General features: G+C 46.9%; 2 long non-coding RNA genes across 4 annotated transcripts; one reads left to right on the top strand and one right to left on the bottom strand.

Annotated features, from left to right (window-relative positions):
• Positions 1-4,067: 4,067 nt before the first annotated feature.
• On the bottom strand, positions 4,068-15,186 carry LOC125940029 (uncharacterized). 3 transcript variants are annotated; one of them, XR_007463250.1, is made up of 4 exons: positions 15,037-15,186; positions 9,497-9,627; positions 9,339-9,418; positions 4,068-4,167 (listed from the first exon to the last, which is right to left on the bottom strand). It is a non-coding gene; the product is annotated as an uncharacterized LOC125940029 (long non-coding RNA). The 3 variants fall into 3 exon arrangements; XR_007463249.1 differs by having other exon boundaries at positions 14,978-15,105; XR_007463251.1 differs by lacking the exon at positions 15,037-15,186 and adding an exon at positions 13,410-13,546.
• A 42,110-nt stretch (positions 15,187-57,296) lies between these two features.
• On the top strand, positions 57,297-117,315 carry LOC125940012 (uncharacterized). Its single transcript, XR_007463238.1, has 4 exons — positions 57,297-57,398; positions 76,025-76,135; positions 85,942-86,050; positions 116,831-117,315. It is a non-coding gene; the product is annotated as an uncharacterized LOC125940012 (long non-coding RNA).
• The last annotated feature ends 26,864 nt before the right edge of the window (positions 117,316-144,179 follow it).

Genomic DNA, 144,179 nt, shown 5'->3' with positions numbered 1-144,179 from the left:
AAGCAACAGTCAAACTTGAAAAACGTCGGTCTCTGTCACAACTTTATACAACTGATAGTTATCTCCAAGAAATTACAAAAACTATTGCTTGCGCGTTCTTCCCACATGTTTCTTGACAATATCACTCAAGCTGTAACTTCTATTACGCTGAAGTTTGTCATTTCCATAGCAACGTTAAAAGGCAGATGATACAGGGCATAAGTCCGATCCTGGATGCATGCAGAAAGGGTCAAGATCTGGCACCTTTTCATTGAAGCGAAGAGGCGCCATGGCACTTGCAGCAGCGGCAGCTTCACCAAATTGAGGACTCAAGGCCGCCATCAACAACTCACTCGTGTCATCGTAGCTCCTACAACGGCGACACTTCACACCCTTTTTTTCGTTCCCCCCCACTCGGCGTTTATTTCCCACGAATATGGGTCCCGATGGAGGACGATCACACCAAAGCTCTCGAGGCATCGATCGAGACCACCACCTCACCCTAAATTGACCAAGTGTCAAGAAATGACCTGGCGTCGCCTACAGACGCATTCGTTTCCTTGCCCCCAGATCCTCTCCTACATATACCCGGAGCTAATAGACCCCCACTGTAAGCTATGTGGAGAGATCGCCACTCTCAACCACATTATCTGGGACTGCCGGAAGGACCCTCCCCCCCACTCTCTCATGGCCACTCCCTCATCCCGGGCATGGAATAATATCCTCGCCGGGACCAGCCTGGAGGATCAGCTCCGGGCCGTGGACAGAGCCGGGGAGGTGGCTGTCAGGCATGACCTGACAGACTACCTCCCCCCTTGAACGACACCTATTGTCGAATAAAGTTGTACCTACCTATCTGGGCCGATCCTGGAGGCAGTGCAGAAAGGGTCCAAGCTCAATGGCACATATCCCCTGTGGGCACGGGGACCTGTAACGCTTCCTTGAACTGCCCTTGTCATATGTGGGTCCCAAGAGACAAAGTTAACAGCCCTTCCTCTGTCGAGAAAATGGAGTACTGACTATTGATATGTTGTTGGCATATTGTTGAGGAATTGCTGACACAATATCCTTTCAATAATGCCTCAATAGTTATTGAACGTACACAACAATACCTCAACAATAATGTTGTTGAGCGCTTCACAACAGTAAAGTCATTGACTAATTGTTGTTGACATATTGTTGAATAATGTTGAGTATTATTGAGAAGTGTTGAGCAATATTGACATTGAATATATATCTGAAAGCAAAGCTTGTCGCCGTAAGCATCTTACGTAAGCAAAGGCATATCGTACGTAAGCAAAGCTTGTCGTCCGATTCTAATAAGCGAAGCTTATCGTCCGATTCTAGCATGCTGATTCTAGCGTGACGGCTTCCGAAGCCCAGGCGAAACGTCAGAGAAGAGCCGCCGACCCTGAATTTAGGGCAATCGAAGCGGAACGCCTGCGGCAGCGTCGTCTTGCCTCAAGCTCCCCCAGTTACGACTCGAGAGATAGGCATTTGGTTCAAGTTATGTGACACTATATATATTTAGTGGTGATTAAGTGAACAATAAAACAATATATATGTGTAAAACACATACACGTCTACATGTGTGTGTTTCAGATATATATTTAATGTCAATATTGCTCAAAATTCTCAATAGTACTCAACATTATTCAACAATATGTCAACAACAATTAGTCAATGACTGTACTGTTGTGAAGCGCTCAACAACTTTATTGTTGATGTATTGTTGTGTACGTTCAATAACTATTGATACATTATTGAAAGGATATTGTGTCAACAATTCCTCAACAATATGCCAACAACATTTCAATAGTCATTTTTATAAGGGAATGCACTGCGCTGCCTACATTGTGCTTTAGAGCACTTCCCTGACCGTGTGGATTCCACACTGGAGCTCTTGTCTAACGAGTTTGTGTCACTTCGGACTACTTCTGCAAGAGCTACTTTCGCGACGTACTCTCTGAATAACTGTGTCAAATCGTCCACAGCTGGCCTAGCTGCTTCTCTAGCATTTCACTGGCAAAGTATTTCGTCGCGCTCAATCATGTCCCCATTAACGGGCTCCTCAACAACTAGGCCACGGTCTACGTATCTGGAATCACCTATGAACGTACATTTATGCTCATAGGAATTCCTCTTCCTCTCTTCCTACCATTGGTAGAACCGTGCGTGCTGCATCTTCGAACCTTCCGTGTGCCACTTGTATAGGTGCCTGACATTTCTGCTGCTCCACTTCAAAACCCTGTTCCAATCTTTCAATCTCTTGAGTAAAAGCTTCTATCTCTTCATTTTGTTGCCTAATCCAAGTCCTGTCTTTTGAACTCTTTCTCATGCTTAATTGCTTCCTGTTCCTGTTGTTTTAGAATTAGGTTGCCGAAGTATTCAAAGTATTCCTCATCACTGTTGCTTTCTAAAATGGCTCTAATTTCATCTTCTAACCTATCCTCATCTACTTCTACGTCGAGCTCTTCACATAATCGCAACAAGTTAGCTTTCGTCAAACTCATGGGATCCATGGTCACTACTTTAGGAATTAGGCCGCACAAATTACCGCGCAAGTAAAAAAAAAGCTACCAGCGGTTCAATTCTATTTTCCCAAGAGAACTTGAAGGCTGGAAAATATAGCAGAAACCAAATATCTATCCACCGCAGTAGCACCCCGTCCCTAAGTTCCCCACCACATCGAATCAGTTGGATGAAGACGTAAATCCTGAGTCGCGTTTAACTGATTAGCATTCTGGTAGGTCTCTACGTCCCAATTACTCCTACACAAGTATGAGGTATGGCTTCAGTAGCCGGTTCAGATCTATGCTGAAAGCTGCTTTCTGTTGAGACACGCTACAACGACAGTATCATTATAGGCAGTTGTGTAAGTTAAATTGGTTTTCAACGAATCTAGGCTAAACGATCCGATGACGCAAACGCATCCAGTTGCTCGCCAACCAGTTGTTGGCGATTGACGGTGGAAGCAGGTTTGATGTTCCCGCTGTCATACAGTCGCTCGTGAATCAGTTGCTGGCGACTGGCGTTGCGGCAGGTTACATCTTGCGGCTGTCATCGAGTTATTCGCGAACCAGAAGTTGGTCATTGGCATTGGCTAGGATCCATCTCACTGTTGCCATCCGTTTGTTGGGACTCTGGGTAGAGTTTATAGCCCGGTGATACTTCAGCCATAGGGATGAGTACGTCCGGCGAGTAGGAGGGAGCGAAAAACGGTTTATTCTACAATAGTACAGACACTCCAGCTATATAAGCCCAGTTCATGCAGGAGCACTTTGACTGTCTGCCTCACTGCATGTCGGAGAACATATCAGAACACGTCAGGACCCCGCAAGACACCAAATGTTTCCGCTAATAAAGAAATATTCTTCCCTGGGTGACCAGACTAGGGAAACTGATCACTGTGTCTCAGCCAGTCACAGTCGTCGGCCGTTCGCATTATCCCGACCATGACGTGGCACCGTTCCGCTGGCCCCCGCCACCAATGTTGCACGCTCGCTCTCGCATTCGCCGCAACTGCTTGGCCATGTGAGAAACCGAGATCCTCGCCGTTCCCATGGTATAGTAATTCCAGGAAGTTGGCCCCTCGCATCAATCAGTGTCATTTCGGTGATGGTCAGCTGGTCATGGTCGGTGTCAGGCAGTGCCGCCGTCTGGACGGCGCTGATGAAAGGGGCTGCCCCGGGGGCAACACACAAAGAATGCGCGTTGCTGTCCGGAGACGTAACACTACCGAAACGCTCATGGTCGGCGCTCGTTAGGGCCACGATGCAGTACTTCGCTTCACAGCACCTAGTTGGCGCCGTCACATCCGTTACATGCGTTGCCGGTAATAACTCGTGAAACCCGCCATAAAACACTTTCGTGCTAAAAAAAGAAAGGAAAAGAAAGAAAAAAAAACAAGGGGAAGATCATTTGTATACGGTATACACTAATGACCTTTATAGGATTACGCATATTGCTCTAAAGTGAGGCCCCTTAGCCGTGAAATATTGTTATTGCTTACGCTTGCCGACGACTGCAGGCAGAAGCTTCTAAGGCTACGCTTTCCCTCTCGTAGAATAATTTATTGTTGTCGAGAATACTTACCTCCACGTGATTCCACAGGTGCTGTGAGAAATATACCGCACGTTTCTTTCGCATCTTCCTTCACTAATAGTTCTATTCCCAAAGGTACGTGATCTATAAGAAGTAAATAAATATTTGAGCAAGATGTATGAAACAGTACGGGGCGTAGTTGGGGGTTAATGGTGCATGCGCAATTAGGCTCAGTGCGGGAAGCCACTTGTCACGACAAAGTAAGCAATCTAAAGTCATTTAGACCAGCGTTCGTCGAAGTATATATATTCCCTGATGAAGGCCGGACTCCGGCCGAAACGTAGGAAATAAAGTATCGTTTATTTCGTATGTGCGTCCTCAACCTACAAGTTCCTGTTGAACTACCGGATCCTCACTTCACACACACAAACACACACACACACACACACACACACACACACACACACACACACACACACACACACACATATATATATATATATATATATATATATATGTGTGTGTGTGTGTGTGTGTGTGTGTATGCAGGGTGTTTCAGTGAACACTTTCAATATTTATTTAAGGTTGCCTGTGGCAGATAGCCCAATTCTAGTTAATGAGCTGGTCTACTCGAAGAGGTGGACATTACCTGCACAAAAAATTGAAATGCATAATCGACTAATCATCAAAAATTCACTAATTAGGTTTTTAACTAATTACCTGATTGTCCATATTGCAATTTACAAATTCTAACCGGGAAGTTCGCAAGGCGGATCCAATTGGAACGAATTCTAGGGATGGAATCAGCTTCGAGATAATAATTCTCGAACTTTGCGGAAAAATGCATTGGCGTTACAGTTAATTTTGTGCCTCAATGCATAAAGCAACGTTTTGTTAAGAAACTAACTGGAACGCCAATGCATTTCTCCGCCAAATTCCGGAATTATAATCTCGAAACTGTTATCATCCCGAGAATTCGTTCCAAGTGGATCCGCCTTGCAAACTCCACGGCTACAATTTGTAAATTGCAATATAGGCCATCAGGTAATTAGTTAAAAACCTAATTTGTGAATTTCCATTAATTATTCGATTATGCATCTCAGTTTATTGTGCAAGTAATGTCCACCTTTTCGAGTAGACCCGCTCATAAATTAGAATTGTGCAATCTGCCACAGGCAACCTTTAAAGAATTTTGAAACACCCGGTATACCTGAAACACCTGAAACACCCGGTATATATGTAAATACGTCGACAAAGGCTGGTGTGCATATATATACAGGTTGTTTCACTTAATTTTAGCCAAGCATTAAAGATATGCGAATGCTACGTAGCTGAACCGAACCAAGGTAATGTTGCTTGCTGTCACTTGGAGATCCTCAGATAATTTTTTGCAGTCCGCTTACTTAGGTAATTAGTATTGATTAATAATAAACTTCACAATTATTATAATTAGATAAAAAGTGTCAATGAGAAAATTGTAGAACGACATGAAAAACTCCAGATGCAGCTTTCTGGTGCGCAATACGTGCTCTCCGAGCGTGAAAGATTCCCGCGAATACACGCAAAGTGCGTCGAACGGCCGCTCGAGCGGCGATATTGCGTGTATTCGCGGGCTTATGTATAGGTATGTGTACACAGGGTGTTTTCGTAGAGAATACAGATTTTTGACACAAAACCTATAAACGCAGCGAAAGTGGTGTTCTTGCAGACGTTTTCCTAGGCGAGGTGGACATGCTTTGCCGCTAACAACGCGAGCGTCAGAATACTAATTAACTATTCAAAAATTACTTTTTACAGCTAAGCTGTTATAGGCTAGGTTCCAGGAGATTGCGCCCGTAGGAAACCGGAAGTGTAGTGCACAACAATTTCAGACACATCGCGCAACCTTGTGGAGCCGTATGAAAACGCAGGGTTGGCGGTGTTTTCAAACTAAGGATTGTAAGAAAGTGTGCATTATACCGCGGTTTTCACCGAATCTTACGTTTGCTTCTTCATTACGTGACGTAGCTCACCCTGGTGACCACGTGAGCAGGTTAGCGCTTCTGTGCGCACCTCGATTGGTGTAGCCGTCTTTAATAAAACGCTTTGACGGTTCGGTGATCGCGAATGTGTACGTTCCCACTGCAACGCCTACGAAAGACATAGAAACGTTCGTGATAGACGTGTTCGGTTGAGTGATGCCCAACGACGATACACCAATTCTCATCGTGAGGGCAATATTCCCTACAGCATACCCGCCATAGTCACCGCTTCGCTTTTCACAGTAGCGGAAGGGCTCTTAATTTTTTTTTTTTTGTTAGTGCTTTAGGGGCCATTGTTTAAATGTCTTATTTGAAGGCGGTCACATTTAATGCCCGAGAACAAGTTAAGGACTGCTCAAGGAGTGATGGAACGAAAACGGTTAGGCGTAATGTTAAGAGGCAGGAAGAGAGTGGTGTCGATCAGAGAGCAACCGGGGATAGCCTATATTTTACTTCAAATTATAGGATAAAAAATGCAGCTGGGCAGGCCATGCAGTGCATACGGTAGATGACCTGTGGAGCATTGGAGTTACAGAATAGGTGCCAAGAAAGGGAAGCGCAGTCGAGGATGGCAGAAAATTAGGTGGGGTGATGAATTCACAAAATTTGCAGGCGCACGTTCGCATCAGCTTGCTCAAAACATGAGTAATTGGAAAATGCAGGAGAGGTCTTGGTCCTGCAGTGCAGGACCAAGGCCTCTTGTCGAAACGTTGTCGTCCACTTATCGAACGTTGGCTGCTGCTCTCACCTTTGTCTAGTGTGGCTCATCGTCTTGAATTTCCATCTCCCGCATTCCCCGTGTTTTCTCTGGCGCTCAGGAGTACTTATTTCCAGATAAGACGTCACATTTGAGCTATGTTCAGGCAGATGATCGAGTCGTTTTTGACTAAAACAGCCGGAGCGTGAATTGCTTCTGGAGACGATGCAGAAATTATGATAAATCTGGTCTGGTAAGGTACCAGGTCCTTCTAATAGGAGGAGCTGATATCTAATGTTGCCTAAGCGACAGAGTGCTATTACTGCATGGCTCTGGCATAACCAGCTCTGCATGATGACATTAGGTTTTTTATTTGGGGGGTGGGGGGGTCTTGTGACTCAGATACGGGGGCGGCCGGTTGTGTCTGGACATGTAGCCTGAATTATTATTGTCGCCATTATTGGGGATGCTACACTTGGCGCCCCACTGCCGGTGCGCGGCGTGGCTCCTCTAAGCCTAGTTGCCCGGCCCGGTCTCTGGGCGCCAAACAATGGTTGAAACACAGGCGCTAACGAACAGTTTTAAATGCGAAGTTTTTTCTTGGCAAACATTTGCACTTAATCAGTACCTATCTATCTCTTTATCTAGCCGCCTACGTCTTTGTGCTCTCATGATCGTTTCGTAAACTTGGTGTGTACCAAAATTGGCACAGTATTACAAGAGCGTATGACGAACATAAATGATAGGTCATGACCTAAATGTCATGACATGCATGTCATGCAGGTCATGACAATGACCCCGCGAAAAAAGATGAACACTCAAAAGCCGCTAAATGGTTCCGACGTGGATACAAAGTGAAAGAAACACTAAAGGATGATGGTAGATGTCATGGTCATGAGCATGACTCAGCAAAAATGACAATGACTCAGCATAAAAAGAATAACACTCAAGATCCACTGAAATAGGTTCGGACGTGGGTACTAAGTGAAGGAAACACTAAAGGATAATGGTAGAAGTCATAATCATGACGATACTCTGCAAAAATGCTATTGTCTCAGCGAAAGACGCATAACACTCAAAAACTAATTGAAGGGGTTCGGACGTAGGGACTAATTGAAGTAAACACTAAAGTGTCATGGTAGAAGTAATAGTCATGAGCATGACTGGGCAAAAATGACAATGACTGGGCATAAAATAATAACACTCAAAAACCACTGAAATGGGTTCGGACGTGGGTACTAAGTGAAGGAAAAGGCTAAAGTTTGATGGTCGAAGTCATAGTCATTAGCATGACGGGTGAAAACGCGTTTCAAAATTACGAAACCTCGCACAGAGAGTTGTTGCTGACCTGACTGGTCGTGGCGTATATTCACAGAGGAAGGTTGGGCATGACTCGAGTAGGTATATTAACTGGATGAAGGATAGGTGAATTGAAAATATGGAAGTTAAACTTTAAAATTTGGGTGTAATGAAAAACGTTCTCTAGAAAAAAATATAATCAAAACAAAACCACGACTTAAAAAGAAAAAACATCTATAGTGAGGTGGAAGGGAGGATAATCAGTAAAGCAATGTAATTCATTAGATTCAGCGAAGGAGTTCTGCACTGCCAAGTAAATATTTCTATTGTTGAATACAATAATAAAGGCTCCGAAACATACGGTAACAGGCAGAGATATTGCTTCTTCAATATTGCGAAATGAAGTTTGCAGTCTTTTGCTTATTGCGAAAAAAAAAACGCATTGAAGACAATATTAAATGATCTGTTGAGGCAACGTCGAAATCAGAACACCGGCATTGTCATTTCCCTGAGGTTTCTCATTAGGCTTCTAAATAGTCTGAAACCTCTACATAATTTCTACTCTACATAAGAAAAAAATACTGTCATAAATGTTCTGGGGTGCTCGGATGACTGACACCCTCATAAAAATGAGCAACTTGAGTCAAGAGACACAAGGAAAATAATTAGGAAAGTGCATTTACAATTTGTGCGTTTTTATTATCTCTTCTAACATTCTCATAAGGAAGGTCAGTGGCATATGTTAAATAGATTTCTTTAGCATTTATGGCAAACACGGGCCTTTGGAACCTTGTGTGGTTTCTGCAGCAAAACGAAAATACAGGGTGTTCACCAAGCACGAATAGAGAGACTTCGCAGGCATTTCATACGACGGTGCACTTAACATATGTGTAGTTCATTCTCGCAATACAAATAGTTTATGAATGCATGGCCTCTAACGAGAAGACACACTAAAGTATATTATCACATCCCGCAACTTCTTCCTGATCTAATTTTCTTACCCTCATATTTATTCAGGTATTCGTACAAACATGTGGCAAAATGCTTGCCAGCATCTCACTTATCCCTTGGACTTATGAGGACTGGAAGTACCTCTTATAATCAATTCCTTCCTTGCAAGACATAGTACGTTTTGTGATATATTGGCTACTATTGAATATTTAGAAATTGTCTCTTGTTGCTTATTTATGAATTCTAAAAGTAACCTTTATTTTTCTTTTGAACTTTTGTGGTACCACTAATGGAAGCAATGAAAAATTACAACGAAAGTCAAAAAGAGATGGCCTGAGGACACTCACTTGAAGAGAGATTCATACTATTCGGGCCAGGCTTCCGCGTCCGATTCAAAAATTTACCTCTAATTTTTAGGGTATTGTTGCTGTGGGCAGAAAAGATTACGATAGCAGATTTTAGGCACATTCACTTGGGCCTGTATTCACGTTGAGAAAAGTGTTACCTTTTATTGTCTTCGACATAACTTCTGCGAAACAAAGCTCTTCTCGTTGTGACATTCACTATTTTATCCACCTTGCATTCACCCTTAGATATAGCCAACACGGTCCACACACTGGTCGATGTGTTCAAAAACTGCAAATGTCACGGAGGAGCAGCTCGAATTATTTCAACGACAATGAAGGGTAATTAGAAAACTTTCGAGCATAAAGACACATGCAGCTATCAGTAAATAGCGCTCTTTCCGCATATTGAATTTACATCTTGTTGTTACATATGTCTGCACGGTATTTCACGTATTGTTTTAAATTGCGTTGATACATCAAGACAGGGATAAGAACATCTTTGAATTTCTAGGAAAGCTTTCATAGGCATATATAAAGAACAACATGATCTCAGCGCAAGTATTTTATACCATACTAGAGTTTGGAAAAGGTTGCGCAGAAAAAGGAATACCTGTGCAACGAACCAATCGGCAGTCGCTGCACCCGTCATATACGTCACTTAACACGTAGAGCATCAGAATCTCTAGGAACATGTTCCGAGGGCTGCGGTGGCATTCCCCCGCTCTACTGACATTTATTTGAGACTTCGAAAAAAGGAAAGGGTAGCGCAATCTTATGCAGCCCTTGAGGGAGCACGGCTCAGCGCCAGTGAACAGAAACGCAGCGGGCGCAGAGCGCGCTAAACCCTTTTCCTCCACCGCCGGAAGCGAAACGGCTCTGATTGGCTGCGCACGTGGCGTGAGCGCGCGCCTACGCAGATGGCACCGCGTGCCTCATGACTCACGCTCCAGCGCCAGCGAGCCGCCGCTAGAGCCGGAGCTTTAGCCGACGTAATTTTAGCGTTACATCGCCGGTGCAGGCTTGCGTATACAAGCTTCGCTTGAAAAAGTAAACTTCACCGTACAAATCTGACACTTAACCACTTGCTACAAATTAGGGACTAAGCGTTGACCCTGATAAGGCCAAAGCCACACGAGAAATGCCACCGCCCAATGATGTCTACGGCATTCAACGCTTTTGTGGTAGTGGTCAACTGACTTCACACGTTTCCTACCAAGAATCTAAAAAGGAACCAAGCCACTGAGGAAGCTAACAGTCAAAGGTGAAGCGTGCGACTGGAAGGATTAACACGCCAGGGCATTTCAAGAAGCCAAAAACCTTCTTGCTGAAGCAGAAGTATTGGCATATTATGACCCATAGAAACCACTTGTAGTGCAGTGCGAATGCCAGCGAAAGCGGTTTAGAAGCTGCGCTCCTACAATAGGAAGAGCGAATTGCATTTCCAAGCAGCACACTCACTTCTATTGAAGTGCGATATGCGCAGATAAAGAAAGAGATGCTTGCTATTGTATTCTCACTATGCAAATTCTATAGTATATTTTTGAGAGACACAAAACTGTGCTGACTGACCACAAGCCACTGCTAACAATCATGAGGAAACAGCTTGATCAACTTCAAAAAAAAAAATCACCAGTACGGACGCCTTTCTTACTGTTTCAAATTTCATTACTTATTACAGTTAGCTGGAGTTAAGTCCTAAGCTCGGTTTGAGTGGTGAAGTAAATTTTATGCGTAAGTGTGAAATCACCCTTTGAGCAAAATGCAGCTCCACTAACGTGGAACCTGGGGACGTTCAAAGCATGCAGTGATGCACCGCGTATTGGGCTCATACTGTGACGTCCCAGACACCCTGCAACACATGGTCCAGGATTGCCCACTGCGTGACACATCCCCAGACCCCAGCTCACAAGCTCAACAAGACGACACAAGACACGAGAAGCAACCCAACTCAGCGCACTTCTCTACCACCACTGAAACGTGGGAGGCGAAGCTTTCTTTTAACGACCTGGACGATCAACGCAGTCTTGGCGCCCGGGCCAAGGAGGCAGCCCAAGCCAGAGGGTTCCTGGAATAAGGAATCCTCCCACCTAGGGTGAACGGGGTCCTGACTCGGATTACCGTTTCGGAAAATAAAAGTTTATTTCTCTCTCTCTCTCTGTATGCTGGAATGATGATCGGCAACGCAGCCAGCTGTGGAAGACGACGAGAACGGGAGCGCTCGGCAGGCGGGACGCTGAGCGCGTGCCGAGCGCGAGCACGAGCTACTTGCTTGCCGTGACTACGACGACGACGACCACAGGAGACGCCGACAGCCCAGGCGCATAAGGTGCTTCGCACCTAATAATAGTACACTTCACACCTTTAGCAGAAGCTCTTTCAGGCTAGCGCGAGTATGGCCAGACGCCCTACATGCTTGCTTGTTTCGATTAAATACACATGTCTGTCCCTAGCAGTAACTTGGAAGTTGCCCACAGGTAGGTAAATATTTAATAACGGCAGGTACCATGTGCGTCTTGTACACAAGGCGACAATAAAGTGAACTTGGATGGGAGTGATGAGCACTGTTGACGCTGCACAAAAAGCTCTAACAATCTGTAACAAATGATCTCTAACAGATTCTTTGCTGACCTACCGAAGGAACCACCAGAGCGTAATTAAACACAAGATATACGCAACACCCAAATATATGTTTTTTGTTATAGAGGCAATATTTCAATTTAGCTCTTTCGACTTCCATTTGTAGCCAAAGGCCACTGTAAAATCAACAAATCCATCTTTTTGAATGACAATGATTTGATACCTGGCGCTGGCAATCGGCCAACTGGCAGGGGTGCCTAGCGAAACGGAGCCTAGGTGGGCTAAATAAGGAGATTTTGCCGGGCACTGGGTAGAATTCCATGTGTGTTCTGCTTTTGTAAACTGCGGCGTGAGCATTACAGCACTTATTTTACCAATGAAGCTGCTTAAGCAGGGTGTAATGTGACTGCTGAATCCAAAAATGTTGGCCGATCTAAGCGGCAGTGCAGAAAGAGTCCAAGCCCAATAGCACATACCCCTGTGAACTAGCCAAGCTGAGCCTGGCCAAGTCTAGCTAAGCATGGTTAGGACTACTTAAGCTTAGTCAGTCATCGACACGCTGTAGGTCGTGATTGGTATCCTACCCGGACCGAATTGTCCCAATTTTTCTTTTCAAAGCCGTTATTTATTTTTTACAGGAACCTCCCTGAAAAATTTGACGTCTATCCGAGCATTTTATGTGTTTTGGCTCTTTGCGCGGTCGGCCATTTTCGATACCATCACTAGCGCCGCCGACGACAACGCCGGAATTTCGCAAAGATGGGGCCCATAATGCTTTCGCATTAAAAAGTCGCAGTTTCGCCGGAAAGGCGAAGCATGGATTGCAATAGCAAATTAGTATACAGCTATACGAATTAAGGATAGTAGTTTTATCGACCATATGCACTCGTAAATATTCACTTTCAAACTAAATTACCAAGCATGGTGTCATGCGCACACACGCAAACATGAAACCAGTTCACTCGACGACCGTGCACGCTCGCTGTCAGGACGCAGGAGTTAGAAGCGTGGCAGCAGCAGTGAGCGAATTGACCTTCGGGCTGCCCCTCTCTTCAGCGCGAGATCAGCGGCAAGAGCACAGCGCATACGAAGCTATACGTAACACTCGCCGACTCTGTCCCCATGGCAAATAGAGACGTCGCGGGCGCGCCGTACGCAGCCGCCACCGCAGCCGCCACCACCCCACTGCACCGAATACACTCTAAATGGCCACGACCTTGATTTATTATTTAGAGATAATTTCTTAAAGATCGCCGAACAGCACTGTAGTCAAATAAAGCTATAGGCTTTGTAAGTAATTTGGCTTTGAGAACATGGCGGAGCACATTTAGCCTCTTAGACAATAAGTAATGGTTCGAGAAAGAAATGTTGAGAGGATATGGGTAGAAAATCGTGCTACAAATGCTCATTACACCAAAAGTTTGCCACATATGCTGAAGACATGGAATGTCTGTCTTAACCTGTATAAAAAGTTCCTATATATATATAACTCACTTTTCTTAGGTCGTAACTCTCTGTAGACGTTAGCTTTGGCCAAAAATTTTTATCCGCTGCTGCATTTACCCAAAGAATTGCAAGTGTGCGAAGTAAACTGTAGATCATGCTGACTAGCCGCTAGCAGAGTGCTAGACTTGCCAATGGGTTTATATTTAAGATGGCCCATACAAAAAGGATACCTACGTTACACAGATGGCATATGTCTAATGGCACATGTCTAATGCATATGAAGTTTCCACATGAGTGATGGCGTTTCCACGAATACTGTATATGTCTGCGATGAAGCGATGCGCTAGTTTTGGTTATTTTAATTTTTCTATTGAATTCGTACGTATGCTATGGTTGTGAAAAAAAAAACATGCCAGAAACATGCATTGCAGCAATACAGTAGCACTCGCTATAGGGCATCAGCACAATCGACAAGTGCGTCGTTGGTGCTGCGTCGTATGCTGTTTGAAATGGCGTTCGATATAGAGCAACAAACCATCCGCCGCGGACGCCTAAACTCTTGTTTGATACAAGCAAATTTGTTGTTGTGGTCTTCATTCTAGTACAGTTTCCAAAGACTATAAGCGATAATAATGCGACCTGAATTTAATCAATGCTTTGTTATATAAATCATTTTGTCGTGGAGGCATTCGACCGTGCAAATTGAATTTCATGCGAGCCTTTCCAAACTCTTCACTGCATCCGACCTCGGTATTTTTATAGTCGTCAGTATATGCCAAGAGTGTTCTTCTATGCTGCTCCAGCTCCACCGTCGTCGGCGTCCAGTTGTGCGTACCGACGGCCGGGTATGGCATCGCTGTTGGGTTTTCTAAGCCATTTCACTGCTACTCCGGGATTACTCGGGAACCAACCCTCGCTTTACCTCTGGCACTCGCTGTTATTCGTGTTTACAGCGAAGCAGTGTTCCTGTACACCCTATGCATTTGTCGTGTCCGTGGGTAAAAACTCAAGCTATCAGCGCGAGACGCGCAACGCGTGCACCGCTAGGTTCCTTGTAACGCCACCAGATGGGGCACGCCACCGCGCCCTACTGCAGCGGCGGCGCCGACCGCGCGCAGAAAAAAAAAAAAAGAGCCAGTAATGTCGCTTTGCGCATAGCGTTCGTCGCAAGCGTTTCCATGTAAAGATTACGGTTGCACAAGCTGCAGTTACCGGGAAGCGGCAACTGTAGCATACGAAGCAGCGAGTGACGTTGCTACAATTTTGTATGTAAGAAAAAAACCTGCCTAGCAACTGATTTGTGTTGTGACAGTGCTATGGAAAGGCCACGTATATTGAGGACTCCTGAATAGCAGCGTGAATACGATGCGGGGCGAAAGTGTGGTTAAGTGCATTTTTTTGTCTCTGGTCCGCTCTGTGGTGGTGCAGGATGTAGCGGCGCAAGCCAAGAAGCAGGCCGTTGAAACGACTCAGACTAATAATTAGGTAAATTACATACGACTAATTTCAAGCGACGTCGCAAAGGGTAATCCTTCTAGGTGTCATTTACAGCTTGGCTGTCCCACTTCTTTCACAGCGTGGATGGGAGTTACATTTTTCAGAGCAAAGCTACTTACCTCTAGCCCCCGTATGCCTCCACGCATGCGTTCCCAGGGGGGTACCTTCGGCGGCTTACCTGCGCATCGGGGACACGGCGCGTGGACAGGAATGGAGACGGGTAAGGAAGAGGGGAAAGATTGTGGCTGCGGCGTTGCAGCACTGCTGACGGGTAGGGAGAGAGGGGGAACGAGTATGGTGACGGCGTCCGTGCATGTGGCCTGCGCTTCTGTGGCTATAACGTTACGCGCGTCGGTGCCAGCGCGGCTGCAGCAGATGCGAAGGTTGTGGGGTATGAGAGTGCGATACTTGCATGAAAAAGTATGAATTCATAATGCATGCTGCCTAACCAACTTCGCTGGTAATCCGTCCCCATATAATTGTTGCGGCCTCACAAATGCTTTTTTTTTTCCTTCTAAGATCTGTCGCTGCCTCTCCAGAAGCAACTCATGCAAAAAAGAAGATTGTTACATTTGCCGTCTGTGCAAAGGTTTTAACACACCCGAGCATTGTAAGTTGAATGTCTGACTGTAGATGGAGAAAATGTTAGTCCTCTGTCCCTGGAAGTCATGGCGAATCAGTTGGCAGTCCGTGCACACTTCAAGATACGAAGTTATTTATGAAACGTTTAAATATCAATCCAATGAAACCTACTATGGAGAAGCAGTTTCTATATGCAGAATTTAATGGCTGCCAAAGCGATACACGAAAACAAAATTCGCAAGGGCACCCATGGGCGTGTGGCAGTCAGTCAGCCTGTGGCAGTCAGACAATGACAAACCAATTCTGTTACTGAAAAAAAAAGAAAACCAGCAGAGGCTGATAGCGTTGAAGGAAAAAAATTCACTGACGAATACGATACTCGCTCATGCGAATTTTGAACGCGGCTGTTTCGGTGTTTTCAATTCCTGATATATTGTGGATTCTAAACGACAGGGTCCCCTCGGCACCCGCCGTGGTTGCTCAGTGGCTATGGTGTTGGGCTGCTGAGCACGAGGTCGCGGGATCGAATCCCGGCCACGGCGGCCGCATGCGAAAACACCCGTGTACTTAGATTTAGGTGCACGTTAAAGAACCCCAGGTGGTCCAAATTTCCGGAGTCCCCCACTACGGCGTGCCTCATAATCAGAACTGGTTTTGGCACGTAAAACCCTATAATTAAACAAAAGGGTCCCCTCGGCGGCGGTGCCCGTTCATCAGCAGCAGCAGACGCACATTTCCACCGGTTGCGTCACTCATTGTTCACAAAGAACGACGGGGACGCTTGGCTTGCGCTGAGCGCATTCTGTAGCGGCTGCGGCGGCGCAGGCGAAGTAGCGCATGCGCAGTGGCTCCGAAGCCCACGCCAGCGCTTTCTTTCTATATATGGTATCGGTGGACGCGCTCGCTGCATGCCTGGTCGCCGCTGTTGAGCACGTCTCGTGCGGCATTCCGCTTTTCCGTCACACTTTCACCATACTCTCCTCTTCCGCTTTCCTCTTCGCATTTTCTTCGCCATGGTCGTCTTTCATGCCCCGTTGCGCCCCGTGTTCGCTCTTCCTTCCTTCCCTGTGCTCGATCTCTCGGTTACGCCGAGGTAGCCGAGGGACGCCGACGCTCAATGGGAGAATGGGTGTCTAATGGCACGTACACACTAGCGGCAAAACGCGCGCGGCGCGCCGCCGGCGGCAAAACGCAGCAGCGGCAGGGCGGCCACACCAACCGGCGGCGCGCCGCTGCGGCAATCACGTGACAGACTAGACTCCTCTCCCCTTCTCGAACTATCCGGGAGCTCACGCGTGCAGATGATAGTGCGAAACGAGAAACAAGCGGTCGGGCGGGTCCGCATGTAACCAGTTTCCCCGCGCGCACGTCACGGAAGCGGGCCGCTCTCATTGCTCTCCTTCATCCGCGGCACGCGGCAAACCGCAAAAAAAAAGTTGCAGTGGCTTAGCTCGGCTATGCCAGGATATACGTAGCGTTAGCAAAGGTTCAGCTGATTATTCTTAGCTTTCCTGGTTGTCTAGATTGTCAAGGATTAGCTTGATTGTCATGCTTACTGCTGCTCAAATGACACACACGCGGTATACGTATTATGTGGCACATGTATATAGCCTTCTTCTGTTCATTCCTCCTACGCTCAACCGCTAATTGCCAGGCAACTACTTCGGGATCCGATGAGTCAAGCTTCTCCGTTCTTCTGTGCTGTTTAGCAGCATTTGCGCTCTCCTTCTCCATGGCTATACCACACTGGAAAACGCCAGTCAGAGGCGCAGCGGCTCCAGCGCAGTGTCAGACGGCGACTTCACAGCGAGCGCGCGCCGGCGCCAGTGCGTCTACCACGGCTACGACGTCACTCCTCTGGAATGCGCAGACCGGCGGCGGTGAGTCGCGCGCGGCGGCGGCAGAGTGCGCGAGAGCTGCCGGCTCCGGTGCGCAAGCCGTGTGACATCACTGATCCTTGCGCATGCGCAGCACGGCTTTTGATGTGCCGCGCGAAACGGGCTTGGCTAGGCCAGTGTAGCTAACGCTACAAAATCGCTCCTGTAGCTAACGCTGCAGGAGCGATCCCTGCCGCGGCAACAAAAACCCGTTTCGCGGCTGCTTTCGCGATGCGCGTCTTGCCGCCGGCGGCGCGCCGCGCGCGTTTTTCCGCTAGTGTGTACGTGGCATAAGAGCTGCGCTCTAAAAAAATGAATTCTTTCCCATGCGCTGGTCATGCAGCTGATTCAGGGATTCGATGCAGGCTGCGTTGCTGGCTGTTGCCTAGCTGATATTTGAAATTGAGAGAGCCAGTGCCCTCGGCTTTGGTATCCGCCCCTTTGGTACCGTTGTGGAGCTTGTGGAGCTTCGTTACAAACTTATTCAGGGAGAAGTAAATGAACAGGAAATTATTACGCGGGCACCTGTTCATTTGTAAACAATGAGCTGTCAACGTAAAAGATTTAGTAATTTTAGCCAAAGCTCTTAGGACTTTGCAGTGATGCGCTACAGCAGCCTACTTCCAGAGGATTATGTGCAACTGCCTCTAGAATTATGTTTTTATATTTTGTACGTTGAATAGCAAGTCGGTCCTAGTGGGACTAATTTGTCCTTTCTCAATAACTATACACTGCGGCTAGCTCGAATTGTCACTAAAGGTGACGGCGTACTTAATAACAGCGTCAGTATGGTGAATGACTCTTGGTTAAACAGCCACCTTCATTCTGTTTGCTATTTTTTTTTACTTCGATAAATGATCAAGCACTACCTGCCTAAAATAGAAGCTTTCGTTCTTATTTCCCGACACTGATTACTAGCGTATAACGCAGTTCAAAAACTTTACTTTATTCGACCTCTGAATTTATGACTGGCACTTGCAATCTTTCATAAGCGCCAAATACTTGCCTATTTTTGCCGCGTCACCAGCAGCTACGTGGTAAGGAATGAGGAAGGAGTGATTTTAAGGACAAGAAATTATTTATTTCAAAGCAATGACTTTGACGCAAGCTCGAGATTTTAGCCTTGCATATTTTGAAAGCGGTTAGACATAAATATTCTCACGTCAAAGTTTGACGTCATGACATCTTGTCTGACGACAGCTCGCTCGTTGCAAACAGTACTGACGCAGAATGTAGAAAATTAACTCTCGATAAATGAATAAGGGTAAAGTTCGTCTGCATAAACTTCGGGTAGGTCAACGGCGCAGAGTGAAAGGTTTATGGTGACTGCACAATCTTGTTTGTCACTACCACTTCCTCAAAACCAAGACTAATTTGCCTTGACACATTATGTAGAGAAAGCCTCCAATGTCAGTAACTTTGTGCAACCACGTTGTCTTGTTACCGTAAAAATGAAAGAAAGGTTCAGGTCGCCGTCTGTGTACTGCACCGAATTTGGTCTCCAATGCAGTGATGTTGTCGATGATGGGGCCGGACAATAAAAGGCACCGCAATATGCAACGAAAAGTGCGAGCATACCGTGGTAAGCAGCGTTCCATTCCCACGCCTAAAAGTCTTTGATCTAAAAGTCTTTGAAGTAGTATACCCCGTAGCCGTTGAACTACCCCTAAGGTACTTTTTGCAGACGATTTATAGTTATAATAATTCTGGTAATTCTCAAACACATAAATGCATGACGAAAAAGTTAGGCCATATAATGGAGCCGTATAAAGCCATACAATAACCTCCATTTCTGCAAGAAAAGAGCTGGACCACTGGCAAACGAACAACAAAAGTGCCGTTTTGTACTTTATGTAGTTTTTATTGGGAGGCGAAACTATGAGTACGAAAGATTGTACGGTGTGCCGACATTAGTAAAACGACGATTTCAACACCCTTTTTTACAATGCACTGCTAGAGTACACGATGCCCAATGTTAGCGCTCCTTCCTGCCAAAATTTTGGTAGGAATATTACTGCTACTAGCATTAAGGTAATGGCGAGAAGACATATATGGGTTGAACCACCAAACTTGATCACTTGAACAAGCAAAACTTTGAGAGACGAAATTCTAAAAAAATTGCGCCCCTCGAATATGGCAATACCTTGGTGAACTCGGCAGCACGAAAACCAAATAATGACCAAACGCGGACGTCCATCTGCACTCACGTTTAAGGAGTTGGGAACTATGATTCCGCAAATGTATTACGAAATGAAGTGTAAGTTCATTGGAACCCTTTGAGTTTGATCCCTGAATCGCTAGGTAGATATAGCGAGGGATCCATACAACAGAAAACGATTAGAAGTACCACCGCACAAATTCGATAAAAAGCGTCAATGAGGAGATATTATATCGTGTACATTGTTCCTAGGGTACTATGCAGGATGCGCCGAGTTTGGCTAAACTCGGGATTTTCATGAGCTCTCGCGATGCCCCAAGATGAAAGAACAAATGGTAACAAGACAAAGTATGTCTGTCTTATATGCGCACGGGAGCAGAGGGACGTACCTTACCGCCGCAATTCAACGATGCGGAGATTACGCTGATACCAAAGCCAGGAAAAACGCCCTGCCTGGAGAACCTAAGACCCATTTCGCTTACGTCTTGCCTCGGTAAATTGATGGAACGTGTTATCTATACCCCTGTCACACGGTACGTCTAATGGCATTCGTAGCGAATGAGATTACGTATTAATGCCATTTTTGTTGCTTCTACACGGGCATGGTGAATGACATTCACTGCTAATGGCATTCGCCCATTGAATGAGTTTCCCGAACTCATTCACGCGTGACTTGTGTACTCTCGACGACAGGGGTTTGGCAAAAAATTACAAAATAGATAAGTTAAAACGAAATGTAATATATTTTCAAATAACGATCCAATGTTTACCATTGTATTGTTAACAATAAGTTGAAAAGATGTAAACAAGAAGCACGATTTGTAGGGTTTCGTTATCATAGCAGCCTGCCGATAAACATTGCCATCAATTGCGAATGCCATTTTGTTTACCTGTGCAGACTGGGAACCCAAGAGGGCAATGACATTCGGTATGAATGTCATTTACTGCAAATGACATTACATGTGCCGTGTGACAGGGGTATTAGGCAGGCTACAGGCGCATCTCGAAGAACGTCAACTGATGCCGAACACGATGTTTGGTTTTCGGCCCAACTTGTCAACACAAGACGGGCTTCTGCAGCTCAAGAAGGAAGTACTGACTGCAGCAACGCCGTGCTGCCCAAAAGCAATCCTCGCACTAGAACTAAAGGGAGCCTTTGACAACGTGGGGCACGAAGCCATACTAGCCAATCTCAGTGACACGAATTGCGGCTGACAAACGTGCAGCTACGTGAGGGCTTTTCTCACAGATCGGACAGCCACAATAGGGCTGGGAAATGTGAGGTCACAGCGAATAGACACACCTAACAGAGGAACGCCACAAGGAGCAGTGCTGTCGCCGACACTTTTCAATATGGCCATCATGAAGCTCCCAGCCCTACTCGGGAAAATGACGGGGATCAGACATGCCTTGTACGCAGACATCACGATGTGGATGGTCGGAGGGTCCACAGGAGAACAACAAGAGGCATTACAGGAAGCAGTAGACGTCGTAGCAAGCTACGTGGAGACATGCAGACTGCAATGCGCGCCGGAGAATACGGAGCTCCTGATAATCGAGAAGCTCTCACGAGGACAATCGACTGCCCCGGCACTAACCATCCACCTGTGAATAGGTCCTAGAGAAATTACCAAAGTAGGCAGATTTCGGATCCTCGGCTTACACTTACAAAAGGACGGGGGTGGAGGATATGCCATACAGAAGCTACAGCACACGACCAAGCAGGTCTTGCGCATGATTCAACGAATTACCAGCAGGAAGAGGGGACTCAAGGAACAGGACCTTATACGACAAGTGCAGGCTCTGATTGTGAGCCGCATTGCATACTCGGCACCATATTTAAACTTCAGTAACGCGGAAGTGGAGGTGCTCGACCGGCTGATACGCAAGGCGTATAAGCAAGCGCTAGGACTCCCACCCGGAACGGCTACTTTTCGCCTCGAGGAGACAGGGGTGTACAACAATGCACGGGAAATCATAGAGGCCCACCTGGTAAGCCAGAAGGAAAGACTACTACGCCCAATAGCGGGACGCTGCGTCTTGGAGCGTCTTGGATATTCCGTACGGAAGACCAGCACACTGACCAAAATCCCAACTCCAATACAGGAACTATGCACGTCTCACCGATTCCCAGGAACATGCACCCAAACTTCCACATCGGACGGAGACAAGCCCGAGCGCAGGTGCTCGCTAGAAAGTATGGAAACCACCCCAATGTCTTGTACGTAGACGCGGCCAGCACCGCAAGAAGCACCGCATTCGTCACCAGCGTAGTCGATAATCACGGGACCGAAAAAATGCGTCGTCGGTTTCCAGAGTGAGTGTTGCGGAGGCAGAGGAACTAGCGATAGCGTTAGCCATCACGACGAGACCGCACTGGGATTGGGTCATAGTTCTCACGGACTCTCAGACTGCATGCAGAAATTATTCCAGGGCCAAAATTTCCAGGGCCACACAACGCATCCTGAATGGAGCGCACCAGCTGGCACCATACATACAAATCGTGTGGACTCCAGGGCATGAGTCCTTACGCGGCAATCAGCAGGCACACGTCTACGCCGGAGCGCATGCACACCGGGAGCCGCGAGATGACCGCGCCGAGCAGTTCCAACCAGAGCCCATACCATTAACCTAGACGCACATCCTACAACACTATCGCCTTTCACGAAGAACACTACTACCAGCTACACCTGGTCAACCGAGCGAGAAGGGCAGCTAAGGCCGCGGGACTCCTGGACTGAGGGGACCACCCACTGCAGAGTGGAGGAGCTAGCTACACTCGCGTGCTCTTTCGATTAAAGTTTATTCTCTCTCTCTCTCTCTCTCTCGGAGCGTCTCCAGTTTCATTGGTTTATTTAGATTCACTCCGGGTGGCTATCAATCCTTGGGCGTTGCCATATGGGCGGTCGACAAACTGGGGCTCGTGCGCTCATACGGTCGGTGCATGGTCGTGCCTTCTTTCACTTGTTTGTCGTTCCACCGAGTGCATTACAGGCACAAGCAAGTTATAAAATAAGTGCATTTAGTACAATAATAATCGTCAGATTAATGTGGTTATAAGCATTTTAAAGTTTACAAGACCGACACTGAATGTGTATTAGACAAATTTGTAGTTTAATATGTTTCCCGTTATACCACGAGGGGACGCTCGCCCTCCTCTTTTTTTCTCTGGATTCGATTGGCGCGGCTCGCTGCGTACTTGCTCTAGCATTTCCCAGCATCGATTGGTGTGCGCTTGGTTTTCTCACTGGGGTTTCAACAGATCGCTCGTTGCTCTTTCTCTTTTCTCTGGATTCTATTGGTGCGGCTCCCATTTCCGAGCACAGATTGGTGTACGCCTAGTTTTCACACTAGGCCTTTAACAGATCGCTCGTTGTTCGCGCTAAAGAAAGGCTGCGAGTAGGGCGAGCGCATCGAGGCACCCCAGCTGCCCCGGCTGCGAGACGAAGTGAGCGTCCGCTAGCGCCTAAGTTTGATGCGCGCTTACCGTGTAAGCACTCAGGAATGCCGGAACGCCTTCATACAAGGGTCAGAAAACTACGCTTTATCTTTTTTTACTTTGCGATACACCTTTATAGTGGCAGGCGTCGAGCGATGGCTTCGAACAACAGCAGGAAAGAATCTTTATACTGGGTAGCCCGAGCGATCGGGGGTTTCTAAGAAACGCAAGAGAGGGTCTTTACAGCACACGTGGTTGAGTGCCACCACATCCATCCCAGGTGGGACTCCAGCATCGGTGGAGTTACCCTGTACCCACCGCTGACGAGGTGGCGCTTTACTTTTTAACAATGACTTTCTATTTTTTTTGCATGTGAACGCCCGTGATATGGTCCACAAAGTTCACTCTGTGGTTGACTATCTCTCAATGCAGATTGAGGCATAGCCCAGTTAGGATCCACTAAGTTTGGGATATATTTGTATGCGGCCAATTCGTCACTATGAATAATGGTCCCCGGTTGAACATTGGCTGCAATAATGGCGCCTAGCGTCGCCGCCTTTCGTCGGCCGACCATGAAAGTCGCAGGTCCCGTCTGGTCACGCAGAACATGCCGAAGACCCATGGGCCACCATCTTTAACACCACCGTAATTTTGGCGGCTCGGCGGAAAGTCGTCGCAAGAAATTAGGCGGCATCGATTGTATTTTTGCTCGCCGTGAAGAAGGCACTCGTCAATTTGCGCTATCTACCCGGGGCCACCGAGTGGAGGTTGCGCCAGCAGCTCGTCCCTCGCGAACTTACGGGGGTAGTTCCTGCAGTAAGCGATGTCGTGCTCCGATAGAGGAAACAAGTCGCCGGTCATCTCCTAAAACAGCCATATATCTATGCTTTGGCTCACGCAGTACGTGAGCAAAATCATTTGCTGCTTGGAGAGGTGGTCGTTCGGATGGCCGAGGTGGTCCGTGTTGGCGATTAAACTTCCTTCGCCTCTCTAGCTGTGCAGTGCAGCGGTACCGTGTAACTGCGAAAACTGATTTCGGCAGATGTTGCACCGGAAGGCAGCCCAGCGTCCATTCTGAGCCTTCCAATATTGACACGTATACATGTTTATCTTTCACCGGTGGCCGCTTTCCACCGGCTAACAAATGTTACACGTTATCGCTCGGCACAGGACGCGCCTGTATCGGAAGTTTCTAGAACGTTATCGATGCTCCTTTCCGTTGCCTGTTTTCACCGACGCTTATGTTATCTGATTGTATGACCGACGCGAATTGTCTAGAACTTTCTGGAAGACAGGCAGGCATCAGGGATTAATCTGGAACCTTCGGTGACTCAGGTATAAAAGCCGAGGCGCTTCGCGGCTGATCAGATTTTCGACGATCGCCGACTGTGTTCGCCGCTATCGTTGTGCTTTGAGTGTAGCTTGCTTTTGTGGGCACAGGTTCGCCCAATAAACAACCAGTTTCGTCATACACAATTTTGCGACTATTTCCTCTACCGTCACTACTACGTGACAATATAATGTGACCACTTCGCCTGCGCAGGTTGGTTGGTCCAGGTTGAACCCCAGGTTCTCGCAGGTGCCCAGTACTCCGATGACGACACCGGACCTGGCCTGGGGCTGGGGCGCAGTGGACGAGCCGCGCTTGAAACAGGAGAGAGCTGAAGCGATCGCACGAACTCTTCCTCCGCAGCCTAGTCACACCACTCTGTGCTCGGAAAGCATAATTTGCCCGCCACGCTGTCTCCTCAGACAACGGCCTTCGCCTAACTCATGACATAGCCAGTGCACTGACGTTTTGGAAAGGCAAAAATGACGCGAAACTCTAACATCGGTCCTGTAGGTGAACGGGTCGAGACGGTTATATTGACGCTTACTACCGCTGGATGCGATGACACAGGCTGCTGCTGCCGCCGCCATGTTCACGAGTTGAACTCGAGGGGGGTTTCACGATGTAATAGTTTGGCACGAGTTCGCCTGTCAGTCAAATCCAAAGGTCACACCCCGCGCGAGGCATGTAACTCTTGCGCGCGCCCACCACGGTTGGGCCACGCCCAACTTATTTTTCGGCAACAGCGACGTGGTGCGGAACTGAGAGGCCCCCATCAACAATCTTGACCACCGAAATATAACACGCACAACGCACTGTCCTCGGTGATGTACTGAGCATCACTATAAAAAAAAAGCGTCGACTTTCGCTGGCTTATACAAATATCTTCTTGGGCTGTGATAGCCCCACAACACTGTTCATTGCCTGCATTGTGGCGACGTAGCGCACAGCAAATAATTATCGGCAGGTCATTGTAGCTGCTTGCAAGGCGTAGATGTGCCGCGGCGGATGACGTTCCTGAGCAGTGCGTAGTGTTTTCCAATGACAACGTATCGCAGCTGTCATTTGAGATGGCTGCTCTGTCATCAGTGATGTATCGGAGCCGCAGTGTCGCAAACACGGTCAGCGGTCAGCGCAAACACACCCAGTGCGATGGCATTTCTTCATCAGAAGCACGGCACACTAAACAATTGCCACACCTTCCTGCGTTCGAAGTCTAATTTCCTAAGTGCATACAAGAGCCCTCACCCGCCAAAATGCGATTGCTGCGCTGTCGTTACGATATCCATCAGCGATCGCTGTTAGCTCAGCAGCAGAGGCAATCGGCGAGCACATCGGAAGTGAACAACACACTCCAATTCTGCCTACATGCGCACGGTGGCACCTTCACTGGGCAAGCGGTGACAAGCGATGAATTGTGTTGCTGGGCAGCACGCTCTTCTTCGCAATGCATCGCGGAGACTTCGCGCACGCAGATAAACTGGTGCATTTTCACTGTGATGCGTCACTACGGACCCTACAATACCGCACAGCAATTTTGCATCGACAGCCATTGCTCCCGTCTTTATGGCTAGAGTGTCGTTTCAGTTGGTAAAGTGGCGGCCTTAATACTCGTAGCCGCCGCAGTGAAAGCACCTGCGGTGAACAGCCATGCCGCAGCGCTGCGTTGCCATTCCCGTAATAGAAACGGAATAGACAGATCATTGTCATGACTGACTTGATGCGTCATTATCGCATCGATTTTATCGAGAAGAGCACTGCAGCGCTCCTCGCGACTGCTCACCGTATGAACTCCCTCGTGCGTGCGACCCTCTAGAATGTATCCGCTTGTAAGCTTTCGCCTCACTGTCGCACTCGCGGCAAAAAAAGTGCAAAATTTAATAATTCACTCGATGTCCGTTTGTCATCACAAATTTATAGCATTCAAAACGCAAAACCGATACTTTGAGAAATAAAATCTTTGTTATTTTATTTGTTGTATTTCAATGTATTCGATTGAGGGAAAATGCAGGTGCAAGAATGCGCCGCATGTGCCCTGTTTGCATAAGACGGAAGAAAGAAAGATCATGCTCGAAACTGGAGGCACGCCCCTGACGCGCCTGAGGCAAGTGTCCTGATAGCAAGCGGGACAGTGACGGTATACCTAAATTGCGATAAAACGTTGATAACAATACGCGGCGCTGGCACGTTTTGTTGCGCAGTCCTCTGTGATTGAAGCGCGGAAGCACTGTGCTGCGCAGGGTGCGCTCATGTTGTCATACGCGGCTTCATCTCGACATTTCTTTTTGCCTGCTGTTAGTGCACGTTCTTTGCTATCTCCGCTTACTGACTGCCATCGAGCAAACTCGGGTAAAACTCGTGCGAACGAGAAACTCGGCGCATCCTGCATAGCACCCCTGACCTGTAGCCGTGCTTCACCTCAAAGCAGTGTGAGAAGTCAGAGCGCCAGCAACTGCGGCTGCCGGAGTGTGATAACATTACATTTATTATTACAAAATAAGATTAAGGGTGCTGACCCTTGTACGGGGTTCCAATGACAACTCTGAAGACTTCGCGAACTCTCCGAATCGCAGGACGACATCCCATCGCTCTCGGTGTCGGATGGGGTAGATGAAACAGGGAAGGGGTGGGATAGCGGCCGCTGTGCTCTCTGCCGTAAGACGAGCAAGCATCATAGCATGTCTCAGGATATAAATAATTCAGAGAGCAGTAGTTTTGGTGTGTGTGTGTCTGTGCCTGCCTGAGCGCCACCCCCTTTTCGCGAGAGAAGTTAGGCGGTGGAGGTGAGCATCGGATGCGTGCATGCGTATAGTACCTCACTATATCACGGTAAGAGAGGAAAGGACCCCAGCTCTCTGGATTGCTCTCCTCATCACGCGGGGAAGGTCGGAGGCGAGTTCGCGTACGGCCGTATGAGCCCGTTCATTGCACGACACTGAGTCATACCCAGGAGTCCAGATCATGTAGAGTCGCTGTTACTGTGTCTTGTCGAGAGGAAGCTTTGATAGGATGCGATGTGCAGCTAGAGGAATGCCTCTGCCTGACCAAAAGGTTCGGCTCGTCGTCTGCCAATAGGTGAGGATAAATTAGGGGTCTGGTAGAGAGCGAAGCGCGTGTCGATTGGCCAGCGCCACCACGAGGGCATCTCCCCGCGGTTTTGTGGAGCCGCGTATTGACACTGCGTCTGCTAGGTTGTACTCACCATTGCCCACGGCCTCTACGAGATCTGAGACACTATGAGCTGTGCCAGTGTACAGGATTCTGGACTCCTCTACGTCTTGCAGCATGAATATTAAGAGCCACACCATAGCACGGCGCCGACCGCTGTTGTGCTCTGGGTGCATGGGATGGGTCGAATATTACGTAAGAGCTTACGCCACCCGGTCTAAGATTGGAGCTTATGTATTCTGTGAAATGGCAGTAGGACGTGAATAACACAGCCTCGAAAGTAGGTTAGGCCAGGAGGAAGTGAGACTTAGGCGATGCATTTCACTAGTTTCCTGCACGTCGAGAAGTTCGGTTAGGGTGCTGTAGTTCCATAACACCAATAATCTCTCAGTGGAGGTTTAATGAGGAAGACCGATCGTTTGTTTACAGCCTTGCGTATCAGTCGATCAATGCGCCAATGCAGCTATAGGGTGAGATGGGGGAAATGTAGGTTTTAGGTGAAGCGGCTGAAGATCTGGCCGGAGATCTGCGCAGGGTTTGCTCACTCGGCGAAGTATTTTCATGGTTTGATCAGTCCGGCGGGTGAGAAGATGCATGGTTTGCTTAGGCCTGTCCTGACAAAGAATGCGAGTATGCGGGCGCATTTGACATTCTCGATAGAAGTGTATCCTGCCCTAACCTAGCGCGGCGCGGTAGGATGTGGACTACATTTCATTTCTGCGGGGCGCCCCTGATTCCCCCTTTCCATGCATATACGGCGATGGATACGATTGCAAGCTGAAGCATGTCCTGGATCTCACCAGCTGGGCCACGAGTAGTCCAAATGTGATATCGTCCACGTAGAAGTGTGACGGGGATACGATGTACACACGAGTTGGCGGGGGAGTCAGGATAGCGCGATGTTAAGAACGGTTGTGAAGAGAACCCATCCTTAGGCGTCCCACGAAATGTTATGCGGATAGTTTCCGTGGTGTGAGGCCCCCACACAATGGTGGTGGTGCCGCGATGTAGTAAGGGGAGGACCTAGTTGTACACCACCGGCAACCCGCAACGCAATGAGGCAAAATTGCTAAGGACGCAGTCATTTATTTCATTTATTGCACCTTAAGGGGCCGAAAGTATTACATAAGTGCGGCGTCCATCGACATTCCAAATACAATGAAACTAAACTGGTAACAAAATTAGTAAATAAATTAGTAAATGGGAAAAGCTAATAATAGTAGCGTACGTCAGTATGAAAGCAAGTTAACAACACGCTATGGTGGGTGTGTTTCGTCTGAGACCTGGGGGCTGGGGGGTTATTCTGTAAGGGTCTACCTAGTGGACATGTCCATTTCCTCTGCTGCTGATGTGCTGATCGGCTGGGGGCACCTGTCTACAGCCGACGCATACCCCAGCCCAGCCAATCAGAATCAGAACTTCAGCAGCAGACGAAAGGGACATGTCCACTAAGTGGACACTTACGCAATATCCCTCAGGTGGCGGGTTAATTGTTCGCAAAATTTTCCTCGATCTGAGCATGAAGCTATGCGATTCAGAAGCGTGTTCCACAAGGGTATTGTGTGCGAGAAGACGGATTTATTCACTGCAGGGGCGCTATAACGTAAAATGATTTCAATCGGTTTTGATTCCAATTTCTGCAATCAGCCTCCACGATTGGTCAAAACATTTTCGAGCCACTCCCAACTTCGCCTGTCTGTCACGCGACGTCACGAAAACCGCGATAGCTTCCCTACTGATATAACGTGTACACCCTGATTATGCATTATTAAACCCCACAAATAAAAAGTTATTCTTCCTGATGCGACGCATTTCACAATTAGCCCTCTGCTATTGGTCCAATGTTTTCTGGCTACGCGAACTTCGCTTGTCTGTCACGCGACCTCACAAAACCGCGAAATCTCACCACGTGAAAGTGACGTGTGTGCGAAAGAAATGCCTTATTATGCCGAACAATTCTGGAATTTTTTCTGAATAGCCACAGACTGCGCCGTTCCTAAAGGAATAGAAGATGGCTGCCCGCCGATCGCTCAGACCCTCGCTATTCACACCTGCCGGTGAGCATGTATTTATTTGCGCACGATAAACCTTTTCGCGTGGCAGTAGAACGTTATGGAGCCCTTTCGGCAGGCGTACGACATCGCTCTGCCAACTCTTCTTGCTGAGGATCCGTTTTAGCGGCATTCTTATCCTTCCGTTGCACGCCGCCCCGATTTTCGATCAGCCACCGGCACCACCCTCTTCATGCAGATATCTATTTTCACTGTGCTGGCTCGGCCCCGTTGAAACCCTCCCCACTAGAGCGTGCTCCTCGCCTCTTCTCAGCCAATTAGATAAGAAAAAAAAATCACAGCATATCTACGAGGTGAATGATGATGATGGGGCGAAGCTCCGGAGGGATCATCGGTAAACCGTGAATACTCCGAGTAATTCGCCCAGTATATGATCAAGTAAACACGTGAGAAACAGTGCGTGTATATTGCCAGTGCGTGTATAGCAGTAGTGGGTACAGTGCTAAGAGGCAGGCACGGACAAGAAGAAAGAAGTGCGCGTGCTTCTCCGCCCGCTTGATAGCCAGCCCCCAGCGCCGTGCTTTTCAGGAGCCGCTACCCTCAATAAACGTCGCGTCGCCCGTTCTCTCACAAGGCACGTGACAAAGTGGTGGAGGTGCTGGGTATTCCTCACCCATGTCGCAGACCCCTTCTGGCAGTGGAACCACTACCCCCGTGCCAATCGATACGCCGGTCCACCGGGCCAGCCGCAGGATCCGGGGACTGCCTCCTGAAGACCCCGCAGCGCTTCAGACCATCTCAACCGGTATGGAAGGCGCCGCAGTGACGAACCGGTACACGCGTCAAAATCCATGGGTTCCAAAGTCGTTCCATGGCAAGGCCTTCGAAGACGTCGAAGACTGGATGGCCGACTTCGAGCGCGTGGCCGAATACAATGAATGGGACGACAAAAATAAATTTAGAAGTGTCTACTTTTGCCTGGAGACGGCGCGCTCACATGATTCCAAAACCGTGAGCAGCAACTGACGTCGTGGCCTGAGTTCCGCCGTCAGTTACTAGACGCCTACGCCAGTGCTGGTCGCCGCGAACGAGCCGAACGAGCAATCCAGGTCCGCGTTCAGCTTCCAAACGAAAGTGTTACCACGTTCGTCGAAGATATGACGCGCCTCTTCAGACGAGCAGACTCGGGAATGACCGAGGACAAGAAGTTGCGTCACCTGATGCGAGGAGTGAAGGAGCAGCTCTTCGCTGGTTTTGTGCGGAGCCCTCCGAAGACTGTCGCCGAATTTTTATCTGAAGCTGTAAGTATGGAGAAGATGCTGCAGCAACGATCGAATTTCTATGAGCGGCAAGTGAACGTGACATCTACCACCAATATTTTCACGGCCACCCAAAGCAACGATGACCACCTTCGCGAACTAATCCGCATTGTCGTGCGCGAAGAAATACAGAAGGCTTTCGGCACGTCACAAGTGGTGGTGAGCTCTATTGAGAGTGTCGTCAAAGATGAAGTTCACCAAGCGCTCCGGTCGACCTGTCCTCTGCCTTACCCCGCGCCTGCACCTACTGAACACCGCCGTGCGACCTACGCGGAAGCCCTGAGACTCCCTGCACCAACCCCGCTGTTAGTTCATGCGGCTCATCCGGTTACGCTTTCATCTGCACAACCGGTACCATACATCGCAGAACGACGCGCGCCTCCAGCGTTTCCCTCCGCCGCTCCTCCCGCTGTGGTTCCGCAGGAGCAACCGGTATATTACGCCGACGATCGACGCATGACCCCTCGGAAGTCGAATGTTTGGCGCACACCGGACCGTCGGCCTCTGTGCTTCCATTTCGGTGAGGCAGATCATTTGTACCGCCAGTGCCCATACCAACGTCTCGGGTTGCGGGGCTTTTCCACCTACTCACCGCCACCCCGACTTGGCCAACGACCTCGGGAGATAGAAGATTACCTTGCTCAACAACGCATGCCACCGTCTACCGGGCAACAGTCACGCTCGCCGTCACCACGGCGATTTTCACCACCGCCCCAGCGATATTCCGGCACACGATCACCAAGTCCCCACCGGGAATACTAACCACAGCGACCTTTGGGGGCGAGGCCGCTGACAGTCGACACGCTGAAGACCTCCGATCGACGCGAACGAGCGAGGACACCGATCCGACGTCAACTGCATATGAACGGAATGACCGGCTTTCGCTCGACATACCGGTGGTGATCGACGGTTACACGCTTAACGCTTTAGTAGATACCGGTGCGGACTATTCCATCTTAAGCGGGAAGCTGGCGAAGTTGCTGAAGAAAGCAATTACCCCTTGGAATGGCTCGCAGATTCGTACGGCTGGTGGTCACGTCGTTACTCCACTGGGAACCTGCACGACAAGAGTTTGGATTCGAGGATCGACATTCGTGGCGAGCTGCCTTGTCCTACGGGTATGCTCCCGTGACGTCATTCTCGGGGTTGATTTTCTCCAAGAATACGGCGCTGTTATTGACCTCCGGGGAGGTGTAGTCACCTTCTCAGCAGACCGAGCACTCGACGGGTACGACCACAAGCGTCGAAACGACGCCCTTCGTGTCTCCACCGAATGTGTTACGCTTCCTCCGCGAACCAGTGTCCTAGTCGAAGTGATGTGCGGTGAAATGCGCGAAGGTGAAGTGGTCGCTGAAAGTAACTTATCACATCTACTGATGCAAGCTGTTTGTGCTGCTAGAAGTGTGCTACAGCTTAGTGATGGCCGTTCTCAGTTGCTTGTCACCAACTTCAGTGACGAGCATCGACACCTGTTCCGCGGTACTTCGATAGCGTTTGCCGAGGAAATAGAGCACGTTGCTGAATGTTTTACCACTGCACCAGTGAGGATGGCTGACAAGTCACTGGGCAACGTCGACATTAATTCAGAGTTATCTCCAGACAAACAGGCGGCACTGCATGAGCTCTTGCTTGAATTCAGGGCATGCTTCGCAAGCTCGTCTAAGGTACACCAGACTTCAGTTACAAGGCACAGGATCATCACATGCGACGACGCACGCCCGATACGCCAGCCGCCCTACCGCGTGTCGGCAAAGGAACGTGAAGCGATTCGTACGCAACTGCAAGAGATGCTTGAAGACGGCGTGATCGAACCTTCTAACAGCTCCTGGTCGTACCCGGTCGTTCTTGTGAAAAGAAAGACGGAACGCTACGCTTTTGCATCGACTACCGGAAGCTCAACAACGTAACTAAAAAGGACGTGTACCCACTGCCGCGTATCGACGACTCGTTAGATAGACTGCCGGCCTGCCCAGTACTTTTCGTCACTCGATTTGAAAAGTGGATACTGGCAGATCGAGGTCGACGAACGAGACCGCGAGAAAACTGACTTTGTGACTCCCGACGGCCTTTACGAATTTCGAGTGCTCCTTTCGGTTTGTGTTCTGCCCCTGCAACCTTCCAGCGAATGATGGATACTGTCCTCGCTGGATCGAAGTGGTAGACTTGCCTTGTGTATCTTGACGACGTAGTTGTCTTTTCTGAAACATTTGAGCAACATCTTCATCGCCTGCGGCATGTGTTAGAAGCGCTACGATCGGCTAATCTCACGCTTAAACCAGAAAAAGTGTCACTTCGGTTATGAAGAGCTCAATTTTCTCGGACACATCGTCAGCGCCAAAGGAGCTCGACCCGATCCCGACAAACTTGCCGCTGTAGCAGCTTTTCCTCCTCCTGCCGACAAGAAGGCCGTCCGACGCTTCCTGGGCTTGTGTGCGTATTATCGCCGCTTCATCGACAACTTTTCGAAGATTGCGGAACCCCTGACTCGCCTTACCAGGGATGACACGCCATTTACCTGGACGCATGGGCAACAGGCGGCCTTCGCTGAACTACGACAACGCATGCAGTCACCACCCGTCCTGGCTCATTTTGACGAAGAGGCTGACACCGAGGTGCATACTGACGCCAGTAACATCGGCCTTGGCGCAGTACTCGCCCAACGTCAAGACGGCCTTGAAAGAGTAATAGCTTATGCTAGCCGCTCGCTGTCCCGTGCCGAGGCGAACCACAGAAAAAGAGTGTCTCGCGGTCGTTTGGGCGATCACGAAGTTTCGCCCTTATCTCTACGGCCGTGCCTTTAAAGTGGTGACAGACCACCATGCTCTATGTTGGTTGGCGAACATACGCGACCCTTCAGGCCGACTGGCACGATGGAGCTTGCGGCTACAGGAATTTGACGTCACTATAGTTTATAAGTCTGGCCGCAAGCACGAAGACGCCGACACGTTGTCGCGTGCTCCCGCCGAATCTGTCAGTCGACAGCCAGAGGACGACGACGGCTTCCTGGGCGCCCTTACTACGTCGGACTTGGTCAAATGGCAGCGTGACGACGCTGAAATTCGACCTCTCATCGACCACTTCGAGGGCCGTCACACATCCATACCACGCCATCTACGTCGCGTCTTGACGTCCTTCTGTCTACGAGAGAATCTGCTCTACAAGAAGAACTCCCGCCCGAATGACCGAGCCTACCTTCTAGTAGTTCCCAAAGACTTGCGGGACGATATTCTTTTCGCTTGCCACCACGAGCCTACATCTGGACACCTCGGCTCCTCACGAACGCTTGCTAGAGTGCGCGAGATGTATTACTGGCCCGGGCTTGCGGCAAGCGTAAAACAGTATGTTAAAGGCTGCCGTGAATGTCAGCGACGAAAGTCACCACCCCTGAAGCCCGCCGGGTTATTGCAACCCATCGAACCACCTCATAAGCCATTCGACCAAGTCGGCTTGGACATCCTTGGGCCTTTTCCCCTGTCAACCGACGGCAACAAGTGGGTGATCGTCGCCACTGACTATTTAACCCGCTATTCCGAGACGGAGGCGCTCCCACGAGCCACGGCTTCTGAGGTAGCACAGTTCTTCATGTGCCACATTGTATTGCGTCATGGTGCCCCATCCACTGTAATCACAGACAGAGGAACGGCGTTCACGGCACAGCTCATGGACGAAATTTTTCAATTGAGCAACACCAGGCATCGAAAGACGACTGCTTAGCATCCGCAGTCCAATGGACTTACGGAGCGATTAAACAAGACCATCACAGATATGATCTCTATGTACATCGACGTCCATCACAAAACATGGGATCGCATCTTGCGTTACGTGACCTTCGCGTATAATACCGCCGTACAAGAGACGACGCGGTTCACACCATTTCGCCTCGTTTACGGCCGCGAAGTACAGACGATGCTGGACGCTATGCTTCCGTGTCACGACACCGAGCACCTAACGACTGACGCCGAAGAATTTGCTGAGCGCGCTGAGGAAGCCCGCCAGCTCGCGCGGCTGCACATCGGTGAGCAGCAACATGCAGATGCACGGCGCTATAACATCCGTCACCGGCAAGTGCGCTACAGTCCCGGAGACCAAGTGTGGGTGTGTACCCCTGTTCGCCGCCGTGGTCTTTGTGGAAAGTTGATTAGCCGGTATTTTGGCCCATACAAAGTGCTGCGCCGCATTAGTGACGTGAACTACGAAGTCGTTCCAGACAGTGCGGCGCAAACACGGCGTAGACAACAACCTCGCCCTGACGTAGTTCACGTTGTGCGCACTGAAACCATATGTTGCACGTTCGTGATTATTATTTTTTATTCATCTTTCTGCTTACGCTACTGTTTGCAACCTCTTTTCTTGAGACTGTACCTGTCGCGCTTCCCCACTGCTGTGCTTTTGTTTTTCCTGTAGCTGTGATGGTGTCCTTTGCACGAGCACCTGCCTTGCCCATGTTGTTTCCCCCTCCTTTTCTAACACCGCTTCTTGAGCATCGAGCCGATGCTCTTTCCGAGGAAGGGGGGAAATGCCACCAGCAGTAGTGGGTACAGTGCTAAGAGGCAGGCACGGACAAGAAGAAAGAAGTGCGCGTGCTTCTCCGCCCGCTCGATAGCCAGCCCCCAGCGCCGTGCTTTTCAGGAGCCGCTACCCTCAATAAACGTTGCGTCGCCCGTTCTCTCACAAGGCACGTGACAATATATACAATACGTTTTATTTTCTTAGACGCTTCTTCTTAGATGCTTGGTTTGCGGAGTCCCTTCATTACCACGGCTTTGTGGTCCGAGAAATGAAGGGATAACGGTTGGATAACGCCGCTGCTTCGCGTTCGCGAACGCCTGAGTGTTTGCGCCGCAGCCGTGCCGCTTCTGCCTCTCGTTCTCGCACTACGGGGTCTTCGCGCCGCCGCCGCGCTGCCTGTCGTGAAGTCGCGGCCTCACGGGCTCACATCGTGGGATTCTGCCTGCGAGCGCGCGCCGCCGCCGCCTTCTGTGCTCTCCGCTCCGCAGCCTTGTCTTCCATCCGGCTACTCCGAGCGAAAGAGAAAGTGCGCCAGAGCGAGCACCTTTTATTATAACACCCCCTAGCGGTAACCCGTCACACTACATTGTATGTTTTCTCATCAACTATACGAAAAACAAGCGCCACCTAGTGACATTATATACACTTATACATAGAAAGATCGACACTTACGCCATCTAGTGAATACTTCATAAAACTACAGGTGGCTACCACTTACGCCATCTAGTGAACACTTCATAAAACTACAGGTGTATACATACTACATCGGAGGAAGGACAGACCCACGCCCTAAGGAGCTTCGTCCCTAAAACCGCTGAGTGCAGACAATGGTATTGGTTTTGAAAGCGAACAAAGGTGACCTCCTATAAGCGAGGAGAGTGTTTGATTGGGTTGTTCAGACAACGCTGCGGATCAAAGCCCGATACTTGCGTCGGTGGTTACGTAAATTTGACGTCAGGAGTTTGGAATCATTTTACGTTATGGCGCCCCAGATGTACGGCCGCATGCGGGCGATGGGCCATATCAGGACTAATCTCGAGGTTTTAGCTCGAGATTAATCTCGCGGCAGGTTTAGCAGTGCGTGCCGTGATTCCAATGCTGTAAGAGACAGGGTCTGTTTTATTGCAGGTAAACTGATGTCTGTAGAACATTGAGGTGTTATAAAACGTGGTAAACGGTTTTGTACTGCTTCTGTTTCATTGGCAAGAAAATATTGTCAGCCCTTCCACTGCGGTGGAGATGGAAGACGAGCGAAGCTGTACTATGTGGGAATTATGTATTTCCAATCATAACTATTAAGATGTGATGGTGAACTATTAAAGAATGAGAAATATATATTATCCGCTGGTTTTCCTTTATTTAGTGAACACAGGGACCATGGCCTTGTGGTTGCTACGGTACACCGCCATAGAGCGTACGGCAAAGGTTGGCACGTTCTTCATAAAGACGACACCAAAGCCACGCGTGTTCGGTGCTAACGTGGGCAAAACGCCACCGCTGTCGACAACAGTTCTGTTTGTTGCTGGTGCTGCTAAATGTCTGAGTTTATACAGCTCCTCAGAATTTTGAGAATGACAGCCCATAAACAAATGTCATAAAACAAAACACCGGCAGCGCATGCCTTTTACGATACATATTCTCAGACTGATATATGAAAGGTGCGAAACATAAAGAGACGCAGTTTCGTACGAAAGGCGAAGCATCAAATGCGATAGCCAATTAGTAGCGAGCTATACGGAGTAAGGATAGTAGTTTTATAGGCTGTATAAACTTGGACGCATTCGCTTAACAACTAAATTAACAAGGATGGTGTCAGCGCGCACGGGCGAACATGAATAGATCACACCCGATGACCGCACACAACCGCTGTTAAAACCCTGGCGTGAGCAAGTGTGCCAGCAGCAGCGAGCGAAGGTTCATGCGGTCTATAACTTCAATGGAAACTGAGCGGCGAAAGCACAGCGCATACAAAGGTAGGGGCCGTGTTGCAGATCACTTTGAAGATAAGGTGTATGCGACCACCCGTCGCCGCGCAGAGTAGAAGTACGCAGTTAATTGCTCGCAGAGCAAAAGTCGCACTCCCTCCCTCCCGCGCTGCCTTCCCGCTTTCCTCCTTTCACGTGGGTGATTGAGTCGCCAGTTCCCTTTGCGCCCGGTCGCAAGATACGTATTTTGTGCTACAGCTAAACGTCGCCTCCCCTCCCTTCCTCCCGTCCCCCACGGTTTTTCGTGCGACAGAAGAAGTCGTATTCGCTCTCCGCCGTGCGTTCGCTCCCCGTGAAAGCGCTGGTCCCTCGCGCGCTTTCACTCGCACATACAGTATACGGCCAATCACAGTTTCGTTTTTCAACACGCCGACACGACAATCGGAGACTGAGTCCTTAACAGATTTGCTGTAATATGTTTGTAGTGGAAGCTGTTTGGATGATGCGTATTCGAGCTTTGGTCGCACGTATGTTAAGTATGACAGTTTCTCGATATCAGCGGATGCGGATTTAAGATTGCGACGTAGATACCCCAGCGTGCATGATGCCTCAGAACAGATGGTTTCAATATGCCATACCCATAGTACTGAAGGTGTTAAATGCACTCTTACGTACTTAAACGTTTCGTCGAGCTGATAGGGGACCAATTATAGTATGTGTGTTTCATCGTAGTGCGCCGTAGTGCGCTTGCGCGCGACCGATATTAATTTGCATTTCAACAAGTTTAATGGCATGCGCCATTGTTAACACGATGCACAAATATTATTTAAATCATATTGCAGAGTAGTGATGTCGTCTGAGTTGTTAATTGAGTTGTACACAACACAGTCATCGGCGAAAAGCCGTAATTTTGATGTTATGTTATCGCGGAGGTCGCTGATATAGATTTAAAATAACAATGTTGATAAAGCATCACCTTGAGGAACGCCTGATGCTACGCTAGCGAATTGAGAGTTACTGTGATTAGCAGTGGTAAAATGACCCCGAACTTCCAGAAAGTGTTTCAGCCGCCGGATTAGGTGTTATTCATACTAAGGTCACCCTCTGGTGGCCTAGGGAAAATGATTGCTTAAAAGTGTTCGTGTTGAGTATTGTGTGCAATTTGTAATCAGGCATGCAGTGTGCTCAGATATGTAAAGCACTCCGACATAAACTGTGCTCCCATATTCATCGAGCAGTTGTGAGTTATAAATATGTAGAATAAGCCCGTTTCCTGACATCATCTTCTCCCCAACAAGCAACTCTTGGCGTTAGAGACGCATGACAGCGCGGAATTGCTTAGTCAGGTTCGTGCAACGGCGCGTTAAAGCGCAGGCCGTATCAGGCACTCCGGCGTCGAAGGCAAGCAACCCTCTCTTTTTGTGACGCCTGATCCGGAACCTTCCACCCATTACCACGTTGTGAACCGTACACAATATTCCTGCAACATGGTAGAGCAAGAAATAATAGAGATGACGGCGTTCAAGTTTGTTTACAGAAGTCCTACGAGAACGCTTGACGCCAGGCTACCAACGTCAGCGACGAAGGTAATCTCGGTGTCGTCTTGTTGAAGCAACCCGCTGAAGGACGGTAAAGAAACCCGACAGCTCGCCCACCTAGACATGAAGAACCAAAAGATAGACAGCGGACACATCATTCTTCGACGACATTGCATGAAATACCAGACCGGAGACCTTGTTTGGTTTGCATACCAGTACACCGACTAGAACTTAGTAAATAGTTAGTGTGTATTTATTTTTCGCCTTCGAAGATACTATATTTTCTTGTAGGTCCTGTAACTTTTATATTGTCGTTGGTGCAAAATAAATGGCATGTCTTCACTCAGCTAAATCGTATGTACCAAGGCCATCTATATAACTTGAATGTAACATGCCTGTTCGAATATTCGAAATATTGAACACGAATTAATAGTCTTTACTTCTCGATGATAGTCTTTCACTCTCTCTTTGTAGGCAAGAGTTTTTCTGTCTGAACACCATAACATCGCCGATCCTAACCATAGACAGCTTCCTTGTAATATACCTACCGCCGCCCACCCGTTACTCCAGGTTATCGAGATCCATCTGAATGGCGCACAGCTGACTACAATCAGATCTTTTTCTTCTGCTGCCAAATGGGTCACGTTTCCTGTAACTTCCGTAGTCGTTGTATGTCCCCACCACGAAACGCCTTTTGCATCCCTCTATTTCTACCTGAAACGCTTCACTCCGCCACATCCACGACTGTTCCAACGCCTCTGCTGCTGATTGCCGTTACGCTCACCCTCACCCCAACGACGTCATCCACGTCCACCTCAAATTCGCTACTCTAATTCGCTGACGTACCCAGAACCCACCAAGCGAGAAAACTAGACGATGGCGCACCTAGACGTGGTTCTGCTATGTCTGATTTGCCGAAAAATCCTGCACTGACGCTATTACAACGGCAACACCTCCTAGATGTTCAAAGTCGATGGCACACTTGTCACAGCACTCATCGATACCGGCGCACACATGTCCATTAGGAGCACTTACCTTTGCCGTAATCAAAAGAAATTTCTCACACTTGCCGCCACTCGGGTGGTACGCATCGCGGACGTCAGAACGGTTGGCGTAGTGGTAATGTGTACTGCCCGCGTAAGCAATGCTGGTCGCCATACCATCGATATTTTCGCCGTGCTTGCCCACTGCTTTCATGACCTCATACTTGGCATAGACTTTCTCTCTGATGATTCAGCGCTCATCGATAGTTCCGCAGGTACTGTGCACCTTGACCTACCTCTCCTCTCCGGTATTCTTGCTCCGCGCGAGATTCGCCTAAATCCGACTGATTTTGTCATGTGTCGAATTGTCCCCTTCAACGCCAGTTCCAGATGGTGATTATATTGCTGCCTCAATCACTTCCGCTGTCCTCAAGCACAACGTGACCATCCTTCATGTCATACTGACTGTTACCAATGACACCACGAGTCTTGCCGAGGTAAATTTTGGCCTCGCAAAGCAAGTTCTACGACAGCGAATATGCCTGGCTTTAACAGCGAATATCAGTGCTTTAACAGATCGCTGTGTTGAGACGTTTGCCATCGACGACTCCTTTGAGCCTTTCAAGTCTGCTAGTTGTTCTGATGGTGACACTGCAAAAATGATGGACCTGGAATTCTTGCCTGGAGAAGTTGAAGCTCTCCGTAACTTATTGTTATTTTATGAATATATTTTTGACCTAAATTATCGTCCCTTGGGCCAGACATCCGCCGTCAAATAGCGTATTCACACCGGAGATGATCAGAATTCATCGAAGACCCTGCCGAGTATCCGCATCGGAGCACCAAGTCATCAAGACAGAAGGGAGAAGATGCTAGCAAACTACATCTTGGAGCCATCGTCAAGTCCCTGGGCGTCAACTGTCGTGTTAGCGAAGAAGCAGGACGGCCCGTATAGATTCTGCACTGATTATCGTCATCTCAATCACTACACAAAGAAGGATGTAAACCCACAAACACGTATAGATGACGCCCTTGATTGTCTCTATGGCACCCAGTTCTTTTCATCAATTGACCCTCGGTCCACTATTGGCAATTGCTCTGGATGATCTGTATGGGGCAAAGACAGCCTTTATAGCACCGGAATGACTTTATCAAGTTAACGTTATGACTTTTGGCTTATGTAACGCTCCGGCCAACTTTGAATGCATGATGGACTCTTTACTTCAGACGTTTAAATTGTCGACCTACCTTTGCTACGTGAATAGCGTTACTGTGTTCCCGCCTGCGTTCGGCGCACACCTTGAGCGACTACAAACCATTCTTGGTATTTTTCGCAAGGCTGGTTAGTAGCTCAGCTCGGAAAAATGCCATTTTGGCCACTGTCAAATCACTGTGTGTGGACATCTTGTTGACGCCAGCCAGTGCTTATATTCAAAGAGGGGGCCCCCCCCCCCTTCACTTTGGAGGAGGTGCTCGCCCCCCCCCCCCCCCCCCTGGCAGGTCAACTGTCATATTGCCGCATCCACTCGACAAGCGCTGGAAGTGCTTTTATTACCAGTAGTGCTTTGTGCGGGGCAATTCTAACTCTCCAATTGTGCGATTAAGTATAAACACGCAAACTGCACGTAGGAAAATATACTAGGATGTTAAGGACGTTGCGGCCGGGGACCGGCCTCGGTCATTGTGAACGCCGGTCCCCAGCCGGAACGTCCTGTAATTATCGTATTTCGCCGAGTTGCTTCTATTCCTTGACCTGTTGCGCTGCCGGATCCTGTGATTCAACACCTCACGGATATATATATATGAGCGTGACCCGCCGGGCTGGCTCAGTTAGCTAAGGCGTTGCGCTGCTGAGCACACGGTCGCAGGATCTAATCTCGGCGGCATTTCGATGGAGGCGAAATGCAAAAACACCTGTGTGCTTGCGTTGTAGTGCACGTTAACGAACATGAGGTTCTCAAAATTAAACCGGAGCTTTCCACTACGGCGTGCCTCATATTTTGGCACGCAAAACCCCAGAAAGAAGATATATATGAGCCTGTGTGAGTGCGCGCGACTATACTTCTCGCCGCCCTAGGAGGACCCCTCCCCCCCGCCTCTACGGGGAGGAGTCTTTAAGCACTGGTACGAGCGCTGTCAGCATCCTGATTTTCGGGACACGTACGAACGCGGCATGAATATAGCGTGTTTTCAATGGACGTGTGAGCAATTTTTCGCGAATAAATAAATGTACAGGTTGATCATCGAAAAAGACAGGTAACAGAGAGGATCGAGAAGACAAGCCAAGCGAGACAAATGCAGTGATTATGCTGCGAAAAGCTTCAATTTCGTTCCCAGAGCAGTTAAAGACTCAGCAATGGAAGCCTATAGAAACGACAAAAATGTGTACTTGATTTTCAAGACAAAAAAAAAAAAAGCGAAAGCTTGCACTAGGCCGTGCAAACCTCAAGACACAATAAAGCTGGCCGATTGATTGCACCTGTTGGTTGTAGCTAGGTTATCTCTCTCTCTCTCTTTATTTCCTTCTCTCCTTTTTCTGTCTTTATTAATTTTTTTGTTTATATCCCATTCCTTGTCATTCTTTATTTCTCTCCTTCTTTCTCTCCCCCAAAGGAAGTTGTGTTGCAATCGTCAGTACAATGCAACCGTATGGTTCCCATACATGCACGTTCTGCAAGCGTGGGTGTACAACCTTTTTAGGATCAAAGCTATAGCTTGTAGTTTTATGTGTGCAGGGTGTGCTCAACGATATCTAAGGTCCTTTCTAGGACATGAATATGATAAGTGGTGGCTGGTGCTTGCACGTTTTTTGCAGATAGTATTTTTCTCGCGTGTGCGAGATGCAATAAATACCATGGAAGAAAAAAAATATCGCAGTGGTTATGACGCTCGCCTTCTGACCGTGGGTACCCGGGTTAGAATCTTGCCTTGCCAAGAACGTTCATTTTGTTGTATTTACTTGTTTCGCTCGGGCGACGAGCGCAGACGCGTGAGGATGACGTCACGGCGCATGCGCAGTAGCGCGCTGCTGGCAGGACCTCGGCGGAACCGTCTCTCTGTGCCGTCGCCTGGTTGCCATAAGTACGGTACGGCAGTTTCGTGCCACAGGAACAAATTGCGGCTGGGTTAAACACCGGGAGAAGACAACGCCGTTCGTGTCAATGCTGATGATGATAATTTTGTGGCACACGCACAAATTACGGCTGGCTTAAACAACTTCGCTGTTAAAAAACAATGTCTGTAATAAAACTATGGTGGCTATCAGAGTAGCCAGTACATTGTATGCAGTCCAAAAACACAGCTTTCGATTGATGTCGGTCTCGTCTCTCCACTCATAGCGTACACTGTAAGAATAGTTCTTTTTGAAACACAGTCGTGCAAATTCCTGTGACATCTTTCTAAACCCAAGCGTATTATTGCTGAATCGTGGGAAGCAGTGGCTGAACGGTTCAAGCGCAGGCACCTATCACCCGAAGTCATACTGGCAGCGGTTCAATATTGCGCTCCCTTATATGTTCCTTAGAGCTACAAGGGACTTAGTTCAACACTTTCCCACCAGAGGGCAGAAACCGATGCGTCGAGCTCTGGTTTCCTTAAAAGGGCATGAATGCGAGCTAGCTGGCACGTAATCATCGGTGAAAAAACTGCGCCAAATGAATACTGACAATGGGGGATCGCAGAAGAAGCGATGACTGCCAACGACGTGGGTTTACTGTGGCCCTACACAAATATTACTCTGTTTTTTTATTTTGCTTCTTCAATGTTGTTTTTCAGGTATTATATACGGTGTTCTTTTGGCTGCACCATTTTTTTAATAACCTCTGATAGGCAGCACCATTATAACCACGAACTGAATTACTCGTTCAGGTGAACATTACATCCATGAGCAATGAAATACTTGACTGGTTATTTAGCAAAATTGCACTAAATAAGTCTTTTACTAAGTATATACAGGACAAAATACAATTTACGAATTGTAGCTAGTTATCTTTTAAAGCATATCGACTTGGAACGATTCTGAGGACGGTACTGGTTTCGATATGTGCTTCGTTAAACTTGCTATAAAAACGTAATGTTGTTGCACTTAATTTCATGAGAAAGCACTGTTTTATGCATTAAAGCTCAAAATTTCATAACTATAACGCTCATGTATTTCGTCGCACACTTTAAACAATATTATATCGAGACTGGTTTTCTCGTGAGTAGTATGCCCACCTCATTGAGTAACTTATATCCGGATTTTTACGAAGGGACTACTTAGGTTTTTTAAAGAAACGGGCTTGGACAAGCGTCTCTGACAGTGATGTCATGTACCACGCAAGAGTGACGGAGTGACTGACTATGTGTGTGCTGTGCTGTGTGCTCTCTCTCTCTCCTCCCCATCTTTCATTCCCCCTCATTACGCCCCCATGTGTAGGGTAGCAAACCGGTTGTGCTGAACTGGCTAACCTCCCTGCCTTTCCTTCTCCACTCTTTCCTTTTTTCCAGATTAAGAATTGTGCTATCTGCCGCAAGCGATGAACAAAAGTATGCATCTGAAAAATACCCCTCGTATTTGTTTTTTTACTGTTTCTTCCCATAACGTAGCAACGTGTTGCTCATTTGTGAAGTCCTCGCTTTTGTAAAAAAAAAAAAAAGAACACACAAAGTTTATTCCTTAGACTTGCAAAACACCACTACATCATGCTCTCTTCTTTGTGCTACCTTTACAAAGAAACACTTTTCTGCCTTTGAACATGGGATGCACCTAACACTCACAGTTTTAACAGGTCACCGAAAGCAAACAACGCATATAACCCTGCCAATAGATGTCTCCATAAGTGCGGCATCGAAATGAAATACGAACCATGTGTTTCTTAGTATGTGAGTGGAAATCAGGCAGCGTGCAGAAATGACAAAATAGTGCAAACCTTTCCTTTCCCTACAGGACTCGTTGAAATTCAAACACAGATCGCGGCTTCATAAGCGAACAAATTTTTTTTTGCCATTCCGGTTAAATCGTTTGCCAGTTCATTTAAACACCAAATGAATCAAAATTTCCTGCAGAAAAACTGGCCTTGTTTCAGAAAGCGCAGGAAAGAACGACATTGATGCAAAATGTTATGTTTGAAACAGAAGGGTGTTTGTTAGGATAAGCTAGAAAAATAGATGTTATCGAAACTGAAACTGACAAAAATGGCATTTGCTCACTGAAATAACGCACAATTCAAAACATCGAAAATCCGGGTTAATACAGTATGCACGCGCCATCTCTGTAAGTGACACTAGCTGGATGTGATAAAAACAATTGGAGGACGCTTAAGCTTCGCCTTTAAGAGTGGAACGCAATCGGGCCCGGTTCGCATCGCATTTTTGTTTCAGTGAGCTTCACCGCAACATAGAACGTGGGAAAGTCAGCTTTCAAAGACCAAGCTTACACCAATCCCCTGAAAGTCGGCTTCACTATTAAACAGAAATGCTTTGCTGGGAAGTCGTTTTTCCAGGGGCAATATAAGTCATTTTATACAAAAATGTCAGCGCCCTAGCACATTTTTATTATTTTAATTATTGTTTGCTATTGTCCTGACGCGCGCGCGTGTCCAAACCGCATTAGGCAGGCGCGGTCCCAACTCGACCTGCCGAGGATGCGGTCGCCATCTGAATAGCATTATCGCAAGTATATTAACCGAGCGCACCGGGTTGGTATGGTAGAAATGTTGGAAAAGGGGTTTGCGTTTCAGTTTCCTCGTAACAGAATTATGTTTTCTCGTACATTCAAATGGCAATGCGACGCCGAATCTGACGCCGAATGGTAAAGTCGTACTTTACCATTTTTCTGATGGATTTCACTGTGAAAAGTTTAATGTTTGTTCACCAAAACCTTGAACCACGTGGAGGGCCTTTGCGGTCGGTGTGGTTCGGGACGATTTTCTCTTTCGCTAACACATTGCGCCACGCGGAGGGCCTGCGCGGTCGGGGTGGTTGGAGATAATTTTTCCGCCACCGACGCCGACATCCGCGCCGACACCGACGCCGGATTTTCTGCGACACGGGGCCCTTAACGCTATCGCATTAATATCATGCGCCATTCCGCTGCTGTTAAGGTGGATTACGAGTGAAGCAGTTTAGCACACAACGCAGAGGTAAGAGAGAATAAAGATCAGAGGGATGAGCAAATGTTATTCATCATGAGTGGCGACGGCGCTCGTCCTGAAGAAAGACACAAGCACACACACTTTAATTTGATCGGCGGTCTTGATCGGCGGTATACATTCGCGTGAAAGACTACTGCCACCTCGGAGAGCCAGAGGAAACTAGACGCGCGCGACGGGAACGCCCTACCGTAGAGCTGATATAAACTAGACACACAAGCGCTTGGAAGGGCGACAAAGGGAGGCTTGATGCGAGTGTAAACATGGCCGACGCGGCTCGCATAGCGGAAATCTTTGTGAAACCTTTATTATCTACCGGAGAGTCTACTGATTTCGAAAATGGTGCCTATTGATAACTAATCCACAGAAGCTGCATATCCAAGTGACTAGACGTAAAAAGTTTTGCATGTAATAAAGCAAATTTGCATCAAATCCGGGAGTTTAGTTTTTGCACACGCAATCTGTTGGTGTACACGAAAAATGCATAAAACCATAGCCATTAGACAGCTTTGTTGTAAGAGCAAAAGCAGACAATTGGCAGTCCTGCAACTGTGATAATATTGCTATGACCGCAAATTCGCTACTCATTTATAGATAACTTAGCCGAAGTTAAATATTTATGCAGCGGGACTTTGCTGAAATTGTACTTCGAAGCGATCTCGACATCTCACGCAGGACGGAATGGGAGTCACAGCTGTCTATAGATCTTCGCAGGCACTTGCGAAAACCTTCTGCAGACATCTACATGTCGACATACTCACGCGGGCTGCGAACACCGAGCAGCATCAATTTTAGTAAGCAAAATGGCTATTCATATTGCTTTCTTTTGAGCGCTGCGCTTTCTTCGACTTTCGGCTGCCTCGAATGCACACGATGGATACACTGTACTCATATTTGTGGACGTCACAAATTATTGGCCACAAAGCGTATCGCTTCATCCCACTGACGATAACATCCTGAGTTACGTCCTCGATGTCCCTGCGACATAACGCAAATATATGGGGAGATATGAAAGAGTTAAGGGGCATAGGCAGATGAAGGAGGCCACTACACATGCACTGGAGAACCATCCTGACCAGCACTGAATACATTCCCCGACCCATAATTCTTTTTGTGGTGAAGACTCTTCCAAATAAACAGTAAACCAAGTCGGCGAACAGTCACAGCGTCTGGAATAATTGTCACTGTTAATGTGTTATATGAATGAATTCGTGCGGTAGGAATTCGTGGGTCTGGCGAAAAACACGTGTTTAGCCCGCTGTGCCTCACCGCCCCGAGGAAACTTTGGTTTTATAAAAATCCCAGATTAAGTTGAATGGCAGTTTAATTTTTGATTTTTATAACAGCAGCGTATAGTACACCCTCCAACTTGTCTTCTGAGTTTTTACAAAGATCAGAACTCAAGTATTGTGCACCGTTGTGACGGTGAAATTTAGATAACTTATTGAGTCATAAAATGCGGTGACTCCACGGAAAACAAAGCGAATGACTAGTGGCACATATCAGCACATGATACAGGACTAGAGAAAATAAAATCCATCTAGTAACGACGATTTACTCAATTTTGTGCGCTAATTATAGCCGCACAGTTCCTATTAACAACGACAAAAATGCACAGCCGTTGATTCAGGTATGTTTATGAACTTTCTCACGCAGTTCTAGCTTAAGCTAGTTTATTTTTGCGTAGTTACAATGGCAATGAACAACGTATATTTCGCAAAGTCCTGGGGACTTAAAAGAGCAACACTAAATTTAAAGTGAGTAGTCTATGAGCAGATTTTTTTTCTCTTGATCACTGGTTTCCGTAAAGAACTTCCTTGTACACTGCGAAGTAAAGAACACAGCACCTTAACCTAAATTTGCGGCAACAATGAGCACAGATTGTGATGGTGCCCCACAAATTTGGATGTACATGTTCGTGAGTTGACAGTAGCGGAAGAAATGGTTTAGGCAGTCTCGAGTATGCACAATATCGTCCGACCCTATATTACTCGCACTTCGCAGACACTGCCTGAAACTGGAAGGTTAAAAAAAATTGAACATATAAATGATCATTGGTTACATCAAGGAGACTAGTGGCGACACCTCACTTACATGTGTTTTTTCACAAAATAATAAATTTCTGAACACATCGCCTGAAAAATTAGTGTGATAACATAAATTACTCACAATGCTTTTCTAAAAGTACGTCTTATAGAATGAGTTTACAGACAGCCATACAAAGTTAGCCTGTTATATTGCGGTCGTACTGAATTTTTCTTCAGCGCCGGTTTTGGATTGACATCTTAATGCTTTACATGAAACTGCCTGGAAGCGTCGACACGTTTGGTAAATTGAACATTCTGAACGCTTACGTTTTATCTCATCGGTTACTTATTGGTAGCTGTTGATGCGCACAAAGATATCACTGGGCATTTTATTTAAGTTGGATATAGATTGAAAATCGAGGCAGGTATCCCTATGCATCAGCTCATGTATCCTATCACCTGCCTTTCTCTCGTGAACATCGTTGGTCATAGGTCGCCTGCTCATTACAGTCACCAAAGGGAACCTGGGAAATCTAAATGCCTACATTACAGGTTACTGGTTAACTGGTTATTACTGGTTACTGGTTACATTTCTGGAGTGCGTCCGGTGCTGCCTGAAAAAAATTCTATAAGAGCGTTTCTATGGATTCTTTTCATCTCCAGATAATCTGCCTCCGGCGATGTTCAAATTCGTATAATATACGTAGTTCGATGTAAGTTTTCAATTGCTCCCTTTATTTCGCCACAGGATTATCCGTCAAGATATTTGAATTTAAAAAAATCAAATGTAACGTTCATGTAACAACACGTTCCAATGTTAGAAGTGTAACTGGAACGAGTTCATTTCGCATTAAAGTAACTTGTAACGGGAACTCGTTCCAATATTGGGAAGGGACGAGAAACGAGTTTTAGAGAAACGTGTACCACACTGCAGCAGATGGAAGGGTCGTGCGGTATGCGAGTGCAGTGCGATATGAAAAAAAAAAACGTATGATTTCATAATGTATGCAGCCTAACCAGCTTCGCTGGTAATCCGTCCCCATATAAATGTTGCGGCCCCACTATTCATTTTTCCTTTAAGATCTGTCGCTGCCGCTCCAGAAGCAACTCATGCAAAACAGAACATTGTTACATTTTCCATCTGTGTAAAGGTCTTCCTGCAGATGGAGAAAATGTTTCAATCCTCTGTCACTGTCTCAACCGGGCAGCCATGGCTAATCGGTTGGCACTCCGTGCACACTTGAAGATGCGAAGATATTTATGAATTGTTCAAATGTCAATCGAAGGAAACGCACGAAAGAGAGCCAGTTTCTATGTAGGATTAGATACGCCGAAAACAATGTCAATAGATGAAGTTGGCAAGGGCACCCATGGGCATGTCGCAATCAGTCTGTCCAGACAATGACAAACAAAGGCTGGTACAGAAAAAAAAAGAAATCCAGTGGAGGCTGATAACTAGCAAGAAAAAAAATCACCGACGATTACGATACTTCCTAACGCGAATTTTGAGCGCAGCTCTTTAGGGGTATTAAATTCGAGATATATGGTGAAAAAAAATTTGATTCTGAACGACAGGTTGCCCTCGGCAGCGGCGCTCGTTTAGCAGCAGCGGCAGACGAATCATTTCCACCGGCTGCGTCACTCATTGTTCAGGAAACGTGAACACGTGAACACTTGGCTGGCGCTGAGCCCATTCTCTAGCGGCGGTGGCGCAGGCGAAGTAGAGCATGCGCAGTGGATCCGAAGCCCACACCAGCGCTCTGTTTCTATATATGGTATCGGTGGACGCGCTCGCTGCATGCCTGCATGCCTGATGGCCGCTGTTGAGCACGACTCGTGCGGCACTCCAATTTCTCGTCACACTTTCACCATACTCTCCTCCTCTGCTTTCTTCTTCGCATGTTCTTCGCAATGGTCGTCTTTCATGTCCCGCTGCGCTCCGTGTTCGCTCTGTCATCCTTCCCTGTGCTCGTCCTCTCCGTTACGCCGAGGTAGTTGAGGGACGCCGACGGTCAATGCAGGAATGGGCGTCTAAGAGCTGCGTTCTATAAAACGCATTCTTTCCCATACCCTGGTCATGCAGCTACTTCAGGGCTTCGATGCAGGCTGCGTTGCTGGCTGTTGCCTGGCTGATATTTGACATTGAGAGAGCCGTTGCCAACGGCCTGGGCATCCACCACTTAGGCATAGTTGTGGAGCTTCATTACAAAACTTATTTAAGGGGAAATGAATGAATAGGAACTTCTCAAGGAAGCACCTGTTCATTTGTAAACAATGAGTTGGCAACGTGGAAGATTAAGTGATTTTAGCCAAAGCTTTTAGGACATTACAGTGATGCGCTACAACAGCCTACTTTCCGAGGATTACGTGCAACTGCTTCTAGAATTACGTTTTTATATTTTGTACATTTCAATACCAAGTCAGTCCCAGTGGGACTACTTTGTCCTCTCTCAAGAACTTTGCACTGTGGATAGCTAGTATTGTCACTAAAGGCAACGGCGTACTTTATAGCAGCGTGAGTATGGTGAATGACTCTTGGTTAAACAGCCACCTTCATTCTGTTTGCTATTTTTTAGTTAAATAAATTATCAAGCACTACCTGCCTAAAATAGGAGCTTTCGTTCTTATTTCCCGACACTGATGACTAGCGTATAACACATTGCAAAAACTTTACATGTTTCTACCACTGAATTTCTGACTGGCGCCTGCAATTCTTTATATGCGCAAATTACTTGCCTTTTTTGGTGCGTCACCAGCAGCTACGTGTTAAGGAATGTGGAAGGAATGATTGTAAGGATAAGGAATTATTTATTTCGAAGGAATGACTGACGCAAGCTCGATATTTGCATTGCATATTTTAAAAGCGGTCAAACCGAAATATTCTCACGTCGAAGTCTGATGTCATGACACCTTGTGTGACAACAGCTCGCTCGTTGCAAACAATACTGACGCAGAATGTAGAATGTTAACTCTCGATAAATGAATACGGGGAATGTTCGTTTGCATAAATTGCGGGTAGGTCGACGGTGAAGACTGAAAGGCTTATGGAAACTGCGCCATCTTGTTTGTCACTACGAATTCCTCAAAACCAAGAATAAATTGCCTTCACGCGTTACGTAGAGAAAACCTACATTGCCAGTAACTTTGTGCAACCACTTTTTCTTGTTACCGGCAAAAATGAAAGAAAGGTCAGGCGACCGTCTTTGTACTGCGCCGAATTTGGTCTCCAATACAGTAATGTTGTCGGCGACGGCGCCGGAGAAATAAAAAGCGCCGCACAGTGCGCCGAAAAGTGCGAGCATACCGTGGTAAGCAGCGTACTTTTACGCACGCCTTACACGCATCTAACTGTATTTAATTTAGAATACCCCGCAGCTGTCGAACTGCCCCTAAGGGTTCTTTTTGCAGACGATGTACAGTTATCATAATTCTCGTAATTCTCAAACACATAAAATGTATGACGAAAAAGTTAGTCCAAATAATGGAGCCATATAAAGCCATACAATAATCTTAAATTCAGCAGGAAAAGAGCTGCACCAATGGCAAACGAACAAGAAAAACGCTGTTTTGTGTTGCATGGTGTGCCGACATTACAAAAACGACGATTTCAACACCCTATTTTACAACGCACTGCTAGAGTACACGATGCCACATATTAGCGCTGCCACCAATTTCGGCTAAAGTGCGCTTCTTCTCTCCAAAATTTTGGTAGAACTATTACTGCTACTAGCATTAAGGTAATGACGGGAATACGTATATGGGATGAACGGGTAAACTTGATCACTTGAACATGCAAAACTTCGAGGGGCGGAAATTGTAAAAATTATGCCCCTCGAATATAGTACCACCTTGGTGAACTCGGTAGCGCGCAAAAGAAAAGGTGGCCAAACGCAGATGGCCCTGCACTGACGTTTAACGACGGTAACTGACGGTAACTATGATTCCGGAAACGTATATTGAAATGAAGTATAACAACTTTGGAGACCTTTTAGTTTGATCCCTGAATCCCTAGTTAAGTTTAGCCAGGGATCCACACAACAAAAAACGATGAGAAAAAGCACCGCACAAATTTAATAAAAAGCGTCAATGAGGAGTTATTGTATCGGCTGCATATTTTCCATCCTGCCTGCTAGGCGTTTACCTTCACATAAACGATCATCTTTGACATAAACCATTACCTTTGACAAAAAGTTTTCGGTCGGCATGCGCGAACCGTCGGCGGACACCTCAAAGCAGTACGAGAAGTCAGAGCGCCACCAACTGCGGCCACCAGATTATGATAAAACATATTTATTGTTACAAAAGAACATTGAGGGTACTGACCCTAGTCCTAAACCCCAATTGCAACTCCGAAGACTTCGCGGGCTCTCCGAATCAAGGCTCGGCTAACCTCGAGGCGTACATCACGGAGGACGACGTCCCATCGCTCTTGGTGTCGGAAAGGGTAGATGAAAGAGGGAAGGCGTGGGATAGGGGCCGCTGTGCACTCTACCGTAACATGAAACGACATGGCTCGAGCACTGCAACACGGGCAAGCAGCGTAGTATCTCTCAGAATAGAAATAATTGAAAGAGCAGACGTTTGGAAGTGCGTGTGTCTGTAGCTGCTTGAACGCCACATCCTTCTCGCGAGAGAAGTAAAGCTGTGGAGGTGAGAATCAGATGCGTACACGTGTATAGAACCTCGTTATATCACGGCATAGGAGAAATGGGCTCCCGCTATCTGGATTGCTCGCCTCTTCACGCGGGGAAGGACAGAGGCAAGTTCGCGACCCGCCGCATGAGCGCGTTCATTGTCCGGCAATGAGGCATGACCTGGAGTCCAAAGCATTAGAGTCGATATTGGCGTGTCTTCTCGAGAGGAACCTGTGATAGGCTGCGATGTGCAGCTAGAGGAATGCCTCTGCCTCAACGAAAGGTTCGGCACGTCGTCTGCGAATTGGTGAGGATAAATTAGGGGTCTCGTAGAGAGCGAAGCACGTGTCGAATGGCCAGCACCACCCCGAGAGCTACTTGCGGAGCCGCGTGTAGACACTGTGTCTGCTAGGTCGTACTCACCATTGCGCACGGCCGCTACGAGATGAGAAACTATGGGCTGTGTCCGTGTACATGATTGTGGACACACTACGTCTTTCAGCATGCGTATTAGGAGCAGCACCATTGCACGGCGCCGACCACTGTTGTGGTCTGGATGCATGGGGCGGGTTGAATATTACGTAAGAGCTTGCGCTGCCCGGTCACTAGTCTTCCAATACATTATTTGCTCTTTGAGTTGTAGCATGACGTCGTTTGTGGATAGTTGTTGTCTGAATCCAACCATGCTGTCTGGGTAGAGTTCCGTACTTTCCAAGTATTCGTTGAGCCTGTTCTGTATGACGTGCTCCATGAGCTTGCCTACAGAGGAGGTTAACAACATTGGCTAAATGTCCTCTAGTTGAGTTCTTCCACTTGTTTGGGGATGAGGACTAGATTTGCTCTCTTCCATTCCCCGGGTATCTCCCCGTTCCCAACACTTTTGCATGAATGCCGTTAGTTTCTGGAGGGAGTTGTCATCGAGGTTTCTAAGCATCTTATTGTTGACCCCTCTGGGCCAGTCGCGATTCTTCCTCTGAGCTTGTTTGAGGCAGCTTGGACCTCTCTTATGGTGACTGGTTGGTCTAGCTGCTCATTGTTTTTGCCGCTATAGTCGGGGAATGTTTCGGTGTTTGTTTCCCCTAATTACATCTCTTTTATCTGGTTGATCATATCTTCCTCCGACCACTGGGAATTGTGGGTTAGTCTGCATTTTTCTCCTGGCCTCAGCTGTGGTGTTGTCTGGGTCCAGGAGGTGTCTCAATAGTTTCCAGGTGGTGACGGAGCTTAATTGCTCGTCTAGTCTATTGCAGATGTCTTTCCAGTGTTGTCTGTTTAGTGTTTGGGCATGGCTCTCAATTTCCTTGTTGAGAGCTGCTATTCTGCTTCTCATGTTACGGTTTCCCGTTTTTGGGCAAGATCGGTTTCTGCCTTTTTTTCTCTTGCCACAGTTGCCTCATGTGCCTATCAACCCAGTCTTGTTCCTCATCTAATTCTATTTTCTCCTCAGCCGCTTTGTACGCCTGCTTGATGCCACTGGTCCATTCAGCTGCGTCGGTCACCTCCCGGCAACCCCCTCCGTTGTCGCAGGTTTGCCACTTGATGAATTTGGGTGTTTTCCTCTCACATTTATTTTTGACCCCATTTTGAATAACGATCTCTATGATTCTGTGATCACTGTATAGGTTCACTCTCGTATTGTGCTGTAGCCTCAACGTCCGCTCCGATCATGGCCAGGTCGGCGGTGGTGTCGTATGACACGCTGTTCCCCTGCCTAGTCGGTGCGAGTGGATCGTGGAGGAGTGTTAAATTGCACTGTATAATGGCGTGTCATAATTCCCCTCCCTTTTATCTGGGATTGGTTGTATCCCCGTGCTTGGTGTGGCGCATTAAAATCTCTTACTATGACGAGACGCTGCTGCCCTTGTGCCAGTGCTGCGCTTTGGCAAAGAGCTTCCTGAAGCCACAGCCTTTCCTTAGTTTAGGAGAGCTGTAGACGTTCAGGACTAACAGGCTGCGCTCATTCCTCCTCTGTGGTATAATGTCCGTTAAAACGTAGTCAATCGGCGTGCATCATACCTCATGCTGCATGACGGTGATATTTCTCTTCATCGGGGTAGCAGTCTCAGTGTTTGGCGACTGGCCTGGGTACGTTTTGTACCCGCCCCGTTTAGCGTTTTTTTTCACACTCTTGCATTGCGACGATGTCGGGAGCATCGCGTCTCGCAAGGTAGGCTTGAAGAACGTTTCTTTTTTTGTGAAGCCCCTAGAGTTCCAATGCCATTATGTGTTTACCCTAGTGTTGAGTCTGGCCATGATTTAACCGCAGAAGGATTTGCTTTTGCTGTTCTGCCAGTTGGTCCATTCTAGTTCCCATTGGCATGACTAGTTGTCTGAGTTGGGCTGAGAGTTTGTCTATCCACTCCACGTTACGATAGGTAGCTATGGCCGCCTGTTGTACTACCTCTTTGAGTTGCTGCATGCCTACCTCAAGTTTGTCGATCCTGCCTTCTCAAGGCCGGAGTCAGTCTTTTTACCTCGCTTTTCTTTGGCGCTGCAACCGCCTCTGGCTCGGTTTCGCACGACTTATCCAAAGCCTCCTGATGCGCTTCCGGTTGTCTGAGTTGAGCTTTGAGAACTTTGTTCTCCCTTTGCAGCTGGATAATCTGATTTAGGAGCTCCTGTATCTGAGCTTGTGCTTGCACCTGGCAAAGCTTCCATTGCTCCTGTTGTTGTTTCATCATTTCGTGCTGTTGTTTCATTTGCTCTTAGCGTGCTGTTGTTTCATTTGCTCACTGAACTCCCGTACTATGTCTGAGTCATGGGAATTCCCCCCTTCCCAGCCTACCTTTTTGGGTGGGTTGTGCTCCTTGCTTCTTGGGCGAGGTGGTGCTGGCCTGCCATGGTAGCCTCGGGAAGGATGTGGGCCGCAGTCGCTCCTTGCTCGGGTGCTGTGATGTTCAGGTGCTGTGCTGTGATGTTCCGGTAGTTTCTTCTTCTCCTCCTCCTGTTGCTGGAGATTCTCCCGTTGCTATTTCTTAACGCTTTATGGGGTTCTGAAGATCTCCTTGCAGGTTTTGTCGCTGGTGGGGTGCGGCTGGCTGCACAGCTTGCAGGTGGGGTTGCAGTCGTGTCCCTCGGTTGGGTTGGGGAGGCCGCAGCCCCTGCACTTCTCCTCCAGGCTCTCGCATACGTAGGATCTGTGTCCCAGGTCTCGGCACTTATAGAATACGTCATACCTTTTCTTGTACATTGCAAGTAACAGTTGAGGATGGCACCTAGGCATTTGATTTTCCTTGGTACATTCTTTAGTGGTGAATGTGAGCATGATGGTCTTGCACTGTACTAGTCGTCTTATCTCCAGCGCCTTGGAATTCTCGTTTTCTGCTATCCCCTGCTTGATGTTTTGCAGTGAGGTGTTGAGTCCTATTCCGTGGATGACTCCTCTCGAGAAGTCGTAGGATAATGCCAGGTGAACGGTCATCCCATGCATTTTCGCTTCAATGTCCAGGTCTGCGAGGCGTGGGAGCTTGTCTCTTGCCTCCGTGCAGGGGTTGAAGAAGACGAACATTCTTTGTTTCTCGTTCTTGACGAGCTGGCACGCCTTGTTCCATTCAATCTTCACAGTTACATGTATGGCTTCGGTCAGGGTCGGTCCATCGTACTGTTTGTCTACGATGCCTCCCTTGGGGCGGAAAATGATTCTCCAGCCATTCTCGGGAAGCTTGACTTGGTTTGAGGTGATTGATTTCTCAACTTGTTGTTGCCGTCGCGCTTCGATGATTGTGGTGGGGTGGCTATCACTTTCACCTCTTCTGAGGCGAGCTTGGCTTTCCGTGCCCATTCCTCCTCGAGGTTGCATTTGTTGAGTACTGTAATCCAATCCCTGATGTCGAGATCACCCTTTTCGGCACTGTGACCTTGCACGGTGATAATCATACTACGCGTTGGCTGCCGCACGGCTGACGGGGCGGCACCGGGGGCCGCGGTAAGCCTAGCCCTCCTTAGGCCTAGTGGCTGACGTTAGGGTTAGCGCGTCGGCACCACGGCTGCAGATTTTTGGTTCTCAAATGGCGAAAAATCCACTTACGGACACAAAGCTGGTGCCTGCAGAGTCCTCTCAAGTTCCGATTGGCTATTTTAACCACCGCTGGTCGATCCGACAACATTTGCCGCTAGAAATCACTGCAGGAAGACGGAGCCGACAAAGCAGACGTCCGCTCACCACAGCCCCCTAACGGCCTTCTCTCTCAGTTAGCTAAGGCATTGCGCTGCTGAGCACGAGGTCACGGGATCGAATCCGGGCCTTTGCGGCCGCATTTCGATGGAAGCGAAATTCAAAAACACCCGTGTGCTTGCGTTGTAGTGCACGTTAAAGAACCCCAGCTGGTCAAAATTATTCTGGAGCCCTCCACTACGGCGTGCATCATAATCAGAACAGGTATTGGCACGTGAAACCCCAGAAAGAAAAAGAAACATCTGGGAAATTGTCTAACAGAATATATTCCAGACAAACTTACCGCAACGACCAAGCGGTACTGCCAGCAACGGAGGTTGCTTGGCAAAACTGCGACAAACAACCTTCTAGGAGAGGTCTACTGAAATGTTCGTATACTTGTTGAACTTTGTTCCCACTTGGTTTTCTTTCGGGATTTCAACGGTAGGTGGAATAATCATCATAGACTCCAACTCCTGTCATAGTCTAATACAGAGAATCCTGCCACTTGTTTTTTTATAATTAGTTTAACCAACCGGTGGATTATAATATGTTGTTGCTTTTACAACTTTCACAAAATGTCACGACATTTGGCAATACGTCGTTCTTGCGAGTCTTTCTACTTCTATAAGAACACGTCTTGTATACGTACGCGGAGATATTGAATGTATAATCATTAGTTCTTCCCAAGGCCCCGTGAAAGTGTGAACAGTGTTGAGAGAACGACAGCTTGTGCCACGTGTTTAGCCTGGAAGGTAAGATTTTCGCATGCGTAACATAGTACTTCACCCTAGAAAAAAAACTGCGAGAGCCTGTATGTCACGTATTTTATTTTACAGCGAAGTTGTTATAATCTCTGGAAGCGGCCAATAGAGTTATATATTTGTTTTCACGGTTTGGTTAGAAAAAAACTAAATTACTCACGAGGTTTGAATTTTCAGGAAATGCGTAGAATGTTAGAGACAATGAGACAATGTTCAGACGTAAGTTGGGGTGTCTGTCAAACGGCAACAAGTGTTAGAAAGTGTCACGTGACCATTACTAGCATATAAACCGGATTACAGGTCGAGTTAGAATATCGGTCGGCCCTCTATGCTTAGGTGAAGAAAACAGGGAAAAAAGAAAACAACTAAAAATCGCCGAAACGCATTTATTTTCGAAACGGCGCCGGTCACCCACAAACGGAGCAATAGTCTCATTCGTGGGAAGTAGCAGTACTGTCGTCTGAAGACGATTGTTTATCGCTGGCCGGCTTCTGCAGTGCGTCGTAGGAGCACAAGGACCACGAGTGGGCCCTCAAGCTGCGGATGAAGCTTCCTACGCCGACGAAACGACGTTTTGCACGGGTTGTACTTCAGCAGCTCTCCTATCTCTCTCTCCAATATCGCACGCTTTTTTTCCGGAACGCTAAACTGGCGCTGAGCGGCAATGTTTCTGTTCGCTTCAGTAAAGTCAGCAACATTTATCTTCAACGCAGCTAAAACAGGCTCTTCGTGCCGCTGCTCATCCTCCAACGGGCGAGAAAAATAAAACTACTGAGCAAATCAGACGCGACATTCATCGGAACGGGAAAGTTGCGACGGATCAGATCCATGGATACACAATGGACACAGCGAGAGGAAAAAATATGTCTGTGTAAACACAGGTTGCCCTGCGACAACTCACATTCGGCTAAATAGCGCTATATAAGATGAGGTATTACTTTAGCCTGTTTATTTATTGAAAATATGTAGACTTATATTCCGGTTTATACGGTAGCTTGGTATCTCAATGTCCCCAAAGAACTGCTCCTTGCATAGCGTTTATACGTCAAGAAAACCGTAGACACACAAGCTGAATCTGTCGCGCAATTTTAACGTTTTTTTCTTAATGTGTCGCGCAATTTTATTCCTCTTTTTTCGAATCAGGAACGTTACAAATAATCTATAAACCCCCCGTTTATTGTTATTTTGAGTGCATATTGGGTAGGTTTATTGCGTTCTTTGCAACAAATTACACATGTTACTGTTTTGAGATCTGTAAGTGCGTCTTAGGGGAAACCAAAATTTTCATCGTTTTCCTGGCAAAACTGTAAATGGCACTGTGATCACATTCAGCGAAAGCTATGTAAGGCTGTCGCAAATGCGTGCGCTCAGATAAATGCATGTGTATGAAACGCAGCTTTTATGAGAAATTGATTTAGCAAGCGCTCACCAGCGCTATAGGGCTGTTTAACACCCGGATAGAACTCTACGTTTACACAAAGTTTATATTTCACCACAAGGTAGGGGTTACGTGTAGGTAAAACTTGAAGTGCTTGGGTTACTTTCGGACTGTGCAATAAATAACGTATTCAAGCGCTCCAGAGCGTATGATATCGAGTTTTTCTGGACACGTTCCAACTAGTGCATCAAGTAACCGCCGCATGAACCTAGTGCGTTTGCAATGGAACGTACGAGCGCATTTTTCGTGGATAATTCAAAGTGCAGGTTGGTCATCACATCAAGACAGGTGACAGAGAGGATCTAGAAGACAAGCGAAGCGAGACAAATGCACTGATTCTGCTGCGGAAAGCTTGAATTTTGTTCCCAGAGCAGCTAAAGAGTCAGCATTGGAAGCCTATAGAAACAACAAAAATGTGTACTTGATCTTTCTACACAAAAACAATCTCTGCGATAAAACTACAGCCGCTATCGTAATAGCCAGTACATTGTGTGCAGTCCGAAAACAAAGCTTTCGATTGACGCCGGTCTCGTCTTTCAACACAAAGCATAACACTGTTACAAGAGAGAGTTTTTAAACACTGTCGTGCAAACTCATGTGACACCTTTCTAAACTCAAGCGTATTATTGCTGAATCAACGGAAACAGTGGCTGAACGGTTTAAGCGCATGCACCTATCACCCAAAGTCATGCTAGCAGCGGTTCGATATTGCACTTCCTTATTTGATCTTTAGACCCACAAGGAACTTAAACACTCTCCCACCAGAGGGCAGAAACCGATGCGTCAAGCTCTGGTTTCCTTAAAAGGGCATGAATGCGAGCTAGCTGGCAGGTAATCATCGGTGAAAAAACTGCGCGAAATAAACAAGGACAAGGGAGGATCGTAGAAGAAGCGCTGACTGCCAACGACTTGGGTTCATTGTGGCCCTACACGATTATAACTCAGATTTGTATTTGACTTCTTCAGTGTTCTTTTTCAGGTATTATATACGGTGTTCTTTAGGCTACACCATATTTTTAATAACCTCTGGTAGGCAGCACCATTCTGACCACTGAATTGAGTTACTCGTTCAGGTGGACATTACTTCCATGAGCAATGAAATGCGTGACTGGCTATTTAGGAAAATTTCACTAAAGAAGTCTTTTACTAAGTATGTACAGGACATAATTCAATTTAACAATTGTGGCTACTGATCTTTTAAAGCATATCTACTTGGAACGTTTTTGAGGACGGTACTGGTTTCGAGATATGCTTCGTTAAGACTTGCTATAAAATGCAATCTCATTGCACTTATTTCTTGAGAAAACGCTGTTTTATGTGTTAAGGCACAAATTTACGTAACTGTAACGCTCATGTATTTCGTCGCACACATTAAACAATATTATATCGAAACTGTTTTTATCGTGAGTACTATGCCGGCCTCATTGAGTGTTACAGATTTATAATTGTGCTATATGCCACAAGCGATTAAAAAAATATGCATCTGAAAAATACACCTCGTATTTTTTTACGTTTTCTTCCCATAACGTAGCAATGTGTTGCTCATTTGTGAAGTCCTCGCTTTTGTAAAAAGAGGTTGTTACTTAGACTTGTAAAACATCACTACATGATGCGCTCTTCTTTGTACTACCTTTAAAAAAAAGACACTTTCTATCTTTCAGCATGAGTTGCACCTAAACTCACAGTTTTAATATGTCACCGAAAGCAAACAACGTATCTAACCCTGCTTATAGATGCCTCCATAAGTGCGACATCGAAATGAAATACGAAACGTGTGTTTTTTTTGTAGGAGAGGGGCAAAGGCGAAGGCCAATAACTTGCAGAAATGACAAGTTAGTCGTAGCCTTTCCTTTCTCTACAAGACTCTCTGAAGTTCAAACACGGATCGCTGCCTCATAAGAGAAGAAACATATTTTGCCCTACCTGTTAAATCGTTTGCCATTTCATTTCAACACGAAAAGAATCAAAATTTACGGCAGCAAAAATGGCCTTGTTCCAGAAACCGCAGACAAGAACGAACGACCTTCGTGCAAAATATTAAGTTTTGAAATAGAATGGTATTCGTTAGGATAAGCTAGAAAAATAGATTTTAGCGACATTGGAACTGACAAAAACGCAATTCACTCACTGAAATAACGCAGAATTCAATACATTGAAAATCCGGTTTGGAATTAGCGTCATAACCGCTAACTATAGTGTGCACGCGCCTTCTCCGTATGGGATACTAGCTGGATATGATAAAAAAATATCACGTGCCATTCCGCTGCTGTGAAGGTGGATTACGAGCGAAGCAGTTTAGCAGACAACGTAGAGGTGACACAGAATTAGGATCAGAGGTATGAGCAAATTCCATTTCTCTTGAGCAGCGACGGCGCTCGTCCTGAAGAAAGACACATGCACACGCACTTTACTTTTATTGGCGGTCTTGAGCGACGGCATATATTCACGCGGAAGACTATCGGCACCTCGGGGAGCCGGAGGATAATAGACACGCACGACGGGAACGCCATGCCGTGAGAGCAGAAGGAAGCTAGACACACAAGCACATGGAACGACGGCTAAGGGAGGCCGGGGCGAACGTACACATGACCGACGCGGGTCGCACAGCGGCAAATCTTTGAGAAACTGTTATTATCTAGCAGAGAGTCTTCTGATTTTGAAAATGGTCCCTATTGATAACTAATCCACCGAAATTTTATATACAAGTGATGAGACGATAAGCTTTTCCATAGAGTGAAGCGATCTTGCATCAAATTCAGGAGCTGAGTTTTTTGCACACGCAGATCTGTTGATGGATACGAAAAAGGCACAGAACCATAGCCATAGGCAGCTTTGCTGTAAGAGTAAAAACAGACAATTACCGAGCCCTGCACCTGTGGCAATATTGGCACGATCGCATATACGCTAGCAATTTATAACTAACTTAGCTGAAGTGATATATCGATGCAGCTGGACTTTACTGAAACTGTACTTCGAAGCGAGATCGACATTTCAGGCAGGACGGAATGGGAGTCACAGTTGTCTGGAGCTTCGCACGCACTTGCGGAAGCATTCTGCACGCACCCACATGTCGACATACTCACGCGGGCTCCGAACACCGAGCTGTGTTTCTTAGTTGCTCTCGCGACTAATGAACCGGAAAATCAGGAGCATCAATTTTAGTAAGTTATAGCTATAACAAAGTGGCTAACCGTTTTGCTTTCTTGTCGCACTGCGCTTTCTTCGACTTTCGGCTGCCTTCAATGCGCACGCTGGATACACTATGGACGTCACGAAATATTGGCCACGATGTGGATCGCCTCAGCACACTGACGCTCATATCCTGAGTTACGTCCTCGATGTATCTGCAACATAACGCCAATTTATGGAAGAGTTAAGGGGCATAGGCAGAGGAAGTAGCCGACTACTCACACACTAGAGAGCCATGCTGACCAGCAGTGAATACCTGCCCCCGACGCAAAATTATTTCTGGGGTAAGGACTGTTCCAAATAAACAGTGCATCAAGTCGGCGAACAAACACTAGTTGCGAACAGGCATAATAGAGGCTTTCCACATCCGGAGAAAGGGAGAGGGGTGCATTAGCCACCCGTCGATTAATCTGTCTGACCAGGAGTATGCGTACGTACCTACGTTCCAGGTGCTAACGTAGACGCACGTGGCTTTCCACGTGTAGATTGTTTTTTAAACGTTTTAACTAAAATATATTTTGCTACGCTGTTAAGGTTGATGGCGACACGTCACCTAGGCTTGGCACTATTTAAGGTGGATTACACGCTTTCAATAACTCAGTTGTTAGTCTGCGCTCGTCTGTCTCACTTCTTCGTGTCCTGTCCTACCATGCAGGTTGTTAAAAAAAGAAGAGGCACAGTATCTGGAGTAACTTTCACTGTTAACTTCTTACATTATTGAATTCTTGCAGTATGAATTCGTGGGTCGGGTGAAAAACACGCGTTTGCCTAAAGGTCGAGTGCTGGGTGGATGTATATAGGAGGCTACTTTGGCTACCCACTGCAATTTCAGATGAACATATCATGTGCCCCATCAGATGCATCGGTTTTTGGGAGGCGGTAGCACATGACGCTGGGAAACTACTATGCATTTAGGCTGTTTAGTGTCACTGGTGCCGGACCTATAGCCCAGGTTCTGCTGACTAAGCTAGAATGCGTGGAAAGGTCTTCCAAAGATCGTCCTCCTTGTGGATGTCGGGTGGATTTGCATTGCTGAAGACGAAGTAACCATTTGAGGGTAGCGTTAAGACTTGGAAACATTTCTGCTGATTCAAAATTACGATCGCGTACACAAATGGGCAAGTATAGTAATTGGGCCGCAATATTTAACGGTGCCTTTTGCTGACATACATACGAGGTGCTACCCAAAAGTTCAAGGAAATCAGTTGTAAAAAATAAAGTGTGGACCATAACGTCGAATCAGCACTGTGTCCTTTAAAGTAGTCCCCTTGAGCATGTATACACTGATCCCATGCGTTTCTGCGCGATTTCATTCGTTCATGGAGCTCTCCAGGCGACAGTGTGTTGAGGACCGCCTGGGCGTCCGACTGGATCTCTTCAACAGTGTGAAACCAACGTCCTTTCAGCCTCAACTTCAACTTTGGAAACAATAAAAAGTCACAAGGGACGAGGTAAGGTGAATAGCGTTGGTGCGGAAGTACTGTAATTTGTTTGGGATTGTCTTTACTTGTTGCTTCAGTTCCGTACAGACACAAACACGGTGCAGCTTCTGTTCGTTACTAAGCAATCTTGGCACGACTTTTGCAGAAATGCGCCCCATGTTCCAAACGTCCAACAAAATTCGCTGAATTAAGCCGTAATACTGTCCTACAATGCGCAGACATCATTCATAGTTAGACTGTGATTTCCAAGGATAGTCTTACAAACTTCCACTATCGTTTCCGAGATTGTGCTCGTTGACGGGCGTCCGGAAAGTTCATCGTGATCAATACACATTCAACCCTCTTTGAAGCGCTTATCGCTGTCGCAACATCGCAGTCATATCGGATGTGTTTGCCAACGCCGAACAAAACATGTGAGAATTCCTCGTTCCCTGACATTTTCGTAGAGCACGGCAGTGCTAGGAACTACGCAAGTGATGACATTTACGTGTGTTTATGGAATGATTCCGCGACGAAGCTCGAAGGCGTGCCGCCAAATGTCACACAGAAATAAAACCCTTACGTCTCAGTTAATCCTCACCATACCGAGGAATCCAGGAAGCTTACTCGTTTACGTTTGAAGAATCGGCCAACGATAGACACCACCCAAAACTGTCTTCGACGACTCTACATCGAATACAATCTCCGTCATAGCTTTTGTGTTTGATGTTCATTCGCAATACAAAGTTTTAGAGCAAACCTACAACCCCTTTCAAGACTCTATCTCAATCAGGAAACGCTTCTGTTAGTCCCTGAATTCAATGATTTTACGTCGCGTCACTCTTGCGGTACAAGGCATGCCGTCAGAATGACGGCTCACAACTCTACATCTGCAGTGTAAAGCATTGGCGGTGGTCATCAGCCGCAAAATCGGCCGCTCCCAGCATCGGGCATGGAGCGGTTAGCGTTATGAAGCAGCACTGAAACTCATGACATTTAGGGCGGCCATAAATAAAGGTCGACTGCCAATGGCCGGTTGAAAAGGGAGTTAAAGCAACCACTAAACTAACGTACACCATGAACATGCCAGTTGTGGCCACAAGCATACTCATTATTTTGTGACAGACCGATCAAGAAGACGTTTTCTTATGACTTCGAAGAAGAAGATGCGCTGAACTTCACGAGCTAACCATAATCTTGTCAGCCGCTGCAGGGGTGCTATAACGTAAAGCTATTCCCCCCCAAACTGTTTTTATTCCAATCTACTGACGTCAAATTTACGTAACCACCGACGCAAGCATCGGGCTGTGACCGGCAGCGTTGTCTGAACAACCCAATCGAACACTCTCCTCGTTTATTGGAGGTCACCCTTGTTCGCTTTCAAAACCAATAACATTGTCTACTCCCAGCGGTTTTTCTTATCTAATTGGCTGACGAGAGGCGGGGAGCACGCTCTAGTGGAGAGGGTTTTGATGGGGCCGAGGCAGCACAGTGAAAATAGATAACCGCATGAAGCGGGTGGTGCCGGCTTCTCCGATTGGTCCACTTCGCCTTACTTAGCTTGCGGTGGCTGGTCGAAAATTGCGGCGGCGTGCAATGGAAGGATAAGAATGCCGCTAAAACAGATCCTCAGCAAGGAAGAGTTGGCAGAGCTATGTCGTATGCATTCCGAAAGGGCTCAATAACGTTTTACTGCCACGCAAAAATAAAATTATTATGCGCAAATAAATACATGCTCAGCGGCAGGTGCGAGTACCGAGGGCCTGTGCAATCGGCGGGCAGCCATCTTCTATTCCTTTCGGAATGGGGCAGACTGTGGCTATTCAGAAAAATTGTCAGTTTTATTCCGCATATTAATGCATTTCTTTCGCGTACACGTCACTTTGACGTGGTGAGTTTTGGTGGTTTTGTGACGTCGCGTGACAGAAAGGCGAAGTAGGTGAAGCCTGAACACATTGGACCAATAGCAGAGGCGTTTAATCAGGAATAATTATTTTTCTTTTGTGCGGTTTAATCATGCATAATCAGTGTGTACACGTTATATCATATGGGGAGCTATAGTGGTTTTCGTGACGTCGCGTGACAGACAGGAGAAGTTGCGAGTGGCCCGAAAATGTTTTGACCAATCGTGGAGGCTGATTGCAGAAATTGGAATCAAAACAGTTTGGAATCATTTTACGTTATAGCGCCCCTGGGGCGCTATATATATAACGTAAAGCTATTCCAAACTTCTCAATCATTTTACGTTATAGCGCCCCAGTACTTATAAATACACTGTAAATATATGTCTCATTTCTTTTTACTCGCAACATTTTTGGTGGAGTTTGCGGGCTGAAGCGCCAGACGGATTTACACAGCGAGCGCTCCCTGGCTGCATCTACCATGCCAGCTCAAGGCGGGGATGCTTCGGGCTTGTCAGCCCCCACACCAACCCGTCATTCTGGCACAATCGCACCACCCCGCAACCTTTTCTGGCACCGACAACACTGATGTTGAAAATTGCCTTCGAATGTATGAGCGGGCGATCGCGAGCAATCATTGGAACCAGACCGCCATGCTGGCTAATTTGATATTCTATCTCGCGGGAACGGCACGCGTCTGGTTTCAGACTCACGTGGAGGAACTTACCTCCTGGGATATTTGTAAAGAGAAGCTCAAGGATTTGTTTGATAAGCCTGTTGGACGTCAGCGCTCCGCCCAAAAAGACCTCGCTTCTCGTGCCCAGACGTCCACTGAGTCCTACCTCACATCCAGGACGTGCTCGCTCTGTGCTGCAAAGTGGATCTGAAAATGCCCGAAGCTGATAAAGCCGCGCATGTCATTAAGAGCATATCAGATGAAGCCTTTCACCTCCTTGTTTTTAAGAATTCTTCTACTGCACAGGCCATCATTACCGAATGCCAAGGTTTTGAAGGAGCCAGGAGCCGCCGCATAGCCCTCGAATTTCCGCGCCTCCCCAACACGGCTGCTACGTCCACCTGCGACGACCTCCGCAGTCTGCCTACGCCCAATCGCTCTGATGACATCGTCCACATCACCGGCGTGAAATCGAAGCCGCATCTCCTATCCCAACTCCAACCCTTGGCGCCGACAATTGCCAGGCGACCGTTTCCCTGATCCAGACTGTAGTACGCCAAGAATTGGCCAACGTTGGCTTAGACCAAGCGTCTGCTCCAAAATAGGCCGGACTTAGCTCCGTCCACCTCTGCCATGCGCCACCGAAACCTAAATGCCCCTACGTGGTATCGCAACCCGGCGAAGGTCGCACTCCAGACGACAGGCCAATATGCTCCACTTGTGGTCGTATCGGTCATATTTCACGTCACTGCCGCTCTTCGTGGAATTCGACCCCTTGGCCCTATCTCCCATCCGACCGTCCGCATCATGCTGCTTCTCGCTTTCCACCACACACGCAACCAGTAACTCCTGGCCACACTTCTCGGCCCACCCGATATAGCCGCTCTCCTTCGCCACATCACCGCTTCTCCGATCGCCCCCAATCTCGTCGATCGCCGTCCCCTAGCTACTTCCGGCGCACGGTTTAGGAAAATTAACGGGGGCTATCACTTTGAGGTGATGCTGCTATAGCGACCCGACGCACAATCCTCTTCCATACCTGCCAAGTTCAGAGAAACGAATTCCGGGAGATCTTCCGACTGAGGGGGGGGGGGGATAGTCAATGGTAATTCCCCCCCCCCCCCCAATGTCGATATTTTCATGTACTCCAGATGAAATTCATGATAATATAATTTACAGATATACAAATGACCACATACACATCAAGGTCTCACTTTTGCAAGCATTTCGATGTTGCTAATGTTGCCTTCCAAATGTTTTAAAATTTAAATTCTCGTGTCTTACGTCCCACAACCATCTGATTATGAGGCACGCCGTAGTGGGGAACTCCAAATTAACTTGGACCGCCTGGGGTTCTTTAACATGCACCCAATGGACGGCACACTGGCGCTTTTGCATTTCGCCGCCAACGAAATGTGGCCGCCGCGGCCGAAATTCGATGCCGCAAACTCGTGCCACGGCCGCTGGATAAAAAAAGCACCTTTTTTTATCCAGCGGCCGCGCTCGTGCTTAGCAGCGCAAAGCCAATTCACTAAGCAATCACGGCGGGTGTTCAAAAATTATTCAGATAATGACTGATTGTAAGAAATTCCATTTCTTTCACATTTTGCGAGGTTAACCGTTTCCCAGCGACTTCAACGAGCGACACATGGACGAGCGACACTGCGTCCTGGTATTTTTCATGATGTTAAATTGACGGTCGCACTCTGGATTGCTCTCTGGTATCAACAATATAACCAGCGTCACTTCGGCTGAGCACTACATTAAAAATATTTGGAGGTACTTTTTGCGCTAGCGCTCCTTGCCTTTAAAGCCATAACTGACTGTAGGCCTATGCAATGCCAGAGCGGCTGACACCAAGGAGAACGATGAAGACTCTAGTGTTGTTAGTTGCGGAAGGCGGCATTCGCTGGACGCTTAATGAGACTAGGACCACTAGGGCACCCAACAACCCTGTCAGCGTAAGGAGCGGCTCTGCGGTTAACGAAATGGCGCATGTATAGGGCTTCCCTACTACTTTCTTAATTTTGTGCGATGAAACTCTTACTGGATTAGATTGGGCAGGGTTGGATTTTTTTGCCAATGTGGCCTGACTAAACGCTAGACGCGGGAACAGGACACAACAGCAATTTCCGAGAGATTTTCCTGTCAACCGTACAACCGGAAGAAACGGTCCAAATCCGGGGGTCTTCCGGGTAATGCGGGAGACTTGGAAGGTATGCTCTTCTGACCCTGCCCACACATCGGAAACTCATCAAAGAGAACATGGATGGTGTACCTGTTACGGCTTTGATTGACACTGGCGCACACGTATCTGTGATGTATGCTCAGCTTCGCCATCGTCTCAAAAAGTCCTCACTCCTGCCCCGTCGCCTGTGCTCCGAGCCGCTGACAGGAGTACACCGGCCGTCATTGGCATGTGTCCAGCTCGTGTGAGTGTCGCCAGTCAGCATAATTACGTTTTATTTTATGTTATAGTACACTGCACTCACGACCTAATCCTGGGACGTGACTTTCTCTCAGCCCATTCTACCTTGATAGACTGTTCTGCTGGTGTTGTGGAACTCTCTCTACCTGTTGGAATTGATCCCCCCGATAGTCCTCCGATCCGGCTGTATTCCACAGAGCATATCTTCCTTCCTCACCTTGCCGTTACCCACATAGGTGTTACACCCGTTCCGCCTATAGACGAGAAAACGATCGCCTGAAGGCGCTGCTGCGCCTCCTGACAGCGCCCCCAATGTGGAAATTTCAAGCAGCGTGGTCGCTCCGCGGTGCAGTCTCCGCTTTGTTTACATTGTTTCGCCCACGCTTTCCTTCGCTGCTCGTGCTGTCGTCGCTCCGTTTTCGACGGCGGCAGATCGTCTGCTTGCTGAACAGCGATGCATAGACTGCAGGGCAATTTTAAGACGGTTGCCGACGCCAACAGTTTTTTTTTTCGTGGCGGCAACCTCAAGAAAGGGGAGCGTCTGCTTCCACACGTGTGTCGTGTTGAAAAATTGTGGGCGGTGATGTGACAGTGAAAGCTTAGTGCGTGTCGGTGGTGTCCAACAAGATTGTATACGACATCGAGTTAGACGTACACAGCGAGTTCAGTCATTTCGTCACTTTTCTCTATGGTGCAGTCACAAAGCGGTCATGCATGTTTGCAGAGATGTGCAGAGACGGTGACGATTTCGGTTGGTTTCGTTGGTCGCTGGGCGCGCACACACGGCTGCTCTCAATTTGGCTCCCAGGGAGTGGCATCAGCACTGTCGGAACGGAAAGAACACATGCATTAGGCACCAATAAACCAATAAAATTAATTAACGATGTAAGTACTACATATGTGCATAATGCCGTATATCATGCTGTATAAATATTTAATGTATATCATGCCTTATTCAATGCTAGAGTCATGGCAACTCATTGCATTATTGAGCAAGGTATCTTTTCAGTGGTCATGAGAAATCACTCGAACAAAATTCTCCGCGAAATGAACCCAGGTCACGGTAACCAGCGCTTACCTTGGGACCAGCAGCACGAGTGCAAGAATCAGCGATACATGCCTCACCAGAGCAAATCTAGTTTCTCGTAGGGCGAATGCCCCGCCGCAGCAAAAGTAAGCTCACACCAATGGCCGGTTACTACACGAAACGAAGATTCTTTGCGGGAAGAGTGAAGCAGGAAGAATGTGCAAGGTGGCAATTGTTTTAAAACCCAGAAAGCATGACCAAGCAACAAACATGACGCGCGCGTCTCGGGCAGCTGCTTTGCGATCTGCCGCTTACGGACGCATGCGATGACAGCAGCTTGCATTAAATACGGATTGCCACCACACAAAAGACAAGTAACGTGCGGCCCTATTTGTTGCCTGTACAGCTAGCAATTTAAGTTGCAGTGTTTGGAAAAAAGGATATAATTATCTTGAGCCAGTCTTTGCCGATCGCGAGTGAACAAACAGTACAATCAATTAAATTCGTAGGTTTTACGTGCCAAAAGCACAATATCATTATGAGGGACGCTGTAATGGAGGGTCTCAGGAATAAATTTGACCACGGCGCAGCGTGGCACCAGCGGTCGAGCGCTGTACGTGGGCGCAAATAGAAATACGCCGCCGGGTCCGCGCCGGGTTTTCAGTCGACGATCGTCGTCTCTCGCACGAAAGAACGAGCGCTCGCGGTATTGCTCGCGCGTTCGGAGAGCGCAGGAGATCTTATCGCGGGGCCGAGCGGGGACGAAAATATAAAGAAGTGAAAAGCGCGCGCTATCATCGTCCAATCGGAGATACAGGAGAGAGAGAAGCGGCGTTTATCAAAGGACGGCGGTACTTTTCTTATATAGGGACTTTAGGCAAAACGCGCGCGGCGCGCCGCCGGCGGCAAGACGCGCCCCGCGAAAGCAGCCGCGAAACGGATTGTTCTTGCCGCGGCATGGATCGCTCCTGGACCGATTTTTTTGCGGTTTGCCGCGGATGAAGGAGACCAATGAGAGCGGCCCGCTTCCGTGACGTGGCGCGGGAAATAGTGCCATGCGGACCCGCCCGACCGCTTGTTTCTCGTTTCGCACTATCATCTGCACGCGTGTAGCTCCCGGATAGTTCGAGAAGGGGAGAGGAGTCTAGTCTGTCACGTGATTGCCGCAGCGACGCGCCGCCGGTTGGTGTGGTCGCCCTGCCGCTGCTGCGTTTTGCCGCCGGCGGCACGCCGCGCGCGTTTTGCCGCTAGTGTGTACGTGCCATTACTCAGCTCCTCAAAGACGCTGCCTTCATTTGGGGTCACCGAGCTGATCCGGCTGCTCACATTGATGCATCATCTCCAACTAAAGTTCGTACCAATGCCAGTGGCCATGGTATTGGAGATATATCTTGGCCAAGAAACAACAAGGGCAAGAACGTGTTATTGCTAACGCCAGCTGCCTTCTTTCCCCTCCTGAGTGCAAATATTCTATCACGGAGCGAGAGCGTCTGGCTCTCGTTTGGTCAGTGGGTAAATTCCGCCCCTATTGGTACGAGCGGCAATTCACAGTCATCACTGATCACCACGCTCTGTGTTGGATTTCTTCACTGAAATATCCTTCTGGCCGTCTTGGCCAGCTGGGCTCTGTGCCTTCAAGAATAGAACTACTCCGTTGTATACAAGACCGACTGGTTAGACCAAGATGCGGATAAAGTCCCTATATAAGAAAAGTACCGCCATCCTTTGACAAATGCCGCTTCGCTCTCTCCTGTGTTATCCTGTATCTCCGATTGGACGATGATAGCGCGCGCTTTTCACTTCTTTATATTTTATTTTTTTCCGCCTCAGAGCCATGTTGAAAGTCCTCTGCGCAGCTGCAGTCGCCGGCGGCGGCGGCGGCGGCGCGCGCCCGGCCTGAAAGCTTCAACGTGGACTTTCTAGGTGCGCCACTGTCGACTTGGCTTTCGCAAGCAAAAAGTAAAGAAAAAGCAAGCGCTTTAGGGAGGAGGCGGCGGAGGAAAGAGTAGATGGCGGTACTTTTCTTATATAGGGATTTTAGATGCGGACTGCTTGTCGCGCCATCCTGTCGACCCACCTGACGTGGCCAGCATACCTGTCACCATTCTCTCTTTGGGTGCTTTTCGCGATATCAGAGCGGAACCACGCCGGGACGACTTCTTAAATAACCTTATTTAACAGCTGACTTCAACGACGCCCGACCCTTCCCTTCGCATGTTTTAACTTCACGATGGCATATTGTACCGCTCTGACATTTAGCCCTGATGGGCCTGACCGAGTCTTAGCTGTCCCTGCACATCTGCGCCAGACTGTTCTTGTCCAGCTTCATGATGTACAGACTGCCGGTCACCTTGACATGTCACGGACTTATGACCACGTTCGTCGGCGCTTCTTTTGGCCTGGTCTTTATACCGTAACGTCTTCCATTATATCGCTGCGTGTGACCTTTGTCAACGACGAAAAAAACCTAGCACACTCCCTGTTGGCCGCCTTCAAGCACTTGACGTGCCATCAGAACCATTCTTTCGTGTAGGCATTGATCTTTTAGGTCCTTTTCCTACGCCGGTTTTGGGAAATAGGTGAATTGCTGGAGCAATAGACTACGCCACCCGATACGCCACCACATAGGCTTTTCCGACAAGCTGGTTAACCGATGTCGCCGACTTCCTACTAGAAAACGTCATCCTTTCCCACGGTGCCCCTCGACAGCTCTTCACCGACCGCGGCCGCTACTTTATTTCCAAAGTTTTTAATGACTTTCTACACTCTTGCGCGACTAAACACAAACTTGCTACTGATTACCATTAACAAACGAATGCTCTAACCAAGCGTCTCAACTGAACCCTTACTGACATGTTGTCCAGGTATGTCTCCGCTGACCTTCGCGACAGGGACGTTGCACAACTGTTGGTTACCTTTGCCTATAATTTTCGCCACGATACCACAGGCTTCTCTCCATTCTTCCTCTTGTTTGGCCGCGACACTACGCTACCTTTGACACCCTTCTGCCTGATAGTCTGAACTTCACATCGCAGTACGCCCGGGAAGCCATACTCAAGGCACAAGCGGCGTGCCATATTGCGCGACATCGACTTGTGAACTCGCAGGAAAATCAGCGGCGTTATACGCGCCCTAAAGGACCCTAATGAAGTTTTTCATCCATCAATCCATCCATCCATCCATCCATTATATGACACCCGCCATCGTGAAGCCCACTACACACCGGACGCCCTGGTTCTTCTTTAGTCACTGTCGCGAAGGGTTGACCTCTGGCAGATTTTGTTTTTACGCTACTCTGGCCCTTACTGCGTCTTGCGTCAAGTAACCAACGTCACCTACGAAATCGCCTCTATTGACCCCACCGTGGCTCAGCCTCGCTTCGACGTAGTCCACCTCGCGCGTCTTGGGCTGTATCGTTTGACCGCCTCCTAACCAACACCGGGTTGGTGCTTCAGCCGCCGGGGGTCATGTGACAGACCGATGAAGACGACGTTCTCAGATGACTTCGCAGAAAATAACACTCTGAACTTCATGAGCTATAATCTTGTCAGCCGCTGCAGTTCTTGTAAATACACTGCAAATATATTTCTTACTTTTTTTCCTGTAACAATATAAACCCAATAACTACACCAGCTTTACTTCACAAAGGATGGCCCTTGAGCAAGTCGTAGAGGCCCGAATAAGCCAAAGATAGAAGTCAGTGAACTATCGTGTCTCTGAAAGAGATTAAAAGAGGCGGCAGAAAAAATGGTGTTCGGAAAAAAAGGGGGGACGGGATAAATACATAAATGAAAGGACAAAAGGAATATTTGAAATCAAAGGGAGTTTGCGATGTTACTGACAATCCAATAACAAAAAGAAAAAAAAAACAAGCAAGTTAATCAAAAATAACTAAGTGCTGTTGCCTCAAGTTTGAAGTTTAGCATAGCAAATGGATTCGAAGGCTCCCTTTGAAACGTTTATGCCTATTGGTTGCAACGTCTTGAACTTATGAATGAGGTATGGTTGTCTATATTTTCTGTCTCGCGCAGAACGGAAATTTGACTACGTCAGTTTATTCTGACGTTCATTGATTGTCTCCTTTCGGCGATATATTGTTTCGTACAGAAGAAACACCCAAGGATGTGAATTACATCGGAACTAGTGCAAGTAACGGTTGTTTTCACTTCATGTGTAAAACTATGTGCGGCGCTTTTAATTTTGAGGTCACTTTAAAGGTGCCTGCAAGTTTTACACCTGGGGCGAGAACATTCTTTTATTTTGTAGGAAAGATGATGGCTGACTTTTGCGTGCACTACCATGTCTCTAAAGTTTCTGATGTGGCAATATGTAAGTCTTTGTACATACGGGAACGCTATTCTGAGACGTTCGTTACTTGATAATATTGGGTGGTATTTTTGTAGGATGTTTATATTTGGGAGCGCATTGGAATACTTTGCTATAAAAGCAAAGTATAGGTTGTATATAGCAAAGTATAGTAAGTGTAGGTTGTTTCTTAGCTAATGACTACTGCCTCTCTAATCTTGACGCGATGTCATAAGCCTGGTCGAGATAAATGTGTGTATAGTTTCGCTATTCTAGCATTACATTTAAGTCGTTTAGGTGGTGGATATAATTGTTGTGTTCGCTACAGGTTCTTCATTTTCGTTTCGGTTGTCCCACAAAAATTCCTCGCTTGCGGTGTCACGGGTGATGACTGGTGTAGTCTTCATTTTTCTCCATTGTATTGCAATCATACTGTCGTTCTTCGATCGTGATTATGTCGTCATCGTCAAACAGGCGCGACCATGCCTCCATTGTAAGACCGTCTCAGTATTGTTTCTGTGGTCGTGTCATCGTCCCTCCAGCCTCGTCATCCAACAAACGTCATGTCGTCGCGCGATCATTGTCGTACAGGTTTCATGCTAGAGTCATCGTCACAGCATGGACATCATATACTTGCCGTTCTTCCATTGTCACCAGGCTGTTGTCCTGCCATCGTCGGTATGCAGTAGTTGTCATGCCTTCGTGGGCATACTGCCGTCGGGAAGCCGTCGCGATCGTTTTATCGTCACCATTAAAAATTCGACATCTGATTCTCCTCATGCCATCATCATCACTGTTTTTTACAATCATCATAACTTTAGTATCGTAATTAAATTATCCTCACGCGTTCATCATGATGCCTTCGTTAATCCATCGACGTCATTCCTTGCTCGTCATTGAATCGTAATCATGCTGCTGCCACTCAATTGTGATTATGCCGCCATTCTCTTTCTATCACCATCGCGTCGTCTTCACACAGACGCTATCATGCATCTGAAAACTGAATCAAAGTCAAAGTCTAAAGGCAACGACCACGCAACGAACCTAACGAATGCTGAGCGACCCGATGTGATGCATATGTCAATTGGTTGCTTGTTTAGGATTGTATTTTTTGAACGTTGAAGTTGAATGAAGATACATTTCGTTAAGTTGCATAGCCTTATTTTAGATCTATGCAGCCGTTGATTACACACACAAGCTTACACATTCATGGCGTACCCATGGTCACGGCCGGGAATGCATTGCGTGACGCGCGTAATGGAATGCGCATATATACAGTTCATCTGGGTAGCGTGGTGTTGTAGTTCCCATTGTTCTTATCGGTACAACTGCAAATGTAAACTGTAGTGTTATACGATACTCTTGTCGTGCGCCGTTGTTCCATTCTGAGCGCACATGCGCAGCCGTCGTCCTATTGTATGCGCAGATGCGCAGATCGTTCCATTGTGTAAGTTGGCTTTCCTGCAGTGCGTTTTCGGCGTTGACGGACGAATCAGCGAGACGTAGAAAGTTTCGCTCTAAAAAAAAGAGAAAAATATCGATGCTTAAAAAAATTTCGTTTAGCCCCTGACAAACCACACACTTCGAAATTTTATTGCTAGTCCTCTACAGTGTACCCACATTTTGTGTAATGTATGTCCATTAAATAATGTATTTGTTGGTGTAAACCATAAAAATCTGACATAATCTTTGCCCATCATATAATGTTGTAAGATATACTGAATCTTATAGAATCTTCTAAGCAGAGACAGCCGTATGCACCCATGCCACCCTATTTATAAATCAGTACCATGCAGTTGAAATTGACTCAGGATGCTGCGCTCTCAGCTAGAATTTAGGCAATAGTTGCACTTTCAAATTGTTGCGATTTGTAAATATATATAGATATATATGCCGTCGAGCCCGAATATATCGAACCCACATTATATTGTATAACAAACTGTGGTAAAATCGCCCTGAAAATTTTTGTATAAAATGTTTATTTTATATATTGAATTACCTAAATATCGCACTTTTTTGTGATCGTCTTGGGATTCGATATATCCGGGTTCGACTCATATCGTCCGTAATAAATCACTTGGCGTGAGCATCATTATAGTCTCAACATCATCGTAATTTGTCACTGCGTCCAAGAAACTGAATCAAGTAAACACCTGTCAATGTATTATGTAAACGTATTTTCCTTCCCCACCACACATGAAACGACTAACAATAGGAAACTGAAATTTTCAGACAATCGACCGTCGCGTCAGAAGAAAGCGGAAATGATCTGCACAATATTTTTATGTTCTTTATTGTGGTCGGCGCTCTCAATGACAGTAAGAGAGAGTGAAAAGAGCGAGCGTAAGTATAACGCGTACTTCCACTGGTTATATATACTATGACCTCTCTTTGTCTTTCACATAGTTTCACAATTCAGTCGAAGACCTCAGAAATCCTACATGCACTGCGGAAAGCGTGATGCAAGTCCTGTGTGTTTGAGGCTCAATTATTCCAATTTATATGGAAAATAAAAATGGTTGCTGATGATAAATCGACTGGCCATCTTCGACTACTTTTGAGCGCTCACGGAAAGCGCATGCGCCTCGTCGACATCGAGCGCTCGCAACGCATTCAACTGGGGCCGTATTTTGTAACGCTTTGGTTTTCGAAGAATTCAGTTTGGCGATGGCATCACGTTTGGGTGGTCCACTGACGTAATTAAAACGTGGGGAAACACAGAGACCAATCGGCGCGCAGCTTTTTTTTTTTTCCGGAAGTGAACGCCATAAACAGAGGAACAATATAGCAAATTAGGAATGCTTTTTGGTACAGGAAAAGAAAATTAAGCTAGTTCCACGCTTGTGAAATTTGATGAAACGGCGAAGCTCTGCAAGCGTTGGTGTATATGACGCTCGCCTTCGGACCGTGAGTACCCGGGCTGAAATACCTCCACGCGAAGAAAGTTTGTATTGTTTTTTCTTCTTTCGCTATCTCTTTCTTTATTTCTCTCTCTCCTTTATTTCTATTTCTCTCTTTCTCTCTCTATCTCGCTCTCATTTTATCTTTCTCTCGCCCATAGCAAGTTGTGTAGCAATCGTCGGTAAAATGCAACCACATGGTTCCCATAAATGCATGTTGTGCACGTGTGGTTGCATGACGCAGCAGTTCGGACGCTTGCCTTCGAACCGTGGATACCCAGGCTTGAATCCCACCTCGCCAGGGAAGTTCACGTCGCTTTATTTCTCTCGTTCTTTGTCCTTGCCTTTTTTTCCTTTGTGCACCTGTTCTCCTCCTATGCTCTGCTTTCACAACCGATTATTGCTTCAAATCGTGGTTTTGGCGCGTAAAACCCCATAATTTAATTAATTTCTAACTGATTAATGCTCGGCACGGCTCAACCTCGGCCTTAAACAGCTCCGCTGCCAAAAATAATTGCCTCCTGAATTCCTAGACTGCCAGCTCAAACCCGTCTTTTCGATGTCGAGGTCTTCGCTGTCTGTCACGGATGCTCACGGAGCTGTCACGCTAAAAGCATTAACGCAGGTGCCGCAGAGGTCACCATCGCCGTCATTTTGCTAGGAATGGCGATCTTGCAAGATATATGTAAACTGGTAGCGAAGCTTCCATAGAAGCCCACATGTCTGGAATATGGCGGCTTGGTGCAATCGTCGCTATCTGCGTATTGGGGGGAAAACTAACGGCAAGAAAAAATGAAAGAAAGTCACAGGTCTGCGTGGCACACGCATCACAGTCACAGCGTATGCTGGTGGAGCGGGTCAAGAGTAGCAATTTCCGCATCACGCACAACAGGGTCTTCGCGGCAAAGTTTCTTCTCGTTTTGACGAGAGCGATCTCAACTGTCCGCCTGGCGTCGACGGCGAGCTGCGGTTTGTATTGCTCTCTGCCCCGCAGTCTGCTGAGCCTGATGATGCTTGGTTGTAGCCGCGCACGTAGCTCTAGGATTTGCTTCTTGAGCAGCGGTTCGTGCCTTGCGAGGAAACACCATAACGTGTACCGAAGAGGTACCGAGAATACGTGGCGCACCTCTCACGTCGGGACAGCGTTTATTGCGCGCCTCATCTGAGTCGCATCTAATCGTCTCCGCCTGGTCACGCGGCTTTTGCAGACACCTTAAATAGATGGCGCCACCATACTGGCGGAAGCTCGGGTCGTCTGCGCCTGCGCGCCTGCCTAGGGTGCGTTTTTTCTGACGCTGATAGCAAGCGCTTGCGTGGCTCAGTGGTAAAGCATCCGACTCCCACGCAACGGGCCAGGGCTCGATCCCGCTGGAGACCGGGTACTTTTCTTTCCATTTCGGGCGATAGAGGTTACGCGGCGGCGGCGGACAACGCGAACCGAAACGGCTCTTAGAATGAGCCCATAATAGCTTGCTCTGTAAAACTGACGTCACAACCGGAAATGCCAGTGACGTCATAATCTTATGCTTCTTGGCGCGAATGTTTGAATTTCTTTAGCGTCCTGCTTTTCGACCACTACCCCAGCAGTTATTCGTGTGAGGATGAGGCGAGATTGCGACTCACCTCAGCTGAAGCGCTAGAAACTATATGAGTGGCGGATGTCTTAATGTAAACATAATTACGCTGTTATTGACGGCAATTGTTCCAGTCCTTTGAAAGGTGAGCGAATAGGATGGAAATAAATGACAGTGCCACATAGGTTACAAAATCAACTTCACTTTTATTCGTCTAGAATAATGCAACCAATATACTTGAACAAACAAAACATATTTTTGAATGGATGAAAAGTAGTATGGCCAGCACACAGTCGTAATGTATAGCAATATATGCGAAACCTTTTCACAGTATCATTCACAATTCCGTGTGATACCATGTATTCACATACAACAGTTATCAGACAAGACAACATTGTTCCGCATTATCATTTAGAAAACATTCGGCCTACTAGTTTTGCTGCCCGTCAGACAGTCGGAGCCTGTGTTACGGAGAGTGAACGAACATAGCGCGATGTTTCTTCTCGAAGCGTTCCACATTTATTGCCACAACAAGCCACAGCGCATAGGATCCCGCAGCGTGAACTTGCACGATAACAAGAAACCTGCACTCACATTTTTTACCAATGAATACCGTGCGCTAGGTCACGCAAACTTTGAAGTGAAGCGCACGCCACACTGAAAAAAAAAACATGCAAGGAAATGAAAAACTCGCACGAAACCGCCGCGTTCAAGTGAGCAACGCCATTCCGCACTACATGATCGCTGGTTTGCACAGTCTTGCCAAGTCTTGCGCCAGAATCACTGGTTGGTAGGGGCCACCAAGAATGAGCTAATCAATCGCAAAATAGAACAAAGAAGTTAAAGTTTGTTGTTTTAGTGCAGCAAAAATACTTGAAACGGAATATTCACTCGTATGACAGTATTCTGATTAAAACGTTTCGAACAATTTTTTCCCATAGGTTTTCTGGTTTCAGTGTTTGTCCCCCCTCAGCTAGTCGCGCTTCAATCGTGCACCACTAACTGATATCTCTGGCAATAGGTTTTGGCACGCTTTTCGTTCCCAGCTTCGCGACCTATTTAGATGGACCTTGGATCTCGCCCGTGCACACAGCACGCACAGGTTCTACACACAGCACAGGGCGCCTTCGAATCGTACCGGAGCACCTAGCGCCACTTCGCTTCGTAGCTGGTGCCAATTGAGTTTCCGCATGATTCACGTGTGCGGGACGTCGTCATAATATGCGTGCGCGCGCCGAGGCGATGGCGTCACCCAGGCGGCGACCAATAGCTGCTCGCAAAGCGAATTCCTCGAAAACCAAAGCGTTACACAATACGGCCTTTGGTTCATTCAGCACGCGAGGATCAAGTTTATAGAACTCGATGATGGCTTGGGCTAGTCGGTACATATTCGAAAGAGAAACTCACACCAGCGCTGCCTGCCTGCGTTCTTAAACGGGAAAAAATCACCCGCGGCGTGAAGCCGTCTGTCAAGTTCTGCCGTTCCCTGCTAAATTCTATGAAAAGAACGCTGGCAGGCATTGATAACCACCATTAGCAAAATCAAGTAAGTCGGCAAGTGAATGTTTGCCGCTTTACTTAAGGCTTGTATTTTTTGCACAGCGTTGTTGCTTCACGTTGTAGTTCAGTCGTGAAAGATGGCTCGCGAGGACGAGAGTATCACTGCAGTTCTGCTTCGACGTCCTTTTTAGTGAGACATAAGGCGTCGGGTTATGTGCGGGTGCCCCGCATATTATGCTTTATCCTGTTTGTTTGACAGTGCGTGCTTGATCGGTAACGGTTCTGCAGTAGCAAGTTGCAAGCTGTTAAGCACTCTTGCATAGGCGTATGATTCGGTTGTGTGGCATCTTGACTCAACTAGTTGTGCGGGGAGAGGAGCGCAGCGGTGGTTTGAATCGATTTGACTGTATGTGTGTCTGAAAAACTTTATTTAAAATACACGAAGGAAGCTTGAGGTGGCCCTGAGGGGGACATCTCTCACACTCACAAGGTGGACTCCTCATTACAGGAGTTCATTGGCGACCGCCGGGGCTAGTGCTGGGTCAGCCAGGGCCTTCTGGCTCGCCAGTTCGCAGCAGGGCTGCCTCCCAGTCCTCCCTTGTGGGGTTGGTTTTCGGGTGAGGGTCGGGGTTGAATGGCATGCTCACCCGATGTGGAAGATATCCGAAGACTTCTCCGCAGAGGGCGGGCATTTTCCTGCACTGGCAGGATCAAAGTGTTTAAAACTGCCGGGCACAGCAGTGTTTTGGTGTAAATGCGGAGGGGTGTATGTTCCTCTGCCTTTCAAAGGCCCTTACAGGGCTTAGGTTAAATAGCGTGGCCGAATTGGTACAATTGAGTAGTTTCTTGAAAACATGGGGCCGAATTGGGTTCGGGATCCATTACGGAAGGCTCTGAAGGCGTTGTCCGGACAGTAAGCGCGCGGTTTTGACTCTCGGTCGTTCTTTAATACGGGTGCAAAAAGGGCTCTTTAAATCGCGATCAAGCAAGATACGGATTTAATTTCGCAGTAGCGATCAACAATGACACCTGTTGCATGGTCCAACAATTCAGATAAAGTCGGTTGAGCTCACTCAGCATTTTGGTGGAGGCGACAGCCAATGATCGCAATCTGGTGGACCCGAATCGTGCAAAATTGTGGTCGAACTTGCTCATGTAGAAGCACCCCTTCAGGATTGGACTTGACAGCGCTCCAAAGTGCCTAATGACAGGGCATAAAGTCATCGTGGATTTCGACACGAATGATACAATGACATCGCATCACATCATGCCACTAGCTGCAACGGCATGAAGCTATCGCTCCTGCCAACGCTTACAGGTGGCAACTAGTGGAAGTGAAGCTACGATCCCCAGTGTCTCTTATAATCATGAACGATAGTTACAAGCGAGAGCCTAATTGACTGACTGAGTGACAGTGAGAAACATCCTACATGCGAAATCGTTAAATAAATTTGTATAAGAAAGTGGAGAAACGCGACTTACTCGACTCTGGCGACAACAGAAGTTGGGCCACTTGTCTGCTTTTGTCAGCGCTACCTGACCGCCAATATGTAGCACTTATCGGGCGCGTGTCGGTCCTTCGTGTTATCCAGGCTGTTGGGCACTAAACAGCAGGCTTGGGTGGACTAATGCATGAGAGGCAGAATCTCGCAGTCCGTGCTCCCGTATGTAACACGCCTACAGGACCCCGCTGCCTACCGACATTTCCATTTCCTCCCGCGAGTGGGGCTGCGGCCGTGCAGCGTCGGTACAGGCGCCGATCCCAGCTTGGGAAGTCTATACTTTAGGCGCATTCGCGCTGCCGGCTACAGCGTCGGTATCATTGGGCTTTGAAGATATTGTAACGTAGATTGAAGACGGAGTCTTGCAAAAATATACGCTTCGCTTTAATGGCGGCCAGAAGAAGAGCGTGCAGCCTACGCACTTCATCGCCTTTCTTGCCGCCGACCTCTGCGCGCGCCGTCCCGCGGTGCGGAAGCCGCACATTACTGTGTCAATATTGTTACGGAGCACTGGGGCATGGTGTGTCTTTAAACAAAAAAGACGATTTCGCAAGAAGATCATGTGGCTGGTTCGGGCAGCCATCTCGTGTACGCAGTGTTGCTGCAACTTGTTCTTCAACTCTTGCTGCAACTTGTGTGTTGTTGTTCTGTACTTGTAGATACACCTACGCTTCGCTAATGCTGCCTCATGCACACCTGCCGCATCTCGAATCCTCCGCGTCGCCGATGGAGGAATGCCCACCGTGCTTGGAATGCTCACTGCTCGCGTCAGTAAATCTTTTACACTTTTACGGTTCTGTACAAATCTGGCCGTTTACACAAGGACGCCGACTGTCTCTCGCGTCACCCATTCGATAGTGCAGACCATGATGCCCACTTAACCGATGCTTGCGTCCTCGCCATTTCAGACTTGCATGACATTCGCAATGGACGATGCCGCAATGACTCGTTACGTCTCCTAATTGACGGATAGCTTATGTGCATCCCGAACCCGCTACCAGCACATTCGTATACCCCGCGTCGTTGTTCTGTGCCGACGGGATTCTCTCCCTGAAGGCCCGGAACTTTTGCTCGTTCAACCTCGACATCTTCGGGTAGAAGTTCTTGAGCAGCTACATGACGCGCCCACGGCCGGGCACCTCGGTGTCTACCGTACTGAGAACCGTTTACGAAGCTGCTTTTACTGACCCTGCCTGTCTCACTCCGTGCGCCGCTACGTTGCTGCCTGTGCACTATGTCAGCCCCGAAAACGACCTGATGTTTTACCCGCTGAACGCCTACACCCCCTCGATGTCCCTTCCGAATTTTTATTTAGCGTCGGCATCGATCTTCTAGGCCCTTTTCTTACGTCAAAAACAGGCAAGAAGTGGGTCGCCATCACAACTGACTACATGACGCGTTACTCCAACCCGCGAGCATCGCCGACGAGTTTCGCTACGGACGTTGCGCATTTATTTCTCTATGGCGTCATACTACATCACGATGCACCGAGGCAGCTGCTCACTGATCGCGGCCGCTCCTTCTTGTCCCGCGTTGTCGAATATCTTCTTCGTTCTTGTTTTTCCGTACACAGAATAACCAGCGCCTATCACCCCCAGACGAATGACTGAGCGGCTGAACCAGACCTTGACGGAGACCCTATCCATTCGTGTTTCTCCGGACCACACTGACTAGACCGACAAGTTACCCTATCAGATATACTATAACCTTTGCATATAATTCGTCCCGTCACGAGACCACTGGCTTTCCTCATTTTTATCAGCTGTTGGGCTGCCACCCACCTTCACCATTCTAAACACTCCTTCCACACGCGACCAAATTCCCTTGAGTACACCAGCGACATCTTCGCCCGGGCTCACGCAGCTCGCCAGATTGCCCACTCCCGACTCACATCCTCATAGGTTGCACATAAGACGCAAAACGACAGCCGCCACCGGGAAGTTCATTTCTCTCCTGGTCTCTAGTTCTTCTATGTACAACATGTCGCTGCATCGGCCTGTCTGAAAAACTTATCCTGCGCCACACAGGACATTAGAAGATCCTGTGCCAGCTCGGTGATGTAAATTACGAAGTATCCCCTCTGAACTATCGTTCACCGTCAGCCAGTGGGTCCACTGATATAGTCCACGTGTCTAGGCTAAAACCTTACTTCACCGCGATCTCGCCCCTCCTCCTAACACTAGCGTTGAGACGGCGGCTTTCCCACCGGGGCGTTATGTTACGGAGCAGTTGGCATAGTGTGTCTTTAAACAAAGAAGACGAGCTCGCCAGAAGATCGCGTGGCTAGTTCGAGCAGCCATCGTTTGTACGCAGTGCTGCAACAACTTGTATATACTTTTAAATACACCTATTCTTTACTAATTCTGCCTCCTGAAAATATTTACAATGCATGCGCGAACAGTGTGTTCAGCGTTCAGAGGTCTCCAATGTCACCACAGATGTACAGCGCGTTTGGCTGCGGAAACGACAAATTCAAGTGGTGATGCGAGGGTAAACTCCATCACGCTCTGCTGAGCTATGGCCGCGTTGTACCTTGCACCAATGGCACGATCATTTTGTGCATATAGACAAGGAAACAAAACTGACAAAACTGACAGTTCTACCCACTCAACAAACGCTGGCAGTTTCCTTCCCTTATGCGTTCACAGAACCTGAGTGCTGCTTGAGGATGTTTGTGCCGTACAGCAGTAGTTTCCTTGAGAGCTGCGTCGCGTGAATATGTCACCCCTGTTAAAACGTGATATCGTTATCAGCGCTTCACCGTCCAGGAGAAACTGCCACATTTATTTGCGGTCGCAATTTTACGAAAACCCAAGGGGCATTTATTCTGCCAGCGTTGGCCCCGCCATTGAAGCCGGCATGCTATCCAGCTAACTACGGTGCGTGTAGGGCCCTGGTGTGGAGGCGTAGAAGGCCACTGGAGAAGCGCAGTCACGCTGCGCTCAATCATCTCTAGTGGAGCCCGGGTACCATTCAGGTATCCCCTGCTGACGTGAAAGTTATGCGCACGCCCATTGCGTTCCTGCTGACCCACTCCTTACATTACCAACCGTGGAGCATACATTGGTGGGAGCAGATAAGACAGTAAACGTCTAGCTTAATTGTTGACATCCTGTTGTTTGGCAGTGAAAAACTCCGACGGTTTTCCTGCAATTTAATCTGGCGCACCAATGAGGTGCAATGCCGGCATCACTACTGGCGGCGTGCCTCCTCATGCCAGCTCTCTTGAGCGCATTTTGCGCAACTCACTACCTTGCTGTTAATTCAAATCCATCGCCTTCGGGCAAAACGGCTGAAATATTTTTCATCCGACAAAACAAAACCTCACCAACAATGTCGTGAGTGATGACGTAAATCGGTTGCCTATCTATAGATGAACATAAGTTTTTGTGTTTTACACAGACCGTCGTATTACGGTAATCAATTTGCTTATAACAGTTGTGCAAGAAAAATATACTGCTCCAGTGAGAGGCAATAAATTACCCTACTGCATTTATTCATTCCACAAATATAATGTTCCCAAAATATAGCAAACATGAGATCTGTTTATTGGAGGTAGGCAAACATTTCCCCAGAAATACCTGAAAAAAGTATACATACAGGCACCCCACCCCTCCCAACAAAAAGAAGGTTCTGACAGGTCAGTGGGTCAGTCAGTTATAAAACTTTAATCTCGGTACTGGGAGTGATGGATTCTGCGACCCCACTAGATGGCCCTCAGTCTGTGCTGAAGGCCACCTCTTGGGCTCGCGCTGTGACCCAGACTTGTACTTCCGGAACAGAGCTGGCCAGCAGGATCTCCCACTTTTGCGAGCCTACAAGCTTCTGGAGTTCTTCGGGTGGTGCGTCGGCGGGGCAGTTCCAAAAGAAGCCTTCCATTGGTACCCACGTTTGTAAACATAATTTGTAGTACCTAGTCGACCCCAATTCGGCTGAGTATGAACTAACTTCGCCAGTAACATGTAGACTTCAATACAGCATGCCACTGTTCAATATTTCATTGATATTACGAAACATTCAGTGTCTTCACTGTTGCGCATACCCGTGAAGTACAGATTATTTCACAGTTACAAGGCTAGCCTGGTGCTTGTGTCGTGCGAATACCATCCCTATTTAAAAGCTACTCCAGATGATTCTATGCAATGCATGGACTTGATCTTTGATTGATGTTGGGTTGTTGCGCTACGGTATCGTTGGGTTGTTGTAGGTGGGTTGTTGCGTGACACTAAAGTTCTGCTTTGGATTTATGCTATAACGAAATACGCTGCTTAAACTGGTTGAGCTTCCGAAAGAGCATAGAAACAGCCTGCTTGTTTTTCATGGCGCCTCATGAATTCGTGAAGTTTTCTTGTGTAGAAAATTGATTAATATCTGCTGTAGGCACTTGGTGTATTCTAACGTCACTTAGACACCAAATTTTCGGTAGTGAGCATTGTAGTTGAGCTATGGCAAATCTTCCGTCTTCTATATTTTCAAACTGCAAATATTACTTTGCTGCTTTTTTGCCAATCCGTTGTATTTTTGCACCTTTCCTTTTATGAGTTTCTATATTAGTAGATTCAAAGGTACAATTTCTATGTGTGACATGGCATGTCATTTATTAGCTTCATTTATCGCAACTTAGCTGATATACTAGCATATTGGAAAAGAGTACAAACGTCTTTTGTGCACAGTTGATTGTGAACTTCCTGATGGTACAACATTACGAAACGGATTTGACAAGAATAACACTCACCCTTGTGTGAACTACGACTGTCAGAATGGAAACCTCTTTACTGAAAGGTGAGACTGCGAAATATTCCGGTGGCATTCATATCCCGGTGACTATGGGCTTCATTGTGATTAGCATTAAATAAAAGTAGTGACACGTACCCTGTATTTCCACTACCGAAAGGCGTCCTGTATGAGGCGTCAGAGAGTTTTAGATTACTAGATGCAACTCTTACCCAAGAGTTGGGGGACTGTAACCACCTGCCGTACAAGGGAACGCAAAGCGAACATAAAAGACCGCAAAAAGCCCGAAATGTAGTTTGCGTTCTCTACGCTTCGGTGCGGCTTCCGTCCCCTAATCTAAAACTCTCTATTTACGGCAGCTGGCCTCCTCTATTGCCGCTAATTGTGCACACGTTTCAGGACGACGACTTTATTTTCCCTAGTCTTCTCAACTATGGTTTTCTTCACCCGCATGCCCTTGCAAACTCCAGAGCCAGCTTCAACAGAGTCGCAACTCGCAGCATGGCCAAGACTAATGAAAAAAGTTGTGCGTATTTACGCTACTCATGGGAATCGATGACGGACCAAGCACTTTGCAGCTACCTCGCTCTCTAGGATTGTTTGGGAGTAACGCAAACGAATACCAGGTGTACCAACATGCTTCTTTAAATTGAGTAGTTATGTGTGTGGATCGTGAGCATAAGAGCCTGTGAAGAAGAAGAAAAAAAATACGACGATTACCGTCTTGAACACGATCGTGTGATGTCAACGGCATGATTTCTACGCCGGCCGTTCAATGCGAGCTTACATGGACATTGTTGCTTTGTACATAGGTAGCGCACGAGTGTAAACGAGAAAAACACAGACTGGGAGGTAGTCAGTGACGATTTGTGATGCAACGTGGTGTTTGTACAACAACTATGACATGTGTACTGCGGCGAAGAAATGTTAACGCATGAATAACTTGTGCTCCCATGAAGTTGTGAAAAACGTTGCTAAATTTGTGCTTTGCATGATACGAGGTAAAGTACTGAGGAAAGTTGCCGCCACGGAGATAGTACACTCTAACACGGTGTCACAAGGAAATTAGACGAGCAAGTGGCACGGGACGCACACGCCGAGCGTTTCAAAGAGCTGGCGGGCTTTTGAACACGACAAGTATGCACGCACCTTTTACCGCCTGAGGGTGATTTTCAACAGAGGGTAGGTATTTTTTAGAGCTGCCTGGCGTAGTCTGTTGGCATACAGACACTAGGATGTTAGAGATCAATCTGTACATGGGTATTTTGTCGAAATGGTTGTGAAAGTACGTCATGTGTAAAAGACGAGTTAACTGCGATGAAGACGTCGTGTCAGGGTTCTATGCTTTAACACATATAAAAGGAGTGTGATCTGGGATTGCAAATAACTATTCAATATTATAGCCAAGTCAGAAATAAATAAAACAAATCGTAGCCTGATAATAAGTGCGATGGGCTGTTGTGCTAGGCACCAGAGGTTCGATTACGCCATAGGTTGCACATTATTTTGTTTTATTGCGACACCAGTTGCATTAAAAGTCCAAGTGAATTTTCACTGTTGTATGCATCGCCGTTGACATCGCTGTGGGGCTAGGAATATGTTACTGTGAACGCTGTGGGCCGCGTGTCGCAGAAAATTCGGTCGCCGGCGGCGCATCCAGTGAGAGAATATTTCCGCCATGGCATATGTATATGCCATGGCGAGCTATATCACATAGGATATCTGCGGGTTATATAGCCACACCGCTCTATCACTCAAGTTGCTCATACCTTGTCTTACATTCTTCGCAAAGTTATTCCTCGGATTTTGAGAATGACAGCCCACAAACAAATTTTATAAAAAGGACACCAGCAGTGCAGGCCTATTATGTTAAACCTTCTCAGACTTATATAGTAAAAGTGCGAAAAATTTACGCAACCTAGACAATGATGCAATTTTCTTGGCACCGGCTATGCACCTTGCAACACCATCCAGATGTCACCTCCCCGCATCCGCAACACCGGTGGATCCAGGCGAGCGGCGGAAGGAAACAAACGTAACAAGAAAGCTTGCCTACGGGCATAGCGTTCACCGCCAGCGTTCGCAGGTAAACATTGCGGTTACATCAGCTACAGTTTCCGGGAAGCGTGAGAATCAGTAAGGGATCGTTGAATGCTATTGCGTTCCACTCTTAAAGGTGAAACTTAACGTCCTCCAAGTTTTCTTGTGACAGCGCGCCCTTAAAACTGTCGCTTTAAAATGCTATGAGTACGAGTGATATCTTCCACAAAGACACAGCATCGCCAATGCTCTGCCCATGCCAGTACGCGTCAATAACGTGAACATCGTACAATTCAGGTGAGTCAATGAGGGCGCTATGACAAGCGAAATGAGAGTTCCCGAAACAACACGCTGCGCCGAATACAGACAGTTGATGTCATCTCTTCGGTTCAGCAGAGCAGACTTTCAACATCACTAGGGATGAATTGCAACAAATTATCGAGGTCCTTAGCCGAGTATATGTAAGAGTAGGGTTGAAGAGTAATATGCACAAGAGAAAAGTAATATTCAATAGCCTGCTAAACGAACAAGAATTTATGATCGCCAGTTAGCCCCTAGAGTCTGTGCAGAAGGTTAATCTAGATGAATTACTCACTGGGGACCCTGATCAGAGGAACGAAATTTAAAGAATAAAATTGGTTGGAGTGCATACGGCAGGCATTACCAAATACTCACTGGGAGCTTACCACTTTCGTTGAAAATAAAAGTGTAGAAACATTGCATTCGACTGGTGCTAACATATGGGGCAGAAACTTGCAGGTTAGCAAAGAAGATCGAGAACAAGTGAAGGACCGCAAAAAGAGCGATGGAACCAAAAAGTTTAGCCCTAACATTAAGATACAGGAAGAGAGCGATTTGGATCAAAGAGCAAATGCGGATAGTCATATTCTGGTTGACATTTGGAGAAAAGAGAACTTGGAGGATGCTTCAGCTTCACCTTTAAGACTGGAACGTGATAGCATTCAAAGATCCCTGACTGCTTATCACGCTGTCTGAAAACCGCAGCTAATGTAAGCGTAATGTTTATTAGGAAACGCTGGCAACGAACGATATGCACTGGTTCCGCTTTTTTTATTTTCTTGCCACCCCACGGCTGCCGCCGCCACTGCCGCGCATGCCCGGAGGCGAGCGCCATCTGGATTATGTTGCAAGTAAACGAGCTGCGCGCGCCACGCTGCGATTGGTAGAAGAGCGGCCTCTTGCGTGGGCCGATCACGGAGGTAGTGCACAGCCGCACCAAAACTTTACATCGTTTCCGGGTTCCTCTTATTGTTTCGCACTTTTAATATTTAGGTGTGAGAAGATTTAACATAAAAGGCATGCGCTGTCGGCGTTTTGTTTCATAAATATTTGTTTGTGGGCGGTCATTCTCGAAATTCCGAGGAATACCTTTGTCAAGAATTTACCACAAGTTTAGTGATAGAGCAAGTTTAGTGGATGAATGGTGCCACAATATATTTCATGTCATAGCGCATTAGCGCATATATGACGAATATAGTGCATCTCATCTCGGGGGCGAGAAGTTAAGGAGTCGCCATCTGTAGGAAGCGCCTCGTTTGCGTAGTATGACGAATAATGCGGCGCGCTCCTCATAGGTTTGGCTGTCGGTCCTCAATAAAAACACGACGCGGGCGCCCTGCTGGTCATTTATGTAAGTACTCTCCAAACGAGGGAAGTTTCTTACTGTCAAATAATATTCTTGGGCAACATAAAGCACAGACTAGTTCACAGGCGCTATCTCTTTACCCAATACATACCGTGAACACCCAATGCGCGCGGTCGCCGCGATGTAGTCTCCCTAACCAGCCTCTTGCGTGAAAGGTAGGCAATCGCTGAGGGCGGACTATGTAAAAAAGTTTCTTATAGTGTGCTGTCTGTATAACCAAATGGAGCAGAACAGAATGAAACCTCATTGCAGCGATCGCACGGGTTCGCAGCGACCGACTGCGCTTCTGCGTGCATGTCCGCGCATAACGTTTCGCTTTCGCTGCCAAGCGCGTTTTCGCACCGTGCCGTTAGGTCGCTGCATATGAACAACTGACAGTACACAAGCAACCCTTATTGAAAGATTTGTACGCGAACTGTGCGAGAAATGTGCGAGATGTATGCATATCGCACAGATTTGACGAGAAGTGTGCGATGTGCTACGCACATTCAACTAGATATCCTAGAAAATGTGCGAGATCTCTACGCATGACCTGCGTAGACTTCAAGAAGTGTACGAGATCTATGCGAGGTGCTACGTGAATGCATGTGCGAGATGTACGCATCTGCGAGATGTGTGCGATGTGCTGCGCCAACCTAACGAGATTATGTACGAGGTGTGCGAGTTAGCGTGTGATGTGTACGCACTGTAGTCATATGAGCAACGAGATCTTTGCCGATGACTACGAATTGCATACAAAGTGCATGCACCTAAGTCGTAGTGTATAAAAAAGCTCGTGAATGACAGCAAGATTTTATGATGAGTCGTTTGTAGCACATGCAAGGACATAATCAATGTGCTGTATGACGACGTCGAAACATTGTGCCACATATAGCAGCATAAAGTGCAGAGTGAATAAGAGCTCCAGGGCTGAATTTCTGCAATTTCATATAATGGACACACACATCCCCATCAAAGCTGACGTCTGCCCTAATAATGCAATGATTTACACTTGGAGACATATTCTCGGATAATCACTTACAGCAATACTATTGCCTTCGTGTGACGCATTGCTCAACCAGCCAATAAGCGCGCACTGACAGTGATATAGCCAAAATCTGTTGTCCGAGAGTAGGTCCCTTGTTCAGAGTGGATCCCCTGAAGCTTTTAATGCAATATAGGGTCGAGTACCTTCACAGTTTTGGAAAAAAATGGTATAGGTTTGTTTTTATGCAGAATAAAAGAAGCTGGAAATGTTATTATAGCTCATTGAAAACACATCCAACAAGGACGAGTTGGCAAATGATTTTATTGCATGCAGTTTGATCAGTTAAAGAAGATGCGCACGCTTTGTCACACCCTAATCATATTGCTTGCGTCAGAGCTGTCAGTCAGGGGTAGCAATGCAGAAATTTCAAGCTGCACATTTTCCAAACAGCTAAGTGTGCCCCCTCCCCCCCACAAGACGAGTAATTGACGAAGAAAGTTGGGTTAGTTGGCGTTGATGCAGTTGCTGTGACTAGTGCGAACAACGGGAAAAAAGGTGGGACACGACAGATCACTCTGTCCTATCCCACCTTTTTTTCCGTTAGTCTTGTTCGCGTTAGTAATTATGTCACAGCCCCCACAAGACTATCAAATCTGCTAGTCACTTTTTATTGCCCATATTTTAAGAGGTTGTTAGTGCCTGTTTATGCCAAACTGTAGCAGGCAGGCATAAACTGGCCATGCATGCCCACATGTAAAAAATAAAAATAACCACAAACTCAGTGTAAATAAATGGGTGAATAATAGCCAAAATAGCAGCCAAAATCTATCGCAATTTGACAGAAAAAAATTACGAAATTACATTACGATCAATCACTAATGCTGTCATATGATCAGCACATTTTCCCCAATTGCTGCTTGAAAAATTATTTGCACTAAGTCTTTCACAACTTGTGCACTGTATGCTGAGAGAGCTTGACGTAGTAAAAAAACACGTATTTGCCGCTCAACAGCGGGCGGCAAATACGAGTTTAGCGTGGCAACGGAGCATTATCTGTGTATATACTACACAAAACTGAATTTGAAATTAACGGAGAAATAACTAAGTAGTTCGTGCAGTGATGGTTCAGAGCAAGGCAACGCTTTGCGACGCGTTAAAAGCTGACCTCGAAATTACCAAAATTTCAATGTCTCTACATTCAAGCAGGGTCGTTAAATGACAAATATGCAGCATATCCTGGCGTTCGCGCACGCCGGAAACAAATGAAAAAAACACTTTTGCAAATCGCTGACACAATAACAACGCATACCAGACGCGCGCACGCACGCACGCACGCACGCACGCACACACACACACACACACGCACACACACACACACACACACACACACCACACAGAACAAAAGCAGTAGTGTCTGAAAGCACTCGCGACAGACAGTGCGGACGTTCTCGCGCGTTGGCTAGAACGCAAATCGAGCTGGCGTGGCAGCAGCGTCCGATGCACACATGGCACTCTTCGTGAACTATACACATCCGCAAAACGGCACACAAGCCAGAACAAAGTGCGTCGACGACGTCACTCGACACCACATGCGTCGTCGATAACGCCGGATTTAAACACGAACACCTTGTTGAATTCACAAACATTCACAAACCAAACCACGATATGCTGCGATTTAACGGCCCTGACCGGTTGATACGGCTGCTCCGCAGGTTGCTGTCCTCGTTGTTGAAAGAAACGTTGTTGAAACACGCCGCATCACTCGCATAACATGTGAATACCAGCCACCACCATCCATGCGATCACGATTACCGTGGACTTGGAGCACCGTGCCGAGGAGCCAGAGACCAACGTTGCCTGAGACGACAAAACGGTAGACGACGATGTAAACAATATGGCCGCCATGACGTTTATCCGGCTCTTGCAAAGCTACCGGTGCCTCTATCATGAAGAAATGACATCATTTTCCCGTGTTCGGCTGTCAAAATTTTACCAGTCTAGAAACGTTGGGCTGTCAGTATGTGAGCGCTGCATGAATATTTTCCTTGTGGACGGTCGATGTGGTAGTTTAATCATATTTACGCTTTGCCGACAGAAAATGTGCTCTTTTTTGTGCGCATCAGCGATCGCTAAGCCCCTGGGCCTGTGTAACGCTGCTAGCTAGCTGTATCTTTCGTGGGATGCGGCGTTGTTGGTCATCGTAGTTCCGTCCATTCGCGCTCTTTGTTCCCGGCTCATTAGCAGCCTCTGGTACTCTCGCCGATCTCGCAGCGGTTCACAGTGCACGGAAGAATGTGCTGGAAATTGCATTATCACGTTCATCCGCAATTTAACAGTGTTTATGCTGGAAGGACAGTTCGTGCAGTCGATGCCGCCGGACCTGACACGAAGGAGCGTTTGCCGAGTACGTCTCGAAAGGTAAGTCCGGCGCTTGGCGCATTTTTATAGTTCGTATAGTGTGCCTTGTTAGGCGGAGCACAAGATGATTAGTACAGCGACAAAAATTATAAGTGCTTTCCTAATGTTCGTTATTAATGCCGTAGTACACATTTAGCGAAACGTTTTATGAAAATTACCCTGAAACAAGTATAAGATGTAGCCAAGAGCTTCATCCATTGTTTCTTTGCTTTCTGTTATGAAATACACTAGCGCCGAGTATCGTTTAGTCTGAACGGGCACAAAAATTGATGCCGCGAATGTCACTGCTTCTGTACGTAATTTCTCAGCAAGAAATCGTATATATATTTCTAGAAGTACGTTGACGTGTTGTCTTCACAGCTAATATCTGCGCGAGACGGCACCGGATTGCTCTGTCTGACTCATGAGCACATTTTAGCTTGTATGCAACTTTTTCTTCTTATAGATTGTCAAGACAACCTGTGTTTCTTGTGTTACGTATTATTTATGTCTTCGTGCACTTGACAGGTTAAATAACTGCCCGTGATGCCAGAATGAGATATTTGCACAACCATGTAGCTGGCTGAGGTCTTTTCACAATTTAACGCGGTGTTCTTAAATCACACGTTTGCATTTTCAACAGTGATTGCAATAAACTGAACATTTCTTATTGTTTAGGGATGTCACGATTTCGTGAGATGGAGGCATCTCTGCACCACATGGGAGCCTGTGGCAAAATGCAGTCTGAGCAGCCCGACAAGGAATCTGATCTGCTTGCTTTGACAAGGTGTGTACAAAACAGTCACTGCCACTTATGAGTTCAAGGTTCTGTTGCTATAATTCGTACGTGCCATCGGTCCTGAATCTTATGGTGAGATTTACGAATTTGGACTCGTTCTACAATTCTACTATTGTTGCATTGAGTTATGAGACTGAAATTCTATTGGGAATATGTTGTAAGAATCTTGAAAAATGGGGTGGTATGAGATTGCAAAATTGAATGTAAAACAATAAATTGTGATGGCACTTGTGCTGCTTTATTAGCAATGCAAAATACCTAACGAGTATACCAGAGGGGCACTTCCGGTGTCACACATACACTTCTGATCGCTACCAAGTCCGATTCAGATCAAAATTAGCTACTGCAACTGGCTTCCTCGGGCAGCTTGCGGAAAAGAGCCAATCACAAGCGAGAAATTTGATCCGGATTGGGCTTTAACGCAATGAAAAGTGCACTGTATGACAGCCGTATTAGACGAGCTAATTGAGATAAGTTCGTAAAGTCGGCTAAATCGGCAACAGCAAAAGCACTGAAAAAAGCACACTGGGGTGCTATGCAGGATGCGCCGAGTTTCTCGTTCACCCGAGTTTTACCCGAGTTTGCTCGATGGCAGTCAGTGAACGAAGATAGCAAGGAACGTGCAAGAACAGCAGGCAAAAAGAAATGTCGAGATAAAGCCACGTATGACAACATGAGCGCACCCTGCGCGGCACAGTGCTGCCGGGCTTCAAGCACAGAGGACTGCGCAACAAAACGCGCCAGCGCCGCGTATTGTTATCAACGTATTATCGCAATTTAGCAATACCGTCACTGTCCCGCTGTCTATCTGCACACTTGCCGTGAGCCACTTGCCACGCCTTTCTCGGGCGCGTCAAGGGCGTGCCTCCTTTTTCGGGCATTATCTTTCTATCCTCCGTCGAATGCGAACAGGGCACATGCGGTGCATTCTTGCACCTATACTTTCCCTCAATCGAATTCTTTGAAATACAACAAATAAAATAACCAACATTTTACTTCTTAAACTATCGTTTTTTTTTGTTTTGAATGCTGTAAATTTGTGATGACAAACGGACATATAATGAATTACTAAATTTTGTACTTTTTTGCCGCGAGTCGCGACAGTGAGGCGAAAGCTTACAAGCGGATACATTCTAGAGGGTCACACGCACGAGGGAGTTCATGCGGTGAGCAGTCGCCAGGGGCGCTGCAGTGCTATGTTCGATAAAGTCAGTCATGACAACGATCTGCCCATTCCCTGTCTAATAGGGGAATGGCAACGCAGCGCTGCGGCATGGCTGTTCACCGCAGGTGCTTCACTGCGGCGGCTATTATGGCCGCCACTTTACCAACTGAAACGACACTTTAGCCATAGAGACGGGAGCAACGGCTGTCGCTGCAAAATGGCTGTGCGGTATTCTGGGTCCGTAGTGACGCAGCACAATGAAAATGCACCAGTTTATCTGCGTGCGCGAAGTCTCCGCGATGCATTGCGAACACGAGCGTGCTGCCCAACGACACAGTTCGTCACTTGTCACCGCTTGCCCATTGAAGGTGCCTCCGTGCGCATGTGCGCAGAATTTGAGTGTGTTGTTCACTCCAATGTGCTTGCCGATTGCCTCTGCTGCTGAGCTAACAGCGATCGCAGATGGATATCGTAACGACAGCGCAGCAATCGCATTTTGGTGGGTGAGGGCTCTTGTGTGCAGTTAGGAAATGAGACTTCGAACACAGGAAGGTTTTGCAATTGTTTAGTGTGCCGTGCTTGTGATGACAAAATGCCATTGCACTGGGTGTGTTTGCGCTGACCGCTGACCGTGTTTGCTGCACTATATCATTGACAGAGCAGCCATCTCAAATGACAGCTGCGATACGTTGTCGTTGGAAAACACTACGCACTGCTAAGATCGTCGTCCACCACGGCGCATCGACGCCTTGCAAGCAGCTACAGTGACGTGCGGATAATTATTTGCAGTGCGCTACGTAGCCACAACGCAGGCAATGAACCGTGTTGTGGGGTCATCACAGCCCAAGAAGACATATGCATAAGGCAGCGAAAGTCGACACTTTTTTTTTATAGTGTAGCTGAGTACATCACCGATGACAGTGCGTTGTGCGTGTTTTATTTCGCCGGTCAAGATTGTTAATGCCTCTCAGTTCCGCACCACGTCGCTGTTGTCGAAAAATAAGTTGGGCGTGGCCCAACCGTGGTGGGCGCGCACAAGAGTTACATGCCTCGCTCGGGGCGTGACCTATGGTTTTGATTGACACGCGAACTCGGGCCAAACTCGTACATCGCGAAACCCCCCTCGAGTTAAACTCGGGAGCATGGCGGCGGCAGCAGCAGCCTGTGTCATCGCATCCAGCGGCGGCAAGCGTCAATATGACCATCTGGACCCCTTCAGCTACATGACCGACGTAGAGTTTCAGCGTCGTTTTTGCCTTTCCAAAACGTCAGTGCGCTGGCTGTGTGACGAGTTAGGCGAACGCCCTTGTCTGCGGAGACTGCGTGGCGGGCATATTATGCTTTCCGAGCACAGACTGATGTGACTAGGCTGCGGAGGAAAAGTTCGTGCGATCGCTTCGCTTCGGCTCTCTCCTGTTTCAAGCGCTGCTCGTCCACCGCGCCCTAGCCCCAGGCCAGGTCCGGCGTCGTCATCGGAGTACTGGGGCACCTGCGAGCACCTGGGGTTCAACCCGGGCCGACCACCTGAGTAGGCGAAGTGGTCACATTATATTGGAAGACTCAGAATGGAAGCCGGGCTGCCTTCCGATGCAACAGGTGCCGAAATCAGTTTTCGCAGTTACACGGTAAAGCTGCACTGCACGGTCAGAGAGGCGAAGGACGTTACTTCGCCAAAACGCACCGCCTCGGCCGTCCGAACGACCACCTGTCCAGGCGGCAAATGATTTGGCTCACGTACTGCGTGAGCAAAAGCGTAGACATATGGCTGTTGAAGGAGATGACCGGCGACTTGTTTCCTCTATAGGAGCACACCATCGCCGACAGGACGAACTACCCCCGTAAGGTCACGAGGGACGAGCTGCTGGCGCGACCTCCACTTGGTACCCCGGGTAGATAGCGCAAATTGATGAGTGCCTTCTTCGCGGCGAGCAAAAGTATACAATCGAGGCCGCCTAATGACGGCCGACAACTTTCCGCCAGCCGCCAAAATTACGGCGGTGTTAAAGTTGGGAGCCCATGGGTCTTCGGCATGTTCTGCGTGACCAGAGGGGTGCTGCGACTTTCAAAGTCGACCGAAGAAAGGCGGCGACGCTAGGCGCCATTATTGCAACCAATGTTAAACCGGGGACCATTATTCATAGTGACGAATTGGCCGCATACAAATGTATCCCAAATTTAGTGGATGCTAACGGGGCTATGCCTCAATCCGCATTGGTAGACAGTCAACCAAAGCGTGAACTTTGTGGACCCCATCACGGGCGTTGACACGCAAAAAAAAAAGAAAGTTATTGTCAAAAAGTGAAGCGCTCCCTCGTCAGCGATGGGTACAGGGCAACTGCACCGATGCTGGAGTCCCACCTGGGATGCATGTGGTGGCAGTCAACATCCACGTGCGCTGCAAAGACCCTTTCGTGCGTTTGTTAGAAGCCACGGATCGCTCGGGCTAGCCACTACAAATACTCTTTCCTGCGGTTGTTAGAAGCCATCGCTCGACGCTTGCCAGTATGGAGGTGTATCGCAAAGTAAAAGAAAATAAAGCATAGTTTTCTGACCCTTGTATGTGTGCTTTCCGGCATTCCTGTGTGCTTACACGGTAAGCGCGCGGCAAACCACTTATGCGCTAGCCGACGCTCACTTCGTCTTGTAGCTGGATGCGCGCGCTACTCGCAGCTTTTCTTTAGCGCGAGCAACGAGCGATCTGTTAAAAGCCCTGTGTGAAAACCAGGCGCACACCAATCTCTGCTCGGAAATGGGAGCGCAAGCACGTAGCGAGCCGCACCAATCCAACCTAGAGCAAAGGAGAAACGAGCGATCTGTTGGAAACCCAGTGAGAAAAGCAAGCGCACACCAATCGGTGCTCGGAAATGCTAGAGCAAGTACGTATCGAGCCGTGCCAATCGAATCCGGAAAAAAGAGGGGGGCGAGCGTCTCCTCGTGGCATAACGCGAAACGTATTTAAATACAAATTAGTCTAATACACATTCCGTGTACATAATGGAAACATTAAAATGCTTACAACCCACGTTAATGTGACTAATATTATTGTACTAAATGAATTTATTTTATAACTTGCTTGTGCCTGTAATGCACTCGGTGGAACGACAAACAAGTGAAAGAAGGCACGACCATGCACCGACCGTATGATCACGTGAGCCCCAGTTTGTCGACCGCCCATATGGCAACGCCCAAGGGATAATAGCCACCCAGAGTGAATCTAGATTAACCAATGAAACTGGAGGCGTGCCGATGGACAAACATCGTCTTGTTATCATTTGTTCTTTGATCTTGGGGCGTCGCCAGAGCTCGTGAAGATCCCGAGTTTCGCCAAACTCGGGGCATCCTGCATAGCACCCCTGGTCTGAAAACAATGTTGTCAGTTTCTGCTGTTGCAAGTTAATGGTTAATAATGTGTCTATTGAACAATGTAGGCGCTGAGAGAAAACTCTAAGAAAATACATGCTGACTTTTCAACACAGGATTGTGTCTAGAATTTTTGCAAAATATAAAGTTCACAGGCTGGCAGGTTTGGCATAACGTACCACACTTTTGCTTTAGATGCCATATTCGTAACTTCCAGTTTCGACATAATATTCGAGTACTACTTGAACTGTATAACTTAAAATATAGCCTATCTTCAGTTTAATCAATATACCTAAGTAGCCTCCTCTGAGTTAAGTATAATTGGGTGCTTGAGTATATGTGCATGATATGTCACTTACTGACGGTATAGTGACATATTTTTTTAGGAACTGTGTTTTGAGGCACACATATCCTTTTATGTCTTGTTATGAGTTGCCCGACGAAAGCAGCAAGGGCATTGCAAGTTATTGCAAAAATTACTGCACTTAATTCCTTACATGCATGCCTGCACAGATTCTGTCTTCCTAGATTTATTTCTCTAAGTAGTCAAAAATCATGTATTATAATTTTGTTTCTTTATTTTTTGGGGGGAGGGCTGTTCATTGATTCCCATTCCTAAAGGGACGTTGAAAGAAAAAAACCATGAAAGGTGGCTTGAAAGTGTTTGAATTTCCTATTTAATCTCTTATTATTTATTCTTCCAAAGCACTACCAGCATGGACACGTTTCCGCTCACTTTTATAAGCTAGCTGCCAAATAAGAAACCACAGTGGGAAAGAGTATTTATTTCTTTTTTTACTTGTTTTATTGTATGTTCTTTATTTGGCTCACAATGTTCTTCCTACCACCTTATGCAGTACTTCAGCTGGAGCCTATGAGGTATGTTTATAAATAAACAAACCATGAAGCATAACATTTAAATGTAGTCAGTTCATAATACATACATCATTAGAGCAGCATAGCATCAAGCTTGAAGCTGATCTCTGAGTCCCATAAATTGCAGGTTTGATAATGTGGTATCACAAACTGCTGGTTACGCATGTCAGTCAGCCTAGTGCAGTGGTTGCAGGTGAGAGTGTAACCAAAAGCTGGCTATGGGGGGGCTTTGCCCTTCCGCATATGACATGGGAGAGAGCTTCAACTCTGCTATTGCTTCTCTTATAGTTGGGACCATCTCTCTCACCTTCTCCTTATTATTCTGTCAACTTGCTAACATGCACTTCTACAAGCTTAGTTATGATGTTGACTGCTGAACTTGGATGATGTACGTTTCAATAGTTAGTGGGACCCTCAAAACCATGCTGTACTTTGTGTGCATTTCAAATGGTCAATTTGAAATATGCGATTGTCTGACATCTTCGGGAAACAAGGTTTTTGTTCTGAATAAGGCATAGGCTGCTTCCCGAAAGAGTACCAGAAACACTACTTTCTCACCTAACAAAAAAAGTGTTCAGGCACGCCGTGCTCAGGCCATGCTGGCCTACAATAATTAGGTCATAACGTGCTATCTCGACCGTTACACGTTATTAAAAGTGGCAGACAAAAGTCATAATGCACTTGAATTTCACTGTTAAAATGTGTGTGGCTACCTAACATTTAGCCTTAGCCTCTTTGGCACAGACACCATTAGTGCAAAGGGGGCGTATGTCATTACCAAGCTTTTGGGATAAGTACAGACTGAAAAAGCACTTGTCAAGATTTTGAGTGGTACTATAACGTGAGACCTGCCCAAAGTATGATTTTATTTTAATTTTTTCATTTAGACCATGAAGTCACTTTTCTCTTAAGCCTGTGCAGATACGTCACGCTAGGCGAGTCCCATTCATTTCTCCCTTTACAGTGAATCCTGTTTTTCAGTTTCATGTTGCATGGGATACAAAGCCACTTTAAGCAAGGCCAAAAATAAGTGGTTTGAATATGTGTACAAAATGTGTGTTACAAAATGACTCCGGACACATAGCTCTCCGAATAAACTTACGAATTTGGCTTTAAAGAAATACTAAAGGGAGACACTGAATCAGCTTAGACGCATCATGTATTCTTTATTTTTGTGTTAGTTTTGTGATGAGAGGTTATTTATTGCGAAAAGAAAATGAAGGTCAAAGTGGCATTTCCTGCCAAATTTTGCGGCGAAACATTGTACGTTGGGGACATCATGCATTCCAAAGTATTTTCGTATATTTTGGCTGTGGCGGTTCAGTACACTTGCTCCAAAATTGCCAAGTTCAGTTCTTGCCTCTTTTAGAATGCAATATAGTCAATTTTTGTCAAAAACAAATTAACTAGGCCTTAGCAGACAGTCAGCAGGTGTGGGAACTTTATTGTGGTTTCACCACCTGTATATCGTTCTTGTGTATTTTCTAGCTTATCAAGCCTCTACTTTTGTGTAACTGCAGTTTTTCTGGGTTTGCAGAAGAGTAATTGAATAATGCAGTTCAAATAACTATTTTTCCCTTAAGTGTCCCCTTAAAGTTTTGTCTGATTGATGTGGCATGAGACAACACTGCCCGAAAGTTACCTTGCATGTCAGCAGTTTGTGTTGCCATGTAATCACCAGTATTGTCTTTGAGGTGCTCAGAGATGTCACTGCACTTACTCCTCATTTCCCAAGTCCCTAAGAAGCCATAAAGAGGATCTGTTTGAAATCTCCTGATATAAGTTATATCATACTGTATTCACTGGGGCTCTGTTAAATGCTTGCAGTAGAAAAGCACTGTCTTCTCCAAAACATGTATAGTGTGTCGGGAATTTGTCAGCGATTCTTTTTACCTCAACAGTCATAGAAATATTTATTTACCGTTTTGACTGGCAGATTTATATCAAGCCCGATCTCTGTAGCTGACAGTAAGCTTTTTTATTACACAAAAATTAAGCTGGTTTTCAATAATACCACCTTTTCACAGTACTGAAGCAGCAATTTGCAAAAATAATAGCATAAGTTTAACTCTATTTTTTGTAATAGCAAGCTATTGTCTTACACAACAACTTCAGTAAGTTTTTTAAGTGCGGCAGGCTTAGGATGTTGGTTGAAAATTAAGTTGCTTGAAGACGTGTTGCCTCAGAGAGCATGTTTCCTTTTCTTTATCTATTGTAGCATTATCTGGTCTCTTATGTTCCTTTCCATGCTATTCACAGTGCACACTTTCTAAGGAGATAAGGGACAGGCAGATGGTGGCATTCACAGCTCACACATTCCAAGGCACTAAGGGACACACACAGTGTGAAAGAGGACAGTTCTTTTTCACTGTCTGCCTGTCGCTTATTCTTTCGGCATGTGTGTGCCATGAACACCATCAAAACAAACTGTTACCAACTTGCCCAAGCTTCAGCTCTTGCGCTTGGTGTCTTTGTCTACAAAATGCCCATATTGCAGTAGTAGTGTTGCTGATATTTGCGTCTATGAAAAGGGGATGCTTACTTGATTGCAGGACAATTTCATTGGTTCTACACATGGTACTGAACTTACCAATGTTATTTTAAAGGTGGGATTAGGTAGGAAGCTATTGTGGTTCTGTTTAAAGTGCCCTTGTGCAGATGCTTAAAGCTTGTCTTCTGTTGAGAAAAGTTGGGCTCAAGCCGTAGGAGGATAGTTGTCAAAGTGTAATGAAAGCCTCCTGGTAGACATGCGGAGTTATGCTGCTGGGGACACGTATTGGTTAGCCCTATTGGGTAATGCTGCTAGACTTATGGGTGCTTTAACATTGCAGTGCCTGCAGAACGCATCTCGTGCTGTGGTATCATAATTGGCCCACCAAGTGACCACCTTTGCTTACACTATGTGGCTGTCTGGCCTAGTTAACCTGACTGCCACCTATACACAAGGAGGAGGAGGGAGGCAAAAAAAGGGATCTTCAATTATATTCTTACGTAGATGGCTCATGCATCACATTTTTCTTATAGTGCAGGATTTGTTACTCAAAGTGAAGCTTGCCATATAGAGAATACCTACATTTTTTCATATGTATACCGAACAAGGATTGCTTTGTTCACGGTGTCACTTTTTATATTATACTCACGTGACACTAAGCCCACTTCTAATAATGCAGGTATGGCTGGGCCTGCAGAGAAAGCGTAAGCAGACTGCGCTGTGTTGCTGATCAGTGCTGATCTCCACACCTGAGTTGGTCCCACAACATGCAGGCACAAGTGTGCTTTGCTTCATCATTGACAAGGTAATATGATATGGAAAGCTTGCACCTGGATATCAGTTTTGATCTTGATCTTTGAGAAATATGTTAAGATAGAAGACACAAGGGTTGGCCTTGGTGATAGATACACGTGTGTTTTTTTAAAGTGCTCTTTTTGAAATATTCTTCGTGGACCTATTTTCAGCAAATGTTTAACCTCCTTAATTGCAAACTGCCATGGAGCTGGTTTATGCCTTAAACTAGCACACTTTCACCAAGAAAAAAGCCTTATTTAGCAGAAAATTAATAGAAAGGCAAGGAGGTGACAGGACAGAACACTACTAACATCATCCAATTTTACTGCTTGCACAGCAATATAAAGCGAGAGGTGAAAGGACGAGGTTCGGGTTTGCGTTCGTTGGTTCTATGGGTTTTGGAGCCCCACACAGCTTCTTTGCTAGGCAGACAAGCTTGTGGGATGTGCTTCTGCAATTTGTACAGCACACTGACAGTGCAGGTGCGGGCCTCATCTTCGGAAGGAAGTGCACTGACAGCACCATTCACGGCGCAGATGACTCTCATCGAGTCAGGCAAGGCACCAGTGTTGATGCTTGTTCCCTTGCCCAAAACAGCATGTTTAGGTTCAGTGTAGTTGTAAGAAGACAAGTTAAACATAACTTCCATGTTTTGAGTGGCGGAATTTTTCTCAGAGCACTAAATTTCTTTTCTTGCAACTGCTTGCCCTGGTGTTTCCTTAGCGTCGGCATGAAGTTGGCATGGAGTTACGCATCCGGGAACTCGTGAACAATGACCCTGTAGTTGACACTTTGCGATGAATACATCGGCTTCCAAGCCCTTCATTTTCTGTTGGCATACTTTTACTTGCACTGTGAGCAATTTCTTCTCGGCTTGCTGAATTATCTTGAGGCCCAACACTGACACTACTGATGTCTTCAATTGAAGACTTTTCCGGATAAGACTCCTGGCTTTGCAAGTGTGGTTTAAGAAAAGGTGGCGCTTACAGGTGGCTATTCAAGACGTGAGTGAAATGAACCGGCAAGTCTTGGTTACATCTTGTGTGTAGTCCTGTTGGAGTTAAACGTTTTACGAAAAATTGTATCATCACTAACACGATGATAAGCACTTGGTCATTCACCACAACTTCATAGTCATGCTACCTGGCTAAATGAATTTTCGTCGAACCCTTGACAATACCTTCTACACCACTTATGTACAAAATATTGTTTCCAAGACTTACTGGTTCGTCTCACTCGTGTCCAGAATAGAAATCTGTAAGTGCCACCTTTCCTGCAAAGAAACTTATCCTGAAAAGTCTACACTTGAAAGAATCGGTAGTGTCAGCGTGGGGCCTCGAGATAATTCGGCCAGCTGGGAAGAAATTACCGGCAGCAAGAGTTCAAGAGTGCTGACAGAAAATCAAGAGCTTGGAAACTCGAGCATTCTTCACAGGGTGTGAACTAGAGCAGAGCATTATTAGGGTCTTCTGAGAAATACAGCTGAATGTCAACTTCAAAGCGAGACTAACGGACCACCTGTGCGGGCGGTCACAAGAAAACGTGATGTATTTTAACCAAAACAGCCTGTTCAAACCTGGAAGTTATCTTGAGCTTGTCTTCCTACAAGCCCACTAAACCTGAAACTGCCATTCTGCGCAAAAGACTGAACTTCAACACTGGCACTTCACCCAACACTGACGAAAGTAAGCTGCATCGTGTAACGTGCCAGCAATAAGCTCTTTCTGAAGCAGAAGGGCCCACGAGCTTACCTTCCATGGTGTAATCCAGGAACCTGTCTCGGCTCCAGAAAGGGAGCTTTTTTGGCTTGGCTTGGGTCAATGACCATAAAATTATCATTACCAAACAGAATGCATTAACAGTTGCAGACTCAGGGTAATATCTTTGCCTGCTTGATTTTGTGGACAAAAACTGATGAAAGGGTGCCCAATGTGACTAGTTAGCCTGTCCAGGAGTACGTGATTTCAAGAAGTTTGACAGTCATTTCATTGGCTAACAATCGCAAAGCATACTTGTGGTGTCATTTGAAACAAAACCATGCACTTTAAGGAACGGTGACAATTTCTTTAGGTGTGGGAAGCACCTTCACTGCATATATAATTTTGGTTAAAAAGAAAGTAAGGCAGAATGGGCCATAGAAATTTAATGGCAATAATTTTGGCATAAGTAGATTTTTGCTCAAACCACCTGAAAGTTGCTTGTTTTAGAAATTATTAAATATTGTTAAACGTAGCTGCTGTGAGAAGATTCTATATAAGCATTTGGCCTTATGCAATACTATTTGCATTAAATAAAATTTTTGTGTTTTATTTGTTAAAACCACAATATGATTGCTGAACGACATATTGTAGGGCAAAGGCACAAATACACAGATGATACACGACAACTTGTCACAGGTGCTGCTAATAACTTTATTCGAAACACAACGGGATACTGTGTACAGTAGCCGACCGATTTTGCGGACTTCACGGGGACGGAAAAATAGTCCGAAAAATCGAGCCGTCCGAAAAACCAAACAGTCCGAAAAACTCGCCTCCCCCCCCAAGAGAAAAAAATTATGAGGCTTAGGGCGGCTTAAGAAAAATTTCGCAGTTTCGCCCAAAAGGCGGAGCATCGATCGCGATAGCAAATTAATAGACAGCGATAAGAAGTAAGGATATTAGTTTTATTGGCCGTATAAAGTTGTAAATATGCGCTTACTAACTAAATAAGCACGGTGTCACGCGCGCACAGGTTACATATGAACACATCTCGCTCGATTACCGCGGGCTAATTAACCTTCGCACTGTCTAATCTCTCGCTTCAACGCGAACGTCAAAAAAAAAAAAGAAAGAAAAAACGGCGCATACGAAGTTACTGGCACTCGGAGCACGCCCTTTGTACCCATCGCAGATAGCGGGCGCACACTTCGGCCGCATAGCAGATTGCTTTCAAGATACGGTGCCTGCGCGGCAGCTCCGTCGGCAGCAGCCGCAGAGCTGAATGGAACTAACTCCCCACCATCTCCGCTGGCTTCTCCCCGTGCCCCGCGAGTGAACAAAGTCCGCGCGCGCCTCCGGCCGCGCCGGAGGAAACCCTCGCAAGCTTTCACCCGCACACAGCGTACGGCGCAACCGAAACTAAAAAAACAACAACGCAAGTGCCGCTTTTTGGAACGTTTTGTCGGCCAAGGAATAGCGGGCATGGCCTCGGAGACGAGAGGATACCGTGCGTCTACTAATCTTGAAGGCTATACAGGGGGCACTGGAAGCCAAGCCGGGCCAAGCCAGCGGAAAATCCAACATGGCTGCCTCCAAGATCGGGTAGCGTGGCTCGGAGCGAACGATTTAGTCCGGAAAATTGAACATTGGCACCTAGATTCGTCCGGAAAATCGGTCTCGAAAATGCATTAGCTCTATGGGAATCCTGCCGGTACATCTCTTAAGTCCGGAATAACCAACAAGTCCGAATTTTTGGAGTCCCGAAAATTCGTCGGCTACTGTATATACTCTTCCCAACGCGCAGCCGCACCAGCCACTTCGGCAAACAGCAGACGGCGATTATCCATGCCAACACAATCATTTTGAAGATCTAAAGAAAGAAAGTTCCGCGTCGTACAAAACAACAGAGGTCTGACTTACACAAGCACTACTTTTTTATGTAAAACACTTTGAGTAGCTCACATGCGATTTTATCTTTACTTCTCCCGGGGATCTTCGCATCATAAATCTCGCACGACAAGGGCAGGCTTTTTTTGCTGACAGATGCGCAATCAAGTCTGTCATGTTTTTAGCATGCTCCCTCATTCAATCATTGATGCAGCGGCCAGTTTGTCCTACATAGGCTTTCCACAAGGCAGTGGGATTTCATAAACCACACCGGGACCACATTGCCCATAAGGTGTTACTTGTTGTACTTGGCAGCTTACCTTAGATCTGCCCATTATGCGGGGACACGTTCGGGCCAGGCTATTGGGAACAGAGAACACTACAGGCACTCCATGCCTGTTCGCCACTTTCTTTAAACTGTGGCTCAACTTATGCACATACGGTACAACTTGCGGTCTTTGGCCACTCGGCTCACCAGCTCTGGCCTCATTCACCAGTGTGCCCGTTTTGTAGTGTTCTCTGTTACCAATATGCTGGCCCAACTGTGTCCCCATATAATGGGCAGATCTAAGCTAGGCTGCCAAGTACAACACGTCACACATTACTGGCGATGTGCTTCCAGAGGGGTTTATGAAATCCCACTGTCTTGTGGAAAGTCCTGTGTAGGACAAACTGGCCGCTGCATCAATGATCGAATGATGGAGCATGCTAACAACACGACGAGAGACTTGAATGCGCATCTTTCAGCACACTGTAAAGCATGTCCTTGTCGTGCGAGATTTCATGATGGGAAGATCGTGGGCAGAACTAAAGATAAAACCGCACGTGAGCTGTTGGAAGCATTTTACATAAAAGAAAAAAAGTAGTGCTTGTGAAAGTTGACCTATGTTGTTTTCATGATGTGGAACTTGATTTCCTTAGATCTTCAAAATGATCGTATTAGCCCTCATAATCGCCCTCTGTGCTATGCCCGAAGTGGCTGGTGCGCCTGCGCGTTGTGAGGAGTACATATACTGTATCTCGCTGTGCTTCAAATAAAGTTCCTAGTAGCGCCTGTGACGTGTGTATGTGTATCTTGTGTGTATTTGTGCCTTTTCGCTATATTATGTCGTTCAGCAAACAGCAACTTGCCTAACACCAAGTCTTTCTGCACAATATGATTACGGGCGACACTGTAGTGGGGAACTCTGGATTCACTTTGAACACCGGGGGTATGTGCCCAATGCACCTTATGGGGGTGTTGTTACACTTTGCTGCCATCAAAATGTGGCCGTTGTGCATGGGATTTTATCCTGCGCAATTCGGCTTAGCAGTGCAATGCCAAAGCCACTACGCCACTACGATTTTTACTTTTGCTGGCAGAATAGGAGTTTCCAAATAATTTAATTAGCTCGACCTGTTGATGCTGCTCTCTAAAAGTTGATTTTATGCATGTTACTTATGTTGCTTCAGTACTAGTAATTATTATTACTCAAATGTCTTTTTTTTTCACTGTAATAACACTTGTTTCAATGATCTGCTAATGTGACAGGTTATTCTACCACACTAAAATGCACGTTTCCTTAGGAGTCATAAGCATTGCAGGAAACCACTTATTTTTAATAAATTTTGTCAGTATCGCATGTTCTGAATGCTGAAGCATTCTTGCCTGTGTGTATGTCAGCCAAACTGCTTTTGCCTATGTGTTATCTTATTGCATGTGTGAAAAAAAAAACTGTTGGCTTTTGTTTACTTTTTCAGGTGCGCGGCAAGCTCTCACTCAAGCAACACATTCCAGTGGTCTTCTGTCAACAGACTGGGTGTATTGAAGTACCATTACAAGGTCCAATAAACAACGCTCGCGAGATGTATGACGTGCTCTTGCTTAAAATTGGAGGACTTCACTATTAATGTAAGCTTGAATAGGTGTGCTGAAGAACCTGTGTAAAGTGTACTTGTTCATTAACAAGTACAACCCACAACCTCACCTGACATTTTTTTTCACCTCAACATAACTCTTTACTGTAGATTTCTGAACAAACCATTACAGCAACACAACACTGCAGTAAGGTCATCACAAGTGTTCTTGCATGAACACTTGTATTTACAAGAATTGTATTTGCATTATCATACTAAATATGAATATGAGGTGCCTATCTTTTTCAGGGTGCATACTCTCGCAGGTCGTACAAGCTCGTCATCTTGTACGCACTCAGCTCGTAGAAACAAACTCGTTCATAATGTACGAGAATCTCGTTCAGTCAAAAGAACGCGATTTCGTACAGATGTGTACGAGAAATGTACGCGATTATTGCTGCGTAGACTCAACGAGTTCTCGCAGACTGAACGAGTTTCTCGCATAGTCTACGGAGCAATAATCGCGTACAACTATTTCTCGTACATTCTCGTTCACATTTTTTTCAATAGGGATCATTGTTGCGTGGACGCTATCAGAGCTGTTCAAAAATAATTTCATTAAGACTAGGGATTTAAACGCTATACAGTGAGTCGTGATGTGCCATCGCGACGATTCAATCATTATTTTTTTTCCAGTTAAATTCTTGGACGTTTCTATATCGTTATTTCTCAAGTTGCGTCGCACTGTATGTTTATCGGTCTTCTCAGCGAGGAAGTTCCTACTGCTTCTTTTTGTTAAATATTATTTGGGGCTAACACAAGCATGAGCATATGCAATGCTTTTTTTAATGTGCTTCTTACCGTTCTGGTGAACTTGCCAGTATCCAGCATCAAAAAGTTCATAGACCAAATCTTCATGACATTAAGCGGGCAGCACGCGTGGGCGAGCTTCTCAGTGCGCGCTTCCTGCTACTCACCGAACATCGCAGCCCCAACGCCGTACCAGAAATCTTCCTCCCGGAAGTGCTTGCTACAGACCAGAGTTGTAGCCGATGGCTGCTTGCCGGTTCTAAGTTTCGCAATCCAAGCTACACGCAGCTTCTTGGCCGGCAGGTACGTGTGAAAGCTGACACCGGGCTTAAATGCGTATGCGTCCAACACTGCGGTACCGAGCAATAGCCTACCATGTCGGACGCGTTCAAAGGCAACCACTACCTGTTATAGTGCCTTCAAGTGTTGCCGTGCAGACATCCGTAGCGGCAAAATATCCCTACTTAATCAGAAGCGCAACGCAGGTGTGACTAAGCGTTCTCGTTTTCAGTTCGCTTTGGCGCTTCCGAAGCAGACGACGTGGCCGCTGTGCCCACGTGATCCCTCATACCACGTCACGCCGACGGTGGCGCCAGCTTTTCCACTGGTGGAGCTCGCCCCCAATAGGGAGGCGAAGCGTATACATGCAGGGTGTTCATTTTTAAGCTTTACAGAATTTAAAAAAAATTGCCTGTGGAAGGTAGCATATATATTAGAATCTAGGTGGGTTATGCGATGAGGCCGGCAGTATAGTAACACGAGAAATCAAAGAACATATTCAACTAATTAACAAAAATCACTAATTAACGTCTTAGTTAATTACTTCACGACACATACTGCAATTTACGAATTGTAGCAGGTGAGGTTGGCAGGTGTATCCTACTTGTAATAAATTTCCAGATTGACACAAGTTTGGAGATGTGCACCATCAAACTCGCCGTAAAATACACTGTTGTTCCACTTACTTTACTTACGCCCATGTAGTTCGTCTTACATTGTAGTAAATAATATCTAGAAACTGGTGTCATCCTGGAAATTTATCTCAAGTGGATGCATCTTGGAAGCTCACCGGTTACAATTCGTAAATTGCAATGTGTCCTAAAGTAACAGAGAAGTTCATAGGTAAAATTTTGGTACTTAGTTGAATATATGTTTCGATTTTTTGTCCTAATGTGCGCCTCTTCGAATAACCCAGCTCAACGGTAATAATTATGCTACCTGCCACAGGCGATTTTAAAAATTCCGTAAAGCTTAATTTTGAACACCCGGTACACCTAAATATTTGCGGAAGTTTTCGCTCACTGGCAACGCCGTCGATGCGGACACCAGATTTTCTGCGAGATGGGGTCCTTAACACTATCGCGTTAAAATGAAGCGGTACAGGCCATGTAATGCGCAGGGCAGACAACCGTTCGAACATTAGATTGACAAAATGGTTGCCAATAGAAGGGAAGCACCGACGAAGACCGCCGAAAATCAGTTGGGATAATGAAATTAGGAAATTTGTATTTGGTATTTAGAATCATCTAGCGGAAAACTGAGTAAATGGCGATCGTTGGGGGACGCCATCATCCTGCAGTGGACATAAAAGCTACACACATTCAGAGAATTGTCGACCAATGCGTAAGCATCGTTTGGCTGGAGTCTTGCTTACTTGCTTTTCCTAGCATATGCGCCTCCACCCATGGACTTTCTGGTGGTCAAGAATTTTAGGCTTTAGTAGACAAATGTCAGATTGTCTCTCCGCATCCTACCCTTCAATTGAGCTGGAAGTCCCGGCACGAGCGCGCCTCGACGAAGCAGAGCGGCCGAAAGGGAACACTACAGTTGCGGACAACTTTCTGTGGAAATGAAGGTAAAGTTACGGAGGCAAATCACGCACAAGTGAGAACGCTTCTCAAAGGTTCCCGCGTTTTAATGCGCATTGGTTTAGGCTCGGGAAGAGAAAACAAATACAGCTTATTAGCAACAGTTAAGTAAGACAGAACACATCGCTGAGTGTAAAAGTTTACTTATTTTGCGGCTTTTCCCTTCCGCATCTGGGCAAACGCGAAGCCGTCGCCCGTGGAAGCTGCGTTGATTCAGCGTCTGTTCCGAGCAACCAGAAGCACTGTCAAACATTGCCGGACTACTTGGCGCAGTAACACAGGTGCAGCATCCGCACTCCCGTAGCATTCCCTTCATTGCCACAGAAAGTTGTGCGCGAGTACCGGACTCGGTGTTCTCAGCACGACGTTCTCCGAACGCGATCTTCGCATGCGCAATGCATGTGCACCCACAGTGCGCACTGTAATTCGTCACTATTACAGCTACTGCAGTAGTGCGTGATGCGTTACGTGAGCAGAGAGTGCATCGCCGCGTGCCATGCCACGTTCGCTGTCGCTCTCGCAAGGCTGTGTTATGCACGCTTTGCTTGTCTACGCAAGCTCTAGCCTGCGTTCTGACTGCGCCTCGGTAAGGCCCAATGAAGACACGCCAAGCGTATCAACGCCCTCCCAGTGCCCGCAAGGTGTTCTTAACTCGAATGACGCTCAGCAGCATTCAATTAGACATTGGGCAACCTCAAAGTCTCAACTTTTATCACACCCAAATTTAAGTTTCCCCACTCCCACATTTCAACGTGGTCCATCCCCAAATTTAAATTGTCCCGCCACCAGATTTAATGTTGGCCCACTGCAAAATTTCACATTGGCCTACCCCCGTTTTCAGTTGGTCCAAGTCTGACGTTGCCAACCATTCAATTTACCTTTTCCACTCCGATGTTTAGGTTGGCCCACCCCTAACTATATTTTGGCCCACGCTCGACTTTTACCCAACCCCTCATTTCAGTTGGCCAACCCCTACTAAAAGCTTCCTCATGCATTTTCTAAGGAGCTCTATGTATCTTCTGCCATAACTGTTAAATGTGATAACTTTTCAAATTACCCATTTTTTTGCAGATAGAAGGCACTGCACTTCTCGCGTGATAGGGCGGAGGAGCTCGCCAAAGAATGCCAACGCATTACCGCATTAATATAGGCTGTAATGACGAAGTTAGCACAATGATATGGGGTTTATTGGCGTTCAATCCCGCTATGTCCAGCGCAAAGAGCACCCGAGCAGTTCCAGCCAAACGCCAGCGCGAGGCAAAACCAGCGACACCGATCCTTTCGTCTTTCTCTTCCTCACTTCAGGGGCCATGCGACCACAGCGACGCTTGTGCTAACTTCGTCATTACAAGGCAAATGATGATATCGTCTGCTCATAGAATTTGAGCAATGACTGCCCTGTACTGAAGCTGTTGTTGAACCGGCTGGGGACGATTCTTCAACAAAATACGGTTTGGATTCGGTTCGAATCCGACAGCAGAATTCGACAGGTTCGAATTCGACAGCAGAGCAGAATCACTTTTCATGTTTTATTATTTGTGTGCCACGCGCAATGTACATTGGGCAACAAGTCCCGATGCACATGATTAAAGAGCACCCAGAGAGGCTCAGGTGTACCAGCAACACAATCAGAAGACTGTCAAGCGCGCAAACAACACAAATAATGCGAATGTATGGATCTTGATTTCTTAGCCTATTTCACTGCTATTACAATTTTTCATGTCAAACCTTTGTCAAGTACGGCATGCCGAAGTTCTTTAACATAGCTGTCGTGTCGTTTGTTGCCGCCAGCTGTGTCTAAAGACATCTGCATAATTGCTCATAATAAACGAGAGATTACTGAAGAAGGTAATTTACGATAGGTATATTGTCATTTCCAGCCGTTAGTACAACGATTATGCGTACCACATGGCAGTCGAACATGATTTCACTTCAGCAGAACACTTGAAAGCACATAGACATAGCTTAAGATATAATCAGGCGATCCAAGCTACATTCACTCGGTACTGTAAAATGACCATGCAGAGTGAAGCAGGCTGGGATGACCATCTTGAGGTTGCTATGTACATGTTTTACACATCGTAAAAAAGCTTTTACTGGGATGTTACATAGCAGTATTTTCTAAAGTATGCTGCCGAAACAGTGTGCCACACACGTTGGACAAGCCTGTCCAAGTTGCTTCTACTAGAGTAACACAGACATCTGCAGTAAAAGCTGATTATATATACCCAAAACAACTGCTTTCGCGTGAAAGCCACAAACAAGGCATGAGTCATGAAAGTTGCAGCACTTCATGCGAATTCATTGTCGGGGCAACGCAAAAAGGCACGAATTGAAGAAGGGAAGCAAGACAAACGCTACACTACGACCTCCACAATCGTCCAGCGCCAAATTATCAGATGAGAGAAGTGGTCAGCGTGAAAAAGGGCACATGGTCAAATTCAAGTAATGCATATACAAGCTTACGCAAGACGGCATGTAATGATTCGTCAAGCGTCTAGTCATAGGATTGACTTGCATGAGGAGAGCATCGGTAGACGACAGAAATAAAACACATATTCCACGACACACCAAGTAACTATAACTGTAAACACAGCTTATTGCGGGTAAAAAGCTCAAAGCGATTCAACAGATTAGGCTGTCAGCCTGAAGTTCACAACGTTTCCAAGATAGGGGCGTGTTTAGGCATCGCCGACATGGAACGTAATCATTAGCGATGAGTCTCAAAGCTGTAGCCCTTTGGGGATGGACGCCTTCACGGAACTTGGTACCAAGTCGGTGGATCAGCCTGGAGGCAGATCCACCGACTGGAGGCAGGTGACGCCCGTTCCCCGTGCCGGACCGGTCGAAGCTTTCTGTCTTGACATGCCTTTGGGGCACGCCTCTGACCTTTTGTTTTTTCTCTACCCATCTTCTTCTAGGTTTCCCCGCAGGGGTGTCTGCGGCAGCAGGCGTTTGGTGTGTTGTGGACATGGGGGTCGGACCATCCGCTTGTAGCCGTGTGCGGCTTAGCCATGTCCGAAAAAAGGTGATCCTGGGGATTGAGTCGATGCCGGGTGTTTGGACCTTTATGGCCCATCGGCAGAGGCAACACACCTCTTTGGCCTCCTCTTCACGCAGACGGCACCCGGACCGGCCCATCCGGGGCAAATCAGTAGTTGCCCTTTCCTATCCACCTCTCCAATCTTCGCCTTTATCTCTCACATTTATTCTTTACTGTCTTCTTCCCTCTTCCATTTACTTCCAACTCTCCTGGCTTAAACGGTTAACCTTGTGTATGATATCCAATCTTGGGTATATGTTAGGTTATAGCGGGAATGCATAGCTGGCATGCAGGTTATCTTCACACCTTGTAGCGTCCCCTTGGTCGGCTGCGTGATGGGCGGCTACCATAACTGCCGAAGAAAGCTACAGTGTTATTCCAAATGCTTTCTCACCCCTTCCTGATCGCCCTCACAAAGAAGGGCGCACCACTGAATCTCTTGACTTCCTAAGCATAAGCAAACACCCGTTTCAACGATTCCACGTCATACACAGCGAGAACCTTGAAGCACCAGCCAAAATGATCTCACACTTTCTTGTGGCAAAGTGGCTAACGGAGAAGCTTGGACTTGGCTAAAAAGTAACCCAAATGGCAAGCGGTGGACTGCTTTTGGGACTGTGCCACAAAAGGCAACATGAAAAACTAAGCAGCCTCCTGAAATTCAGTGTAATCCGAATAATTACCCAGCATAAATCAATGAGCACTGTCTTAGGGGTAGTCTCACAGGACGACTTCATCAACCTTAGTGAAACGGAAGTGGTTAAGGGCTCGAAAGAGCACAATGTTATTGATGTCCACAGAATTAAGATACGCTATCACGACAAACAAACACCGACAAAGCACCTCATCCTTACTCTCGGAACTAGCAGACTACCAGAGCACGCATAAACCGGGGACATGAAAAATTCTGTCAGAGCATACATACCGAATCCCCGGCGCTGCTTTAAGTGCCAGTAGTAGGGCCACGGATCTCAGAGGTTTTGAGGACGGCTCACCTGTGCAAAGTGCGGCAACCATGATCTCGCTGCAGATGACTATTACAAGACACCTCACTGTGCTAATTGCGAGGTGGGCACCCTTGGTATACGCGTTCTTGCCATGCATGGAAAAAAGAGAAAGAATTAACACTGAAAATTGAAGAAAAAAATCTCGTTCAAAGAAGCACCAATGCGCTTCTCAGTTTTGCAGTGCACTACGTACGCCGATGTGAGACACAAGGACGCACTGTCGCAACGGCCTATGGCAACCACTAGGACCTCACATATGGGTCCGGGGGCTCAACCTGCCCGTGCGGCAGGAAATCCCGTCTAGTATGCTCTCGGGAGACAGCATGCGGTGCTTCGTTTCCTGCCAAGTGTTCGTAGACTGGGGTCCATACGTCGTAGGTTTCGGGTAGTTCTTGGCGTCTTGTTATCGCTTTTAGAATTTTCACTGCTGCGGCAGAGATTCGGCTTCTTTGTAGGTTTGCGAGTTGCGAGTTGCGAGTTAGGAGTGGCTCAAGATGATTGCCATGTCCTTGCATGTGGCGATTTCGAGTATGATGGCCGCTTCCTCCGCCGCTTCTGGATTTCTGGTCTGTATGGTGGCAGTGACTAACTCAGTCCCTTGGTTGTTGGTCACGGTAATTGCGTAGGTGCTTCTACCTGATCATTTTGCCGCACCTGTATATCTCATGTTGGGGTTCCTTGAGTATTTCTTGCTCGGCGCTCGAACTCTTGCTTGTCTTTTGTCTTTGTGGTGTGTTGCATGCATGTTTCGAGGTATTGGAGCGACTGAGATAGAGTCACGGAGAAGTGGCGGCAATCGGGCTTTCACGTGTGAGTCTGCTATGAAGTTTTCGCTGTATGCCAGTTTGCGAAGTACTGCTCTTCCTGTTTGAGTCAGCCTAAGGCGTTCCAGCTGGCTGGCCCTGTGCGCTTCACTCATTTCTTCCCAGATGTTATGGAAGCCAAGTTTGAGTAGTGTCGTAGTTGAGGTCGTACTGGGAAGTCCTAGTGCGCTCTTGATTGCCTTTCTCATGACATTTTTGAGTTTTTCAATTTCAGCTTTCTTGAGGAGTAGATACGGGGTGCCATATGAGATCCGGCTGATAAGGAGTGCTTGGATAATTTGGATGGTTTCTTGCTCTTTAAGTCCTCTTCTTTGGGTGGGTATACGCCTAATGAGATCAGTTAATTGTGTTAGGGTCTTCTGAAGCTTCGGAAGTGCAGCTGCGCCAGAACCATCTTTATGTAGTGTGAGGCCAAGGACGCGGAGTGAGTCAACTTGAGGTATATCGATTCCATTGAATGTGACGTTGGGATCTGGGGCGGCGTAGGCTGGTGGTCTTCCCCGGGTCCTTGCCTTGAGTATAAGTAGCTTGGATTTTTCGGGGGCGCACTGGAGACCGCATCTTGAGAGGCAATCTGATTGATTGCCTTTTGGAGGGTAGTTTGCTGTCGGCCAGATATTGACAGCAAAAAAAAAAAAAAAAACACGCGCTAACCATCTAAACAAACTCGCTTGCCCGCGAGGAGTTGATAACTCGAAGGACCAAGCAGAAGCGTTGAATTTGACATCAATGCTTCCGCATTCACAGCTCATAAGAAGCGCTTAGGTGTCCTCAGATTTTAATTTATTATGCATAAGGCTAAGCCACCATTCGGTCACACCCAGCATAGGCAGTTACCGCGGCAGATTGTACCTTGGCCAATGCGAAAAGTATACAGCAGGACACATCCCCATAGACCTAAAGTAGTAATAGGCGAATAAAAAGTACAGGGTCGACCACATCTAAGGTGAACACCTCATTAGTATTCAAGACATCATAGAAGCGGATGTTCGGTACATAATTCGAAAAATTATTATTATGGTTATCGACACCATGATTACTCATCGTATAACGAACATTTCACTCATGTAGTAGAATAAACGCTGTAGTTTTACCGGTTTGAATACTAATGAGGTGTTCACCTTAGATGTGGTCGACCCTGTACATGAATAACGCGGGGTCTCTTAAAGTATGACGGTTTTAGCGTCATCAAAATATTTTCACCACAAAATGTATTTATTATCGGCCCCACCATTACTGATTTTGACTGTGTATTTTATTTTCGACACTTTTCAGTTTTTATTCTCTTTTATTTCAGCTGCAATAACGCAAAGGACAAGTATTGCGACACATCGTTTGGCGGAGTGGGCCAGTTTCCCGACTGCTGCCCAGTGATTGTTTGCGCGCAAGGCTGAAGTTCACTGAAAACCTAAAAAGGTTGTGACAGTATCACTGACAGTAATACAAACTTCCAGTATATACACAGAGAAATTACTAAAACATTATTGTTGTTTATTTCGGGCGCAAATAACAAGTAATCGAAGCTGTCGCCATAAAGCTTATATGCTACTGCATCGTAAGACAGCTTGGGGAGTGTCATTACTACACTGTCATTACTGCGATTATTCATGGGGCAGTTGTACGTGCCTTCGAAAATTACGTCTTCACAATCATATTTCTCTTCACGCTAAATGCAAGTAGATTAGGCAACACATGTTATGGTTCTGTCCATTTGGTGTTTTGAAAAGCCGCTAAAAAATACTACCATTTCTAATATGTTTGACGTCATCTAATACACCAACAACGTAGGCGGCAATGACATTCCGCAATTGCACGTCAACTTTTGGCCTAGTTTGCGATTCCCCAGGACATTCTTCAAGTTGCAATGTGCTACAGTAATTCCAATCAGAACCGGCTGGATGCACATGCAGTGGGTGGTTTTCGTAACATATTTCTGCAAAATTTTCTAAACACTCTTGGTGTTTCTAAACACAGTAAGGCCTCTCCTTGTTCAGAATATTCGAGAATTATATCGCAACAGCTATGTAGTTCTGAAAATAGAAAGAGAGGCGTCATTTCATGGCGTACCACTACGGATACGCTATAAGATATGCCGCGCTTTCACGCAGAAAAGCAATTTCCATGGATCGCAAAACAAATGCTTGTTTAAAGTACTATCCCCAAAGAGATAGACCGATTTATTAAGGCAACTGCCTTAGATGACTGATGGGTCGAAAAATTTATCGTCGGGCATCATTGCACCAAAATTCCAGGGCATGCACAAGTATTTCTTTATCAATACAAGTGCTCCATTCTCTCTGTACGCGTTTAACGTACGCCCTTCTAAATAATCAGTATGGTACATAAACGTATGTGCGTGTGATTTTTTCGTTTTTTTTTTCATACTTGGCAAGCAATGTACATTTGTCTTATGACGTTTTGAGTAGTATAAGTACGTCGGCGAGAACTGTAAATAAATGAGTTATTGAAAATTAGCGATGCGCGTTTGTCTAATTTGCCTTTCCATGTCCCTCTCATTCTGCGTTACAAGAAAGTAGAAAGCACCATACATACAAACCCATGTAGCTACCTTCTTTGATTTAAGTGTTAAAATAAAAAAATACTCAGTGAACCTGCGTATTCATCCTAATGGTCTTCATAGACTTGTCACGACCGTTCTATGGTGCCTTAACCACGCTGAACCAGTGGTGATGTCTAGGCGACCGAGAAACAGAACAGGCAAGAGAGAGAGAGAGAGAGAGAGTGAGAAAGGAAAGGCAGGAAGGTTAATCAGAAATGAGTTTCCGGTTTGCTACCCTACAGAACAGGCAAAGAGACAATCAGAATGTCAAAGTTTTTTAATGAATGTCCCGTGAGCGCGCAGGCTTTCGCCTTCATCCTCTTCAGCGTATACTAAAGTCACTATCAACTTTTTGGGTGCCGTCTGGATAGTAGGTTGTCGGACGAGGTCAAAACATAATATTCAGTAAAATGGCAATAAGAATAACCTGTTGATAGGACTTGGTATGTTGCCAACAGAGGAAGCCCAATATTTCACTGATTTTAGCGCATTAAAATTTACCTAAAGGGCCTTGCGAGGGCACTAACCAGAAGATTTATTTGATCCTTTTTCTTGCACTTTAGCAAGTTTTCTTATCCTCCTTAGTAAGGAACAAGGGATAAGTGGCCTGCTAAAATAGACAGCCTTATGGCACATCTTGCGGCGTTTATGTGCAGTGGATGGCACGAAGCCAAAGTGTGAGAAAACTATGGCTTCGTGGGGGCGTGCACATCATAGACAATGAGGTGGCAACGCGCAAATTTTGTTGCGATACAACAGATACTTAAGAGACATGGCGCTAATGAACACGGAGACGGGCATCTGGGCTTGCCACGAGATGGTTTGCTTCTTGGTCTCTGGCTTCGCTGTCCTTGAAGATACATAGTTATTATTTCCTTTGTTTATGTCGCTCCGCGCCTAACATTTTGGTGGAGGTTTTCGATCCCCATCATAGCCACGTAGGTCCGCAGCGGTGGCTACATCTAGCTCGCTATCATGCCTCCTGGAGATGAGACCTCATCAGCTTTGGCTACGACTCGTCAGACTGCTGCAGTCGTGACGCTTTCCCACGCTCGCTACCCTGGTCTCTTTTCCGGCTTGGACTGCACTGACGTCGAAGAGTTGACCAACTTTTATGAACGCGTCAACACTATTAACAGGTGGGACCCGGAAATCATGTTCGCTAACGTCGTTTGCTACCTGAGCGGCACCCGACGCACGCACCCGATGCATGGCATTCGACGCATGGCACCCGACGCCTGTGGTACCCCACGCATCTGGTACCAAACACACGAAGACGAAATAACAAGCTGGGAGACTTTAAAAAGACTTTGCGAACTGTTCGGCGACCCCTTCGGGCGCATGGTCGCAGCAAAAAAGACATGGGACGCTTGCTCAGAGCCCCACAACACCTTACGTCTCATACCTTCAAGACGTCCTGGCTCTTTGCCGCAAGGATGACGACAAGATGTCTGAAGCAAAGTGGTGTACATATTGAAGGGTATGGCAGATGACGCCTTGAACTTGCTGGTTTTCTGCAAAGTTTGGACTATTGACGCCATAATCAAACAATTCTGCCGCTTTGAACAAGCAACGAGCCGACGTATCACGCACCGCATCGTCCGCCTGCCAAATACCAATGCTACGTCGATTTGCGAGGGCCATCCGTGCGAGCCTATTCCATTTGACAACGTAACTCGTGTCGTTCGCTGTGAGCTCGAGGCTGCCTATTAGCCATCCTACTACGCGACGCGCACCCATTCATCACCAGTCACTATTAGAGCACCGCACGGGCTCGGGCCGGGCTCGGGCACGGCGTGTGCTTTTTGACCCGGGCCCGGGCCGGGCTCAGGTTTTTTGACGCGGGCCCGCGCTCGGCTCGGGCTTTCTGGTGGTGCGCATGTAACTTGCAGCGAGGTATTCTCGGGCGTCTAAACTCTGAAAAACATGTATTTTTCGGTCTTGGGTCGGGTTCGGTCCGATTTAGAGCCGTGCTCGGGCCGGGCTCGAGCATAAGGTAAAGGGGTGGCGGGTCGGGCCGGGCGGGTAACGTAGATTATTTCCGGGCCCGGGCCGGGCCCGGGCCTCGCCATATAAGTTTTGATCAGGGCTTGGGCAGGTCGCCCAAAGTAAAAACTAGTCACTATTGCGATGATCCAGGCCGTGGTCCCACAGGAATTTCAAAACATGGGTCTCGACTCCGCGTGCTCGTCGGCCCACGTCAGCTTTCTCCCTTCCCGACCTCTCCCTTTCTTCTCTCCGCGGCGTGCTGAGCCAGGAGAAAAAAAAAGCTGGCCGATTGATATAGAGCGGCTATAGCCTCCAAAGCGTTCGGCGTCGGCAAACAGCAGCATTCTAGGCACTGTGCCAACCTTCGTTAGCCTGCCTGCGTATGTCGCATGCCAGGAACGCTGTTGCTCGTAGGCGCCCGCGCGTCCAGAGCTAGTCACGCGAAATGTCACGAAAGGAAAGGTACCTCCGAAAATGATCACTCGAGAATACCTTCCTACATGCGTAGTTATGTTAAACCAAGTTAAGAACTAGCCACAACCAAGTTAATAGCTAGCAGTAACAGCCAGTAAGACTTGAGCAATTGAGTAAGACTTGAGACTTGAGTTAGCCAGCGATTCTCGAGGATGTATAAACTGCTCAGCGCACCCAAACACGCTGGACTCCTACGACCTACACTTTACTTCCTGGAAGATATATAAGATATATAAGATATAGAAGGTGCGGGAAGTACAAGGGTCGTCCATGAGTAATAGCGCTTCCATACATCTTTCAGTGTCTTTTTATGTGTGAAATTAAAAATATGCGTACATTTTGATCGAAATAGCGTCGTACAATAACAACATATTATTACAGCGAAGCCTACTATAGCTACGCTTGCGTGCATTATTCGTCTCCATCACCAAATCTGCGTGTGCAAAAGACTCAGATTCCAAATTCGATGCAAAATCGCTTCATTCTATGCAAAAGATGATACGTGTCTAGCTTCACTTGAAAATGCATGTTCAGTAGATCAGTTATCAATAGGCACCATTTTCGAAATCAGTAGACTCTCAGGCAGATAATAAGGGTTTCGGAAAGATTTGCCTGTGTGCGACCCGAGTCGGCCATGTGTACGTGCGCACCGCCCTCTCTTTTTCGTCTTTCCAAGCGCTTGCGTGCATTGTTTCCATCCGATCTTCTCGTGTGGCGGTCCCGTCACGCGCGTCTACTATCGTCGGGCACCCCAAGGTGACGATAGCCTTCCACTCAAATGCATGCCGTTGATCAAAACCGCCGATCAAAACAAAAGTGTGTGTCCGTGTCTTTGTTCGGGATGACCACCGCCGTCACCGCTCAAGAGAAATAAAATTGGTTCATACCCTTGATGTAAATTCTGTGTCACCTCTGTATCGGGTCCTAACTGCTTAGCTAGTAATCCACCTTCATAACTGTGGAATAGCGCGTGACTTTTTGAACAACACCACACACAAGTAATTTTACTACATACCTTCAATAACAAAAGCACAGATGGTTGTTAGAAATAGAAAATGATGGATTGATAGAAAATGTATCAATAGTTACCGCACTGTTGGAGTCCGTGGAAACGAAACTATATTGAAGCGGGTAAATAATTCTCATACAACTGAGGGCAATGTGTAGAATAGTGTTTGCTTTCATTCTGTGAGTTATCTCACATAATGGTCGCACCTTGCATATCCCACTTATGACGTTGGAACATATATGTACATACATCTAAGGCTCCTATGCCCCTTGTTTCTAAGTGGTAAGGCACATTCTAGAAGATTGGCCCAAAATGGGGCACATACGAAGACACATGTACTGAATCAATGAAGCCACTAAATGTAATACGTTATTTTATTAAAGGGTCATTGTGCTTAAGAGATGTCACTTAGCCAAAAGCTGTAATTTGTTCAAGTTTTAGGTATGGATTTTTTTTATCACGCGGCACAGATGAACGCCTAATCACACTAGTGTAGAGGTGAGCGTACACGGCTTATACAGGCCAATTTCAGGTACTGGTACTCAGCGCACATTAGCTTCGCATGTATATGCACACACTTATCCAGCAAGGAAACAACAATTGTGGAAATATTCTTCCTATATGCAATAGAAATAGAGAAATCTTAAGTAGAAGCGCAATCAAACCCAGCGAAAAGAGTACTTTAGGATTGCAGCTACTACAATAATATATTCCGCATTACCCGTGCCAGCTCAAAATAAAACACTCGGTACTATTGTTGCCTACCTTATCTTTTAAGTGTGTATCCAGATAAGAATGAAAATCGTTGAAATGCTAATTCACACAACGACAAAGATGAATTGATAAGCATCATATTGACCAAACGTAATTTGTGTTGTGCTGCTAAATATTCCATGCCAAATGGTTTAAATACTTGCATATTTCTGGAAATCGTAGAAAAGGGGACCAAAGTACAGTTCTTTCAATGCGTATTACGCCTATGTTCCGCTGGCCTAATACTTTTTTGCGTGCACATAAAACACATTGTTTAGGTAACTTCCTCATGGCCCCGTCGAAATGCGACTACATGTTGACGGTATACGATAAGCGATATACTGTACACATTCAATGTGTTTTATTTGGTGTGTTTCCTTGCAGCCTTTCTTAAAACACACACTTTGATTAAGCATCAGGAGGGAAACAGGAGTCTACATTTTTTGTTAATCGCAACCATGTAAAGGAAAATACAATTACGCTAACAAAAACCTGCGAACGTTGTTGGTTCAGATCCCACCGACAGTTTTTTTATCTTTTCATATATTTTCCTTTTTTTCTGATTACTTTCTACACTTTAGTTTCAACCACAGCTACTTTCCTTCTATTCGTTCCTTGGCTTCATTGTCAGTTGAATCGACGAATTTTTAGCCTTGCCGCCGCCTGAAGCCATGTTACATTTGCCTCTTGGGATATCTAAGTTCCACCGGCCGCAAGAACCAAAAGATCGTCGTTCTCTATTGGAGTACATATGTTTAGGCAGGCAGTTGTGTCAAATAATGTTTACAACTCCCAGGTCACTGTGCCGGTTGCTGCAATGTGCTGAGGGGGGCGCTATGCTTTTACTTGTATATAAATTTTCTTCATAGGCAGAGGCAAGTCTGAATGGAGTAACAAAACATAACAATCTACATATAAAGCTTTAAGGTTCATGTCCATGCTTTCAGATGTGTATGTGTACTACTTCATGGTTATCTTGAAGCAAGAATAGCTGCCTTCACTGTAGCATTCATTCTATCCTTACGTTCACTCAAAAAATATTTTCTTTGCAGATGTCCAGTTAAGAGCGATTCATTATATATCATGAGAAGCCTGGTGCAGTTGGTCCGTATCCTTAGTTCTGCCCAGTATACGCTTGCTCAGAAAGCTGAGTGCACAGAAGTAGCCAAGGATCTGTAACTACAGAGCGACAATTAGTCCAATATGAATAAAGTGAAATTAGCCCTAAGTAAACAAATTAATTAGGTGAAAAAATATCTGACTGGCTTTGTCTTTAGCAGCACTAAAAAAAGGCCTCAGTCTGAAACAGACTCCATTCAACTCTACTGCTTTGCAGTAGCTAACAGCACTGATACCAAACGATGTGCCATCTCAAACAGTTAAATTTTCATTGCGTAGCATTATAGGAGGAGTAGGTACAAAAATTCTGTCTACCTGTGCGTGGATAAAAATTGGGGACCGATCCCGGGGATTGTGCAATACCTGGCCAACCATGGCCCGGTATTTGCAAAGCGTATTGCAACCACAGCTCCTCGTATTGCAACCATATTCTGCTCCAGTACAGGAGGAGAATGCGCAGTTTAAGGCCTTCGTGTGCGCTCTTGACAGTTGTTGGTAGGTGCGGCGTACTAACGACTCATTTCCCGCGCAAAAATTAGGCACAGCGGTGCAAAACAGTCGACGGGTCAGTCAATACCCTCTGCTCTAAGCCTCTTGTCAGCAGCCTCTGAAGTAAGAAAAACATGTCAAAGTAGGCAATGCTTTTCGCTTTCAAATGAAACAAAGGTTTCCTCCTATTGACCCTTTTCGCGGAGCAGTTTGTCTTAGAGAAACGAGATGGCGCTCACGGCGGCGCGCCATATCTCTCCTCAGCCACCGCGCACGAATACGAAACCATTACCAATTTTAGCTTGCTTCTGTGCGATCAGCTGTCGGAAATGCAACTGAGTTTTTGCTAACACACTGTGCTCCAATTATTCTAGATTGAATCATGTGGATTGAAGACATGTGCAGTAATTGGCTGCAAAAATAGCGACTGGCATGTTAAGGAATAGAATGAATCTGTGTGACCAAGTTCGCGGACCGCTGCTGCAACTGTATACGATATCTCCGAAAACAGAGGTTTTCTAAGCCGCGCCGGCGTCATACACTTCCATTGTAAACAAGGAGGCAACGGAGGAGGCAGTTGAGGCAAGCAATGGACACGTCACCACGTGACCAACCATGGCAGCGCCCACGGGATCGCCGCAAAAAGGGCCAATAAACGAGGGAAGCGTTCGATGGGGCCGTTTGAACAACGCTGTTAGTCACCGTTCAATTTTTACGTCAGCGGTTACGCAAAGTGAACGTCAGGAGATTGGAATAAAAGGGGATTGCAATAAATCTCCGTTGAAGGGTTCAGGGCCTCGTACGTACGATTAGACTGCAAGATTTAGGAAAGGAACTCGAAATACAGATTACTACTGGCAGGGTCCTTCAATACTTTCTTCTCGTCATGAAACTCCCGCCGAAGTATCATATAGGCACAAAAGCTGCCACCAGAGGCGCCGCCGTGAGTAGAAGGGCACCGATCTGCCTCGCTTGGTAGGGCTGCAGGTCGCGCGTTCGCGTGAATGTTTGCCATGAAAAACACCTCGCCCACATTTTTATTTCACTGTGTCCACTAACTAAACATAGCCGTGCTTACTCTTGACCAAATAAGATAGCATGCGAGTTGTTTATTACTTCACGTCATTGATTGTTAGCAATGGTTCACCTAAGGCTGCCCGTCAAGTGTTGTAATTTCGCTTGTGCTCGTACCTATACCTACGTTTCTTGATTCCTGGGTATGTGAATAAAATCGTGTTTAAATTATACAGTGCGCCATGACTAAGCCTAGCTGACCCACAGACTAAAGTTGCTTCAAAAAGAAGTTGTGGTGCGCCCTACTGCGCACTGGCGGTCCGCAGCGCTTACTCTCCTGTTAATTGCCTGTTTATTCTGGGGCATCGCGAAGCTGCCCATGGGAATTTCGCGCACAGAAAAGGTACGTCTAAATAATGTCATCTTGGCACTAATTGCAGCAGCAGCTGTGAACTGCGCATTCTAGATATAGGCAATATGTGCGGTTTCTAAGCGAAAGCTCTTGCATTTACGCATACAAATTTAAACATGATCAGTTCAAACCTGCGCGAGTGTTTTTTTTTTTCATCCATTCACATTTAATGTCGCAGTGACCATCAGTTCAAGGTTGGCGTTTCACTTAGTGGCCCGAAAACACCACACGACTCTTTTTATAAAAATACCAGCGCGGATTGAAACCAGCTCGGAGCTTATATCGCCACTAGGTCATTCAAGACTACATTTACCGATCAAACTGAATAACTATATTATTTTTTGCATGTTTCTCTTGTTTGTCTTTATACTAAGTTTTCTTAATCCAACTAGAGCCTAATTTTTTGTATTATTTTTTCTGCCTAACAGAAAACAAGTCTGCGCAGGTCTTTGTGGATAGCATTTTGACTTGTGCTAACCACGCTACCCCTTGCGGGACAGTGTCTACTTAGTAAAAGGGCGGAATGGAGGGCATGGTATACGATTATTAGGGAGTAATTACTAGCAAGCGTCAAGAATGCAAAAGTGCCGCAAGCACTAGTGCACATATGGTTGCAATTAAGATTGCGTTTGATAGACTGGCACAAAAGTTGGTGGATAGAGGGAATGAGACAAAACACCAGGAAAAATTATCAGTGTTTCCTCTCTCCCGTGGCTGGACAGGATGAGCGAGCACCAGCACGAAATAGCCTGTTCTTTTCGCTTGTAAAAAATGCAAACGGCACTTAATAAAAAAAAAAGTGCACAACTTCAGCCGTAGTGCGTACAAAATGTGTTGCGCAGCCAACACTGGCCGAGGAAGTACGGTCTTCCAGCAGGATGTCTTCAACAATGTTCATGTAGACATTGGCACACGCTATATTGTCCACGGTGCACACTTCTAGGTGCTCGACCACAATTTGCAGAAGGAAAAGCAGCTGGTCTGATGGCACTTGCAAAAATTCCGTAGTATTTATTTCGGTCAGTACACTTGGCTCTCGGGAGGTGCACCTCAGTGTTCGGAGGAAGCTTGCAGCTTATTTTAGCAAACTTTCTTGCAATCTAGCCACCAAGGTAGTCCAAAATGCAGTCCTTCGTTGACTCTGGACGCTTGATATCTTGCATGCACTCAGCCGGCTCCAGTAGTATATCGTCTAAAAGAACTGCCAGGGTATCAATCTGAAACACAAATATCTTGCTCGAACATTCAGTGAATGACATGAGTGAGAAATTTTAAGCACCAGAAAGCATAATAGATCTTCACTGCATTTAAAACGAGACGTGTTTGCCATTAGCATCAAATGGCTAGACAATCATTTATCACATATCTATACAGTGCACAGCTACTCTGCAAGTTGCTTTGATGTGTGTTATTAAAAAGTTTACCTGGTTAGCGGTAGGTTCTTTATGCTGAAAGAGATCTTGCATTTTTAAGGGTAGGCGTGGCCCATCTTCATTTTAGCCAGCGTTATCACTTTTTCGTTTGGATCATTAAGAAAAAATTAAGGACGCTCATTGCAAATGCCGCGCTTCAAGTAAAGCTCTAAAACACAGACACTGTCGCGGTTATTACAAAAAAAAAAACAAAAAAAAAACACCAGGAATGGAGGCTTACCGCACTGAATTCGTGGACTTCATGTTTGCCTTCATGATGCACTGATCTATAATGAGCATCTCGTGGCCCGATAGCTCTGAATGGTTTCCTGCATGCCACGTTTTTCATTTACCTGCGCCTCCACTTTTGCGAGCTTCCGCTGACACGAATGAAGTTGTTGCTTCACACTGCGAAGTTGGGCCTTCACTCTTTGCAGCTCTGAGGCAAAGCCAGCGGCGTGCTCTGTTAGGCACTTTGCATCAGCACTTCAAGGCGATTCACAGTTCGTACTTCATCTGCAAAGAGTGACCAAGAACGAATATCGTAATGAGAGTGATTCCAGTTTTCCTGAGTAGTGAGCAAGTACCATACTCCAAAGGTGTGTACCAGACTTACCGTTAATTTCTTCTTCGGCTGCATCGGTGACGTCTGCAGTTGCGACGGCCGCAACTTCGGCTTCAGCGCAGTTTGAAGATACCACTCGCCGCCTTTTTGCAGGTGGGCGCCCTGTCGGTGAATTCGAACGTTTTTTGGGCTTAGACAAGTACACAGGTACGTCTTGGAAAATCCTCGTAATCGCACCTTCTACCAGTTTGGGTCGATCGCGTGGCAGTGACACAAGGTTTCCATTCACTGCACACACTTCCGCACGAATAATGTCTCCGGCATCAAAATGTTTTTCGCACACGCGAAAATACTTCGATTCAAACGAGAACCCGGCAGTCTCTTGTCGCGGGATTGCTCACTTCCACCTGTCGCGTAGTTCCGGGTTGGCTGGTAAACAGAATAGGGAGACTTTTTCTTCGACGCCCTTGTATCTGGAGCGGCAGCCTAGCTCACAACAAGTGTTAGGCATCACTGCTATGGTGAATTACGAAGTGTCGATGTCACTACATGGAGAGACACGTTCAGACGAAACAAAAAACAGCCACGCACAACAGAACTCCGCGCCGACACTCCGCTTTCCAGCGGCAGCGGCTGCCTTCCCCGTCGCCCTTCTAGCGACACCAGCGCCGCGGCGCCGCAACTGCGGGCGCTATATGAGGCTCTCCCATAGCGTTACGCGGGAGTTTCATGACCAGGAGAAAAGGATTGAAGGACCCTGCTATTGGCTTCAACGAAGGAAAGGTAAAATGACATTTAACAATATGATACATTGCGAACATTATATAGGCGGCTTGAGAATAAATTGCGCGACAGAGGTCCGAACATATTAAAAAAAATCAGGGACCATATACAAGGTACAAGTGGATGACACATATTAGATTGCATTGCAACTACACTCGCATGTAGTAAAACGCAGTGGAATGAAAAAAATAATAAAACAAATTATCATATGATAATGCTGTCAAACTTGGTTCGCAAAACTATATAGTAAACGCACAGTTACGCGGGCACAGGCAAACATTACCAGATCTGATCGAATACTGCGGGCACTCGTTGTCACAACGGCTGGCATGATGAAGTTGAGAGCAGCCGTGAGCGAAATCATCGAGCTGTTTCTCGCTTCAAGCCTGCACGAAATTTGATTACATGACCTCCAAAACTAGCCGTGCGAGAACACAACACACGCGAGGCCACCAGCTATGGCGTCTTTCCTTGCCTTTCCACCTGTACCAGATTACGTGAAAGATTGGACGCACGGAGTCGTACTTTGCCGCGCCATAGGCAGCAATGACCGGGCTAGAGAAGGAGACACCCTCTCAACAAATGAGAACGCCAAGCTGCTTATACTGTTCAACCCTGCAGTGTTCTACGCACCACCAACTCTTGTAGTGGCATACCAGTTGGTCTATTTTTCTAGTAATAGTCATGTAAACCGACTTATCGAAGTCAAATTTCATCTGCCATGTTCGGCCCCACTTCGCAATTGTCTCAATATTATTTACTCGTCGAGCATAGCCATCATAGGTATGAATGTCTCTATAGATTACGCTGTCATGAGCGAGCTTGTGCAATGTAGTGTTAAGATAATTAGTTCAATCATTATATCAAGGAAAAAAGGAAACACCCGCCGGCTGACTCATTCGGGCCGGACGCCCCAACAGAGGGGAGAGGCAGCAGATGTCCTCCCCACGGCTACGTGGAATGCGCTTCGGGCAGCAGTCACCTATTTAGTGCCTGGCAGGCGCGCGTACAGAGTGCCTAACTTCTGCGGCAGGTTCTCTCGAATAAATAGGACTTTACTTATTCACCTGACATTGTGACCTGCGACCTCATTGGTCCTGGTGGTGTACACGAAGACAGGTGAGCGCATGCGAGTAGCGCGGCCCTGGACAGCCCGAGGGGGAATCTAGCAGGGTCCAGGAGTGTGTGGCCAATGTGAGCTAGACGGACCCTTCACATATCGAGTGCGCATCCAGTTCATCCTTCGTGTCTTTCCGTTAATATCTTTGCAAATACATTACTTACTAAGACAGTCGCATTCTTTGGCAGCGACCAAGACCCGCCACCTGCGAGTACCAAAGAAAATGGGTCGGGAGAGCTCAGACTCCGTAAGAGTGGGAGATGCGGGTGAAATAAACCACCCACCTGGCAACCTTAATGGCGCCACAAGGATTGCTTTAGCCACCAAGAAGATAAGCAAGCGAGACATGGCCATTAGAGTAGCAGGAAGCAGCAAGTGTGCTCCAAAGACAGCCCTAAGCAGCGTAGCACACTGGTGCCAATAGGGTTAGGCTGACATCCCGGAAGTATTAAGATGTGTTAACAAGTGAGTGGTGTACAGCAGAACGATGATGAGAATCCGATGACAAAGTGATGAGAACAGCGTGAGACGACCACGACATCATCGTGGTGTCCGTATGAGAACTGATGCATGACGAGGACTGTATTTTGACGACAGAGTAACCTACGATGAGACGACAATAACGGCATGACTACGACTAATGACGACAGCATGATTGCGACGATGGGATGACGATAGAATGCTGTAAAAGCGTTTTCTAATTAAACAGCGTCGTATGTAGGTGCAGCGACACAGAGATGCAGAAGTAGGGTAAGACTACAAATGGGAACAAAATCAGTAGTGACAGGACTCTCCCTAGGACTCTACATGCCACCTCAACAAGGTCAGAAAACCACTTTCGAATTGGACTAACTAGCAGCAGTTAATATTGTAATCTGTAAACCACTCAGTTACATCAGCAAACCCAAGAAATAAAGTTTTTAACTTTCTATGGTGTGCCACAGGTTTAAAAGCCTTTGACAGATAAAAAATGTATCGATCAGTTGGTGTTTGTCTATTGCAAATGAACTGTCATGTAATTTTTCTGGTAACTGAGTTATTGTAAATATTCCTTTCGAAAAGGGCCCTGGGTCTTGTTTATAAGTACCTGTCTACCAAAAAAATGTTATAATATCCGTTAAGAATATATTTTCCATTACCGTCAAGGCAGTAAATTTAAGCGGGTATGTTGGGTGATCCGCAGTCTGGTAAAAGTGCAGGATTTATGAAACTTTCAAGTTTACCGTCTCAATCAATGTACCGATATTCTTTGATTTTAACAAGATATTTAATATATTGTTGTCAATCGTGCACATTGTATATGAAATGTATGAGTCATCTCGCCAGGTTCGGTAGACTTGTTTCCATCAAGGTGACCTAGAGATATAGAATGCCATCCTCTTAGAAGATGATGCTACCTTACTAACGACTGCTGTTAGAGTTCCGGCACCAAGTAGCAGGCATGACTTGACTGTTGATTGTCAAAACTGATTTAAGGTATTCAATAAGCTTGTTCCCTTCTTTTTTGGCCTGAGCAGGTGATATTTTTACTGTATAATATAATCACCATTATCATCATCAGCAGCAGCAGTATATATTTATAATAAAACTGTATACAGGGTGTTTCAGCGAACACTTTCAAAAATTCTTAAAGGTTGCCTGTGGCAGATAGCCCAATTCTTGTTAATTAGCTTGTCTACTCGAAAGGCGGACATTACATGCACAAGAAATTGAAATGCATAATTGAATAGTTACCAATAATTCACTAATTAAGTTTTTAACTAATTACCTGATGGCCCATATTGCAATTTAAAAATTGTAGCCGAGGAGTTCGCAAGGCGGATCCACTTGGAACGAATTCTCGGGATGACACCAATTTCGAGATATTAATTATCGAACTTTGCGGAGAAATGCATTGGAGTTCCAGTTAGTATCTTAAAAAAACGTCGCTTTATGCATTCCAGCAAAAAATTAACTAGAACGCCAATGCATTTCTTCGCAAAGTTCGGGAATTAATATCTCGAAACTGGTGTCATCCTGAGAATGAATTCCAAGTGGATCCGCCTTGCGAACTCCCCGGCTACAATTTGTAAATTGCAATATGGGCTATCAGGTAATTAGTTAAAAGCTTAATTAGTGAATTATTGGTAATGATTCGATTATGCATTTCAATTTCTTGTGCAAGTACTGTCCGCCTCTTCGAGTAGACCAGCTCATTAACTAGAATTGGGCTATCTGCCAAAGGCAACCTTAAATAATTTGAAAGTGTTCGCTGAAACACCCTGTATATTCATTTGCATAAAGATATAACTTGAATTTGAGTAACGTGGTCAATTTAAAAACCCAAGTTTATATTTTGATATGTATATTTGGCTTTATGAAGAAATATTTTCGGACTACAAGAAAACCCTCAAATCCCACTAAAGTAGTGGCCCAGTGGACATTAACATTTTTGTACGTTTTCTGGCCTAGAAAGTTTCCTTTTCAGGTATATGTTTCCTTGCTCAATGTACTCATTTCATTTGGTTATGGTTAAACTTATGGTAGCGACCAAATCAGAAATGCCGCGTATCAGTACCCTTAGTCATAAACTGCAGCTAAAGGTCGTCCACAATGGCTGGGCATTCAACTGGGATCAAATACGATGTAGAGAATTGATCCTCCGGGGACAAGTATGCATGCATCATGGCTATTCTTCTGGGCAAACGCCTTCCTTTTCTTTATAATGCTATCAGGATTCTGAGGAAACATAACCGGCTCTTCCGTTTCCATCATGATGAGTTTAACCCTTTATTCACAAGTGTTGCCTACAGGCTAAATGTCTTCGGCCTAATACTGAATGACAGGCTGCAAGCGTCATTGGTTGGTTTAGAGCAGGAACACGGACAAGGCAGAAGAAGTTTGGCACGCCACTCATTGTGTTTTGAAAGCAATGTCAAAGGCGAGAGGCCGATGCAAGATATCCAATGGTGGTGGTGTCACACATGTGATGTAAAGCAAATCAATGTATACGTAAAGTTCACATATGATGAGAGATGTCTATACAAATTAAAAATGAAGGTGATTAAACTAAAAAGGCCTATCTTTGTTGACTAGGCTTATTCGTTATGTTTATTGCAGATTTCCATAGAGAATAAATATTTCTTCTGAGTTTTTATGCCGCATCGTTAAAAGGGTAATAGCAAAAGGGACAACACAACAGCGGTTGATACCGAAGAAAGATTAAAGCTACCGAATCCTATCTACGACCCCTCTATGTAAATATACGCTTCGATTACCGCGATGGGGTCTTTTTCTCCAGGAGACAAATGCAACGAAGTGCCGTTTTGTCAGGCACATCACCAGCGCTTTACGCACGGGGCCGGTCTGACTGCCGCACCAAGTTCGACCTCTCACTCCTTGCGTATCCTTTCAATAAAACGCCTCGCCCATATATATATATATATATATATATATATATATATATATATATATACATTGCAATCAAGAATAATGCCTGGACTTAGGCCGCAGGATTGCCAACGGCATCGCGTGCCACAGAGGCTCGAGTTTAGAGATTGTGCTCAGTGAAACGCTCGACCTGTCATTGGCCCTTCGTCTCATAAACCTCCCTTATAATTAGCGAAGGCGCGCGGAACTCCTCAACTCTACCGTCATAGAACTCCGCTATCGGACGCTACCTTCCAACATGCCAGACGCCGAATCGTAGACGCTCCCGTCCCCCCCCCCCCTCCTTTCTCTGCGATGCCACTATCCTCCATCTTCCGTGGGAGCAACGAGAACGACGTTGAAGATTGGCTTGCGTCCTACCAGCGGGTAAGCGCTCATATCAAATGGGACTACTCGATCAAGCAAACCAACATCGTTTCCTATCTCGCGGGCGTGGCCAATCTCTGGTTCAAGAACCATGAGGCGGAGTTCCGAACGTGGTCTACGTTCAAAGCGGCCTTTAAAGAGGTATTTAACCGTCCTGCCATGCGAAAACGTTGAGCGGAGTAGCGCTTGCGCACACGCATGCCGGACAGGGGTGAAAAAATCACCAATTACATCGAAGACGTTGTCGATCTGTGCAAACGCGTCAATGCCACCATGTCGGAAGCGGACCGAATTAAGCACATCATGAAATACATTGATGATGCGTTTCAATTTCTCCTGGCCAAAAACCCGAACAATGTTGCCGATGTTATTACCACCTGTCAGAGCTACGACGAGCTGCGCAAGCAGCGAGCTTTGACGAGGAGTTCTCCTGCACACTATTCGCCAATGTTCCGCTTGGACGTTGGTTCCGACCAGGCATCGCTGCTCACGCAGGTAAAAGCCTTTTTCCGCGAATTCTCACGACAACTGTACCTGGTACCCTTGACCCAGGTGCCTGTCAGTCCTTTGCCTTCCCCTCTCCGCAACGTCATTTAAGGGGAAGTCGCTGAAGCACTGCCGGCTGCTCCCAAGCAGCCGCTTATGGCCGCTCCGTTCACTTATGCTGCCGTAGCTGCCAGGCCACGCCATGAGCCGGCACAACCTTTTCCGCAGTCCATGCGACGTCTTCCTCCTGCCGTTTCCTGGGTCGGCCATTCTGGTGCCAACTCGTAGCGCACGCACGACAATCGGCCTATATTTGTTTTGCATGTAGATATCCCGGACACGTCGCAAGGTTATGCCGCCGTGTGCAATGATCGGCAATGATCTACAGGCACTTCGTTACTCGGTAGAGTCCAATGCTCGCTACACCCCATCCGACCTACGGCCAACTCGTACTCCCATTTATCTGCCTCGCTTCGAACATCACCGATCGCCATCCCCGTGTCACCGGCCGCTTTCCCCGATGCGTCGGCGGCCTGTATATAGCGACGAGGGAAACTAGACGACGCAGTTCCCGAGGCAAGAACTGCGCCAGTTTCGAAATGCCTGAGTCCTCGTTCCTTACCTGCTAATGTTATTGACGTGTCTGTCGAAGGTGTCCCTACGGTCGCTCCATTGATACCGGTGCAGCTATTTCTGTTATGGATGCCAAATTTTTCCGCTCACTTTGTAAGGTGACGACGCCTCTTTCTGGATTGTCACTACGGACTGCAAGTGCCCAACCCATCGAGCCAACCGCAGCGTGTAGAGCTCGCACGAAGATCAAGACTTTATGTACACTGTAGAGCTTGTAGTACTCTCATCGTGCTTCCACGCAATCATTCTTGGAGGGAAGTTTCTGTCTTGCCACAACTCTCTAATCGATAGCGCTCGCGCGGAGGTTGAATTCTCCTGAACTCGGAGACCTCGCCTTCAGAGATCCTCATTATTCAACATAGATCGTCATGCGCACAAAATCGCCACTTTTATACTGCACCGTTTTTTGCTCCGTCATGGAGGCCCTCGTGAACTCTTAAGCGACCCGGACCGCACCTTCCTGTCTGAAGTCGCCGAAATATTTCTTGTTGAATGCGCTATTGTTCATCGCATATGTACCGTGTTTCATCCGCAAAACAATGGTACCAGGGAACGCTTTAATCGCACCCTTGGTGATGTTGATGATCTATGGTGTTTAATGGCACAATGGCCAAGTATGGCCAAAGAGCGCCAAATCGCAGCATTGGTGACATGCTCGCGATTTACATCGCATCCGACCCCTTCAATTGTGACGTACTTCTTCCATTCGTCAACGACGCCTGCAATACTGCTACGCAAGCCGCTACCGGTTTCTCCCCCTTCTATCTTCTTTATGACTGTCATCCTTCTCATACAATTGATACCATTCTGCCCTAGCACTCATCCGTATCAGAATGCCTGCCAATATTGGATGCCACCAGACAAGCTGAAAAATGTCGTAAGTGGGCCAGCCGCTTCACATCGGACGATCAGAGTCGCTAAAAGTGAAAACACGATGCCCGCAACTCGACCTCAACTTTTCTACTGGGAGACATCGTTTGGCTTTCCGTACCGAACCGCATACCAGGGGTGCTATGAAGGATGCGCCGAGTTTCTCGTTCGCACGAGTTTAACCCGAGTTTGCTTAATGGGAGTCAGTGAACGGAGATAACAAGGAACGTGCAATAACATCACATAAAAAGAAATGTCCAGATAAAGCCGCGTATGACAACAATGAGCGCACCCTGCGCGGCACAGTGCTTCCGCGTTTCAAGCACAGAAGACTGCGCAACAAAACGCGCCAGCGTCTCGTATTGTTATCAGCGTATTATAGCAATTTAGCAATACCGTGACTGTCTCGCTGTCTATCTGCACACTTGCCGTGAGAAAGTCCCTATATAAGAAAAGTACCGCCATCTACTCTTTCCTCCGCCGCCTCCTCTCCTAAAGCGCTTGCTTTTTTCTTTACTTTTTGCTTGCGAAAGCCAAGTCGACGGTGGCGCGCCTAGAAAGTCCACGTTGAAGCTTGCAGGCCGGGCGGGCGCGGCCGCCGCCTGGCGGCGACTGCGGCTGCGCAGAGGACTTTCAACACGGCTCCGAGGCGGAAAAAAATAAAATATAAAGAAGTGAAAAGCGCGCGCTATCATCGTCCAATCGGAGATACAGGGAGAGAGAGAAGCGGCGTTTATCAAAGGATGGCGGTACTTTTCTTATATAGGGACTTTAGCCCTGAGCCGCTTGCCACGCCTTTCTCTGGCGCGTCAAGGGTGCGCCTCCTCTTTCGGGCGTTATCTTTCTATCCTCCGTCGAATGCGAACAGGGCACATGCGGTACATTCTTGCACCTACACTTTCCCTCAATCGAATACTCTTATATACAACAAATGATATAACGAACATTTTACTTCTTAGAGTATCGGTTTTTCGTTTTACATGCTATAAATTTGTGATGACAAATGGACATCGAGAATGATTAAATTTTGCCCTTTTTTGCCGCGAGTGGCGACAGTGAGGCAAAAGCTTACAAGCGGATACATTCTAGAAGGTCGCAGGCACGAGGGAGTTCATACGGTGACCTGTTGTCAGGGGCGCTGCAGTGCTATTCTCGATAAAGTCGATGCGATAATGACCCATAAAGTCAGTCATAACAATGATCGCGTCATTTCCTATCTATTAGGGGAATGGCAACGCCGCGCTGCATGCGGCGTGGCTGTTCACCGCAGGTGCTTTCACTGAGGCGGCTATAAGGCCGCCGCTTTACCAACTGAAATGACACTCCAGCCATACACAGACGGGAGCAACAGCTGTCGCTGCAAAATTGCTGTGCGGTATTACTAGGGTCCGTAGTGACACAGCACAGTGAAAATGCGCCAGTTTATCTGCGTGCGCGAAGTCTCCGCGATGCATTGCTTAGAAGAGCATGCTGCCCAGCGACACAATTCATCGCTTTTCATCGCTTGCCCAGTGAAGGTGCCTCCCTGCGCATGTACGCAGAATTTGAGTGTGTTGTTCACTCTAATGTGCTTGCCGATTGCCTCTGCTGTTGAGCTAACAGCGATTGCACATGGATATCGTAACGACAGCGCAGTAATCGCATTTTGGCGGGTGAGGGCTCTTGTGTGCAGTTAGGAAATTAGACTTCGAACGCAGGAAGGTGTTGCAATTGTTTTGTGTGGCGTGTTTGTGATGAAGAAATGTCATCGCACTGGAGGTGTTTGCGCTGACCGCTGATAGTGTTTGCGATACTGCGGCTCGAATACATCACTGATCACAGAGCAGCCATCTCAAATGACAGCTGCGAAACGTTGTCATTGGAAAACACTACGCACTGCTCAGCATCGTGGTCCACCACGGCGCATCGACGCCTTGCAAACAGCTACAGTGACGTACCGATAATTATTTGCTGTGCTCTACGTCGTCACAATGCAGGCAATGAACCGTGTTGTGGGGCCATCAAAGCCCAAGAAGATATATACATCAGCCAGCGAAAGTCGACGCTTTTTTTTGATAATGGTGCTCAGTACATCACCGATGACAGTGCGTTGTGCGTGTTTTATTTTGCCTGTCAAGATTGTTAATGCCTGTCAGTTCCGCACCACGTCGCTGTTGTCGAAAAATAAGTTGGGCGTGGCCCAACCGTGGTGGGCGCGCACAAGAGTTACATGTCTCGCACGGGGCGTGACCCATGGTTTTGATTGGCAGGCGAACTCGTGCCAAACTCGTACATCGCGAAACCCCTCTCTAGTTGAACTCGTGAACATGGCGGCGGCAGCAGCAGCCTGGGTCACCGCATCCGGCGGCAGTAAGCGTCAATATGACCGTCTGGACCCGTTCACCTACATGAACGACGTTAGAGTTTCGCGTCATTTTCGTATTATTACTCATGATGATGGTAATTTCTTTTCGAACGTCTCGGACTTACGGCCGTCACTGCGCATTGCATAGCGCAGCTTGCAACACCGACACCCCGTTCCATTGCCGACAACGCGTTCCAGCAGACCTGCTCCGTGAATGCATCTCTCTCTCTCTCGCTCTCATAGCGCGCAAAACCTCTTCACCTCGCAGAGCACGAGCGTGAGAACGCGCCAGCTGTTGACGAAGACGACAACGCGCGAACGCAATCATATGGTTTGCATAAATGCATGTTCTCGTGGTTGTAAATGCGTTGCTGATGATTCTGCTCCCATGTAATAAATAAAAAAAATGGCTGTATAGCCTAGTAGCTACGTCGCTCACTTTGGAAACGTGGGTACGCGGGTTCGAACACCGCCTCGGCAAGAAACTTTATTTCCCGTTATTTCTTGATACGAACCACAAATTACTGCGGCTTAAATAGCTTCGCTGTTAAAAGTAAAAAAAAAAACTTTCGACAGGATTCTACCGTATCACCTATAGATCCTAAACCCAGTAACTTACCACGCCGGTTCATGGAAAACGATCAATAATTTGCCATGTCAACACAGAGACGCAGTATCAGTTTCGCACAGACTTTGTCCGCACAGACATGGTAAATGCGCTATCGCCCCGCAACTAAAACTTACACCTCTATTAGAACGAAAAAAAAAAGTTGTTGGCCAGTGTTAAACAGTATGTCTGGAAGTGTGGCAACTGTGATTTGCGTTTGCGATTGGTATTATAACTTCGAAAAATGTCTTAAATGAACCGCCGACCCGCGACGCTGTACGGGCTGTTACTGCTGATTTTGACAGCCGTTCCTTGTTCTTCGCACAATGAAAATGCAACGTCGCTTTATTTCGACAATGCGTTTCAAACCACACATCTGTGTAGTCACATATCTCTGTGACAGCCCATATACGTATATTTATAACGTGTCACATCGGCGCTCAACGCTTGTTGTGCCGACGCTATAGACACGAAAAATGGTCTGTTAAAAAATGCCGATGGCAAAGATGAAATATTGAGTGATTTGTGCTCGTTAGACTTGTTGATTCCGGAGCCCAGACGGACCGATAAAGGCGGGTACGGTAGGCCTAATCTTCGCTTGAAACGATCGATCTCGGTGGGGGTACCTGGTGAATGCTAAAATGTTAGTATTTTAGCCTCAGAACATTTTAACTGTTCATTTTTTAGCACACTAAGGTAAGTGGAAATGTACTAATTGCCTCAGCTTTGCTATCAATATCAATCGCCAGCAGGCATCCTGGGGTCCATTCAAACGCGTCTGGATGACTGCTGGGTTTCTTGTCGACTGCACACCAATGCGCCAACTCGCAGTCATCGGTTGCGTCCAAACTACTCGAAAACGAGAGGTACGTTGCCTGCGTTTGGGTATTTTCGTTCAAGGATATAGCTGTCAGCACTAGTCAAAAGGAAAATGAACAAAACGAAAGTGATCTTCAGTGTCGCATTTGCAAGGGCAGCTCACGCACCCTTATTCCAAGCCGCGACATGAAATAAACATTTTGGACACCCAAATATAGCGTTATTTGGGACTGGAGAAAAGTACCTGCCCATAAAATTATATCAAGCATTTAACATTCAACATCGTCTATACTCCTTGCGTACTTGAAGCAGTGCGGCGCAAATGCAACCTGCGCAATTTCCAGTATGAGCCAGCGAACTCCAGCGACAACCAGCGCGGGTACAGCGCACAACAGTGAGCCCCAACGTCATAGCAGTGAAACCAGCGTCTCGTACAGTCTGACTCAGTGCTTATATGATTACAGTCGCAAAAGCCTGAGACAGCGTTGAATTGCAGAAACTTTATAGATTCACCGTGATAACGCAGCAGGAGTGGTTAGAGGTTCAGTGACTGTGACTGTAGTTATGGCAGATGAAACAAATAGATTTTCTAGCCATGATTCAAGTAAACTTATTTCACACTGGCTACCAAACGACGGAGGTGTATTCAAGAAAAGGGAAAATTATTTGTAATGCAAGACCAACTTAGTATGACGTGATCCTTTAGGTGAAAGTGTGGCGCAAGTAATCTAGCTTTTTAGGTTTTTCTTGTTTACATTACAGCGTGGTTAGACGGATAATGATATTTTGCACAAATAGCTTCAAATACTTATATTGAAACACTCGCGTTGGTTTACTGACATTGAGAGAAAAACAAGAAATGAACGAGTGACGTCTGTTAGTAAATGCCAGAACTGTTTTACTGCAATTATTAATAATAGAGTAACATAACCGGATGATGTGACATCACACACGACCTGCAGTGTTTCTCTATTAATATTAACAAATAAATTAGGCTTATCTCATACTACTAATCTATTTTTTGCGCAGGTGCTCTCGATATTCCCAAACATTCCATCACTCAAGTATGAGTACCTTTGCTATATCCAGGGGTGCTGTGGTAGGAGGACGGAATTCTAATGTTTGTGCTCGGTGTGCGGGGCTCAGAGGTGAAATGCGCGGGATTTGCAGTGCTTGTGTTCGGCGTTCGGAGCCGAAATGCGCGGGAATGCGCGTGGCTGGTGCGCACGCCGCGAGAGACCATCTGGAATGACGGGGCAGCCAATTTGACAGAACGGGCAGTGCGGCGAGATGCAGCGGACCGAAAGCCCGGCTCGGGCTACGTCCCAGAGCCCTGGTCCTTTCCTGCAAACCGGGCGCCGCCCCGGCTTCTACCATCGTCGCGGGTCCTACTGAGCTCGGCCTCGTCCCAGCTCACACGAACCGCTGCCGTGCTGCCGGGCTCGGGCTACGTCCCTGAGCCCTGGTCCAGTTCTCCAAACCGGGAGTCGTCCCGGCTTTCACCCCACTCTTGTGCTGGGCTTCGTCCTGGCTCTCCCCCCACCGCTACGCTGCCAAGCTCGGGCTACGTCCCAGAGCTGACTCTCCGGAACCGGGCTACGTCCTGGTGCCACCCTGATCTTGGACCACCGCCCGTACTCACCGTTGTCGGAGCCAAGTCCGCCGAGCCATTGCCACGAGGCCTGAACTCCGAATTGGAATTGTGAGTGCTCGAGCGGGACAGTCACCCAAGTTTATTTGTATAGTCCCCGTGTTCCCGCATTCATCCCATGTGCCGTTTCGTGTTATGAAGATGTCTCTTTGTGTCTCTGGGTGCCTTCTTGTGCGTCTGGCTAACCTGCGCCCACACAGTTGCCCACAGGTGCCATCACTAAACATGGTGAGTTACAACATAGCGAGAGAAATGAATATTAAAGTCCGCTCAATTCTAGCAATGCTGTGCACACATGTGGACGCTTGATGTCCGATATTATGATGCAGAGCATGAGATTACAGTACTCGAGCTCGGCAATAGCGGCGCATACGACTAGAATGGAAATTGACTTTTGAATAGTTTTTATGCGCAGAATAAGAGCATTAATCTTTATAATGCCTTAAGCAAGTTATGGTTTGGGATGGTACATCTGTTTCATGTTCAAGCCTTGGTCACATTACTGAAAAATATATTGCGGAAGTTTATGGTGTAGCCAATTTTCCAGCTACAACATTTAGAGAATGTTTATTCAACTGTGAGGCTTCACTACAGTTCGTTTTGTGGACAGGTAATGAGGTTGACGCAGTCCCGTCACAAGTAAATGTAATTGATAAGGAGGTTGTTATACGTCTTGATTGCATCAAATATTTTATGAACATTCTGTATTCGCAACCATAAGTTTAAAGACTACTTGCCTTGTTAATTCCAATACAGACAGTATAATCAGTTTAGAAACATTAAACATTTGCTAAATCAGTAATAGCAAATCTAAAGGTGTTTATTCGGCAGAGCTTGGAGCAGCGCAACGTCAACGGTCAGCGCAGTAACAGCTTTCAAACACGAAAGCCGTTGCCGATCAAGAGCGCTCGACCCACTAGTGTTTTGAACCAGTAGCGCTGAACCCACTAGCGTCTCTCTTCTTCGCTACAATCACCCCGGGGAGCGATAAGGGAGCCATCCGGCGACCTAACAGTTCGTCACGATGAGCGGGTCATAATAAGGCTTTAGACGGTCGACATGGACAATGTCTCGTCCACGGTGGCGCATGTCTGAAGATGGCTCTACTGGTTCTAATACATAGTTCACAGGAGATGCACGTTCGATGACACGATAAGGACCCTCATACTTGGGAACCAGTTTGGATGAGAGGCCAGGGGCAGTGAGAGGGACTGAGAGCCACACGAGCGCTCCCGGATCGAAGGTGACCGTGGAAGTGGCGTCACCGCGAGTGCTCCTCTGGCGCTCTTGATCTTCGGTAGTAAAAGCCCGAGCGAGGTCGCGGCACTCTTCTTCATGTCTGACCGTGGCAGAAATAGGTACGAAGTCGGATGCATCCCGCCGGTACGGCAGAATTGTGTCGATGGTGTGCGAAGGGTGCCGACCATACAGCAAGAAATAGGGTGAAAACCCAGTGGTGGTCTGCGTGGCGGTGTTATACGCGTAGGTGACGAAGGGTAGGATGGCGTCCCAGTTCGTGTGGTCGGAGGCGACGTACATTGAAAGCATATCACCTAGCGCCTAGCGTACGGTTGAAGCGTTCCGTGAGGCCATTTGTTTGAGGGTGGTACGCCGTAGTTGTGCGATGAACAACGTGGCACTCTTTGAGAATGGCTTCAACTACTTCCGATAGGAAGACTCGTCCGCGATCGCTGAGCAGTTCTTGAGGTGGACCATGCTGCAGAATGAATCGGCGAAGCAGGAATGTGGCAACGTCGCGCGCTGTAGCTGCCGGAAGGGCAGCCGTTTCGGCGTATCGTGTGAGGTGATCGACTGCAACAATGGCCCAGCGGTTACCAGCTAATGTCAAAGGAAGTGGTCCATACAGATCGATTCCAACGCGGCCGAACGGCCGGTTAGGGCAGGGTAGAGGCTGCAGACCAGCTGGCGAGAGCTGTGGTGAAGATTTCCGGCGCTGGCAGTCGGGGCATGAGCGAATGAACTTTCGAACGTAGTTGTACATTCCTCGCCAGTAGTAGCGTTGTCGGAGGCGTTGATAGGTTTTGAAAAGTCCCGAGTGTGCACACTGTGGATCAGAGTGGAACGATGCGCAGATCTCAGAACGGAGGCTTCGAGGTACTACTAATAACCACTGGCGGCCGTCAGAGGTGTAATTGCGTCGGTGAAGCAGGTCGCCGCGAATGGCGAAATGGTGAGCTTGACGGCGCAACGCACGAGTGGTTGGCTGCGATGACGTATCAGCACGGAAGTCTATGATGGAGGCAATCCAGGGGTCCTTGCGCTGCTAGGAAGCGACGGTCTCGATGTCGATGGAAGAAACGTCAAACTGGGATAGTGAGCAACATGCATTGTCGTGAGGCAAGGGGGAACGCGATTGGGCGTCAGTGTCAGCATGCTGGCTTCCGTTGCGGTACAGTACGCGGATATCGTAATCCTGCAAGCGAAGTGCCCAGCGGGCGAGACGGCCTGAGGGATCCTTCAATGACGACAGCCAGCATAATGCATGGTGGTCCGTGACGACATCAAATTGGCGACCATACAAATAGGGCCGGAACTTAGTAAGTGCCCAGATGATCGCCAGGCATTCTTTTTCTGTGATGGTGTAATTGGTCTCGGCCTTAGTAAGCGTACGGCTTGCATATGCCACAACATACTTAGGAAACCCTTGTTTGCGCTGCGCTAGGACAGCGCCGAGGCCAGCACCGCTGGCATCCGTGTGTACCTCAATAGGTGCCGTTTGGCCATAGTGGCGCAAAATGGGAGGAGACGTCAGCAAACGACGGAGCTTTGCAAACGCTTCGTCGCACTCCGATGACCACGAATGAAGGGGTCCGTTGCTTCTAAGGAGCTTCGTCAGGGACGATATGATGGTGGCGAAATTACGAATGAAGCGCCTGAAGTAGGAACACAAGCCTACGAAACTGCGCAGTTCTTTGACGGATGTCGGTTTCGGGAATTCGCCGACGGCACGAAGTTTGCCTGGATCGGGGAGGATTCCATCCTTCGAGATGACGTAACCCAATATATCGTGAGCTGCCGCGCTGCAAATCGGCACTTCTTTAGGTTCAGTTGTAGGCCAGCGTTTGCTAGGCACGTCAAAACACGCCGGAGGCGTTGAAGGTGCGTGGTGAAGTCAGGGTAAAAACAACAACGTCGTCTAGGTAACATAAACACGTGTGCCACTTCAAGCCGCGCAGAACTGTGTCCATCATGCGTTCAAAGGTTGCTGGCGCATTACAAAGTCGAAAGGGCATGACGTTAAATTCGTATAAGCTGTCGGGTGTGACAAAGGCTGTCTTCGGCCTATCGGCGTCAGCCATGGGCACTTGCCAATCGCCGGAGCGTAAATCTAGAGATGAAAAGAATTCAGCTCCTTGTAGGCTACCGATAGCGTCATCGATTCGCGGTAGCGGGTACACACTAAGAAAAAAAAAGAGTATCCCTTACTCTTTTCGAAGAGTGGACTCGTCACATATATGACACACTTTGGAGGAGACACCCGAACTCCCTTTCGCCAGAGAGTCCGAAGACTATCTATGATGTATACAAGGTGGTTACTTAACTCCTCACGCAGTAGTCTTGCACACTCTTTTCTAGTAGTCTCCTGGACCCTCCCAAGAGGGTTACAAGACTACTGCTGAGCGAGTCTGTTAACTCTCCTAGATGAGTCAGACGACTCAAGCTAAAGGGTCACATGAGCACTGTTGAAGGAGTCAGCTAACTATTCTTGACGAGTCTGATG

This window comes from Dermacentor silvarum, chromosome 9, assembly GCF_013339745.2.
Source record: "Dermacentor silvarum isolate Dsil-2018 chromosome 9, BIME_Dsil_1.4, whole genome shotgun sequence".
NCBI classification, from domain to species: domain Eukaryota; kingdom Metazoa; phylum Arthropoda; class Arachnida; order Ixodida; family Ixodidae; genus Dermacentor; species Dermacentor silvarum.
Note: the sequence above shows the minus strand (reverse complement) of the source record. Positions and strands in the feature narration are given on the sequence as shown.